This window comes from Vulpes lagopus, chromosome 4, assembly GCF_018345385.1.
Source record: "Vulpes lagopus strain Blue_001 chromosome 4, ASM1834538v1, whole genome shotgun sequence".
NCBI classification, from domain to species: domain Eukaryota; kingdom Metazoa; phylum Chordata; class Mammalia; order Carnivora; family Canidae; genus Vulpes; species Vulpes lagopus.
Genome location: NC_054827.1, coordinates 15,952,783 through 16,096,961, shown reverse-complemented (window position 1 = coordinate 16,096,961; position 144,179 = coordinate 15,952,783). Strand labels below are relative to the sequence as shown.

Genomic DNA, 144,179 nt, shown 5'->3' with positions numbered 1-144,179 from the left:
TACAAAAAGCTCTAGGGTGATTTCTCATTTGTGATTATAGAGTATTCCTATGTAACCTAGGCTGGAAGTCAAGTTCAGTTAATAAAGTTATTTATTTGGACTTACCTTTAGGATCTGTACAAAACAAAACAAAAAACAAACAAACAAAAAAAACCAGATGTAAGAATCAAAATTCTGTTATCTATTCCTATCACTGAACTGGATTTGAGTTATTTAATATCTTTAATCAAGAGCTTTCTCTTCAGAAAAAAAAAATGTCATTTTTTTAAAGATTATTTATTTATTTATTCATGAGAGACACAGACAGAAAGAGAGAGGAAGAGACACAGACAGAGGGAGAAGCAGGCTTCTAGCAAGGAGCCTGATGTGTGACTTGATCCCAGACCATGGAATCACACCCTGAGCCCAAGGCAGATGCTCAACAGCTGACAACGCCATCCAGGCATCCCCATAAAAACAAACAAACAAACAAACAAAGAAACAAAAAAACTCCACATCAATTATAAGATAATAAATTCAATTAAGGATATTCATTTAGTGTTTTCTTTAATATATTGCTACATTGTGGATTGTTACAGAGAGGTACGGAATTTTCAAGTAAGTAAAATAGACAAGATCAGCACATGTGAGCAAACCATGGTAATAATTGAACAAAAATTATTGCTCATCATAGAGCTTCTATAGCAGGAGAATGTTTTGCATAGGTGCATGTTAGTCAGAGATAGCTTTATACAGGAAGTGTTTTGGGGTGCTGTAAATATTATTTACTTTTCATATCTTATATTCTTTTTCTTTTAAGATTTTATTTTTTAGAGAGAGAGAGAGAGAATGTGAGAGAATGTGTGTGCATAAGCAGGGGTAAGCAGAGAGGGAGAGAGAGAATCTCAAGCAGACTCCCTGCTGAGTGTGGAGCCCAAAGTGGGGCTCAATCCCACAATCTCAAGATCATGACCTGAGCCTAAATCAAGATTTGGATGCTTGGGCATGTGGGTGGCTTAGTTGGTTAAGCATCTGCCTTCAGCTCAGGTCATGATCCCAGGGCCCTGAGACTGAGTACCTCACCGGGTTCCCTGCTCAGTGGGGAGTCTGCTCCTCCCTCTTACTCTGCTCCTCCCCTGGTGTGTGCTCTCTTCTCTCTTGCTCACTTTCTCACTCAAATAAATAAATAACTGGTGGCTGCATTGGTTAAGCCTCCATTTTTTTCCCTAAAGATTTTATTTATTTTACCTCTAATCTGCCACTTGATCTTAGCATGTACCTCTTCTAAGTGGATCTACTATTTCTTTTCCTGGCCATCCACCATGTTTCTAAGGTATCTAACTCTGTATCAAGACAGAGTGAGTTAGAATCCTGACCCTGTTACTTATTTTCTATGACCAGGTGCATAATTTACATAGTTTATTTTGAAGACAACATATAGAAGACACTAGCAGAAGGAAGGAACTGGATATAGAAAGAGCAATTTTGAGATCATTATAAAAGCCTGGGTGAGAAATTAAATGTACTGGAATTAAGTCATAAAGATGAAAGAGGATTATGCTTTCCAATAAGCATTTATGGAAGACTCCCCAAATTTGAACAACTAGATGTGAAAGGGCAATATTTGTTTACTCACAACTCTAGTTGGTCCAACATAGGTATGAAAGCTCCATAGTCATCAGGAACCTCAACTTTTGTTGCTTTACCTCTTCAGACATAATGTCCATGCTGCAGTAGGAAGGAGCGCTCCATCTCTTCCATTGCAAACGTGTTCCTGCCAACAGGAAAGAAAAAAGGAAAGAAAGAGCATATTCCTTTTTTTTTCAGAGCACAGGTTTTGGCAGTTGTAAACATTACTGCTATTGATTTCAAGGGAAAAAAAAAACAGATACAGTCTTTATGCTGAGTAGACATATGCCTATAGGAAAGTCAGGGTTTATTAATGAGGAAAAAGGAGAGAACAGATATTGAAAACAACTCCTAGTTGTTTTACTCCCAGGCTAGGTTGTCTCCATCCCCAGGCACCCAAAAGTAGAATAATGAAATGAAACATGGATGTTTTCCTCTGTTTTGTCAGCCCAATAGATAGAAGATAAATTGAAGATATGGATACGGATATGGATACTGATGCATACACATTTACACAGATACACAAGCGTGTGTATGCAGAGGTGTGTGCGTTTGATGCAACAATGTCTGTGCAAACCATTCTACAACCTACCTACATGTTGGCTTATCACATTGATATGCAATGTTGTAAAGGGAACTAAACATTTTGGTTGAGTTATAAGTACTCCATGAGCAAGATAAATTCTCAAACCAAATGGTGTTTTAAATCCTCATTAAGTTTTCATGTTATTAATGGAATATTAGTCAAGCATCAGAAAGGATGAATATCTACTATTTACATTGATGTGGATGGAACTGGAGGGTATTATGCTGAGTGAAATAAGTTAATCAGAAAAAGACAATTATCATATGGTTTCACCATATGTGGAATATAAGAAATAGTGCAAGAGACGATAAGGGAAGGAGGGGAAACTGAATGGGGAAAAATTAGAGGGGAAGGCAAAACATGAGAGACTGTTAACTCTGGGAAACAAAGTGGGTCTCTGGAGGGGAGAGGAGTGAAGGGGTGGGATAACTGGTGATGGGCATTAAGGAGGGCATGTGATGTGATGAGCACTGGGCATTATACTATACGTTGGCAAGTTGAATTTAAATAAAAAGATTAAACGCTATTAAAAAAAAGACTTCAGGGATCCCTGGGTGGCGCAGCGGTTTAGCGCCTGCCTTTGGCCCAGGGCGCGATCCTGGAGATCCGGGATCGAATCCCACATCGGGCTCCCAGTGCATGGAGCCTGCTTCTCCCTTTGCCTGTGTCTGTCTCTGTCTCTGTCTCTCTCTCTGTCTCTCTCTCTCTGTGTGACTATCATAAATTAAAAAAAAAAAAAAAGACTTCACATTATTTCTTATAAGTTAGAGTAGAAATGGAGCTATTTGGGAGAGAGCAGAGCTGCTGGATCATTACTATACAATTGAAGAGCTCATAAAACATATAATTAGAAGTAATATTTCAATCATAAATTATTACTTAAGAAATTATGTTTCCTGATATATCTTAAAAATTGTTTAGTATATGGCTTTTCATCATTTCACAGTTTCTATGCTGCTCTATTATTTGAAAATGCAACCATTTAATTTTCAAATCCATAATTAGTATACCAAACATTCCATAAATAATATAATAATCTGACAATTTTCTCTTTGCAAAAATCAATTTCACACATATCAAAACAGAGGAATAAACCAGGACCTCTTCTCTACTATATCCTATTGTATATCCTACTGTTATGGCTCTACAATTTTATGGGTTAGTTTTTGCTTTTTGGTTTTGTTTTGTTTTTTAAACACAGTTATTGCTTTGGGCCATTTCCTGTGTGAAGAATCATGAAGTATGAAAAAGAAAACATTGAGTGGATCTCTACCATCAGAACCCAGCACATTTGGGGAAGTAGCTGAGGTGTTATAAGCCTTAGATATTTTAAGGCAGATATCTTTGGAAAAAATAGCCAAACTTTAAGGCAGGCGCCAAACCGCTGCGCCACCCAGGGATCCCAATAGCCAAACTTTAAATCGAAGGTGGCAGAGATAATAACCAGACAGATCTCTTACAACATTTTTTTCAGAGAGATAAGAATGTTAACGAGGTCAGGGCGCAGCTCAGTGATGGCATAATAAGTCATGCAAATATTGCACTGAAGAAAACATGAAGTTTAAGGAAGGAAATAAGATTTTAAGCTTTGGGTTTGAAAGGCCTTCACTATTATTCAAACTAAGGTTACTCATTTTGAACTAAATAACAGAACCAATAGCATTTGATTTAAACTATATTCCATTAGTACTGATATTAAATTACTACATTTCAATCTTCTGAAATTGCGTATAAATATACATTCTGGGTGCTTTGGTATAAAAGGTCCCAGAAAATTTATGACATGTTTTGGGGAGGAAAGGAGAAGACATGTTTTAGCTCAGAGCATCTACATTCTAACAGCTCTGAAGCAGAACCACTTTGTCAACATAGACATGCTTCTTCATTGCCATCAAGATGGTCTTAGGTTTTTACATCTGTTGTTTTTATGCATTGTAAGAACAGAAAGTCACAGTATTTGGAATTCACTACCTAGTTAGTGAGACTCTGCCAGCATTTTACATTTGTCATTTCCAAAGGCTATTTGGGGAGCCCTTTTAGGATATGTCCAATTTTTATCTGATGATTTTGATCAGTAATGTATGCTTCAAGTATCCAGCCCTCTTACTATTTACCAGAACACATTTTGTGTTCAGACTATGAGTTCATGTGTATAAAAGCATTTCATATACTATGTGCTATCTGAAAATGATACTATCCAAAATATTACTATTATTTTGGAGTAGATCCTATAGATTGCCAGCCTTGTTGAATAACGGGGCAGAAGCTGGACACAGGTAAAAGTGTAACACTAGACACTCAAACAATCCAAACTTCCCTTTCTTCAAATTTAAAAGGTGGTAGAATTAATGATCTTCAAGATTCTTTTCATCTTTAATACTCAGATGTTAGTATAGATAAATCCAGTGGCAATTCAAGCAGCACTGAGGTGGAATGCTTAAAAAATATATAGCCAATTCAACTATGAAAGTAAATGAAGTACTGGCACGTGCTACAGCATGGGGCACCTCAAATACGTCATGCTAAGTGAAAGGAAGCAGACGCAAAACACTATAAGGCTGTACAATTCCATTTATGTGCAATGTTCTGAATAGGCAAATCTATAGAGACATAAAGTGGAGGAGGGGTTGCCCAGAGTCATGGCTAAAGAACGTATAAGATTTCTTTTTGAGGTAATGAGAATATTCTAAAACTGATTGTGGTGACAGATGCACAACTTAGTGTGTCCACTAAAAGCCAGCCATGGAATTGGGAATTTAAATGGGTGAATTGTGCAACAGGTTAATTATATCTCAAGAAAACTGTTTAAAAAGCCATGTAGCTTTAGTGGTACCAAGAATACACATTGGAAGTATCTCGATAGTTTTCTCACTGTGATGCTAGCCTGGTTAAAAATTACTTGATTGTCCTCACCAAAGAAAATGATTAGTGTAGGAAATACAAGATAGGGATAAATTGATCTCAGGTGCTTTCTTACTGACTCCTGTCAACCTTTTGCAGGGCTTTTATCTGCTATTAGCATTATTGTTTTCACTCACTCTCATATGACAATGAAGTCTTTATTGTCTCGGCCCCTTACTTTCCAACCTATACTCCTATCTGTAGTCACTCCCACCTATCACAACCATGGAACTGGATTTTATCTGAGCAATAAACACTGATCTGCAGAAAGGCTGATTCACAGCTAACCATGGTAGCACATGTATTTCCACAGCATATGCATCGCTGAATTTTGCTCTTATAGTTCTGTGATTGGAGTAGATATTGTCCTCAATTTACAGAGAAGATACCAGGGACCAACGAAGTTAAATGTTTTGTGTAAGGTCAACAGCTATTAAGTTGCAAATCCTGGATCAGAATTTAATCCTACCTGATATCAAAAGCCAAGTTCTTTACTTCACATTGTGCTGATTCTTTTACCAAAATGAAATACAGCTACTCTTTTGGAATGCTCTGTACTTTTAAAATAGCGTTGTTATATAAAACCTCATAGTGATAGGAATAATCCAGGAAGCTTGGAGAGAAACTGAAACTTGAAAAATCTACCTAACAAAGATCTAGGAAAAAAAAAAATCTACCTAAGTGAAGGATTTTCAGTTTTACAGAAAGAGTCCACACAGAGTGTCTTTACAAGTGTTCTCATAGACATTCAGAGTACAATTCAATTTACAGAAATTAGAGGCAGTTGCTATGTTGAAATATTAGTCAGAGAACCTAATTTTAAGTCCTAATTCTTCCACTAACTTCTTGAGTATTGTGAAGCATCTGCTTCAATTTCCTCACTAATAAAACATGAGTTGTGACATTATCTTTTATTCATTCATCTATACACTCACTCACTCATTCATTAATTCATGAACGACATGCCTAAGTTCTCTTCTAAGTGATATGAATTCCAGAGTGAGGAAGGGAACAAAACCCTTCTGTGAGGGTCAGCTACTAATTTGCTCTCAGCTCTGTTTCCAATTTTCTCATTCTGCAGGGTAGGGCTAAACACTTCCGCAGGCTCTCTTGCTGTCTGACTTCTGGGTAAGTTCAGCATATAGGAGGTACTGGCAGAGTAGAGAGTAGGAGGTGTGGATAAACCAAACTATTTCTCTCGCAGTTATTCTTCTTTGATGAGCCCTGTTCCTTCCAGGAAACCCCACTCTGATTCTGCTTCTAGAAATACTACTTCTTTCCACTATCTCTACAGCCATAGGAGTCATAATAGCTTCCCACTATTGTTAATACCTCAGCTCCTCATGATATTATTTTCTGAAGAAGAAATATAGTCTGTAGTTCCAAGGAACTCTGCAAACACCAAGCAAGATAAACACGAAGGAAAACACATCCATGTGTATTGTAACCAAACTATGGAAAACCGACTATAACGAGAAATTCTTGAAACAGAGATCAAAGAAAAACAAAGATAAGAAGTGTTGCTAAATTTTGGTCAGAAACAATGAAAGCTAGAAAACAACACATTTTTAAAGTACTGAAAAACAACTAGAGCAAAAGACCCTCTCAACCTAGAATTCTATATCTATCAAAAATATTCTTCAACACTGAAGGTGAAAAAAAAAACTGAAGGTGAAATAAAGACATTTTCAAAAGAGAACTGAGAGAACCAGCCACCAGTTGACTAGCCCTGTAAGAAATGTTACAGGAAGTTCTTCAGGCTAAAGGGAAATCATACTGGATGAAAAATTAATTCTGTATAGGTGAATGAAGAATGACAGAAATGGTACCTGTATAGGTAAATATAAAATACTCTTTTGTTTTTAAAATGTCTTTATAAAGTGGATTTAAAAATAAAGAGAGTAACAACATATTTGGGGCTTTCTAAAATACAAAGAAAAGTATGAAAACATAGCCCAAGTGATGAAGTTAGAGGGCTGGAATGGTCAAATTCCATGAGATTCTTATGTTCTATGCAAAGTGTTAGAATATTATTTAAACTTATGCTGTGAGAAGATAAAGATGCATATTGTAAATCTTATAGCAACCACTAAAAAGAGGGAAAAAAACAGGATTATAGCTAGTAAGCAATAACAAAAATTTAAAACCTTTATGATTCTACAAGTAGTATCTCAACAACATATCCATTGTTTGCTAAAATACATCTGCTTAGGTTTCATTCAATAACTTGCTTAATTCTTGCTTCTTCTATAACTCGAATATTTCTATTTGGAAAGAAAAACTACAAGAAATATATAGGTAAAAATTGGAGAAACTTCAATACCCTTCAGGTAGTTTACCTCCACCTCCTGAAAGAATGCTGGTCACTTGACCATTTCAGCTGTATTTCTGGAGGTGCTTCTTCAGTGACATGAGAACCTTGGGATTCTCATAGCTACTGTGTGATACTATGCTGTCAGCACTAGCCCTATTAGCTTTTCTAAGGTCTTTGGTGTTTCCATGACACTGTTGGTATAATATTCAAGTGTTCTTCGTTGGATAGGCTTCATTTTATTCAAGTAGAGGTGTTATTAATTTCAAGTTTCAGGGTTAAGCATACAGCACACAATAGAATTTTGTTTTCTATCTGGCACATTTTCACAGGGTTGGAGAGCTTCTATGATTTAAGAACTTCAGATCAGAAAGATGAGATGTGTGTTCTCAAAACCTTGCTGGGGAAACAAGTAAAAATATCAATATTACAAATTATTTGGCTGATATTACAAAAGAAAAAGTTTTGTAGAATGTCTATGGAATTCTTCTGTTGCTCTTACAAAGTTGAGGAATGCATAGCTATACATTGAGATTCCTTTTTGAAATATAGTAGTGATTCTATTACTCTTAGTATGTTTTGTTTTGAAATTTCACTACGACTTTAACAAATATAGACTACACTTTTAGATGCAACACCTTAAAACTTTGATGTATTTGATGCTATTTATCATGTTTTGAAGAAGTTTGTGAATAGGAGAGTATTAACCTTGGCAACACAAAGACTTTCCAAATGAATTCTAGGCCAATCATCTACCAAGACAACATTCATTCATAGTAGAACAAGCACTTATTAAAAGTCTCATTTGTGCTAAGTGCTGTAAGGGGCACCTTCATGCACTATAGGCTCATATCTACATATGTTTATTAGAATTTGTATGGAAGTATATTTGAGAAAGAATATTCAAGGTAAAAAAAGATGGAGTATGATTGGGATGAGAGAGAGAGACTTGAGACAGTGTTAGAGAGAGAGATAACAAGTGCAAAGTAATTGCCAAAGTAATTGAACAATACTTTTACTTTTTTTTACACTTTCTGACTTGGGGCTTAGCTAATTAAACCAAAGGAATATGGATTGAGTCATTGTAGCAAATTTAGTATAACCTTTTGATATTTCCTTTGAGGGTTAAATGTACATTGACATCTTAACAATTGCTGAGTGTGCTTGCCAACTTTGGCTCACAAATTTGGTTAGAGAGAGACAGATGAAAAGAAAGGAAAGGACATTGAAGGAGGCAGGAACAAAAGAGAGAAACAATTTGTTCTTTCCCACCCATCAAATGAAGGACAAGTTTACATTAAGTTTTCTTAAGAGAAAAATTAATCACTATATCGTCTTAAAGCTCTTTATAATTTTCAGGTGGTTGTGGTTGATATTTCAACTATGAAATAAAAACTGTACATCCATTTACACACATGGAGATGTGCTGAAGACATTGAACAGAGAGATGAATTTGATTCCAAATATATTTTCAGAGAGGAGATAATTCTTTTTCTTTAAATTTTATTTATTTATTCATGAGAGACACACAGAGAAAGGCAGAGACACAGGCAGAGGGAGAAGCAAGCTCCATGCAGGGAGTCCAATGTGGAACTCGATCCCGGACCCTGGGATCACACCCTGAGCTGAAGGTAGAAGCTCAACCACTGAGTCAGCCAGGCCCCCCAGAGGAGATAATTCAATGAGCAGAATAAATATAAATATATCATTTGAAAAGTCATAACAACAAAAATTATATTGTTTCAGAGAATATGGAAATTGGAGACTTTCTTATATTTTTATTGATGCAAAATAGAGAATTAATTCTTTTCTATTCTGCATTTGATTGATCAATTCATTCAATCACATTTGTACTGTATCTTGAGATTAAGCATGACTCATGCTCATATTTTTTTAAAACAAAAGTCCAGCAAATATTCCTTTTTTTTTCTTAAGATTTTATTTTATATGGGGGAGAGAGAGAGAGAGAGCGAGCGAGCAAGCAAACATAGGGTGGAAGGAAGGGCAGAGGGTGGGGAAGAAGCAGACTCCCCACTGAGCAGGGAGCTTGATGCAGGGCTCCATCCCAGGATCCTGATATCATGACTTGAGCCAAAGGCAGACACTTAACTCACTGAGCCACCCAGGTACCCCTCCCCTCCATGTCATCTTACATGTGCTAACAGCATGAATTTTTCTAAAGAGGCCCTAGAAATAGGAAAGACCACTATTTTGAGATCAACTACCTCATACTAGTTGCCATGTTGTCACACATACACAAAATGCTATGTGACAAGCACTCAAACTCAATGGCTTTAAACATTTTTTTTTCTTACTAGTTTGCAGGATTGGTGGATCCAGATGAGACCAGGAAGGAAGGTTCTAGTTTAGCTCACATATATGCAACGGGCCCAAGGTTGGCCAGCTTGGTTGGGTTGGAATACCTGAGTGGGGATCTTTTCTATGAGTCTGTTAATCCTCCTTTTGGGACCCAAGGACTGGCTGAAGTGGAAGCACAAAAGAGCAAGGAGAAATATGCAGACACAGTGTCAGTTCCATCTCATTCTAGCAGCTAGAGCTGATTCTATTGCTGAATTGAATCATCTACTGTGTAAGGAATTGCAAAGTCACAGGGCAGGGAAGGTGGAAACGCGGAAGGGTGAATAATTGAAGTAATTAGTGAAATCTATCTTGGCTATGCTACAAATGGAAAGACCTGGAAGACGCATTTGAGAGTGTGTCAACCCTGAATAGTCCATTGATATCAAGAGGATCTGCTTCTCAAAACTCTGAAACTGGATCCTCACATTTAAGGCCTTCACAGGGCATGTCTTTGCTTTTTGTCTATTATTTTCAAGTTGCCCTTGGAAATAGTGCCATGCCCTGTGAGCGGAATGATTGTAATATATATGGTATTGGGGGTGTTATTTGTACATTGCATTTTGCTGCTGTATACTGACCCATGCTTCTTGTATGCTGGTGTTTGTGTTAGTCTCATGACTATATTTTATTGCCTTTCTATTAATTCTGTTATAAATGGAAAATATGAAAATAATTACATCTAGCGAAAAGTTTATTTTATGGTTATCCTTACCTTTCCCTCTAATTCTTCTAGGAAACAATATCAAGACAAGAAGTCAAGATGTTGAGGTTAGAAAGCAATAAAGAAATGTTTTTCCTTAAGAGGTTGGTGAAATATAAGGACAAAGTTGGACAAAGGAAGGGAGGTTCCCCCAAGAATTACATTTTCATTTATATTTTAGTTCCTTTCCCATTTTTATCTTGTAACACATAAGGTTTCAAAGTTCTTTGTGTTGTTCAGATCTGTTACTTTTATGTGTTCCCAGAATAAATAGCAGTTGTTAAAAATAGTCTAACTGCAAAATCATCAGTATATGTTGGCTCTCTTATTCACAAACTCTCTGCTCTAATTATGCCAATAAAATATTTTAAGATAAATCATCTTATGAAATATATTCTCTTTTTTACTGTATACCTTATTTTCTTCATTTTTCAGCAAATGAAATCTAAAACTGCAGAAATAAAAAACAATACTATGATGCTGACTACTACTTTCTGGACTTTTAAATTAAAACTTCTCTACTGTAATAGTTTTCAATAGATTAAAATATTATCTTCTATGGTAGCTAAACAGTTTTATATTTAATTAGCTTTCAAGCAGCCAAGGATGAGTGTTAAGATTGTTTTTCTTTTTTCCTTTTTTCTTCAATTATAAAAATGAGGCAGTATCACTATCAATTCATTTAGCAACATTCTTTCAGTTGGAACTTTTTCTTTTCTTTTTCATCATACATCTTAAAATTACTGAATAACACACAGAAGTGAAACATGAATTAAAATGTTTCATAAAAAAATGTCAGGAAGATGTTAGCATTAAATGTATAGTTACACACTTATAATTCACTCAAACAGAATTCTTTTCTGCTTAAAGCTGCAGGAGGTAATCTCTAAATAATCACTAACATTTGAGTTATCTTTTACATTTTGTAAAGCACTTTTAGCTCTACTTAGCTGTAGTTCAGAGAAAAGAATTGTTTAAAGTTGCCTAACAAATAAGATGCAGAGTCCCCGGCTTTATCTATCTATCTATCATCTGTCTATCTATCATCTATCTATTTATTTTTGGTAAAGATTTTATTTATTTATTTAACAGAGAAAGAGAGCACAAGTAGGCAGAGGGGCCAGCAGAGGGAGAGGAGAAGCAGGCTCCCTGCTGAGCAGGATACCTGAGGTGGGGCTAGATCCTAGGACCCCAAGATCACTACCTGAGTTGAAGGCAGATGCTTAACCCACTGAGCCATCCAATCACCCCCATATTTTCTGGTTTTTAAATTTCATGTCTCTGAAGGCAGTCTGCAATCTCCATAACCTTGTGATATCTCTCTACTCCTTATCCTTTTTTTCTCAAATTTATATAAACTCAGCTTTTACACATTGGCAAGACTTTCCTCAATTGTTATTTGGATGATATGTTTGTTCTTCATAACTAAACTGAGAATAGTATTCCAAGTAGAGATCTCTTGTGCTATTTCTTTCATTTCTCCCTTCTGTGCCCACACACTCTTACCCTTTCCGGGCTTATTATATGCTCGATAACATTTGGTGACTGGATATAAAGAGATGTTTTGTCATTAATGTAATTTATAGCATTTCATAGTTGAAACTAATTTGAAGTTTCTTTGATTTAAGTACATGTGTGCATGTCCCTAAACCAAGGATTCCTTAGTAATAAATGACATGGAGTGTCTGGAATATATAGAAAGAAAATTATTAAAGCAGGGTTTGAAGAATTTTGTTGATCCGAACTATCTTTCCCGAGATTTAGATTAATTTTCTCACTTTCCATTCAGTAAAGTTCCTAAATCTCCTTCTTAAAAAATAAATTTATGCTTTTTTCTGCTCAAATGTTGAAAGGCTTCCAACAGGTCCTGAAAGCACTGTATTTCATCTCCTAGCGTTTCAATGAACTTTTTTTTCCCTTAATAGCTCAGTGAAACTGGAGAATAATTACTTTTTCAGTTAATGTTAAACTGATGGCATTTTTAAACAAAAAGCTGGCAGCAAATATTATGTCAAGCTATAGTGCATTGAAGAGTGGTTTGGCCACTTTGCAACTCACCTCTGAGACATCAGACTTCCTTTGTCCTGCCAAGTGAAGCATTAAGGAATAACACAATGGAGATGAAGGGGGTGCGCTGGCTTTTTTTTCCCTCTAGGTGAAGTGTTCTGTATCTCTATACACTGCTGCCTGAGACTGACTTTCTAATCTTTTTCTAACCAAGCAATCCTTTTGCAAAAACCCTAACAATCCATTTTTTAACAACCTAAAAAAATAGCTTTATTTTTTTTTTAAATTAACATTAATAAAGCCACTAAAGTGCTTAACTTTTCTCTCATTTGTTTAAAACTTGGGGATCAATTCACAGTCTTTTGTCACACTTTTGAAATGCCTTAAAGAGACAAGAAAGCAACTTTTTCCAGCAGTAGATGAAGCAGCCATGCACACCGTACTGGTGGCAACAAGAATGACCCACGGAGCCAACCCATTCATATAATCATAACAGATGATTCTATCAATCAGCACACATCTGAAAATACATTTTTTTTTTTCCTGTAAGCTAAGCTCAGTATTGAATGCTGGGGAACATCCAGTAAGGATGAAGCAGTTGGAATTAAGACATTACACAAATAACAAGATTTAATACATGGTGGAAAACATCATGCCTAATAGTAAATAATGTGCAGATGAAATACCTTTTGTGTGGAAAAGAAGAGGTGATTTCTTCTTTGAAGGGGCTAAGAGGTGGTGGGACAGGAGCGGGGGCAGAGCCAGAAGACCTGGGTCAGGATGGCCTATGAAGTGACCAGAGCTGTGGATTTCTACCAGAGACAGACATACAGGAGACAAGCAATTCAAAGTGAGGGAGGGTGATCTTAAGCCATAAGTGCACGGTCAGGATTCAAGATTGGGGGAGGGGAGGTCTCTGAGTTGGGAGTTCAGAGCTGAGCACATCAGACTCAGGACTGAGAGAGGATTAGAACGAGAATGGTTTTGGAGCAAGTAAAGGTTGATGCCAAAGAGAAAAACCACCAATGCTGAGTGAGTTTTTTGGACACCAGATTTGAGGATCTTGGCTTGGGCTGGCTCCTTTATGGGGCAGGAGAATCCCATGGTGGAGATGCTATGTGATTAGATAAAGGTTATACCTAATTTTTTTTCTGGCTGTCTTATGTGCCTGTATGTATATGTGTTGAAGAAGGACTGGATCATTTGTGCTACAGATCATGTGATTATCACCATATTTGTGGGTGGAACATAGCTTTCTGTGATCTAGGAAACAGTTAACAAGTAAATATGTCATTCAGAATCCGAAAATCACTTACGGCCTAAATTATGCATTTTGGTTAGGTTGAAGTAGTCTACTGGATTACATAATTTTGTAGTCCTAAATTTGACAGTGTAAATGCGATTATAGTAGACATAACTTCTCTAAATATATAAAAGAGACAATGATAAATTTGGCATACATTGGCCCTAGTACTGTTACTCTATTTCTTTTTTAAAGAACTTTATTGTGGTATATTTTGCATATTATAAACTTTACCCATTTCAGATATACAATTTGATGATTTTTGGTCACTGACAAGTAGCATTAACATCACCTAAGTCAGTTTTAGGACATTTCTTTATCCCACCTAAAATCCCTCCTGCTAATTTACAGTTAATCCTTCTTCCCACCCTCAACCCCAGGTAATCACTAATATACTGTCTATCTTTATAAATTTGCCATTTCTGGGCTTTTCATATAAGTGGAATCATAAGTCTTTTAATCTCTTGTGTCTGAGTTCTTTCACATAGCATGTTTTTGAGGTTCATGTATGGGATAGCATGCATCTGTAGCTCATTCTTTTTTTTATTATTCAATAATATTCAATCGTGTGGACATTCCACATTTTGCTTATCCACTCACCAATTGATGGATAGTTAGGTTGTTTCCGGGTTTTGGCAATTATGAATAAAGCTACTATGAACCTTTATGTGTAAGTCTTTGTGAGGATATATGTTTCATTTTTCTTGGGTAGATACCTAGAAGTAGAATTAGTGTGTAATATGATAGTTTTATGTTTAATATTTTGAAAAAAAAAAAAAAAGCCCAACTGCTTTTCAAAGTGGCTGTAGTGATCCTGTTATCTTGATGTTGACGATGAAGACCATATCTGCTATTACTACTTCTACGTGATATTTGTTTCACAGGTGGGTCGAAATCATGTTAAATTACATAGATATAGATATATAGATAATCAGATAATCTATGGATATATATTCATTCTTTCAGTCCTCACAAAAATTCCACGGGTAGGCACCAATATTAATATTTTCATACCTATCTTGAATGCTTTCACTATGTTCATCTATTCAATTGCTCCAATAGTAGTAGCCCAGAATTTAACAGGCACACCTAATACATCACACCTAATACATCAAGAGAAATTAGCTCACGCAGTCTAAGAGAGGACAGGGAGTATCAATATTTGTTGATATTAGGAGGCTAGGTAATTTATGAAGAATCTAAAATCATGTATGGATGAATTGAATGAAATGCAGGAAGAATTGAATGAAATGCATTTCTTTAATAGATGGTCCATTTAAGCAAGAAATGGAAGAGTGTATGTTTGAAGATGAAAAATTACACTGATACCTAAGAAGTATCCTATGATTGATACTGTCCCATGTGGATTGTAACTCACACTTACTTCATGCCAACCCATACATAAGTGGGTGAATTCTTTCAGGGCAGAGACTAGTTCTATTTATTGGTTTATCCTTGATGACTACATCATACTAGAGACACTGGTCTAGAGAGCCAGTGTCTAATACATCCTTCATTGATCAAATGTGGCAACAAATAAATATATACTTTCCAGAAATATTCTCAGAGGTATTAGAGTTCTACCACAGTGAGCACAAAGCAAATAGAAGCAACAATGAGGGGCATCCAAATCACAGGACTTATAGGTTATCATTCCTTACACTAAAGCCATTTCAGCAAGGTGGCTTCACCTCTGTGCTTAAAATTTGCTATTACAAATTCCCTTCCAAGGTCAACCTAAGTCTTTGGAGATACTCTAATTTGCATATCACGTGTACTTGGTCTCATAGGAAAAAAACAATGATAAAGATGGTCCAGTGATGTGGAATTTAGGGTATAGCAAGCTTTTATTGAAGAGAAAAAAGGCTTATCCCCACCTGTGTGTGTTCTATTAACCGAAACAAAATAGTATCTAGATAAAGACAGCAGTTCTCATGCCAGTTAAGATTTAGGCTTAGGTCCAAAGAGCTACTCCAATATTTATTTATTTATTATATTAAGGAGTTTTAACTTAATAAATACTTAATAATTTTCTCTATTTCTTTCTCTAATTGACTTTGAATGAAGACAGACAAAAGCAGATAAATATTTAAAGCGAAGATGCTGATTAATGCCATTAATTTATTTTGGGATTAAAGCTAGAATAAATCTAATGGTGGTAAGACAGTACATGACTGATATTTTCATACACTGCCTCAGAACTGACTCAGAAAACAATTGGCAGCAACCATCAAAAGCCTTAAAAATGCTTGCCTGTGACTAAGTAATCCCTCTTCTCGAAATTTACCATATGAATTTAAAGATAAATGTAGGAAATATGAAAATATTTCGAAAAAGCTATCTGCAGAAAAATATTAATCACTGGCTCTACTTTCTGTTTTTAGACCCTGGAAACAATTTATATAAACAATTGGCAGTGATTAGGTATTTCTAAAATGACCCATTTAGTGGCTTATAAAGTAGCCATTAATAATATTGGTGATTACAACTTTGTAGCACACAAGAAGATGCTCATAATAAAGCTGTACATAAAACTGATACAAAATCTTACATGCATTTTGATGTATGTATTCATTTATTTTTAAAATGCATGGAGGAAAAATATCCTGGTGAAAAAAATATATTAATAAAATCAGGCTCCTATGTTAAGCATACTTTGTTTTATTTTTGTTTCTGTACGTGCTTATGTTATATCCAGGATAAGTAAAAATGACAACGAAATTACTCATTAAGCTTTTAGTTAAAAAATAAATCTTCACTTTTTTTTTTTTTTTTTTTTTTTTAAGCGTAAGTAAAATCTATTGACTGCTAATCCTGGGCTGTATCAGAGGCTTCTATATATCATATTATTTATTTTGATTACTATTTCATAGTATAGGCACTAGTCTTCATTTCATTGAGTGGGAAATTCTAGCTTATAGAATTAATCATGTTAAGTGAGGTAAAGTAAGAGTATTAAGTGTAGCATTGAGTGAAATCCTAATCCTGACCATTTCCCTTCAGAGCATAACCTCTTAACCAATACACTGTCTACCTCAAAAAATGGGAACTGGGGATTGGGAGATATACTTGAGACTTTACAGATTAAGTGTCTGAAAAGAAAGGAAAGGTATGCTCCTTCTAGATTTTGATTTTGTATGAAAAGAATTTTTATGTCTGAATTTTTCACTTACGGTCTGGACAGTTGGCAACATGAGCTCAGATGCGAGGGATCTAAAGTCAGAACAAGCAAAAGTCTTTGGCATGTTTCCTCATGACAGGTTTTACTACTTTTCCACCTGACTCAACTCCAAACTGCCATCAGAGTCCTGCTTAATCTCAGGGATCACTCAGGTTTTGGGGGGGACAGGAGCAACTGCTGGCCATATTTGGTACTCCTGGACACCTAGTCTACTAAAAAGGAAAATCTTGGAGGACATGCAGTCTGGACCGAGGAAACAGGAGTAATATTTCCTGCCCAGTAAATGTAAAGACAAAGCGCTGCTGTGGCCCCCACCCTGATTCAAGGGCCAGAGAGAGCAACCTTTCATATGAGACTTTCTAGGAGTCAGTGGGTGGTATTTCCTTTCTCTTTCCTTGAGATTATCTGACTCACCCTGTCTGATCAGCTGAGACAATCCTCTGAGAGCAACTCTGAATGAGAATTACAGTAACAGCCTTTGTCTGACAGCAAAGAGATTTCCCTGAGCCACTGTGTTTGGCCTGGAGATGAGCCCAAAGCAGTTTTACACTAGAGCAGTTGAATGTGTCTCGAAAAAATATTTGTTTGCACTGACTGTTTGGAATTTGAATGGGGAGTGGGAGGATCCAGCTGGTGGCTGCGAAGTGTGACAGTGTTTATTCGAATTAGATGGCTAAAAAGGGAGTATCTATTCAAGGGAAGAACTCCTTTCTCCGTGAAATGTCCCTGCATCCAATCTCTGTATGACTCTCCCACTCTCGCAGTTAGAATGGATTTGACACTCTTGTTTGGGTTTAAACAAAAACAAAAACAAATGCAGAGAGGAAGCCACTATCACATCTCCCACTCTCTTCCTATCACATCAGCACAGTAGCCAGGAGTGCCTTATGGGATTACAGAAAGGGAACAGCTCAGTTTCTATGTTGTTTGGAACAGTTTATGCAAGAGCCCAAAGGCACATAATTTAGAAAAATGAGGAACTGGGTAGATTTGGGTGATATAATGTCCAGAACTGGTGCCATCAGATCACAACATTGGACTATGTGATGAGTAAAAGCACTGCCTTCTGTTTGTGCCTGTGCCTTACTCAACCTTCTCCTTAAGTTGCTAGAATTTCACCCAGTAAAGGAGACTCAGCCTTAATCTCCAAGTCCATATATCCACTTGCCCCAAAGTGAGCAGTTTGTAATAATTTACCCAGTAATAAATAAATGATCGCATTGTGATGAAACAAATGGCCTTTAATCACAGAATGTTTGTTGTGACCTTAATAAATATTGATTACCATCTTGATTATAATGATGTGATCTGTTACAATAAATTTTTAAGTAAATACTACTACACCTGCACGCAACTGGAGGAAGGCTTGATATCAGTCCAGCAACAAGAGTTCCCTTTCCAACCTTCCGCATTCTCAACTGCCATTTGTTTTGAAAGGGATTTTAAAGGAACATTAAACATTTCGCAAACTTGCTTTTTGTGCTCAGTGATTTATTTCTTGTTAGAACAGTTTTTCAAGCTAATTAAGATAAATTGTTTGTAATGAACAGAAACCTGGCATTCACCGACTGGCTTGAAGTCTGAGTTCTCAATGAGTGAAAGAAGAGGAACCTTGAAATTAAGTAGTGATTACTTATTCTGTAATTTGCTGGTCAAAGAGAGTACATATTCACGATTCAGTTTACTGTCCACAGGAGGTTGTGTTTTCTAAAGCAGTGCCAATATGTAAAACAAAACGTGCTGGCTAATTCATGGGTTAAAAATCTTTTTACAAGGTCAGACGTCCAATCTGAGTGCAACTGGAAAGAGTAGGACTTTTCTCTGAAATAGGTCAGTTGACTTTCTTCAGAGATGTTTCTTTGTGCTAGCTACTTTCAGATTGTCTTCATTTCCTTGAAATGCCTCAGCTAAGTGTCATTTTAGAAGGAAAAGGATGCTCAACAGACTGAACTTGGTGACCGTTATGAAATGACACATTTTTTCCTCTTATATAAAGGTATGGGATTGAACTAGATGATCTTTTCAGACCCTGGCAACCCTGAAATTCCGTAATTCTAACTAGTTTTTCTTCATTTTCACGTATTCTCATTGCTTTCTGAGTAACTTCCCATGCCTACATTTGCAGTACAGGAGGATCTAAGCCGGTGGTTCTTGGACCAAATTATAGCTGACAAAGGAGCACAAGTGGTGTTAACATTCAGATTTCTTGCTTCTCTCCCTAGTGCTTAGGTTTAATAGATCTAGGGTGGGCTTAAGAATTAGTGTGTTGAGAGAATACCTATGTCAGTTCTGTAGCATCTATCCTGTGGACTCTTCCTTATGAAGAGAAAAATAGTTTGGTAGTTTATTTATCAGTTTTATTTAATACCAAACCATTCAATTGCAGGCTGTGTGAACATCAGCTAACTTCATGCTGATCATCATCTATTATAAGCACACAAAGCTTACTACTTAATATCAAGAAAGCCAATTTTTATAGAACTTTGCTGTATTAAGATGTCTCTTTTTCTTTAAATAGCTTTTTATAAAGGGATATAAAAGGGAGAGGATATTGAGACAAAGATAAAAACTTCATTCTAACTACAAGAAAATCATTTCTCAGTCTTTGTGTGGAGAAAAATATGGTTCAAGATCTAAGATTCCATGTAGCTTAGCCAGGTATAAATTCAGACGGCTGATGAATTGAATGCATGGTTATTTTAAGCCATAAAAAAAAAAAAGAAAAGAGCTGGGTTATTTTGTTTACATTTTATCACATTACATTCCAAAGCACTTTAAGACATCTGGAGTGGAGCTCCTTGAGTTTACTGCATGTCAGCACAACCCTTCTTGCTGCCCCTTGGACAACTAAATGAATTTCGCAGCCTGTGAATCAGAGGCTCCCAGCACAGATTCTTCTGTGCCTTGTCCATACAGGTTGTCTCCATGGACACTTGTGTGTTGGTCTGTCCTTCGCTGTTTTCCTAGGAAACCCACTATCTTTGACATTTTCCTGATTTTAAAGACTTTTACTGAATATTTGAAGAGACCAGGGAAAGGCATGTGACATGCATTCATTGACTTCTTTACCCACCTCTCCACTGTTGTCTCTCACCTTTTTAAGTCTGTAAAGTAGAAACTGCCCTGTTTCAGAAACTTCCCTGTTTCAGTAGATACACAATTCACAATTCAGGGATACACAATTTCCTTTTGTCATGACATGTTTTCTAGAAAACTGTGTCAGATGAATATATCTCCTTGCCTACCTGGTTACCTATGGGACCTCTACCATGTTAATACATATTTCATATAAAAAGTTTAGAATGCTAGTTTATTATTTGTTTGATTCTAAAACTTTTCAAACCTTTAATGGGCTGTTGGATTCTGTATTTTTCCATGGATGAGGGAGTGAGAACTTTAATAATCTACTTGGCCAAACACATGATTATTTTTCCCCCCATGGAACCCTTAATGACATCTCATAGTGCATTAGTGTCCTGTGGAGTAGTTTTAGAAACTTACTCTCAGGAAAGATGGTGTTGATTTTCCATTGTGTGCTGGTGAGGAATGTGAACCAGGGAGAAGACAGCAGCCTGTCGGGCTGAACTTGAATTTCAGGCAAAGAACAGGGCATAGCCGGAAGGTAAAATGGTACGTTTTTATACACGTACTTCGAAATATCCAATTTTCCCATCAGGATCCTCTTTTAAGTGGTTCTCAACTCAACCTTTGTGAATATCAGGACCCTTCTTTCATATCAAAATCTTGAGTTTTCCCACATGATTAAGTTATTATGCTTTGGTTCTATGATTTAGAAAATACATAATAATAAGAGCTACTAAGATAAAGCAAGATAAACCTATTCACCTATAAGAAAGTTAAAATCCAGAACACTGATGACGCCAAATGCCAGTAGGGATATAGAACAACCAGAACTTTCTCATTGCTGGTGGGAGCAAAATGGTATAGCCACTCTGGAAGTACTTACAAAATTAAACAATTTCTTACAAAATTAAACAGACTCTTACCATATGACCCAGTTGTCACCCTCCTTGATACTTACCCGAACAAACTTAAAACATATCCACACAAAGACCTGCACACTAATGGCTATAGTAGCTTTATTCATAATTGCCAAAACTTTGAAGGCATCTTGACTGCTTTAGGTGAATGGATACATAAACTGTGGTGTAGGCAGACAGTGGGGTATTATTCAGCAATAAAAAGAAAGGGATTATCAAGCTATGAAACCTAGGCTCATAGTCCTAAATTAAAGAAGGCAATCTGTAAAGGCTACATACTACTGTATGATTCCAGCTATATGACATGCTAGAAAAGGCAAATCTATGGAATCAGTGAAAAGGTCAGTGGTTGTCAGGTGTTCAGGGGGAGGCAGAGATGCATAGACAGAGCATGGAGGATTTTTAGGGCAGTAAAACTACTCTGTATGATACTACAAATGGTGGATACATATCATTCTACATCTATCAAAGCTCAAAGACTACCAATGCAAGAGTGAACCCTAATGTGAATTATAGACTTTAGGGGGTAATGATATGTCAGTGTACACTCATTGTTTGGAACTCTGGTGCAGGATATTGATAGTGAAGAAAACTGTGCATGTGTGGGAGTAGAGGGGAAATGGGGACTCCCCGTACTTGTTGTGAACCAAAAACTGCTCCAAAAAAAAAAAAAGTCTATTAAAAATTAAATCATTACAAAATACACTTACCGTTTGATCTAGCAAATACATCCTTGGGCATTTATCCCAGAGAAATAAAAACTTATGTATACAACATGCACACACACACATAAGCTATAAGCTATAAGTTACTTTACAGTCTCTTATTCAGAATAGCAGCTTGTGATTCTTTTGAAAAAGTACCTGGTGCAGTTGTCGAATGAGGGACGTCTTGAAGGTTGTTGGGGATTGGCAGGTTAGGTACCACTGCCTTCTGGTGAAGTGGCGAAATTTGGTGCTTTTGTGATTCTAGCATCAAAGTCTCCATCTTACACAGGTTATTTGCATCATATAAGCATCATTTTGAGTTTCTGCACACATATGCTCCTTGCATATTGATATTTTCAGCCAAACTCTTCAATGTAGAAGAATGGTCACTGCAGTTCAGCATAAATGTCAGCACCAAGCACATATTGAACATCTTTCTTGGATTCCCCCTATTGTCATATTCAGGATATGAAGTTGGAACCCAGGCCTCTCTTAGGACATCAGTTGCTGTTCACTTAATCCCATGTGCTCTACAATAGCAAAGCCCTTCACCTAGTGGGCAGTTTTTTAAAACGACCTAACAAGTTGTTTGGAATATTTCGTTGAGATATTTATTACTTTGCATTTACATCGTTTTTTTGTGGTCAGACTGTACCTGCTTAACCACTTGGTAGATATTTAATTTAGTGTCTATTAGCATGTGTTTATTGGTCTCACTGTCATGCTTATAATATGGATATGCTTTGTAGAGTATCTTCTAGGGCTGGGAAACTATGTTGGTGGGTTTTCTTTGTAACTAACATATACTGACAATCTCATAATAATCTTGCAAAATAGATGTACCATTTTACAGATTAAAATCCTGCAAGGCCCAACAAGGTGAAGAAATTTGGGAATGGTCATTGAGCTCATAAGTAGCAGAACTATGATTTGAACCCAAATTACCTAGAATTTAAATGATAGTAGATTTGATGGTGTGAGGATTAACTTCTATAGCATTAGACAAGGTTTAATTCTTTCATGGCATGTTTCTTTGTCATAACACCTGGTGGTTAAGAGCCTTGGCTCTAAACTGCCAGGATTAGAATCTGGTTACATGCTATGATTGTGAGCAAGCTACTAATTTCTTTGTGCTTGCATTACCCATCTTACTATGGAATAACAATATACTTGTATTATAAAATTGCTATGAAAATCAAATGAACCGACATATGTAAATCTGTTTAAAATAGTGACTAGTACATAGTAAGCAATTTATATTAGTTATTGTTATTATTAAATATTTTAAAAATAAACATTTTAGGTGATATTATCACATTATCATTGTAGAATGTGTACAAGCTTTCAGTGCCAATGACCAATGTGTGAGACTCTGATTACTCAATTTTCTCCTTTCACCATGGAATGCACTGGAACCGACAAGGTCCCTGACCCAAACTGGACTGTTGGATTCATCCCCGAGCATCTCTATTAGCAGCCTTGGATTGCTGGCCTGCCACCATCTCTCTGATTGTAGAAATGGCACATATTTGGAAGATGCTTAAAATGAAGGCTGTGAGACCAGAATTTTCTATTTTGGAAAATGCTATGAAGCATAAACCATATAGCATCCTTTTTATTGCAGGGAATATGATAATTATTTTTATTTCTTTATTTAAAATTTGGTACCTGGGATAACTTAGTGTCAGGGTTGATAAGGACTCAGGGTATTACAAAGTAGGTTTAGAAATGCATTTGCAAGTCCTGATGTTCTGTAAGAAAAATGTCTTAAAACATCAAGGTTGTTCTATGTTAGGTTATATAGTTTAAAATTACATTAGTTGTAGAAACATCAACTTTGCTGACATCAGATACATTTCTCCCTGAGAGGAAGATTGAAAACAGCCTTATGAGACAGTTAACCAGGGCAGGAGGCTGCATTTTTGACACAACTTGATGTTCATTCATTGGGCTAATATGATTATATTCAGCATCTCACACAAAGAAAACATTAAAAATATATATGAACTTGTTTGTTGTAGAATCCAGTACACAAACTCTTTCCTTCACTGGTCTTTTAAGGTCAGAATTCATATTTCTACGATATGCATTCAAACCATGACTGTTTATCATGGGGTTGACGTTTCTTTGATCTTAAAAAGAATTTTTTTTTTCCCCCAACAGTGACATGAGAACACTCAAATACAATTGAGCTCCAACTCTGTATCCCAAGACGATGATTTTACATAGGCTAGATCTAATGCTACCAGGGTAAATAGTATAACGAAGTGGTTCATTTTGTGTCAGGTCATTAGTAACCATATATATGAAAGAAATTAGGATCTTTTAAGTTAGGACCCAGTATACTATTTTATAATTAACCTATAATTTATTTCAAAAGTAGAAGTTTACAGAGTAATTTGGATAAAACATTCCAGATATTTAGGTAAACAGTTGCTATGAATAGGCGTTAGTTATTTCATCTTCCATATGGTGGACAAAACACATATGCCATGTGAGTTATATTTAATGAGGAAAACAATAACAAAGACCAAGAATCCCTAAAATGAAAAACACTCCACAAGGACTTATCAGGTGAGAACTTGCGAGAGATGCAGACAGAATGCTTTTCCTGTTGCCTCCAAAAGCCTGAGGTGAAGTGAGGTTAAGATTTAAGTCAGAAACAGAATGCAGGGGATCCCTGGGTGGCTCAGCGGTTTGGTGCCTGCCTTCGGCCCAGGGTGTGATCCTGGAGTCCCGGGGTCCCCGGTATCGTGCTCCCTGCATGGAGCCTGCTTCTCCCTCTGCCTGTGTCTCTGCCTCTCTCCCTCTCTGTGTCTCTCATGAATAAATAAATAAAATCTTAAAAAAAAAAAAGAAAGAAAGAAACAGAATGTACATCTCATTAAAAAACTGGACTTAAACAGTTGAAAGTCTTTAATTTCCAGCTTATGAATGTAGTCCTCTTGTAGCCTGGCAGAGAAAGAGAAAAGAAACATGGTTTTTCTTCCTTTCTTAAGGTAATTAAAGGTCTGGTGTATCTTTAAACTGTTTTATTCTTACAAAGAAAGAAAATGATGGAAACTGTGTTTAAAAAATGTAATAGATGCTTCTCAAAGAAATGAACATAATACATTTGGGGATAAGATCACAGCAAAATGAATGAAAATTTTAGCTCTCACATTTTAAACTTGCATAGCCAGAGGAGCGTGGCTAGAGAATATGAACTTAAATAATTTTCTGTTAGTACCTGCAGCATTTGTGGAAATTTCTGAATACATTAAGCGAATCATTTAGATAGAGTGTTGAAAAAAATAGAGGGTTGAAGCATAATATTTCTATTTGATTGGACTCTGAGTTGGTTAAATCGAAATGGAGCATTATGATAAAAATGAACCTGAGGATGCTTAGTAGATATATGTCATCAGTAAAAAATGCCATTTACAGCAACAAAATACTACAAGACAATTACTACAAAATAATGAGTAATGAATTCAGGAAATGGTGGTTGGGCTCCATGAAAAGAATTGATGGACTCAATCTGGTTCTTACTGCTTTTTCTAAGGGTGTCCACCATATGAAAAAATCACAAAGGAAGCACCAAAGAGGCCTGAACAGAACCATTGGTTGATTTATCTACTTTTTTTCTCACTCCCTCTAGAAAATCTGTAAAAGTCTTGCCAATTAGGCCTGCAAAGGAAACAAACATATGTGTGGTCCAATTGGAGGAGCAAGAAAGCTTTGGTGGCAAAGAAGAGCACATTCCACATGTTTGCTAAGTGCCATGTCTGTTAGTAATTATATTACAATCCATTTGGAACATATTAAAAAAAAATCCAGAATAACGCCTAAACTACTTAGTACCAGCCCCCAAAACTCTTTAGTATGTTTTACCACTAGATAAACATAAAAACTAAAAGTAGTCTTGAGAAAATTTTACAGTGATTTAACAGGATAATTTTATGTTTATTGATTATAATAATACAGAAATTAGGGGTTGTGTTTTGCATGTTTTTTGAATTTCAGTTTTCTAGTGATCCAGTTTTTATTCTATTTAACGAAATATTGATTCTGCAACAAACTGAAAAAAAAAAACCTGATTCTTTACCATAGATAGTTGAGAAATCCAAGTTTGGATTGTAGCTAAATGAAAGAGCCAAATAGAAAAACTACAATGTGCACTGCTGAGCCTGTCCACTGCCTGTTCTGGATTTTGTTTTGGTTTGTTTTGTATTTAATTGGCCCACAAACAAACCTGCCTTCACGTATGAAAGTTTGCAACTGATCTGATGATAGGGAGTACTAACTTTGAACCTCAACTGGGCAAAATATTACCAGCTCTTCAAAAAAAAAAAAGAAAATTCCATTCTTCTCATTAGTAGGTTTTCTTTTTTTCCATGAGTGGATTTATATTAGAAAAATGTGTACTCAATTTTTATTATATTCTGAATTTCAACAATAAAAATTTGTGGAAATTTGTTTTCTCCCTTATTATATATGTACCTACTTGGTGTCCTTGAATTTTTTCATATTGACCCACAAAGCCTAAAATATTTTACAACCTGGTCCTTTAAGGAAAAACTTTGTCAACCACTGAGATAGAGACAGGTTTCAACTCATAAGCATTCTTGCAAATGCAAAAATGTGCATGTTCTTTAAGCTCAAACAGTAAATATTTTATATATATCTGCATGTGATATAATTCAAATACATACAGATACAATTATATACAAATTCAAATTAAGTTTATAAATGTGTAACTTTATAATTAGGCATTTTATTTTTGTGTATTTATATATACACTTGTATCATAAAGTAGTATAAAATTATCAAAAAGTAATTTGTATCATAAATTTGTATCATAAAGCATGAAACTTATTTTTTTTAAAAAAATAGGGAAGGATATCAAATGAAAGCCAGAAGATTCCCTTTGATTTCTTTCCAAACTCAATCTAGCTCTCTAGATAAAGCTTTGAACCATTTCTTTTTAAAAATTCTGCTGATGGCTACAACTATAATTATAAATAATATGCTTCTTTACAATTTCTAGTTTTAGATATTACCTCTTAACTCCCTTCCATGGAGGAGGAAGGATTCAGCTTATTTAATATGACTTCTGCTTTCCCTCTTCTTGTAGACTAAGGAAAGCTAATATTTTAGTTCTTCCACTGATATCATTAGACTTTTAAATAATTTACATAAATGTTTCATTTTCTCCCCCAACAAGTTTTAAACCTCTCTTGATACCCCAATGTATTAAGGCCCCTATCTCTTGCTGCATACCCCCTTCCCCAATTTTTTTTTCTCATCTTCTATTAGCTGTGCTTTCATATAGGCAAAACTGGTAACATTTGCTTTCAGATCTGCAAGTATTAGATCTTTTTTTTTTTAAGCCAGTCTTAATATTTGAAAATAAATACATGGCCTTGTATTTTTTTCTCCATATCCTCATTTTGGTAATTGCTTCAAAGATGGGCTTAAAATGCAAGTTATTCCAATAATTAAAGGATTTTTGTTTTAACTATTGTACAAGAGATACTTTTCAATAGCCCCAGTCCTTTCCTTCAAAAACTCCCATTAGATGTTTACTGGACTATTTTCATCTAGCCTTAATTTCTTTGGCTTTTTCCCTCATGCTCTATCTTTGCCTTTTTATTTTATATTCTGGAAAATTTCCTGTACTTTTTTTTTTTCCATCTGACTTATGATCTTTAGCTCAGTGCATAATTACCTGACAATCTGAGTTTTATTTCTAATATCTAGGTCTTATTTTCTGATGTTCTTTTCTCATAGCAACCTCTTCTTCTTTTTTTTTTTTTTTGCAACCTCTTCTTATTTTATGTCTATACATGTTCTCGAACCCCCTAAGAAATTAGAATTGTTTGAAGTTCTTTCCTTATTTTTTGCAGTATCATTTTGTTGCCCCAGGATCAGTTATCCTCATTGTTTATGGTGGTATTTCTCTTTCATAATCCTATTTTACCACAAATGTGTGGTGTCCTTGCAGCGTGGATATGTGATGTCTCCTACAGTGCCTTCTACCTTCTTCCTGGCACATCATAGATAGGATTTTGGAGCTGGAGTAGAGGCTATATGGGACATGGAGAGATAACAAAGTGAAAGCTTCTTTAAAGCACCCACAAGCCAGAGGGCATTTCTGAGACAGTGGAAATAAAGAAATTCCTCACTCTCACACTTCACCTAGACAGTGGTCTTCATTTGGTTGTATTCCAGAAAGAAGAAGGTACATAGAAAATACAAAACTATAATAAACATACTAATTGCCTAAAATATAATGACCATTTAGACAGACTAACCTTCTAGATAGATAGTTTATAGACCAACATGTTCAAATGCAATAAAATATTTGGGCTCTACTGATCAACTTTACATAATAACAGAATAGGGATACTGGTTATTCTAGATGGGATGCTTTAAATCTACCAAGAGACTCTGTAACCTCAACCCTTAATACAAAATGTCACTTCTTAACACAAAAAGAAAGACCACTCTAGACTTAGTGTGCACATTCTAAAACCTATGGAGTTCCCTGCCCACACTTCCCTGGCTATTTTCATAGGGGGAGAGGTTAGACTGAGACCATTAGGACTCTATGGACCACCTTTTATTTCCTCCATTTATAAAATATTTAGAAATACTTCCCTAAGTTCCAGCTTGGCAAGGATTTCACTTTTTCATGCAAGCCAATGTGCATTTAAGCATTCATTGCTCAGAAGAAAACCATGCCAATTTAGGAATGTTGGCAATGACAGACAAAAGGTCAATAATGATTTCAAGTATATGGGGTTTACTTAGTCTTTTAAAATTAATCTAACAATTTCTACCAGCATGCAAGTTTTTAACATCAGTCATGATTTTGTTCCTAAGAAGGCATTTAATAACAATTTTATAACCCTTATTCTCAGTCTGCATAACCCTTATTCTCAGGCTACTTCAGCAATATTTGCTGGTTTCTTCTAAAACTGTTTTAGTCATTGACTTAATCTTACTCACCAAATATTATATTGAAAGAACAAAATGGTTAATCAGATTACAAATAAAATATGTGAATAATTATATTAATATTGTGTTAATAATAAATAATTGGATAAAACTAACATCCATAAAGGTCTAATGACTGACCTGATTAAGGCAGCTGAAATTACTTTACTTCACATGGCAGATAGTGAGAATCTGTTAGAAATGATTAATTTTTATGAACAAAATATTATAGATTCCGAGTCATACTATTAAAAATTGTATTTAATAAAACAAACATTGGAAAGGAACAATATTTTTAAGGCAATATGTATATCATCTAAAATGAAGTTAAAAAGAGTAAGTTGAATAAACCATTCATTGTGTTTGTTTTTATTTCTTCATATTTAAAATGATTAGAATTTCAGTTGAGGCCTTAAATACTTACTGTGTTAGTAAACATATGTAACCAAATGACTTTTGGTATGAAAAAGCATGGATGGATATACAACTCAACAAAAATGCATTTTATGCTTCTCATTTCATATATGAACCTGACACTCTTATTGTATTTATTTCCCATGTTCTTCTACATCTCTAGCATCTGTCCCAATTCCAAAACCTTCAGCTTCTCTTTTTTTTATTTAAAAGATCTGTGTAAGATAAATTCTTAATACCTTCATTTATTCAACACAATGCCTACTATGTACCAAATACATTGGAATTTGGAATTTCCAAAAAGTTCTAATTTGTGTTGGTTTGTTTGGTTGGTTTGTTTTGTGAAAATTCTCTTTGATATTGCTTAAACTTGTGAGCTTCTAAAAAGAAAAAAATATCTTTTTCATATTGTTTAATAGAATGCTTTGCATGAGGAAGATAAAGTAAAGGTTTACAGATTTAACTAAATATGCTACAGCCATCTATTAAAGACTTGGTTGTGAAACAGATAGATTCTCCATTCCCTGGAATCTTATTTTCTTTCTAATCACCTATCTTGGGGTCATACTTCTCCAAGTATCACCTTTACCTTTAATTTCACTGAAATCGCCTTCTCTCCTGAGAACTTCTTCCATTTTCAGGCATTTTTTCCACAACCCAGTTATATTGGTCCCTATGGCGGGTGGTTGTTATCCTTCTCCTTTCTTATTGCCATATTCTCATTGGGAGAGTAGTAGGAGATGAGGACAGAGAAGTAACTCCTGGTCTTTTTCTCCAACCCCTGTTATCATTCTTGGAGATTTCAATATCCATTAATCTTAGCTTCTCAGTTCCATTATTTAGATTTTTTTCTCCAATAATTGCATCCTCCTCTCCACTCCCATGATCCTAATCTAGACCATAACTTTTCCAAATTAAAACAGTAAGCTTCAAAGTCTCTGATGACCACCTGGCATCTTTCCAAGTTACTCCAATAATGCTTCAAACCCACCTCACCAGGACCTCAAATCCATGTCCCCTTTTTATGGTTCATTGTTGTCCTCACATTCTCACTTCCCTTCTTACTTAGCTTAGAATTGATGGCTCAAAAAGACAGGACCACAATCCCTTTTGTAAAATCCTTGGAAACAAATGTGCTTCAGAATTCAAGATTTCTTTTACAAAATGTGAGAAAATATGCATAAAATTTATCCTTGTAACCTTATTTAAGTATTCAGTTAATTTGTATTAAATACATTCACATGGTAGCACAATCATTCTCCAGAACTCTTTTCATCTTGCAAAACTCAAATATTATACCCATAAGGCAAGAACTGTCCACCCTTCAGCTCATCTTAGCCCCTGGCAACAACCCGTATAGTTTCCGTTTATTTGAATTTGATTATTCTAGGTACCTAATATAAGTGGAATCATACAGTATTTGTCTTTTCGTGACTGGTTTATTTTACTTAACATAATGTCCTCAAAATTTATCCATATTGCAGCATGTGTCAGAATTTTCTATCTTCTTAAGATTGAATAATTTTCCATTATAGGTGTAAACCACATTTTTTTTATCCATTCACCTGTTCATAGACCCTTGGGTTGCTAACAGGTTTTGGCTATTGTGAATAATGCTGCTATGAACAGGAGTATAATATATTTCTTCAATAGTCTGCTTCAGTTCTTTTGGGTGTGTCCTCAAAAATGGAATTGCTGGGTCATATGGTAATTCTAATTTTAATGTTTTGAGGAACTGCAAATTGTTTTCCACAGCAGCTACACCACTTTACATTCCAAATAACAATGCCCCAAGGTTCCAATTTCTTCACATTTTCACAAACATTTGTTTTCTGGGTTTTTGTTTGTTTGTTTTTATAGTAATCATCCCATTGTGTGAGGTGGTATCTCCTTGTGTTTTTGATTTGCATTTCCTAATAGTGATATGGAGCATCTTTTTACATTCTTATCCATTTTCTGTTTAATCATTTCCATGATGCCTTACAATCTCTATAATCACTTAAAACTATACTTGTGAATCCAGCTATTATTGTATACAACTTACTACTCTTATTAAACTAAACCACAATACTATGGATGATTATTTGAAATTACATATGTATAATGTTATCTGGGACTGAATGACTTACTTTCATGGTATTAAAACTGTTGTAATCTAAGTTTTAAAGGAAAGGAAATGTTCTAATGGCTAGTTTTATTTATTTTTGACAGATTGTCAAATTTTTAGGAGCCACATGATGACTATAAGTATATAGCAGTCAAGAATTACAGAAATGCTTTCATTTTAAATATGTAATTTGTTTGGTTTCATTACAAAATTTATCTAGACAACTAAAAAAGAAAGTAAAATCAATACAATTTTCAACATTTGCGAACTCTGTTTAAGTTGAATGAATATTTTCATTTTGTAATGTATAAAATCAAATAAAATATAAAAATAATAAGCTCATGATGCAACATAACCTTAAAATTCCACTAGTGCAAAATTACACAAGTCATATATTTTTCAATGAGCGCTTAAAAACAATAAATCCTTAGTAGGTCAGAAATTTATCCCCCAAAATATTAAAAAGAAAACTATTAATAAAGAACTCTTGTTTAATTAGATTTTAGCTTAATTTGAAATTAGGGAGATACCTAATACGCAATATTTCTGACATAATTTTGCTTTGAAAACCAGTATTTTCATTATATTTTCAAAGTCTAAATTGTGACTTCCTATAATGTTTATGTTGAACAAAACAAAGTTGTTTGGGAATTTACATGTAAGGTTGTTTGGGAATTTACATGTAAGGTTGTTTGGGAATTTACATGTAAGTAAGTATATGTAAGATACTTATATTTATTTATTTATTTTTAGTTTTAGTTTTTTTTAGATACTTATATTGTATGTAAGTATAAATATCCTGAAAGAATTATACAAGATAAAACAGGATGTAAAATGCTCTGCATTACCAACTTATTTTTTCACACACCACTTATAAATGTAGTTGGGCCTTTTTTTTTTTTTTTAAGATTTTATTTATTTATTCATGAAGACACAAAGAGAGAAAGAGACAGAGACAAAGGCAGAGGGAGAAGCAGGCTCCAAGCAGGCTCCATGCTGATGTGGGACTTGACCCCAGGACTCCAGGTTCACACCCTGGGCTGAAGGCAGGTGCTAAACCGCTGAGCCACCCAGAGATTCCTGAGTTGGGCCTTTTATAAGGAACAAAATTCTCAAACAACACAGCAGTGTTCATGAAGACTTGAATAAAAAGGAGACTCAGTCACATGGTAGGAAGAAATACACTGACTAAAAATCAAATAACATATTATAAGATCTAGGATTATAAAGAGCAGACCTTAAATTTCCAAGGAGTTATTTAGGTCCTGCTCACACTATTCCCATATATCTGGAGGTAGCTCTATTTGTAGGCAGGCAACAGATACTGACTCCGATTACATTAAGCAGAAAATAAGAAAGTGGAAGACTATTGGACAGTTCACAGAATCAAGGTGCAGTCTGGAAATTCAGGCTCTATAACCAGAGAAAAACCAAAGGATTAGCAAACTCAGCAAAGGTCAACACATGAGAACACTGTGGTTAAGACGGCTGTCTAGGACACTTGATGCTCTTGCTTGCCAGTAGACTCAGGACACCAGGGCTAGTGCTGGAATTTTTTTAATCTACTTCATTGTCTAACTAATACATGCAATTTTAGATAAGTTTTGATGACTGTGTATACCTCTGAAATTACCATCTTGATCAAGACAGAATATTTTCATGTCCCAGAACGTTCCCTTCATAGTCAACCTCCATTCTCACATCTGAATCAAAAATTGATCTATTTTTTACATTTTTTATTAATTTTGCCTGTTCTAAAAGGTCATTTAAATGCAAGGAATACACTATGCCGTCTTTTACATGTGGCTATTTTTCACTTGGCATAGTGTTTTGGGATTTGTCCATATTGTAGTGTTCATTATGGTCAACTGTTTCATTTTAGTGCTCAGTTGTAGTCATTGTAAATAATAATAATACATAAAAGTTAATCTCATATAAAAAATAAAATAAATAAATATATCACTATTAATGTATGCATTCTTCAGTTGATGGGATTTGGGTTGAAATATTATTAACTATGCTACTATCAGCATTCTTGTAAAAGCCTTTGTATAGATATGTTTTCATTTCTCTTGAACAAATATGTAAAAGTGGAATTTCTGCATCATATTGTAAATGTGTGCTTTACATGAAACTGACAAAGTGTTCTCAAAGGCCACTGTATCATTTCACAGTTTTGCTGGCAATATTTCAAATTCCATTTTCACCAGCATTTCGTACTATCACTCTTTTTAAATTTTATCCATCCTAATGACTGACTGCTAAGTAATATATTATTAGGTTTTTAGTTTGTATTTAACTGATAACTGAGATGGAACATATTTTCACATGTTTCATGTGCTCATGTTCATTGGCCTTTGTCCATCTTTTCTGGTGTGTCTGTTTAAGCCTCTTGGTTATCTTCTATTTGGGTTGGTTTGTTTTATGATTGGGTTGTAAGAGTTTTCTTAGTATTCTGGACACTAACACTTTGTTAGATATATAATTGTAGATATTTCTCCTAGTCTGGCTAGAATTTTTATTCTCTTTATGGTGATTTTTAAAGAGTGGAGTTAATTTGAAGTCCATTTTATCATTAAAAAAAATGTTTAGTGCTTTTTGTGTAGTCTCTACAAGAAACTGTTGCCTATGACAAGGTCACGGCATTTTTTTTTTTTTTTTCTATTTCCTTTTTAAAACTTTGTTGTTGGGATCCCTGGGTGGCGCAGTGGTTTGGGGCCTGCCTTTGGCCCAGGGCGCGATCCTGGAGACCCGGGATCGAGTCCCACATCGGGCTCCCGGTGCATGGAGCCTGCTTCTTCCTCCGCCTGTGTCTCTGCCTCTCTCTCTCTCTCTGTGACTATCATAAATAAATAAATAAATAAAAATAAAAAAAAAATAAAACTTTGTTGTTTAGGATTCACACTTAGGTGTATGATCCATTTTGATTTGATGTTTGTATTGGTATGAGATAGTGTCAGGGTTTTATTTTTTGTTTTTGTTTTTGTTTCTTATTTGGATGTTTCGTTTTTCCACTATTGTTGAAAATTGCTTATTTTTTGTTCTTACTAAATTACTTTGATATCTTTATTTAAAAAAAAAAATCAGTTGCTCATGTGTATAGGCCCATGTTGGACTCCATGGTGTATTTCAGTGATCGCTATGCCAACACAAAATTCTCTTGCTTACTGTAGCCATCTAATAAGTCCTGAAATCAGGTAGGTAAAATCTTTATAGTTCTTATTCTTCATGTTCCTTTTTTCATTTTAATAGGAAATTTAGGTTTACTAGATTCTTTGATTTTATCTGAAATTTAAAGTCAGTTTACCAATTTAAAAAATAAATTAATAAGAGCCTGGCTGATTTTTGATTGTCATTGCATTGAATTTCTAGACATGAAAGAATGGGTGTCTTGTTAATATTGAGTCTCTCCAGTACTTTGCCCTGCAGATACCAGATGCTTCAGCAGTCTCAAACTCTGATCTGCACTTCTCAGTTCAATGAGATGCACTCTTTGCATGGACTCTAGCTACTTGTGTTTTGGTCAGAAAATTGTTCCAGGCTGAAAGCTGGGGCAAGAGGTGGTAACCAGGTTTCATCTCCTGGACTTCCCCCGGTCTCAGGGATCACTTTCTTTTGCTCTTGTTATCCAATGCCTGGAAACCATTTTATTGTGTATTCTATCCAGTTTTAGAATTGTTCATAGAGACCGTTACTTTAGCATGGCTGGCAGCAGGAATGAACTGATGCTCAAATCTTAGTGCCTAGCTTGTCAGTGGACTTTCAAAGTTGATTGCCAAGGGCACCTGGGTGACTCAGTGGTTGAGCATCTGCTTTTGGCTCAAGTTGTGATCCCTGGGTCCTGGGATGGAGTCCCACGTCGGGCTCCCTGCATGGAGCCTGCTTCTCCCTCTGCCTTTGTCTCTGCCTCTTTCTCTGTATCTCTCATGAATAAATAATAAAATGTTAAAAAAAAAAGTTGATTGCCATTAATACTAAACCAACTGGGCTTTTGTCTTTGGGCTTCCATTTCTGTAGTCTGCAAAATGTGGAAAATAAGTCTCTACTTCATAAAGTTGTAAAGATTAAATGAGTAAAACTTTTAAAACATGGTCTGAAACATAAAAAGTATGTGAATATTAGCTATCTTATTATTTTTGAATCACTCCCTTAAGACTCAAAAGTCTGGAATAGAACCACGCAATTGGCAGACTCCAGTTTATGTGCTCCACTGGTTCCTTTGATGCTAAGAGGGTAGGATAGCTAGTGCTTTTAACCTCATAATCAGGAAATCTCTTGAGAAAGAAAGGGCTTGAGATGTTGAGTAGCAGAAAATTTAAAAAAATATCCTCTAGTACATTGAGTCAGGGGTTTGGACATTGAACCATGGAAAGGTAAAATCAATGAAGGTGCCTCTGAAGGTTCTATTTAGCATAGTTTATGATCTAGCCATAAAAGTATAATGAAACATGTATAGAATACAGTATATAATAAAAAACCTCAAAGGCATTTTGCCATAATCTACCAATCTATCTTTTGTATGTTTTGCAAATTCCTTTTAAAAATGATATGTGTGCATGTATGTGTCTGTTTTTTAACACAGAGTTCTTATGTTTTATAAACAAAAATGTCCCTCATAGAACAAATAATCATGTTAATGTTTACTAAATGAATAAGATTTTTTTAGAATTCATGTAATTCAAAGCACTTTTCTCATTAAATATCTATCACATTAATGCATGTATTTATCCATTAATCTTCTCAACCCCAAAATGTTTAAAAGCTATTTTGAAAGAATCCTAAGATACTCAATTTTTCAAAATACTGCAAATTAGTGGAAGATACAGAAGAACAAAGACATGATCAGACACTAGAGATAGCAGACAAGGAAGAAAATATGAAAAAGAATTATCAAAACAATTGAGTAGATTCAGAGGAACCATATTAGATATTTCTATACTTTTGGTTTGTGATTCTATTATTTTAAGGAGTGTATGTGCTGAAAGTGAGGATTGAGTGGGAAAGGAACAGTGAGGGAGAGGAATATGAACTTAGCTTTAAAGATATCAGATTCCTTTATCATTAGTAGATAAAGCTCACCATTCCCTCTCAAGTTTAGGTAGACAGCTTTCTCTGAAAGACCTCAGTCACAGAATTTGCCCTCTTCTAAGTGAGCTCCCAGTGACAATGGCAAAAACCAGGATAAATCCCATTGTCTTTTGCAAAAGTAAAAAAAAAACCTCCCACAGGCAAGTATTTGCCACAATGGATTTCTCAGGATCCTTTCATCTTTCATCTTGTTCACTATATCCCAATTGTTTCTATCCCCTTGTCCATGAAGCACAAGTACTTTGTGGAAACTGACTGCCTTGCCTTCCTCCATTGGAATCAGAACACAATTTGGGCAAATGCAAATTATGACATTTTGTGCAGATTTCTTGGAAAGAAGTTGGATTGTTTTTCTAAGAAATATACTGGAAGAAACTATCTTTTTTCCTACTGAGTATAATTAAGTAAGCATGTCTCTCCTGTTAGCAGCTGGTCTCCATCCTTTGACCAGAAGGAGAGGTTTAGATTAAAGTTAGAGCCAATTTTGAATTGAAATAATACCACTGAAGACAGAGAAAGAAGAGATCGAAGAAGTTTGTCTTTGGTAATATCATTGTGCCACTTGACCAAGTCTTCTGAGCCAGTGATTAAATGATAATTTGAGTTTCATTTATCACTGCATACAAAAGGTTCCTAAATAATACACTCTCGTAGAATGACAGCTTCTAGTCATTCTTTACCTGAAAATATTTATCTACAGAGAATTCTTATTCCCTTTTGTCTAACATTAAAAAAATAATAATAATAACACCATAATTTGAAATCATAGCTCTGTCTACTCAAGTTCAGCCATTTTCTCACCAGATAATGTAATTTTAGTTATTTGAACTGGATCCTATATGTCTATTTAAATTGCTATTAATTTAAATTGCCTTCTTTGTTTTTCATATTTCCCTTACATAGCCAGATATTTCTGAGTCAACACTGGTCATTTCTTCTCCAACTATCTTAGTACATATGGATTTTCCCTTGCATACTCTTCATTCATCAATGTTACAATCTCAAATACCAGAGGGAATCAGAGAGCTTACCAAAGCTACCATTTATCTTAAAAGGATGGGTGACTTAATGTCTAGTGAAAGTAAGTATACATGATGGAGGAGATTAATATTAGAAAATTAACATTAAGGAGTTCTCTTAAGTAGAAAATAAAAATAATCACTTTAATGACATTTATCATAGAGATTGGAGGTACTACTTACTCCCTTTTGGTTACTAAAGAAATAATTATTTTTGGACTTTTTCTCCAAATCTTTTCAAGTCTTTCTTAATATCTTAGATTTTCATTATCTAAAATTGGAGTATACAATTGGAATACAAAACTTGCTGGTTTGTGCATTTTCACTAAAAATATGTTTTGAAAAAGTTGTGATTAAAAAGTTAGACTAAAACCTTTGGTATTAGGCAGAGGAATAAACAATGACAAATTAATAGGAAACAAAACTACTAGTAATAGCTTCCATAAGGCAATGATTCATGAATTCATAGGGACCCATGAGAGTCTTCTTGGTTCTAGAAACTGATCACTTAATTTATTAACTTTATAGCAGTTTATCCTTACATTTCTATTGTGAATATTTACTTTGGGATATTATGAAAACAAGCATCTTTATTATATTTCATCAAAGGTAATTTTATTCCTTATCAAAAGTATCCCTACTCTTCATCTAATTCAGATTTTTTCTTTTCTCAATAGAATCAGAGCTAAGTGGAGATAGGTGGTCTACAGATTCATCTGTTGGAATAAAATATAACACTAGTTGGAGAAAGTTGAAGATCCTTTGCATTAGAGACAGCTAATGCCTGTCCAAATAAATGCAAAGTGAGAACAAAATTAAGGAGGCCGCAGCATGCTTCTATGATTCGGTGTTTATGTGTTTGTGAGTATGAGTTTAAGTATAGCTTCGTTTAGAGAAAGGGATAATTTTTTAAATGCATAAGAAGGTCTTTTTTTTTTTAAAGATTTTATTTATTTATTCATGAGAGACACACACACACAGAGGCAGAGACACAGGCAGAGGGAGGAAAAGCAGGCTCCATGCAAGGAGCCCCATAAGGGACTTAATCCCAGGACTCCAGGATCAGGCCCTGAGCCAAAGGCAGAAGCTCAATGGCTGAGCCACTCAGGAGTCCCACATAAGAAGGTCTTAAATACCTGAGGAAATAAAAGAAAATATTTGCTTTAGGTCTATATTTATGACTTTTTCTCATTATTAAGTTTCCTGGTACATGGAAAAATATTAAAAGGTGAGATTTTTCTCAAATTTTTTTAGGTATACTTTATGCAGAGCATCAGACATTTTAGCAATAATAATGAAGAGCCATCTATTGTAGATGGAAAAAGTCTAAATTCAATAGAAAATATAGACTAAGTGCTTTTGCAGTCATATGGATGGATTTGTGTTAAACAACTGTAGTTTCTCACCTCTTGGTCCCTGACTGATACATTACACAAATTTCAAGTAGATGGTCAGGATGGAAGAAGGCTCTAGAAACAAGTGACCCAAAGACCAACAGAATTACCTTGGTGAGCTGAAGTAAATGAAACACATGGGCACCTCTTTTGGATGCAGGTATTGAAAAATGCATGCAAATACAGTGAGACATTCTCCAGAAAAGAAATGTCTTCTGGGAAGGAATTATTCTTTTCCAATATAGGATATTGGGTCCCCTTGCTCTCTTTTCTTTCTTCAATTTCTGGATTTTGCAATTAAAATAAAGAGATTAGCCACGACAGATAGGAGTTCTTTTTAATAAGAGTAAGATATATTATTATAAAATCACACAACCCCTCATATGCTAGCAGACTTTTGAAAAAAGAACAGTACTTTTTCAATCAAGTCAAAATATTTCTTAATTAAAATATGTTTGTGATAAATGCCCTTTTCCGTTCGTGTGTATGCACCCAATCCTGGTTGATCTTCTATTTATTGCCAGTCGTAAAACTTCCTGCATATTTGGGAGGAATTCTTAATGCTGGCAAGTCTTTGCAAAAGAATGCATTAGTGTTTGACAGGGACAGCCGAGCTGACCTTGGGAGGCCACTGAAAAATGTTTCACGAAACCAAATAGGAGTCCAAAGAGCAATTGAAGGGTAGAGATTGAATGATGAGAAAATGGGGAAGGAAAGTAAGGTGAAAACAGGGAAGAGTTGGGGAGAGAGCCTATTAGCAGAAACAAATTAAAATAAATCATTAGGCACCCAGTGTGATTGTAAAGAAATGAGATAAATGTTCCTGCGTGGCTTATGGAAATGTCTTCTTCCTTCAGAATCACACCATGCTCTTAAATCTGCTCACATTTGTCTCCTGCTGATCCCCATAGCAACGAATTTCCCATTAAGCGAACTTTGAAAATATGAAAAGTCTTAATTTATGAACTTCTCAAGGGCAAAAAATCATGTCCTTCATAATTGCATAGCCAGTCCTTAACACAGTGTGTGGCACGTTGGGTACATGCAGGAAATATTTAGTGAGCAAATATATTAATAAAAAGAATTACACTTTAAATAGAAATTTAAATATAATTAAAGTCTTAATTACACTTAAAACTTAATATTTATAAGTTCTCTCAACTTTCCATTTTTCCCTGAGTTTGAGCTAATTTATTTCACGTAGTTAATTTATCTTTGAAACTGTGTATTAAAGATTAGCAAATTTTAATTAGTTTTTTAGAAAATATAAATAAAACATATTCTTTTTTTAAAATTAATTTATTTATTTATTCACGAGAGACACAGAGAGAAACAGAGAGGCAGAGACACAGGCAGAGGGGAAAGCAGGCTCCACACAGGAAGCCTGACATGAGACTCGATCCCGGGTCTTCAGGATCATGCCCTGGACTGAAGGCAGATGCTAAACCACTGAGCCACCCAGGGAGCCCAATAAAACATTTTCAAAAATTATTGAGCACTATTATTTCTCCTAACACTAAATATTGTAGCAAAAAAATGCCTTGACTTTGAATTCCTCTTTCCTGGTTCAGATTTCCACTCATGTCATCTGGGGCAAATCATTCAACATTTCTGAACCTTTAAATCCATACAAAATTATCTATAATATTGGTATTGTTAGGATCAAATGAGATCATGGGTGAGATGATATTTAAGTATCAATTCTTCTCTTCTGAATTTTGAGTGAATTGATTGACTTAGAGGTAAGAACTGACCTCATAATATTCTGAACAGGAATTAGTTTATATTTAGGTGAAAGCTATATTTCTCTACTTCCTTGAGGATTTGTCAGAAATGAGTTCTCTCTTCAGTGAATCTCCATTGATCAAATTTCTATTACTATTCTTTTTAAATTCAAATGTGTATTTATTTGAAGAATATAGATTTATCTAGTGGAAAAGAGTGGTTTGGATTTATATTCCTGTGGAAATATATTTAAATAGCTTTCTAGAAGTAAAAAAGCAAAGTTTTGAAAACCAGATGTTATAATATATTGTCTTTCCTTGTCATTACCTATTTGCCCTTCAACACCCAACTCAAGTATATCATTTCCCACAAAGAAGCCCTCATCTACCTGGCCAAGATTTCCTTGATTTCCCTCTCAGTTTGTCTTCAGCCATATGTGATAATATTTTAATTTAATTAACACATGTAAAGACAAACAATGAGGCTAGGAATACAGAGGTAAATAAAACAGGGGAGAGACAAGTCTAACCATTCTAGAATATGATATTTACAATGAAGCTACATGTATTTTAGTCCTTCTTTATAATTTATCACCTTATCTTTACTACACACTTTTATGTGTAAGACTTTGATATATACAATTTTCCCTCTATATTTCACAATTAAATTTTTTTAATGTTATAGACAATAGTACTTATGATTAAATTTCCTTCTGAATCAGATTTGTTGGCTGTCTAGCATTTGTATAGAATTGAGACCAAATTTTCAGTCTTAGAACTTAATCTTACCAAGGTCAAAAGTAAAATGCTCAAAAACACATCAGATGATTATCAACCTTATTCTGTTCTTTTCAGATGCAATTAATTATTCTGTTACTCTTCCTCTCTGTTCATATAGAATGAATTCTCACATTCAAAATTGCAACCAGTATTATACTGCATGCATTGTATTCTAGCAGAGTCTTTCGTTTGCCCTAACAGACCTTGAGAATCATTTAAAATTCTTTAAATTAGTTTGAAGTCAACCCCCTCCTCATTCCAGCCTGAATCTCAATATTATCCCCTTTAAGTCAAATGCAACAGATTAATGCACATTCTATCCATTCTTCAAAAGTAGATTCTCTACTATATGATTATTCATTTATACTTGTGCTTTTTGTAAACACAAAATACATCTCTTCATGTTCATCACTCCCAAAGTCATAATGAATATAGAATGACTGTTAGTAGCTATTGATAATGAAGGATCCATTAGTTCCTTGGTCATGCTTGCCTGATGTAGTTACTTTAAAATGTTTACTATGTAAATAATGCACTGTCTTCATTTAATATAGCTTTTAAAAAATCCTTTTAAAAATATACTACCAAAAAAAAAATAAATAAAAATAAAAATAGACTACCTTAACTCATTACACTCCCAGTCTGGTTCTGCTCTAATAGTAGAAAATGAGTGGCCACTAAATCTTCCTTTTGTGCAAGTTTCCATGCAACTCTCCTCATTTTCTTTAATAATTAAAAATGGCAATGTAACTATTAAATGATGCAGTTCAGATAAGCAGATAAAGACACTGGAGATATTAGAAACAAAATTGAAATTTACATGAAGGGACACGACTGACAGTGTCACACATTTCCTCTGGAATTTGTTCCATGATAAAAGAAATGTGGTCAAGAAGCATCATCTTAAGTGAAGTCCAGTGGAAAATTTATTGAAATCAACTATTTTGCAGAACAGTAAATGGAAATCTGATTAATGAATTTATGGATTACTTAAACACAGACCTTAATCCTTTGTCACCAGCTTTTAAGTGAAATTCATATATTAAGTTCTAGGTTATTAGAATACATTGATTATTGATTTGTTCAAGGAGAAGATTTGCAGGCTAATCTACAATATTTGCAATATCCAAATCAATATTAGGGAGAGACAGAAATAGGCAAATAATTTTCTTTTCTTCACAAAGGTAGAGACAAATAGTCAATGTTGAGCTACTTTCAATGCAAAAGGCCTATGCAATGTTTTCTAGGCATAAAATACTCTTATAAGAAAGTTACATGTGGGTACATCTACATCATCATAATAACAGTTTCCTTTTTAATAGACTTGCAGAGACCTGTTGGTGCTTCTGAAATTCACACTCCTCCAAAATGATAAAAAAAAAAGAGAGAAAGTACTAATTTTTTCCTTATTTAAATATATAATTATTATTGCTACTAAAACTTGATTGTTATAGGCAAAAAAAAAATCCCAAGTTTATCATTAACAAAGTAGTTATATATGTATGTGTGTGTGAATTATTTTAGTGCACCAGCATCACCCTCTGTAGAATTTGTGACATTCTTCCAACAGTTGTCACCCTATTACAACAGACTGAGAAAGGAAGAAAATAAGCCTCTGCATTGCAAAACATCAGTACAGAAATATTTAACAAGTGGAAACTAACTGTGGCATAGGGGGATTCTTCAAATGGCTTTCAAAGTGGTGTCCATGCAGAATCTTCCTGGGCATTATCATCTGCCCCGAGTAATTAAACCTTTCTCTTCCAGCAGTAACTGGAAGAGAAACCGTTTAAAGCAGAACACTTTAATTGCTGATTGGTCCCAGGAAAGGTCTGAGCCAGAAAAGTAAAGAGATAAGGAAATTCTGCTCCAGGCTCCTGTTTCTCATCAGTATGTTAAGTGATGCATCCTATTTTCAGGGGTGAATCCTGAGAAAGGGTGGAATACTGAAGAGAAGGAGACAGGTCTGATGGAAGAGGCATCCTTTCAGCTCTTCCCAATAAATCTTTCACAGTTTGCTTTTGTCATTTACATAGAATAGCTAAACATCAACCATGCTTACATTCAAATGTAAATATTAAAGTGTATTCCCAAGTGAAATGTAAAATGCATTTTAGTCCATTTGGTAACTTAATTATCTGCTCAATTGCTTCCATCCATTAGTGTGAATAAGAGAGAATGGATCAAACATCTCTATGCAAGAACAGTCTTATTAGGCCTTCCATCTACAAAGGTGACTATCACAATTACTAAATGTGCGTATTGCCCACCAAAAATCCTTCCTGAAAGTAGGTAAAGAATAAATAATAACTCTTTGAGGAATTTAATAGCTGGGAAAAGGGAAATGAAATACCATTATTGCTAAAAATTATAAGAAAAAAAAATTGTGGTCTACCCAAACTAGAAGAACCACAGCTTTGCTTTACTAAGTAAACCATAAGTTAGAGTTTCCAAACCATAGTTTAACCACACCACACCTTAACTTTTAAATATTTATAAAATTTTATAAGAGAGTAAGATAAATGTAGTCCACCCAAAAAAAATTCTTTACAAAGATTCTAATCTAGAAAACCCTCGTAGCATTATTCTCGAAAGATCATCTTTTTATTAGGACCTATAAAGTTTCTATGACCAGTAAAGGCATAGCAATCCAATCTCTACAACACACAAGGTTGTACTTGAAGACATCTCCTGGGGGGGGGGGGGGGGGGGGGAGAGAGATTTGAATAAAATTAAAAATTAACTAAGTTTCTGGTTAGCCTTCTCTCTCTCTGTGGGTGTCTAAGATTATATTTGACATCTGTGTTAAAAATACAGCAAGGACTAAGATATGGAGGTGGTTTAAGTATTTCTTTCATATCTACAGATTAATATTTAAAAGACAAGTAAGTTATGTATTAAATATGTCATAGAAAAATTCTCCAACGGCCTGACTTCCACAGTCCTATAGTATATTTGACCCCACTCTTTGTTTTATAAAAGGTGGAGAATTCAAGGTTCATAGAGAAGATTCGCTTTGAGTCATTCAAAGTCAAACAGCTAGATGATAGAAAAGCCCAGCTTAGAATACAAAGTTTGAGCTCTGTCAAAATTATTTTAGGGAACATCTTAAAACACTGGGAAAACAAATGTCTTGATCAAAAACCTACTTATTCTATTTTGTTGTTTAATCATTTACTGGCTATGCACTTTTTTGGGGGGAGGGCGTCCCATCTTGAGTCTCCTAATCAATTGATGCATGTGTAATTTACTTTATATATCCTGACCTTCTACTATATCCATACCTAACATATCCATCTTATCCTTTCTACCATATTTACCATACCCAAACTCATATGCGATAAAGAACATTATACTTGCCAACTCCACAAACCTCCAGATATCCAGGGCAAAGTGTCAATACCAATGCCCTGGAATGTGATAGTTCAGAGGGTCAGGGTTGCATTTTGTTGCTATTTGTATCCTAGCCACTTAGCCAATTTGGCTATTTAAATATAAGCTTAAGTTAATTAAAATCGAATAGTTAAAATTCATTTTATTAGTGACACAAGCCACATTTGAAGTATTCCATAGCTTGCCAGAGCTCAACAGCTCCAGTGTGGCTAGAGGTTATTGGATTAGATAGGGCAGATATGGAACACTGCCAGCCTTGAAGAAAGTTCTATTGGACATGGACAGTGCTGGTACAGATGAGTACTAAAGATGACAACAATATGTTAGGGAAAGATTAGAGAGAGATAAACATAGAGGGAGATGGTTGACAGATTAGATAGATGGCAGATAAAGATGGAGGGAAGGAGGGAGGGTAAAAGTAAGAAAGGGAGAGAGGGAAGAAAAGAGGGAGGAAAGGAAGAACATGACAAAGACAAGAGAGATAAGCTGAGATTCTGAAGGATTCTAGATATGTTCTGCTGCCAGGTAATTGTGGAGGAAGTTGGCTCGACAGCACTTTTCTAAGCCTTATAAACTGTGAATCAAATCCTCAATACACAGAGCAGAGGACCCATGACTTATTACAGGCACCCCCTTCACTTCAATTAATTCAGTATACCCACCATGAGGTAGGTGCTTTGAAGCAGAGTAAAACATAGCAGCTTTCAAATTCTTAAGGCAAAAAAGAGACAAAAACAGCAGTAATGATAATTTAGGACATGGAGCCTCTGACATTTATATTAGTGGCATAGGGATGCAAAGATGATAAAAATGTCTGTATATCTGCGGTTTAAATCTATATTTATAATGTTTCCTTGAAGATTGTATACTGCATTCCCATTGCACCCATCTTCCTGTCATTTTCTACTTGTTTTAAATTCACATTATTATATCATCCATAGTATTAACATCTTACAAGCCATTTACCAGAGCTAATATGCATCTGTCATTAAGTATCACATATTACCAATGAAGATTATGATCCTTGTCTAATGACTACATGCAGGATTTTTTTTATTTCTTAGAAATATGTAAAATGAAAATTTTATATATGAATGAATCTCTCTCCAAAGAATAGTCTCAGTGGTTTATTGTCAGCCCTGTTTTGAATGGCCCATATGGTGGGATAGCTGCTTCTTTCCTGGGGAAGCCATAGTATCCAGAATTCAAGCTCAAGTCATCAAAGAATCCTGGGAATCCGAGTGGGGTTTTCCCATTATGCAATAAAAAAGGAACAGGAACTACCTACCAGCAAAACACATTTAAAAAGCTTTTATTAAATATTTTACTGGATCTATATTTACTTTTTGCCCTGAACTTATAAATTTTTTTTTTAATTTTAATTCAAAGTGTTAAGTCATTCTAACAGGAAAGCATCTTACCTTTTCTTCAGGAATGGTGGCACTCACATGAAACTATAGCCAATTTCAGAAAGACATTTTCCATTTAGATATGTCAGTATACTGAAATATTTTCAAAAGTCAACAATATGACCCACAAAGCAACTTACACCGATATTAATGGGCTACTATCCAGACTCAAGATCAATTTCCCTTCATAGGAAAGGATGCTCTCAATCCAAGGAAAACTTCCAACTGATCTCTTTCTGTAAGTAGGCAAAATTTATTTTAGTTTCCATCACACAAGTTTTTTCTTTTTTCTATATGACTTATATGTTACTTTATTTATTTATTTATTTATTTATTTATTTATTTAGAGCATATGTGTGTATAGGGGATGAGGGGCAGAGGGAGAGAAAGAATCTTAAACAAGCTCCACACAGAGTGTGGAGCCTGACATGGTGCTGGATCTCACAACCCTGACAGAGTAAGCTGAGCTGAAATCAAGAGTTGAATGCTTAACCTACAGATGCCCCTAGATTTTTTTTTGTCTATTCAATTAACAAATATTTTGGCATGCTAACTATATGCTAATTCTGTGGTAATGAATAAAAATCATAGTTTCTCATTCTATAGAGCTTAGAATTTAGTTGTGAATATAAAGATGAAGTATATAATATATCCTACAATATACTATATATGATATAGCCTACTATATACAATATATATTTATATTTTATACATATATATATTTTTAAATGAGGAAAGATTACTGGCTGCCAGGAGATTATTTAAAGGTGGATCTAAATAAAAATAAATAAATAAATAAATAAATAAATAAGGATCTAACTAGTTGAGGGGTCAGACAGGGCCTCCTGAGCAAGTAATGTTTAAGCTGAGTAGATATATCTGTATGAAAGAGTAGGGAAGAGCATTCCAAAGAGAAGGAACAGCATGCGAAAAAGTCTCGAATATTCTAGGAACTGAAAGGACATGTACCTAGAATGAAAGAGAAAGTGTACATTGTGAGGCTGGAGAGGGAGGCCGAGACTGGCAACGGAAATGGAGGAGATAGCAGACCTGGGGAGGAAGGAAAGAAGCCTGATGTGCTGTGGTGGAGCACGGAGAAAATGCTTCTGAGAGGCTCAGGGGGGAAGGACTCAGAGATGCCATGTGGAAAATGGCATGTGCCATCTGTAGATGCAGTTTTGGTGCAGGTGGATGAACATGGTGAGCCAAAATGAAATGGATTGGTGGTGAACAGGAGGTGGAGAAGAGGAGATGCAAACTGTAATTGAGGCTTTTGAAAAAACTTGGCTTTGAAAAGCAGAGATAAAACAACAGTTGCAGGGAGTAGTTTTGTTTTTATTTTTTAAAATGACAGATAGTAAATTTGACTTACATGATGATGGAAAAGGTCCAGTAGACAGGGGAGATAAATGGAGATAGACAAGAGAGGATAGTCACTGGCATAAGGAAATACAGGAAGCATGAGATTTTGAATAGTTATGTTTCTTTACAATATTATATATATATATATATATATATATATATATATATATATATATCAATCTGGGGAAAGTAGTCTACTCTGTGCTAGCCCATGGAAAATCTTTTTGTAGTTATCTCTCTTAATATTAATTAAATTCATTTTAATATTTAATCATTTTTCACTGAATTATTTACTATGCTTTGTCCTGAAACTATTCATTATACTTTTTTCTAGTAATCTCTTATATTAACTTAACATTCTCCTATTACTAATAAATTTTAGGTCATATCAGCTCGTATGACTAATACAATTTTGACTTCATTGACAACTTTGAATAGTAGGTATCTATCTATTCTCAGCTGGAACCTTGTTCTTGGGACTGAAGGAGCTTACGTTATACACAGTGTGCATCTCTTGATCCTCTGAATAGAGAGGGAAAAGAAAGAGTAGAGGCAGAGGGAAGGAAGATATGGCAGGTCAGGCCAATCACCAGGTGTGGAGAGCGGGGCCACAGAGAAACTCGGGAGGGAGCAAGGAGCAGAAAAAGCCAAGGGCTCCTCTGGGTACAGTTGCAACAAGCTTTTCCCTTTGAGCTAAAGCAAACCAAAGAAACAATGTCTAAGAGCTCAGGGTGACAGTCCTAGCGAGAGCGCAACAAGGAGCTTTTCTGATCCATGAGAAGCAAAGATGGTGTCTGCTCATTTGAAGAAGGAAGGTCATGTTAATCTTCCAGAAACATGAAGAAGTCACAGGATCAGAAGAGATAATCAGAGTCCTGTCTACCCTGACATCAGAACATCAGAAGATGTTCAGGATGTTCACCTTTGAATCTGGAATATTAAAGCAAAAAAGAAAAAAAAATCAATTGAATTTTTAGGTAACAGGAATGAATGTCAAGAATATATAACTTAAAAATATTCCATTGGCTAAAGCAGAAGCAAGAGAAGAGCAATGGGAGGAGGAAGGAGAGAAGGGATGTGGGAGGGAATAGGGGAAAAACTTAATTCCATTCTTAATGATGAATTAAGCCCCACCACTCAATGGAAGAATCCATAAAACTTGTAGGATCTTATTTGGAATTGACATTCCTTATTGTAATTTCATTTCTATTTATTTTCAAATTTTCTTTTTGTTTCCCTGGAAAGGAAAGATGATATTCACTTTTAAACATGTAAAGTGTACAAGTTGCTTTGTTGAAACAGTACTAAGTATGTACACACACACAGAAATTTATAACAAATTTATCTTAAAACTTTATTAAAATAGATTAAAGAAGACCCAAATAGATGGTAAGCTAAAATATATCTTGGATAGGAAAACTCTGGTGAATATTTTGGAAAGAAAAGTTGAATTTATACAAATCCTGTGACACACCAATTCCGTTTCTAGTTATACAGGTCAGAGAAACTCTTATATACATCTACACAAAGAGATACCCTCATTATAATCATTATTACTATCAGTACAGTTAACATTACTGAGTATTTATTGTATAGTTACAATATAAAATGTGTATTAACTCATTTATTAGTTTGTACCATATGAAAATGCTGATAGCTGACTATCTTTGGCCTATAGCAATCACAATTACTTATGCTTCAATCTAATGTTCATCTCAATATTCTTATGAAGTAGATTTTATCTCTATTTTAAAATGGGAAACTGGGACACCTGGGTGGCTCAGCAGTTGGGCGTGTGCCTTTGGCTCAGGGTGTGATCCCAGGATCTGAGATCAAGTCCCATATCAGGCTCCTTGCAGGAAGCCTACTTCTGCCTCTGCCTGTCTCTGCCTCTCTGTGTCGCTCATGAATAAATAAATAAAAACTTTATAAAAAAATAATAAATAAAATAAAATGGGAAACTGAGACATGAAAAGATTAAATAACTTTTTCAAGGCTTTTTAAGCTATTAAATGGACTGTCATGTGTCAAATTCATGCAGCCGGAGTCCATGTTCAAACTGCTGTGCTATACTGCCTCTTGACTTGAAAAGAATATTCAGGGCAACGTGTCTCAGGATAGCAAAAAAAAAAAAAAAAAAAAAAAAGCTGAAAATAATAACAATGTCCATTAATAGGGGAATAAACAACAGTCACATTTATAGACTAGAATGCTACAAAATAGCAAACATAAATAAGCTAGAGTTACTCCTATCTAATTGAGTGACAAAAAGAGAAGTTCCAGAAAAATATATAAAGTATGATCATTTGTATGAAGGTGAAAAAACATATGAAATGGTTATATATTGTTGAGGGACAAAGATGTATATGACCCACGGTTGAAGATATTCATGAGAGGGACAAATACCAAATCATGATGGTGGTTAACACATGGGAGAAGGAGAGGAGGAGATATAAGATGTGTGGTGATATTTTAGTTTTAGTGAGATGTTGGGTACATGGATGTTTGTGGTCTCATTCTTAAGACAATTCTGCAGTCAGAGAAAGAGAAAGAAATTCAATAAGCAGCTCTAGCCAAACGATATGAAGGATAAAAAAAAATAACAGGACTTACAAGGAGCATGATAAAAAAAGTCAACATTAAAAATTTCCAAGATGTAAACAGGAAGTGTGATGTGATCCCATTTGTGTAAATATAGTCTACATTTGCATATATGTTCAAAAGAGGGACATGAAATAGGGATGACAATATCTTAACAGTGGTTGTCTCAGTGTGATAAGATTTCAGAGTGATTTATACATGTGCAATTTTCAAATGTTTTACAGAGTGCTTGCACGCAGTCAGAAAAATATACGGCACTGCAGACAAATGATAAAAACAAGGTCTAGTCCACACTTAACTTCCCTTCTAGCTAGGCAAATGCAGGTTTTGCTCTCATTCAGGGTGATAAAGAAGTAATCAGTATCTCCCACCAAGTTCACGCATCAGGTTCAAGTTCTGGGTCTGGGGGGTCAATCTGATTATTTAATATGGCCCCTAGGAATGGTTGGGCAGGATCCCTATCTTCTTCTAAGATATGCTTATATCTTTATCAACAGTGGAAACCATTTTTTTTTTTTTAACTAGAATGATTGGAGGAGGGAGAAGCAGTTTTGGTAACTGGGAGAAAGAAAGAATTTTAAATTCCAAGTTGGTAAAATAGTTAAGGAAGATGAATAGCATGAGAAATGGATTATTGGGAAGACAGCATGGGAGAAGAGAATTGACATTCTACACGAGAGCACAATTTAGGGGGACAACAGGAGGCTCTATCCCTCTCTCATGGAAAGGCATCCGTTCCACACATGCCCTTGAACCATGAGAGAGACTTGGGCTACCCCAGAGAGGACCAGAACATGGCAATGCCCTTTTTCATGAAGAATTGAGATAAGCATAGATGCAAAACCACCCCATTGCCCTAATAATGAAGTAGAGTATTTGTTAGAGAAATAGCCATTGTCCCTACCTTTACTGGGAATCTAGAGATCCTTTTTCACCACAAGGCTGGGATTTCACCAGCATCTGGAGTCAGCGTCTTGCAGGGTCAGCGACCTTCTCTAGAAGGGCAGATGAGAGGCAAAGCTGTCCAGATGGCTTCCCAGGGAGCCAGAGCCAAAGTGCAAGTGAAGTGACTGGGAGGCTTGGGGTCTCCTGCTGACAGACCAGGTTGTGAGCAATTGCTTTGAGACCTCCTAAAAATTCCTGGAAGACTTGAGGAAGCTAATTTTTGATAACAGGAAGATGGATCACTGTTCGTTACTAGCGAATATATCTCATTGTAAAAGACCATGGTTCCAAAGAGAATATGGGTTATTCTAACTTTGTTAGGTTCATAACTGCGTATTGTGTACTAAAGCAGGGGAGCAGTGCTTTTAGTGTTGTGAAGGATGACTTTTTAGACAAGTTAGTACAAGTTTCTGATTTGGTTTATTTTATTTAATTTTATTTGTAATCATCGAGTGAGAGAGAGCGAGAGAGCAATAGAATATGAGGGATGACAGCTAGAGAGAGAGGCAGCGGAAGAAGGGGAGAGGGAAAAGACTAACTTGACTTAGACCCAGAAGCAGAGAGGATGGGAAGAGGGATGGAGATCCGTATAGCTCTTCAATCTGTTTTTATAGAAGTAAACAGTCCTTCACAGTGAAAACACAGAGCCGAAACTTGAAAGCTGAAAGGAACTTTAGATTTCATAAATTCCAGAAAGCTCATTATACTGATTAGGAGACACATCTAAAGACTTCCTCAGAAGAAGTGTATGAGTGAACAGATTCCTGTCGAGTGTCATGTGTTAACGAAAGCCTTAAAATATATGTATTGTTAGCATTTTCTGAATTGAGTTTCCAGCAAATTAGTAGCAAATGAATCATCCATAATTACCCGTGTTGGATTAAAGGAGAATGTTTTCCTACTTAAAAGGTAAGCTGGGGTCAGTTTTATGGCAGCATTATTTATGTTTATGCATAAAGACACCTGGTGGCCTGAAATTTCCATTTCCACTTCCATTCCTTTAATGTTTTCACAGGTTTGTACATGCTGAACCGAAATGTCTGCTTCCTGCTAAATCCATTAGAAACTGATACAAGGGTGAGAAGAAAGGATGTAATGGAACAGGTAAGGCATTAGAATTTAAAAGAATGTAGAACAGCAGACCAGACTGTGGCAAACATGGGTGAAGAGAATTCTCACCCTCGGAATGGAAAAACTAAGGCACAGAGAGTTAAATCGGTTACACATTCTACTATTCAGTAAGGCAGACCCCTCAGGTCGATGTGAAACACTGGCTTACTCTACTTCCAACCGGCATTCTGGTCTTGTGATTGCTGTAGAGGTGCAGCATGTTTTCATATGTTATGCATCAGTTGTGCTTCATTCACTGATAAATTCCTACTCATATCTTTTGCCAATTGGTATGTAATTTGTTATTTTTTAATTTATTTGTAAGAATTCTTTATATGCACTTCCTACAAAACCTTTGCTGGTGTACCTTTGTTTTGCAAACACAGTCTTCCTACTTGTCCGCTCATTTTATTTTTTTCTTGAGATGTGAGACCCAAAATTCACGTACAAGTTCAGAACTGATCCAAAGTTCTTATTTTTATTATTCGTATATTTACATAAATGAAACTACCTATTCCCTCCCATGGATAGAGAGCAGTTCTTCCAGCCTGAGGGGCTGTGGTTGGCTGACCTCGGAGTATGTCCACCAGGTTCCCTGTTTAGTAAGGATGATGAGTTGACACAGGGGTGTGGGTTGTGTGGCGGAGTTGATTGCCCTGAAGGGGTCCCTGCCCAGGTGAATGCAGGGAAGGACAATGCAATTGGGAAGAGAATTGGACCTTCCCTCACACGATGGACAAAACCTGAGCTCTCTTATACATCAGAGGGGCAGAAAATAAAAGTCAGCCCCCAGTATGATTGCTTGGGAATGGAAAGAGAAAGAGTAGAAGGACTTCAAGTTTGTCTTGAGGGGAAAGTTCCCACTCCTCTTACTGAAATGGAGTCCAGCACAACTCTGGTGCTCTGAGGGGAAGAGAAAATAAGGGGAGGGAGTGAAAACGGAGCTGAAGTTCTTGGCCTCAAAACCACCTGCTCAGGAACCCTGCATCTAGATTAGACTAAGTCTTTCTTCCTTGAGCTGATCTGAAATTACCTGCCATACCCAGAGGGTATGACAACATTTGCTAGTTTATATTTGTGTCAGTCCTTCTCATGGCTACTTGTGCAGCAGACATGACTTGCAGTTTGCATTGTAATCATCGTTACGTGTCTTATCTGCTCTAGTAGAGTGAACATTCTCTAAGGATGTGGTTCATGCCTCATACATGTTTCTTCCCCTGCGCATAAACCACTGCAGTATCTTGTGAAGAACCATGGTCAAAAGTCGTATAGGCCTCAAAGGGCCCCCTGTACAGAAGTCACATGCAAGTCTGTGGACTAACGCATCTTAATGAAAGTGAGGTTATGGCAAACAAAAATATGGTTTTTGCCATTTGCCAAAACAAAATAGCATCGCCATTCTAAAAGAGCAAGGGTAGATCTGAGGGTCTAGTTCTGATTGTTCTCCAATTTAGTATACATGAAATTTACAGACAGGATAAGGCTATGGGAAAAATTAAAAAATAAAAAATTAACAAAGCAAATGGAACCAAGGTGGACACAAGTATATCTCTGTGGTCTAAAGGGTATAGGATATTTCTGTCTGTCATGGAATACTAAGTGCTTTCACCGAAGCGGCGGGGTGGGGGGGGGGAGCTGGCTTCAGAGGTTGCAGCATGGTTTCATCCAGCAAATTCAGAGTCCTGGTGCTTCTATGACTGGAGGCACACCAATTATCAGAGAGATCACCATCACCTGAGTCAACACCTTGAGCGCAAGGTGACCCCATTCTTGGCACCGATGTCAAATCCATGACCAGTTTCAAATGCTAACTGAACTCAGGAGATGCTTTGTATGTTCTTATATAGAAATTGCCTCGGGCATTAGAAGAAACTAAGAAAATTACTTATGCACTTACTTGAAGCATTAATGTTTCTAGATGTAGGATATTTTAAAGAGATCTCAGGACTGGAGATCCACAGTGGTGGCAAAGAGGTCTCTGCCTCTCTCTGTGTGTGTCTCTCATGAATAAATAAAATCTTTAAGAGGAAACACTGCCCATAGGATTGTAATACATGGGTGTAGTAGCTAGAGGAAAACTCGCTTACTTGTGCAGAGTAGAGGCACAACAAATATTTGTTGAATAATAGCCAACCTCCAAAATTTTATTTCTGTAGGAAACCAATTCAGAATTTTCAGAAAACCATTGAAAAACATAGAGTTATAAAGAAATGGAGAGAGTTTTATTTCTTACATTATGTTTTCTTTACCTCTTGACTGTCTTCATCAGCTTCGAATTTGGATTTCCAGAATTTGATTTATGGAAGCTCATTTTTTCCTTCTGATTTTATAGCTACAATCTATCCAACAAGCATAAACCTTGGATTATGACTCTATGATTCCACTAACTATGTATCTGTGGCTAGAATTGCTAGACCTGAGAACTTTTATCTTGTATTTAATTCAGCTTTTTCTGTGAAATATCATTATTTACTAAGGTAGTAAATATAAAATGCTTATCAATCTTAAATTGTATGCTATAAACAAGTGCACAGAACATAGGATAAAGTTAAACAAATATCTATATTTAAGTTAATGACATGTTTCGCAGTGAATACGAAATGATTTCTTTCACTACTTCATCCAACCCTAACATTCCTTAAAAATTAAAGAAAAAGGGATGCCTAGGTGGCTCAGTGGCTGAGTGTCTGCCTTTGGCTCAGGTCATGATCCTGGGGTCCTGGGGTCAAGTTCCGCATTGGGCTCCCCTCAAGGAGCCTGCTTCTCCCTCTGCCTGTGTCTCTGCCTCTCTTTCTCTGTGTCTCTCATGAATAAATAAAAACTTTAAAAAACCAAAGAATACTATTTAACTTTTTCTCACTCTTCAGGCAACAACAATACCAGAGATTTGGGATATAATAAAACTTCTTGAGTGCTCATGAATTTTGCCTTCTTCAAATAAGTGAGATTTCACAGCAGTTTAATGGTATTTCATGGCTTTGTTAGATTTATCTGAAAGATGATTTTGATTTGCTCAAGTGATATTCCCATTTAGCTCTGGCATGTTCTGTTTACTCCATTTCAACAAAAAGACCAAAACCTACCCCTTCCTCTTTTCATGCTTATTGCATTATTTGGCTGCTTCCTTTCATTTCAGAACAAAACTAGGAAAATAAAAACAAAAACAAAGCGAACATACACCAAAAGACCGGATAAAATCCCAACTGTTCAAGCATGTTCCTAAATCATAGACCTTTATCAATTTTTTTCATCACAATCAGCAGACTTTTATTCCTGACACCCAAAGTATCTTATTAGTGGCTTAGGACTTTCTTTCTTTTCTTTTCTTTTTTTTTTTTTTTTTTTGGCTTAGGACTTTCATATGCTTCACTTCAATAATTAAGATTATGAAACAACCAGCCTAAGAGATTCATAACATATCTTTAAGCTTCATTCTTAACAGAGCTCTGCATTTTTCTCTCTCTGGCTATTGTAAAATTCAATTAAACAGAAGTATTTGTAAATGTTATACCCGGAGAGTTTCCTCTGCTTTCTCACTATGCTTTAGGACCTCACTTGATATATCTAATTTTGGTCAAAATTGGATAGAAAAAATAGCTAACTTCTGTGTAGGCCAGAAAATATTAATTGTGCTTTTTATAGGTTAAATGATAGCCACACAGAATTATAAATTACAGATAGGTGTTTGTGATGTAACTGAGCAGATTATTTCAAGAAAGGACTTTGGCTTTAACATTATGTCAATTGCCAAAGTAGGACAAAATAGTTTTTGGCTTTAGTTGTAGAAAAACAATTATACATGAACCACTATTACTTAAGAAAACATTTGTCTACGACAAATCAACAGCACAAACACAACATATGGAAGCACTATCTCTATTTTAGCAAAATACACATTTCAAAATCTAATGTTTATGTTGCTTTTTTTATTTTAATGATAATGAAGTGGCTCTTAGGCCTTGTAAGAAACTCTCTTTAAATGGTCTATATCTTTAGAAATGTTTTAAAACATCAGTATTCTCTGCAGAAATCTGATCTTTGAAAACTGAAAATTGGAAAGGCATACAAATGTGATGGTCAAACTTTAGGAAAAATGAAAAATAAGGTAAGTATATTGTAGTGCTAATCCAACAGTGATGTTTTTAATCCTTATATTCCATATAGACAACTCTTTTTAAAGGCTAAAAGATATATTATTTCGATTAGAAATAAAGTTCTAAGGCAGATATTTATCTTTCCCACAGGGAGATATTGTGAAAATAAGAAATAAATATTCATGAATTCAGTCTAGCGCTGAACTAAACCCATCACTTGGTCTCAACAGTCAAGAGATATTTAACAGTACAATATCCTTGTTGTTTGTTTTTTCTCATTAGTTGCATCATTGTTTTTTAAAAAGTGAAATCACCTGAGTCCAGAATGTCTTCCCTCAACCCTTTAGAACTCCAAAAGGTATGTCCATTTCAGCGATTTATGAAGGCAGGACACATGATTTGCCTTCTTACAACCAATCTTTTCTTTCATATGACCAATCTTTTTGTGATGGCAAAATCGGGAGTTGTCTTTTGTATTTTGGTTTCCTCCTCTAAGTAGCTTTAGTCTGGATGCCTAGAGACTATCATGTTGCCCAGGACCTCTACCTGTTATTCTGATCTTTCTAGGGAAGCCTGCCCCCCACCATGCCAGTGCTGATGGAGAATGGGAAAATTGTACTTTCCTGGAAATAAGAGGCTCTTTATTCCTCTATTATTCAAGATAAACTTTGAGTGCCCTACTATTTCTCATTATATGCTTACCTTTTGGAGGGATAATTTTCAGACCCGGCCCATTACTAACTCTCTGGAGACCAAACATCTTGGTTTGTCCAGGACTGTTCCAACATAACTATTAATACTGCCCCTTCCACTTTCCTAAGTGTGCCCATTTAGACGATAATTTATATAGCTGCCTTAGCTATGGATGCATACTTATCTTCAACTTTTGCAAAAGAGCAAGGGGGTTGAGGCCTGAAAAGAGAACATTGGTTCGGTGACTGGAATAATTTTGTCCATTTTTGAAAAAGCCATTTATTTATCTGGGGATTTGTGGGGCTTGAAATTAAAGAGTGTGAAACTGAATAAAGGAAATCTCATTTTAAATGGAGATGGGACGCCCAAAGGAGGCACTCTCCTGCACCACCACTCCTGCAGCCCTGGGCAGAACAATAGGAAGGAGCCTATCCTTTACTACCACAGTAGGGGGAAGAAATCTCTTCTCTTTTCCTGTAACAGCCCAGCCAATGAGCCCATCACAACTCAGCCAATGAGAAGTGACTACACTTTGAACTCCCAGTTTACTCTTTTTGTTTGTTTGCAACAGCCCCTTCCAATCCCCTACTCCCCAACCTTCCTCTATAAAACATTGTTCCTCTCCTTTATTCTCTGGACTTTCCTATGGTTTTGCCTTAACTTTCATACACAGAATTGCAGTTCTCCACTATTTCTGAATAAACCCATTTTGCTGGTTTAATAACTGGCGGTTTTATTAAGGTTGACAAGAGTGAATGAGATGTGAGGAGAGGATCTTAGCTGGAGAGGAAAGTAAGATCTTTCACAATGAATCAAAGCAATTCAGACTCGACATTTCCAAAATAAACCCCATCATTTCCTCCCCACCATATCCTACCAGGGGCTCAAAACAGTTTTCTTTGTTGAATCTCATTTCTTTTTGCAATCATCCTTTACCCCATCCCCACCAATTTCTACCCAGGCTGTGCCTAGATCTGCAGCATCCTCCTTCATTTTTCCACCACTTATAATTACTCTCCCATTTCTGTCTGTTCCAACACTGTCATAAGATCTGAATCAAAGATTCTCATTGGTTTTGCCACCGTTTGGACTATTATCACAACCTTATAACCAACTGATTTCTCCTCCTTTCTCATCATCCACACTATCGATAAACTCCTGGAAAAATATTTATCCTGTCCTAGCCTACTTTAAAACTTCTGTCTGCTTTCTAATGACAATAAGATAAAGATCAAATTGCTTAACATAGCTTGGGAGATCTTTCAAAATCAATCTCAGTGTAAGTTTTCCATTGTAGTCCTTGCCCTTTGTTCATTGAACTGGAATTCTGACCATGCTAACATCTCTTAGTTCCCAAACACACAGATCCTTTCTTTTCTATTTCTCTACTGTTCCCTTTGTTAGAATGTTCTCTTCTTTTTCATTCCACCCCACCCTCTTCTATGCCTCGTAAATATCCCTATATTCTTCAAGGCCCAACTCAAATGCCAACTTCTATCCAAAGCGTTTTCCAACTTTTTTAAAGAAGAAGTTTGTGTTACCTTCCTTCTGTCCCATTGCACTTTAAAAAATGCCTCTATTCCACCACTTAAGGCATAGGCCCTCCTGGGTAAGTGACTACCTTACTTTGAGTTGTTAAGCCTTTCAGGGCAGTGGCCAAGCTTTATATTTGTCTCTACAGTGAGAAAACTTAACAATAATTACCAGTGAGTCTGTATTTATTGGTAAAGATGAAGACTTGCCATAAATTTCGGACCTGAGAGTTCTCTGTATCTATTTTATACCTTCTGTTGGAAAACATGTATGTTGTCCAGAAATTCTCTGAAAAAAAATATCCATGTATTACAGGAAAAAACAAACAAAAATCAGACCACGTATTCTGTTTAGTGTTACACAGAAATTTGTTAGTAAAGACTGATTTCTTTTTTAGCTATCTGTAATCTTCAGAGGTATGAGAAATTGAGGCTGTGACCCATAACAACAGCTACAACAAATATAATAATATATAACATTTGTTAGAAGCTTCAGTGCTGAGGGGGGATGTTCTGCTTATTTCACATATATGAAATCATTTAGCCCATAAAATTACCTTATGAATTAGATGCTATTGTAAGTATCATTTTAGAGATGGGGAAACTGCCAAACATCACATCTATTGATTTTGCCATTATGTTCATCCAGTCTTCTTTTCAAGAAAGCCTCTGTTTGTGAATAGGGCTAAAAGTGAGGACAAAATGATGCAGAAGAAACACATCTCTACAATTAGAAGTAAATTTTAAGCAAATGCCCAATGGAATATGAATATTTTTAATCAGTTTGATTATAAAAAAAATTTGAAAATATTCATTCAGTGTAAATGTGTTAAGCTCAAACTTATAGGCATGGAGCTGGGAGCTGAGAATAGATAGATGTGATATAAATAAAAATTGAGAAATATATGTGAAGACATCTTATATATGGAAAGCAATCTCTTTTCAGGAGCAACATTTTATGCATAAAACTTTCAGGACCATGCCATTTGCTAAGCTTTTAGTCTATTCTTTCTAGCCCCACCAAAGAATGTACCAAGCAAAAGCATTTTTACTTCAAAATAGGTTCCTTCTACTCCTTTGTGTCTGAAGAGCAAAACTATTGCCTGCCCTTTAATAGAATTGACCAGAGAATGTTGCACTGTATTTATTTACGTGTTAATTTTAAAGATTTTATTTTATTTATTTGAGAGAGAGTAAGAGCATGTGCACCTGTGTGTCCAGGGGAGGGATTGGGGGGTGGTGGGGGTGGGCAGGGGAGGAGCAGAACGAGAGGGAGAGGAATAGGGAGAGAATCTCCAGCAGACTCTACACTGAGCCAGAAGCCTTACACAGGGCTCAACCCTCCACCTGAGCTCAAATCCAAAAGTTGGCTGTTTAACCAACTGAGCCACCCAGGTGCTACTGCATTATATTTAGATAAGACTTTCACTTTTACACTCGAAAATTTTGGTTGAGCATCTACTCTCTGCTGGGCACTGATAGGTGCTATTTAAGACAGCAGTGAAGAAAACAGAAATGGTTCTGAGTCTCATGGACTTTACTGCCTAATGTGGGCTACGGTGGGTGACAGCTAAGTGAAAAAACATCTGCTATAAATCAACAAAGTTATTTATTCAAATTGCCAGCAGTGGGGTGGCACACCTCCAGTGATTTATTGTGCAGGAATCCCCCTCGCTGTGCATGTTCCTGCAAAGTCTCATTAAGACCTTTAAACTAAAAATATCTGATCCAGCTAAATTTTGGAAAAGGAAACTATTATTTGAGGAATTCATTTTCAGCAGCTGAGTGCCTCAGGAAGTTAGTAATGCCCTATGGAGCTTTATGCCTCTGGTCCTCTCATTTGAAACCAGCAGAGGTTGGAACAGTTCTTAGTTATTAACATCTAATGGCTGTTTTGTGACTTCTCAAGTGCGTTGGGCTCCTCCTTCCAAGTCCCAGGGAATGGAAAGATACTTATTTGAATTTAATTAACTCAGAGGAGATTCAGCCTAAAGGATAGCAATTGAGTATACTTAGTATCGAATGTTCCTACATCTTTCCTAAAACTTTATGATGGATTTGTTGGACTACTAATTGCCAGGAGTTTGTGGAATAGAAACCCCACCTAGAAGTAAAGCCCAGGGTAGGAAGTGACTGTCACCACTGCTGTCCCTTGGTGCCTACATTATGTTCTCACCTCCGGCTCCATGCGTCTTACTGCAGAACTCCTCTTGCAGAAAGCCTCCTTGCGGGCCAGGAAAAAGCTCTGCCAAACACAGGTGAACAGCAACAAATGAGACTTCCAATCTCTGCTTTTACTTTGGTGCAAACTCTCAGTATATCTTTCTCTCTCAAACGTGTGTACACAAATGTCACTCTGTTGACCTGAAAAGAAACTTCCATTTTGCTGAGTCTTTGAAAGCTTCCTTCTGCCACCCAAATTCATATTTAGATTGAAGAGTTGTTCTAGGTAGACACAATGTAATTTTGGAGATGCTGTGAAAACCCGTAAAAGCAATTCATTTTCATATTAATTCATTCACAAATATTCTCGAATATTTATTGCCCACATGCTGTGTATCAGATATTGTGTTAGGTATTGTAGACCTAACACAGAGCAAGAAAGATATAATTACAGCTCTTGGGGGTTTTACAAATTCAGACATATATTTATTTACTCAACCTATTTAACTAGTATGTATCATGTTCTAAGTGCTGTTTAAGGGATCATGGAAAATTCCAAAGTAAAGTAGAAATCATTCTAAGGAAGAAGGGCAGGTTCTCCAGACTAGGAGAATAGCAGTGGGATCAGAAAAGGGGAGATGAGTCTGCGGAGATAGTTTGGAGGTAGAATCAGCATGCGATGAATTCTGGGGAACGGAGGAAGTATGAGTGTTGAGTCGGGGGAGGAATTGAAATTATTTCATGGTTTCTACCAAAGATGTTTGGGAGAATTGCTGAGATTGTTAAACCAAGTTAGAAGGAGGATGAGGAGCAGGTTAAGGGTAGGTTTTGGGGGAAGGGAGGAGAAAAGAGTAACATTAGTGGAGAATAAAGAAAGCATTGAGCATGACTGAATTTGAGATAATGTACCCATCATATCCTTTTACACTCAACAAGAGACTATGAGCTACTCTTATCTCAAGAAAGACCAGAACTATTTCACCAAATACACGTTAGATTTATTTGTTTGTTTATTCTAGATCTTGCTCCCCAGGGATTTTTAATAGCTTCACAAGCCACATAGAATAAGGTAGGACAACATGGAAATGAGGGCATTAGGGCTGTGGTGGATACTTCTATAAAATAAATCCCCCTGACAAAATAAAATTCTTTAGTTTTTGCTGTTTCAATATCTGGAGCTTCCTAGATCTCATCCTATCCAGAGTTTGGGTGTTTAACTTTTCCTTCAGTTCTGTGAGGTAGTCTAGATCTTTTTTGATTTTTGTCCCCTTCAGCCAGCCAGAGAGGGTTTTTCTGGTTTTCAACCAAGGAACCCTAACCTGATGTTTAAAAAGTTCCTAGAGGGGCAGCTGGGTGGCTCAGTGGTTGAACAGCTGCTTTTGGCTCATGTCATGATCCCAGGGTCCTGGGATCGAGTTCTGCATGGAGCTTCCTGCATGGAGCCTCTTTCTCCCTCTGTCTATTTCTCTGCCTCTCTCCCTCTCTGTCTTTCATGAATAAATAAATAAAATCTTAAAAAATATATATATTTTTAAAAAGTTCCTAGAAGAGAGCTGAAGTAACATGAAGTGCAATGAGAATTCCTCTCCTATACTGGAAAGCTGGAAATTCTGTGACATATCCAAGTGGTTGGTTAACTTCCATGTCTTGTGTCTTGGCAATCAGCCCATACACTTCCTAGGCAGGATATTAGTGATGTGGTAGGAAAAGAACAGAGTCTGGCATGTGTTGACTAATTTTCAAAGATTCTATTAATGAGACCACCTTTACTTTAGCAACAACCTGATTGCAGAAAAGCGAAAAGAAGAAGTAAAAATATTTTTGTTTTGTTTTATTTTGCCTTTAATGATCCCTTTCTGGTTAGTGCCTGGAAATCTGTGAGAGCTAAGAGATTAGAGTCTTGGAAGATACAAAGCTCGGCCTGATGAGCTGAACTAGGTCAGTGCCCAAAAAGGAGTAAGATAATAAATAGGGTGGAGGATAGATAGGAAGATAAATATGGCAGGCCCACCCAAGCACCTCCTAGCAAAGGTCTTCATTGTAAGAAGCCAAGACTAAAAATGAAGCCTGAGGGCAAAGGACACGTCACTTTTTACTCCTTTTCTGAGGCTTCTGCTTTAACATTCTGCTGGAGGCCCAGATGAGCTCCATACTAGCTAACATATGGTAGCCCCAATGGAGAATTCTATTCAGGCCATCGCAGATGTGCCAATAGAAATAAATAAAGAAGATCCTCACAGAAGGAAGAATTGGAAAAGACAGGTTGGTGAACCAGGAAACTCATTCTGCTGGGAGAGCTCTAGTTCTTATTTGCTACGGATCCATTACCATTCTGCTGTTTTCCATTGGCTTCTTTTCAAAAGAGGAAGAGGAATTTGTTTTGTTTTATAATTATTCTTTTTACTTCCACCACTGTATATTATGTGTATTGGGGATGGCTAAATATATCATTTAAATACATTTAAATTTATCATTTAACTATAGATTCCTCCACCAGTAAAAGTTCATCTGGATCTGACCTAGACATTCCCATCACTCAAAAATCCTGATCTTGAATCTGGAGGCAGATCCTTGTCTGGAGGACAAGATTTTATGATCTCTTTCCTTGGGGAAGATTGAGTGGATTTTAGATGAATATTTAATATGTGCATTAAATTTGGTGTGGGTATTTTTGTTTTAATTTATATTTGAAAAGAAGAATTGACGTGCATTTTGGAATGAGATGAGTAGTTACTGTGAACATCTGTTGTTTTGCCTATTTCATCAGTCAGTTTAGGCTAAGAATTACTTTTTGTTCAACCCAGGTATCAGTGGCTTAAAACAATAAAGGCTTCTTACTCACATTGCACGTTCTTATGCCGAGACCCAAACTGATGGAGCTGCTCTTATTTGGAACACTGCAGTGGGATGAGAGAACATGACAGAGCACACTCACGTCCTTAAAACTTCCACTTAGAAATGACACATATCACTTCTGCTCACAGGTCATTTGCCAAAGCAAGTCACAATCTAATGCTGACAACAACGAGGTAGGGACGGATAATCTTCTCAAGAGAAAAGGCATTATAAGGAAGGATTCTCAATATTTTTCCTGTTTCTAGTAATAGTCACCCAATTTTCTCATGAAGAATAATCCCTAACTCTCAGCCAATGTGGGTTCGACACAGTTGACCCTGGTCCAGAGAGAGCATGAGAACTTGGGTTAGCTAACCAGAGCTTTCCATTCTTCTGGCCAAAGCAAATCCAATGAAATTCAGTTCCTGGATGGAGACATTCTTTTTGTGTTGGAGTTGCTAAGAAGATAGCCTGTAATCCTAGAGCTACAAGGAATCATCTAAGTGAAGAGAGAATCTACCTAAGAATAAAATTATAGAGGCAAACAAAACTGAGAGAATGGATAAACTGAGGCCTGATGTCAGTGTTTGAGTTTCTACATCCACCTACACCATAGGACAAGGTCTAAATCTGGAATTACTAATTATGTAAGTCTATTTTTTTCTTAAGCCAGTCAATTTAGGTTTTTGTTTCTTGTGACTTAAAGATTCCTTACTTACAAAGGAAGGAGGGGAAGTTAGTGCCTAAACTGTGTTCCTTGTAAATTGTTCTATATACTTTGTTATGGGAGTGGGGCACAATTTTGCTTACAAGCTTCCTGGCTCTCGACTCAAAAAGAAAAATCTGAAGGGGCACCCGGATGACTGAGTCAGTTAGACGTTTGCCTTCAGCTCAGGTCATAATCTCAGGGTCCTGGGATCAATCCCCATATCGGGCTCCCAGCTCAATGGGGAGTCTGCTTCCCCCTCCCCCTTTGCCCCCATTTGTGCTTGTTATCTCTCTCTCAAATAAATAAATGAAACCTTTTTTTAAAAAAGAGAAAAATCTATTATAGAATACCATTTCTATACTATATTATTACAAGAAATTGTCCCATACATGTCAAAAAAAAAAAGATTAAACATTGGTAATTTCATATGGTCCAACCATATGAAATTCACAGTACTACATAATGAAAAAAAAAAAAGCAATATTTGCTAGCAATTGCAGCTTTTCTGAAAGTAAATTTCCACCATGGGACATAGATACAGCTTGCTGTACAAAGTGTGGTCCAAAGACCAGAAACATTGTTATCCATGGGAATTTGCTATAAATCTAGAATCACAGATCCCACACAGACTTACTAAATCAGAATGTGCACCTTTACAATGTCCCCAGGTGATTTTTTTGAACGTTAAAATCTGAGAAGCATCTATAAATAAAACTCTTTGTGATGTGCTAAATATTTCAAGAGCACCCCTACAAAAAATGTACTTAAATATTTATAAGATAGTACAACATTTTTCATTATAACTTAATGGAATAATGTCAAGTAATTCTAGGAGAGTTGAAAAAAAATCATAGGAGAGTGTCTTTGGAAGCAGTTCGGATTATACGATCCAGGTATTTATTATTGTTGCATTTCCAAAAACCAAAGCTATGATCACCAATTAGTGACCTCTCTAATCTCTCCCATATCCAATGAAGGGAATCCAAAAATTTAATTGATTCAGGTAAAATGTGGGTCACCTAAGGCACGGTCCATTCTCCCCTTCAAATCCATTCCAAATCAGCGGTTGCTGATTTCACCTGATGGATTTATCTACTTGTATTTGAATACAGCTAGATATTCTGGGTCTTGTGGCTCACTGTGATTCCCAGGGCAACAATAGTGACATTAGCTGGTGGCCCTAGTCCATCAGTCTGTAGGTCTTATCCCAGGACAATTCAGCCTGGACAGGCAGGGACCAACTCCTCCTACATGCTTCCCTGATGAAGTTACTGGCCATGTCACAGTCCAGTTGGCCCTCCTGCATTCCTCCACCATCACAAGATAAGAATTTGTATCTTCCAGGTTAAAGAATCGTCCAGGCAGAGGACAGAGCCAATCGCATTATGTTCAAATTCGGTTATCGCTGGGAAGTATAATTGTTCTTATTTCAATATAGAAAGAATAATTTCACTAAGGAGAAAGCAATTAAGAGAGGGGCAGTTGACTTTATTAGGGCTGAGTTCTCAATATGCAGTAGTCGTCGCTGTGAACATCAGTGTATCAGATTACACACTGCAAATGTTTTGCTTTTCCATTAATCAGAAGTTGGATTATGCTGCTAACCCAAGGAAAGCAGTATATGTGAGAAGCTAACCTGCCTTCATATGGGGTTCCCAGGCACCAGGCACCAAACAGAGGTATAAAGCATCTAGTGAAAATCATTTAAAAAAATAAGTAGATTTTTAAATCTCTCCGCTTCAGCTCCTGGGATAAATTTGCAGTTGCAGGGATCTTTATATGCAGACTTAAGCTTCTAATTAGTGAAGGTAACGTTTGGGTGTATTTTATCCAGCATGGGTAAACATTCTGAGCTCTTTCATTTGAAAACAACAAAAATAATATTTCTTCCTTTCTGTTGTTGCTTCTGACTTTTTTTTAAGGGAATTTACTCCAATATCTCTGCCATATGAACAAAAGATGGCACTAGAGAAACTTATTTTTTTTTAAACTAGACTCTGTTTATTTGGAACTAAACAAAAGAATGAAAATTGATAGTATAGATATTTTCCTCACCATCGATATGAATGAGTATTTTGAACATGTACTTAGATTCTTCTACCAATACAGCAGCTTAAAATCAAAAGGACCAAATATCAAGAGCTTGGCAAGTGTATGTGTCTCCTTTTCTATTCCTTCTGTACTTAAATACAGATGTGTTCATGGATGTAAATCAGGTGATGTGATGCTGAGTATTCCAGAGTATCCCAGGAGCAAATGTGGATGAACATGGTGGCCCAAAACAGATCATATCTGGGTGATATTGATGGAATATTTTAAAATTATATTTTAAAAATAATTTTATCTTTACTTATATAATGAAGTAAGATTTTTCTGTGTGATTAGTTTTAACCAATGTTTCTTCCAAACAACTGTAAATTCTTTGACCAAGGGATTGGTTTGGGGAAAATTTATGCAAATTTTCAACTAATTAATGTAGTCATTTTGGTAAGAATACTGAAAGAAACAAGAATTTATGACTCTAAAAGAAAAGAGGGAATATCAAAATAGGAAGAGAAGTTTATGAGAAACACTTTATTGAAATATAAGTATAGTAATCCTATGTTTTAGAAATCAAATATACATTGATTTTAACAGTATTTATCCTTCTTATTTTTCTTTCTATAAGTTTTGTTCTTTGTCATTTTTTTTACTAGAGAATACTGGTAAATTAGTCTTTTAAAAAAACTTGAAATGTCCAAAACTCAGTGTTCTGGGATATACCCTCAAATTTAAAGAAATAATTATTTTGATGGGACCAATATATTAAAAGACACAAACAGACACCATTATGAATTCAGATATACCCATGCTCATTTTTAAAGATGAAGGATACTAATCCTTTGTGGATGTTTTCGTGAGCACTTACTTTGTGTCATATCTCTGCTACACGTACTTCTTCCATTGACTCAGTTACGTTTTATAGTTTTATACCAACCTCTAGGAATTACTTCTCTGAAGTCAGAGGGTCTTGAGACGAAGGTTCCCCTGGGCAGGTAACCATGGCAGTATTCCTTTATTTGCCAGATGGGGTAAGTGAACAAATGTTCTCAAGCAGCAGATTAAGAAAGTGAAATACAGAGTTTTCAAGTAGGAAAGTAGAGGTTTAAATGGAGGACTCTCTGCTACTGAAGCCTATATTCCTACTGAGAACCTTTTAGTTTCTTGAAAGCAAAGGATTGTGTGTACTTGACTATACTAGTTCATGTTAGCACAGTACCTGTAAGTATTCAATAAATCCTATAAATTCTTTTAACCATATTTCCTTACTATTCCCTCAGCTCCTTTCATACCTGAATTATGACACATTAGGTCATTCCTTCATGCAACAATTGCAATAAACTCTGAAGTAGTTTGCTTGTCTCTTGTTTTTTATCTTCAGTCAATCTTCCATATGATTCATGCTCTGCCTATTTGCCTAGTACCTCCTCAGATTACCATACACACTCTACAATGGGCTCACGAAGCTATTTACTGTTTTCCAAACATCCACTGCAAATCTTATGACAATATTCCTCCATAACAATACTCCTTTTTCTCTTTGCTGGATGGCCTTGTCTACCTGAAAAAACCCTGACTTATTCTTCAAGGCTCATTCTAAAGTTTCCTCTATGGGATTCTTTTGAATCTACCCCAAACTAGCAGCTCTATTCTTTTTGTTTGCTCGGGTCTTGTGCAAACACTGTTACAGCTGATATTATACTGTGTTGCAATGATTTGGCCTATGTTTGTTTCTTCAACCAAACTGGAAATTCTTGGAGTCAAGAACCTCTCATTTTCCGCTATATCCTTAGGACACATGCACTTGTATTAAATAAACGTTATTTAATGAGTTTTCATTGACCAAATGGATAGATAATTCTGTGCTTGAGTAATAAGACATTAACATGTGCCATAAGGACATGATTTTCCTTATTAGAGTTAATAATCTCTGACAAAGAAACATATCTATAGACAGAGCATGAATTCACAGAACTCTGAGTCTCTTGGAATGCTGGGAATAACAGTATGACACCAAGTATCTTGGGAAATTTTGAGCAGGATGATATTTTGACCTTGTACACTACCTAGAAATCCACACGGATTACCACTGCATTGTCTAAAATCAACATCAGTCTTCGAGCAAGAGTATTGCTCAGTGGAATGGCATGGTTAGGTCAAGAAAACAGAGTTCACATGGAAAAAGTTTAAAAATAATGGCCTGAGAAGTTAAAGTGCTCCTCTCTAAGATATAATTGATTCGGAAGGATATTTCTTACTATTGGCAAGTTGAATAATTTTAGAATCAACAGATCATAGTTGGCTAAAAACATTTGGACCCATTGATACCAAATTCCTATTTCTGGAAAGATTCTGATCCAGATTCAATTGGAGTACTTCCACTGTGATGGGAATCTCATTGTTTTGGAGGCAACTGTTGAATTTTGCATTATTTGTGTTATTTTGTCCTTTTATAATGTCTTCCACTGATTTTGGTTCTTTTCCTTGAAGCTGTATCTAATTATTTTTCCATATGAAAACTTTACACTTATTTGAACACAGCTATTATTTCTTCCAAAGTTTCCTTTCTCCAAGATTAGAAACACTCCATTTTATGTGATAATTTCTTATATAGTATTAGTTTAAAGACTTTTAGCTCTCTTTGGTTATTCTCCAGTAGGCAAACAGCTGTGTGTGCTCAAATATGAAGACAGAACTACAGACATAGCCTAAGCACTGCAACCTGTAAGGAGACATTCTTCATTTCCTGTATGTAATATACAACTTTATGGTAATCAAATAATGTGTTAGATTCAATGAATAAATAGATCAAAATACTATTTGCCAAGAACTGTTATTGGAGCTGGATTAAAAAGGTGAGTCAATAGTATCTTTGCTTCAAGAGGGCCTCAGGCTGACACAAACTAAAAATACCCTCCAAATAAATTCTTATATTATCTAAGAACTATGACTGAGGTATTAGCAAGTGACAATATGATTGTCAAGTGAACTCATATATTAGGTTTTTAGACATTGAATATCTGTCTTTGTTTGTTTGTTTCAGATGACTTGATAATCTTCAAGATCACTCTAATTCCAAACTTGTGCTGATGATTTTTAAAAAAATCTAGATGTCAGCGTGCCTGAGAGGTGCAGTTGGTTAGGTGTTCCCACTCTCAGTTTCAGCTCTTGTCATGAAATCAGCGTCCAGGGATCAAGGCCCAAGTAGGGCACTGTGCTCAGCATGGAGTCCGCTTGAAATTCTCTCTCTTGCTGTCCCTCTGGGCCTGCTGTGCTGTCTCTCACTCTCTTTCTCTCTCTGAGATAAACGAAAAAAAAAATCTTTTTCAAAAAAATCTAAATGTTAGACTTTATACATATCTTTCCTAATTTTATCTTGTTGATTTTGTTAGAATTCCAGCATGTCAAGGTCTTTTGAATCTTTATCCTGTCAACAAGTACATTAGTTTTTCTTTTTAAAATTTGTGTCACCTCTAAGTCTGATATCAACAGAGAAATTGGCTGCTTTTTACATGAACAGAATGGTTGGTGTTCTATTTTCCCAGCAGAAATATGTGTTTGGGAATTTGGTTAATGGGAAGTGGTAAGGCATATATTTAGAAAAGGCAGTTTATTCACCCTAGATAAATATAGACACTTGGAATTCTATCTGCCATGACTCATTGAAAGCACAGAGGTTTCTCGTCCTCTGACTGGGGCATGGTGTTGGCTGTTGGCATACAGTGAAGTCAGGGCCTGAGAAACAGACAAAAGGATGGCTGTGGTTGATTGTTTTTCACGCCAATTTCTGACCAAAATGCAAGTTGAATGGTCACCTCAATACCAGCCCCAATGTAGCTTACAATGTGCTTATAATAATCAAACTTTCTTTACATATCCATTGGAATGACATCTTGCTAGGGAGTCCTCTCATGATGATGCTATATAAATTGTAAGGTTTCTGCTTCTGCACTCCTTGTCCCCTGTCCTGCTTCACTGTTTCCCATGTCTCTTAGCACTATCTGGCATACTACATATGTCTTTCTTGTGTCTTACCTGGTTTTTTTCATTCTCCCTTGCTTGTATGCACTAGAATATAAATTCTATGAATAAATATTCTATGGTTTACTTATTGCAGTGCTGTCACTGCTTTGAACAGTTCCTGGCACTAGCACATGGCCCCTGGTATATGATCAATAAATATTTGTTGAAGAAATGAATGACTATGGCTGTAAATTGTTCATGTATTTGTCTGGCAAAATATTTAAAAAAATAATGACTGATAGAAACATGAGAAGGTCAAGTTTACTTGATCCTTGGAAAGAAAAGATGAGTTACACAAAGAATTTTGAGCTTCTCTATATAAAAGATCTTCATATATACTTTTAGTGTCAGAAGCAGTGATTTAGTGATATGTACAAAAGGGTTTATGAAATAGTAATAATAGATACCCATTTACCAAATACCAAGCAACATTCATTTTGTGATTAAATATCAAGATATTCTCATAAAGTGCGTTTATTGTGCATTTTGTTTACACAGAAATGGAGGCTCCAAGAAACTTCGTCACTTATCAATGACCCGCTTTTCAAAGTGTCAGGGCTCCAAACTGTGTCTGTTAACACTTCCCCTTCCTTGCAACATTTACTCACAAGTATTAAGCAAAGAAACAAAGTCACTTTCTTTTATGAAACTTCTTATTACAGCTGCTGCACAAACTGGGGGCTTTATATGCAGGTGAGGTCTTTGTGATACAGCTGATCAGAGGTCTACAATGAGTATAACCGCATAATCAAGATGGCTATGCTTGGGAAAGTGACCACCAAAATGACACCTGGATATTTTCTCCTCACAGCTTTTCTTACAAATTGAATTTGCCAAGAAAATCAGGTAAAGTAATGTTTTTGAGGCTGTCAGCGTTCTTTACATCCGAAACAAGTTATGTGTTTTCTATCACATTCATCACCCCCTCAACAAAGATTTTATAATCCAAATGGGAGAGCTATGTGAAGAAAAGTTTGCACTTCTCTCTTGCTGGCAATTTTGTTAGGTAAGATAAACTACAAAGTTTGCTCTTTAGACCCTATCTGAATTTTGAAACTCTCAGAGAAGCAATTTTCACCCAGGGGTTACCAGAAGGAGGTAAAAGGGTTGCTCATAAACCAGACAAATATTACCAGGAAGGGACAGAAAACAGGAGAGTAGTGTGACATGGGCCCTTTGCAGAGCTATTCTTTCAGCTTCACCCATGCCAAATTGCCTAATGTCAGCAATGACCTTGGATATCTGAGCTTGTGGAAACCATTAAAGGGAGATCCTCCAGGTTTTACAGCTCTGGAGCATGGCATAATTATTGATCCCACTCTCCTACACTTTGTTGAAATGTATGTAGTCTACACTTATATTGAGGTCACATCTTTCCCATTTGGAAAACTCCCTCTTTCCTCACGTGTCCAGGTGTCATGTGTTTCCTGTCAGCATCACTTATACAGATAATTAAAATAGATGAGAAGAAAGTAGGGAAACTTTGACACTCAGCAAAGACTGAGTGCAATTCCAAGGTGCAATTCCTAACACAATTTCTTCAGCACTGCTTTGGAGGTCTCTTCTCTGTCCACAGTTCTGGGATGGATGAGTGGATTCTCAAAGCAGCTGCTGTGCCTTCCTCATCTCTTTCAGCCCACTTAAAACTATCTGATTTGAGAAGTGTTGGGTTTTATTCCAACAGGCACCTGAGGTCTTGGTCTTAATTATGACAGGGAATAGATATAAGCTACCTTCCAACAAGATTCCTAGTTCGAGCTAGTGCATTAGAAGAGTATATAACAAAAGATGGTGAGCTTATTAGCCTGTTCCCTATTACCATTATCTATATGGTAGAGCAGAAACAAGAACAAGACCGAGGCCCTTATAAGATGTCATCCTCAGATCTCAGTCTGGTTTGGAAGTAGCCCTTTCAAGGAAATGTAGACCAATCATAGACCTAGTTTTCCTAATCTAGCCAGAAGTATAGAGAAAGAAACTCTATTTCCTAAACAGGCTTTGTCTCTTGACAGCTGAGCAGTAGATCACAATCATGCATCAGGACTCCAGAGCTTTGATCACCAGGCAGGGTCATTCCAGAACACTGGATTTCTCTCTTGCAAGGTTGATGGGAGAGCTATTCATAGTCACCTTTACTAAACACTCCTTTCCTTTCTTCATTGGAAGATTAAAAATAATAATCATAACAACAGATCTAGTGAACACATTATTTAAACATAACTTAAAAACTCTATTCATAAAGCAAAGCAATATTAAGTATCTCCAATGTATGGGACATTGCATAAATTTCTAGAGTGATATAAATACAAAGTAAACACAGTACCACCCTCTTCTTGGAAATCTTGAATTTGGTGATGGGGGTGGGTACAGGTGGTGGTGGTGCATGGAAGGCAGACATTGAAACCAGAATTGCGAAGTTTTCTGTTGTCATGTCATTTCTCATCTATATCTGTGAAAGTTGTCCCTGCATCCACAATTTCCTCTGTGACAAGTCAAATTCTTTGTCTTGGCAAACAAGATCATCCTTTCTAGTCCTGTCTACTTCTCCAGCCTCATCTTTGTCTTCATCCTACTTGGCATCCTCTATTCCATCATCAATAATCTGCCTGCACTTTCCTCAATTTTTCAGTTTTTTCATGCCTGTTGCCTCATCCCCCACCTAATTTGCCTTTCCCTCATTAATCTTGAATACCCTCACATTTTTTTTAAAGACTCAATTTTAGCCACCTTCTAGAAGTCTTTTCTACATTCCTTGCATAGACTTGAACATATCCTATGAGCCATTACTTCTATCAGTTTGCAAGAAACTTATTGCAAGTCACTGTCTTTATACTAGAATGTTTGCTTCTTTTTTTAAAGATTTATTTACTTATTCATGAAAGAGAGTAGCAGAGACATAGACAGGGGGAGAAGTAGGCTCCCCGCAGGGAGCCCGATGTGGGACTCGATTCCGGATCCTGGGATCATGCCCTGAGTCGAAGGTCAACGCTTAAACCATTGAGCCACCCAGGCATCCTTAGCATGTTTGCTTCTTGAGAATGAGCAGTGTCTATCGCCTTTGTTTCTCTAGCACAAATCCCAGTGTCAACAACCACATAGCTTTTAAAAATGTTGAATAGATTAATAGTGAAAAAAGTAAAGATGATGCAGAGTATTTAACAAAGCAGAAAAAAAATACTATAAGAGAAGAGCAAAGTTGGTGTTCAAAGTAGGTGGGAAAAAGGAGGGTCCATAATGTGTTGGTGATTAGTGAGGCTTGGGTTTGAAAGGTGGATTTCAATAGTGCCTTGAAGAACAAGTAGCATTCAGGAAGGGAGGAAAGTTCTTAAAATGAAGATTCAACATGAAAGGAAGCAGAGATGTCTGAAACATTCAGCTGAATAAAAGCCTCCAAAACAAGACAAGAGAAACAAAATGCGGTTGTTTGTGGAGAGTTAAGCATATGGTATCGTTTAGAGGGTAACTGGGAGCCACTGATGGTTCATGAGAAAGAAAATCACATGGTATAATACTTGATTTGGGAAAGATGGTTTAAAATTCAGGATCTAAAAAAATCCAGGAGAGCACATATTTCAAGAGGAATGTTGCCTCTGTGAAACCGGATGAGAACTGAGTAAAGGCCACTTGTAGACTTAGGACCAGCCAGGGGTGGAGAAGAAGAAGCTACCACCAGGCGAAACTAGGGAGACCAGGGAGATCGAAACTGCAGGCAAAGTGGAAGAATGAACTTTGGAAATTGGTGTAGATTGTTTCCTCTAAGACAGGAGAGTAAGAGGAGAACATGAGTGAAGACACCGGACTCTGAGGTAAAGCAGGGTAGAAAAGGTTAATACGGATAATTCAATATCAGACAAAGACACCGTTTATATTTTCATTTAGGGAAAGGCGGGTCTTACGATGATTGTAAGGGGAATGAAGGATGTGTTTTGAGTTTGAATAGAATAGGAAAGGTCCAGAACAATGGTGTTGGAAATAAGAGGAGTCAATTAGTGTTCAGTAAAGAATGGGCAACAGCACTGTGTTCTTGCCTGAAATGACAAAGCATGATTTTTGTTCCCTTTCTGAGGACCACCATGGGTCCAGTCACGTACTGCTGACTGACAAACCATCTCACGTGCAGTGGCTGAAGACAATAGTCAGTATATTATGTTCATGATTTCTGGGTGGTAAATTATGGCACCACGTGCTTGGGTAGATCTCCTGTTCCACATGGCATTGACTGGGGTCGCTCAGTTTATTCAGCTGGTGGCTGGGGGGATCTGCCAGGCCCAAGCAGACTTCACTCTGGTGTCTGGCACTTTGGCAGGGATGCCTGGGATCTTGCACACCTGCGTCCCTCTCCATGCACTCTTGATGTATCTTACATATAATCCCATCTGATTATCCAGACTTCTAACACAGTGGCTCGGGACAGGAAGTAGCCAGTCTCTGCAGGTTTGGACTGGAAACCAGCACAGAGCCACTCCCACAATTGTTTCTTGGTCAAAGGGAACAGAGAACTGTCTCTGGGGAGGAGAAGTTTGAGGGGCAGGTCTTGCACCCTACGTGTTGTTGGAAGGAGTGTCAAAGCACTCTGGGCTACCTTTTACCTCTCCACAGCATTAATCATTCTCTAACGTGTATTTTCTGCTGTCATCTCCACTGGAATGTAAGTCACATAGAGCAGGGAGTTTTGTCTGTTTTGTCCCAAGGGTCTGATAAGTAGCAGACACTTAATATCTGTCACGTGAATGGTGGCAGACTGTAGACAGAAAAGTGGATAATGAGGGAATGAAATGCCGAGGGCTGTGGTCCTCCAGAAAAATAGGGAAGAATGTCAAGAGACCACAGGTTAATGATTCCTTCCACAAATATGAAGGTTACAGCACTTTCCACCAGCAACAGTAGCTCCATAAGGCTGTGGCTTTCACCTCTGGGGAGAAATCGCAGCAGCGTCTTCAGGACACATGCTCCAGAGTCCTAGTGAATACATTTATGTTTATTCCAACTGGAAGCTCTCCTCCAATTGCATGGACCAGGTACCAATGAATCGTGTGGTTTAAAGGAGTCTTCATGTCAAAATAATAATAATAATAATAATAAAATAAAGGAGTCTTCATCTCAATAACATAGACTGGCTTTGGGGTTCACGAATCCCTCCAAAATTGTGTGGACAAATGTTTCATCATTGGCTCAAAGGGCGATTTGACCCAAAAATATTACAAAGCACTGTCAGAATAAACTATATTTGGACTTCAGCTTTTAAATATGAAAGCTGTCCTTCAAATACTATGGAGAAAAAAAAATCACCTGAAATAGAAAAAAAAAAGTACTTCTAACATTAACTAAGGCCACATATGTAGCAAGCAAATTGATGCAATAATGTTTAATGATTTCCCAGGAGCTATGAAGTTTGATTTGGTCTGTGTTATGTGAACCCACAGGGATTTATGGCTAAAGTTACTCTACCTACAAAGAGAAGCCATAGCATTATGTCAAAAAGTCACTTAAAAAGGAAAAAAAAAAAGTATTTGAGGAGACTTAGACTATAAAAAGGTATGTTTCCCAATTAGCGCTTAAAAGCCTCTGATAATAATGTGGTATTTTCGTTTTTCTTTAAAAAATCTTCTAAGTATTTTTAACAATTGAACCTGAACTAAAATTATAACTCCATTATTTGAAAATACTTTCACATACTTTTCTTTCCTCCTTTTTACATTACTTACTAAAAGTAAGGTGCTTTTATTGTTGTTGTTTTGTTTTTTTTTAAGTTTATGGTGGTCAAACATTTAACAACAGACCAATATATGGGGATATAGATGGTCAAGTATTTTAAAAATTGAGTGGTTTATAAATTGAGGCTATAAAGCTATTAGGTAGATTCCATCCAGAAATATAAAGTCTGTAGATAAGATAGTGTAGTTTTAAAATGGTTCATGAATATTACAATGCAAAGGACTTTTTATTTTTTTTATTTTTATTTTAAATTTTTATTTATTTATGATAGTCACAGAGAGAGAGAGAGAGAGAGAGAGAGGCAGAGACACAGGCAGAGGGAGAAGCAGGCCCCATGCACCGGGAGCCCGACGTGGGATTAGATCCTGGGTCTCCAGGATCGCCCCTGGGCCAAAGGCAGGCGCCAAACCGCTGCGCCACCCAGGGATCCCGCAAAGGACTTTTTAAAAGTTTTGTTCATTTCCTTAGTTTTAACTGTTAATTACCTAAAGAGTATCACTATAGGTTTCTTGTTATGATCCCAGTTTTAAGCAGCCTAGAGAGTTAAAGTCTTCTTCTCATCCCCAGACAGATTCCTTACTCAATGCCTGCATTATGTAAAATGAACAATCACTGCATGGGATCATCCTTCACTTCTCCATCACATCGACCTGGTGCCCTCACCTTCTGAGCTGGAATCTTAGATTCTAGAGCCTTCTGGATCATATAGCCCAAGTGGGAAATGCATAAATATGGTACAAACATACATCTTACATAAACACACATAATATATATTCTGATTCAGTCCTTGTTCCCAATCCATAGCTCAAATCCTATGTTTTTCTTTTTTGCTCACAATCCACTCCCTTACTCTAGATCCTCATGATTTTACTCCAAGGTAATACCTTTACTTCATCTTCCTGATGCTAAACTACTTTATTTTTTTCTTTCAAATGCTGCTGGGACAAAACTCTGTAGAACAGTCCACTTTCTCTTCAAGTACCAATAATGGCTTCTCATTGCTCAGTGAAGCAATACTATGCATGCCTCTTCTATCTCTCATACTAGCGCATACGTGATATGACCAGTTAGATAAGGGTGAGTGAGAATAAGGTTGCAAATCATGATTGATTAGTTCATAATTAAAGATCCAACAAAAGAATATAGGAAAAGTTTATTTTTCCCCCTAGCTTAGGATCCAAGATCCAGGGGCAGCTATGTCAAGATATAGTATTAGCAAAATGTACATATTGTGGGTCTGAATCTGGTACATGGCATGGAAATGAAGTGACGTATTATACTTTCTGGGTCACAGAAATTTGTGTCCAGGTGGTTCTGTATCTAAATATGTGGTGTGTGTGTGTGTGTGTGTGTGTGTGTGTGTGTGTGCACACGCACATGCAAATTGTAGAGAGACTTGGAGGGGAAGAAGCACCTTGGTCTTAGTAGATATTTACATAAAATAAGAATTTTTTTTTGAGAGAGAGAGCACATGCATAGGAGGGGGGAGGGGCCAGGGGACAGAGAAACAATCCTAAGCAGATTCATGCCCAGTGTGGAGCCCTATGCAGGGCTCGATCTCACCACCCTGAGATTAGGGCCTGAGCTGAAATTAAGAATCCAAGACTTAAACGACATAGCCAGCCAGGTGCCCTAAGAATAAGAATTGCAGGAAGAAAGCGTGCAAACTCTATAATTAACCATGGCCTATTAGTCACCAACATATGCTTGCTCACTTGATTGGGATAGGCTTCCTTGGTCCCTAAAACAGTGTTTCCCCTCTAGTCTCTGTTAATGCTGTAACCCTTGGTTTGAGATATTACTTCATATCTTCTAGCCAAATCCTTTCATTCTACTTTGGATTTTACTTCAAATGCTGCTGAAATAGTTCCAATTCCATTTCATTCATGATGTCATCTAAAACTTCTTCATACTGACCTGTCTCTTCTCAGAACTTCTGCACTAATAGTGAATAGTTGGCCATGTCACATGTGCTTAGTGTCATAAGTGGGGTCATGTCTTTAACTTGTTTTCTTGTCTTATTTTTGTTTTTGGTTTGGTTTGGTTTGATTTTTGCTTAGGGCAGGTATTTATTTTACTTTGTGTCTTATATGCAGCCTAGCATAGTTCTAAGAGCAGTAAACAACCTTTGGATGCTTGTTTTAATCAGAGCTCATTTTTTCCAAAAAACTTATTAAGCATTGGGGATTATAAATTTTTGAAGGGGGAAGAGATAAATATTACAATCATAAAACCCCAGAATTTAAGACCTGAGAGTGGTGTTAGACATCATCTCTTTCAAACTCCACAATTGATGGAAGAAGAAAGGCTGTATAGAATAATTAGGTAATTTGCACAAAGCTAAGCAGTAAACTAGTGACAGTTCCAAGGCCACAACTCAGGACTCTAGCCCCGTTCTAATGTTTTTCGTTAGTCTGGACAATGGTATGTAGTACCTTGAAGAAAGGCAAAATTGGCTGAAAATATTTTACCTATGCTTGTCTTTTGAGATCATAGTTAGGCGTCACTTCTTACAAGCCACGAAATACATAGTTTGAACATGAGTGTGGCTGACACTGTTGGCTGACTGTCCAATTCCCGTTCTTCCTTTATTATTATTTTAACACGTCCACACAGAAACACATGCAACAGAGAGGCGTGGGTATGTGCCCACTTAAAATCTAAAAGCTCTCAGTGCTCTTGTGTTGAATCACCATATGTTTTTTTTTTTTTTTTTCCTCATCAATAAGATCTAGTTGAGCAGTTTCTCTCCTCCAGCCAGGACAGCTGAATGGCTGGTACCAAGGTGTGGGTGGCAGGGGGAGCAGTGCCTCGGCACCCTGACCATCTCACAGAGGTTGTATAGCACCTGGAAGTGTTTACAGTTGAAGAAATGATGTTTCATATCTAACATTTGAAAGGAGCACAAAGTAAGGACTTATTTCTTAAAGACAAGAAAGAAAACAGGTATTGGCTGGCGACCATTCTTCATGATAGACAAATTAATTCAAATGATCTTGCCAATCAGTTAGGTGTTGAGAGAGAAATCTTCAGTTTGCTGATGAAACAGCCATGCTAGGAGGAAAGCTAAAAGCTGGCTAAGGCTGTGCCACACCTTTGGCATTCTTCTGTGTTGATGGGATGCGAAATTTGTTCCCGATTCTGCTTTTTTGGAAGGTGGATGTGAAAAGGTGTACTTTCCTCCAATGACCAACACTACAACCACGGAATTAAACCCTGATGACTTTCTAACATTTGTGAGGAAGACGAAACATCATCTCACGATACTAAATTTTGACAAAAACAACTAATTGGGCTGATGTGTAGAATACATTTATTTCTGAAAGCTCTTTTTCTTATTTATAATTTCTAAAAAGCATTAAAAGTGGTGAGGCTTTTTTTTTTTTTTTTTTAAGAAAGATATAATTGAAAGTCTGCTAGGAAGCAACTACCTTTACAAGTAAAAAAGAACAAAATCTCTGTGTGGAGAAGGTTTTTGGATCTTTATCTCTTTGCCCTTTTCGTGTCTGGAATTCAGATGTGATACCGGGAGTACAGGAGCAATCTTGTGATCACAAGGATGAAAAGCCACAACCAAGGATTAAGAACAGCGTGAGAGAAGGAATCCAGGTCCTTGATAACATTCATGAGAAGCTGACTCTGTCCTGAATCAACTCCAAACTTCTAAATGAGAACTATAAATCCCTTACTTGTCTAATCCATTCGTTATTAAGTCAGTCATATTATTTGACTAAGCACTTTTGCAGTGACTTTGCTGCAAATGAATCTTTTCAGTACATAAAAGTGTAACTACTTTCTAAAATGGCCTAAATATGCTAAGCAATTATTCTGCGCCCTTTAAGTATGTTGCTTTATGTAATCATCACAACGATTATATGAGGAATGCATTGATATCTTCTTTATAAAGGAGAAAGTTTAAAGCGGTTGATTGTCACATAGTAAGTGATAGATGTCCCCGTGATGCCAGTGACGCTGTTCTGTCCATCTATCACACCATGTGATAAGCCACATGGAATGCAGCTATATTAACTAATGTACTAGTTTAAAATTTAATATAGTTGACCAGCAACCTTGTTTTCTTCCACAGAAATGAAACACTAAAATTGTCGTAAAAAACACAGAACCTGGACAAATCTAAATGTAACCTAGACAGAGAATAAGTTTAAGTTGTATAATTCTGGAACTATAACTCGATAATTTCTTAAAGAATCTGTCATAGAACTGATTGCATTTTTTGCTCTGGCTCCTGAGCTTGGTCATACATTGTGTTGGTAATTATTCTAGGTATAGAGGCCTGAAACAAACAAACAAAAATAACAATTCACAGCTTTTCAGCATTTTCAGACCAGATCCACTTAACTGGAATACCTTTTAGACTTGCTTTCCTCTTACAGAAACATCATTTAAGTTTATATTTCAAATGGCATAAATCCCTAAATCTTTCAGGTAATTTATGGTTTCTAATCCTTTATTCTCTAGGGATTATTTTCTTCACTATCCATTCAGAAAACAAAGGCGAGCAGGAAACATGATATAGGATGCTTCTGGATAAAAGGATTAAATGTCTATGACAATCAAACAATATAATTGAGTACTCACATCACATAAATTGCCACTAATTAGAACAACTTTATAAAAAGGTAATTGTAAATTGAGTTTTATCTGCCTAACTGAGAAAAGTGGTATTTTGAAGTCAATTGTAAATGTACTTCAAGGTTAAAAAAAAAAAAATCCGTTTTCTCATTACCACTAGATAATTGAGACAAAATATTTTCTGATTTGAACTTTTTGCTCATTTTCTACAGTAAATTGGAGAAACTTTATTATGGTTTTATAGATAGTAGATTCAGATTCTTTAGCCAATGTTAAGTGTTTTGGATGAGAGTCATAGTAAAAATTCCCAAATTTATAGTTTTACACAAAAACTTCCGGAAAACTTAGACTATGAACTGAATCTAATACCAATCAGACTAATTGCTGATGAGGTTGTTAATGTGGGATGAGAAACTCCATTGAGATCCCTTCTATAAGAACTTCAACACCTTCCCTGGGTTTTCATATATTCCCCATTATACATTTTCATTTAGCTGAACACAACTGTGTTTTGTGGAGGTTCTAGTGCAATTGTTTGAGAGGTAATTCCTTTTTTTTTTTTAATTTTTATTTATTTATGATAGTCACACACAGAGAGAGAGAGAGGCAGAGACACAGGCAGAGGGAGAAGCAGGCTCCATGCACCGGGAGCCCGACGTGGGATTCGATCCCGGTTCTCCAGGATCGCGCCCTGGGCCAAAGGCAGGCGCCAAACCGCTGCGCCACCCAGGGATCCCTGAGAGGTAATTCCTGCAGAGGAAAGAATCCGTTCACCAAGAACCTGCATCACCATAGCAGGTTAGGAAGATGTGAGCTGTAAGACTTCCATGAGTTAACAGCTCAGTGGAAAGACAATATTTTCAAACAAGGGAGAAAAAAAAGAGTAAGATAGGAAAACGACTCTATCCACAAGTTAAACTGAGACACAAATGAGAAGTAAGGTCAGACATCAGTGGGAGAAAAAGTCACTGCAGTCACAAATCCTGAAACTGGAGATGCTGCCCTTTGAGTTTTTCACTCATGCATTCTGTACTCACTAGGTGACTATTGTGTGCTAGGCACGGTGTTAGACTCTGAGAATATAGCATAGACTGGGACCTCGAGGAGTTTGAAATGTAGTCAAGATCAGAGGAGAAACAATGTAGATGAGTAGTTGTGCTTGAAAGGGAGCAAGGCCACCCTAGAGAAATGTCCTGCTTCCATGTATTAGGGAGGGGGGCACTTCTAATGCATTGGCAATATGATGAAGAAAGTGCTGGGGATAAAAGATAAGTAATTCATTAACTAAAGAAATATGGCCCTTGGATAAATGCCCAGAAGTAGAATTATTGGATCATAAGGTAGTTCTATTTTTAATTTTTTGAAGAAATGCCATACTGTTTTCCATGGTGGGTATACCAATTTACATTTGTACCAACAGTGCATGAGGGCTCCCTTTTCTCCACATCATTGCCACTTGTTATTCCTTGTCTTTTTGATGACAGCCATTCAAATGAGGGTAAGGTGATATCTCATTGTGGTTCCGATTTATATTTCCTTGATGATAAGTGATATCCAGCACCTTTTCATGTATCTATTGACAATTTGTATATCTTCTTTATAGATATACAACAATTTCATTTGGCTGAACACATAACTGTGTTTTGTGGAGGTTCTAGTGTCTATACAATCTGTTGACAATTTGTATATCTTCTTTATATATTCTTTGGAAAAATATGTATTCAAGTACTCTGCCCATTTTTAATCAGATTTTTTGTTTCTTTGTTTTGCTATTGAGGAGCATAAGGAAGTGCAAATAGAATCTCAAAGAGATATCTGCTTTTCCATTGCAACATTATTATGATAACCAAGATATGGAAACAAAGTAAGTGTCCATTGATGTATGAATGGATAAAGAAGATATGGTATGCATATGCAACCGAATGCTACTCAGTCATGAGAAAGAAGGAGATCCTGCCATTTGAGAAAACTTTGGATGAACTTTGAGGGCGTTAGACCATGTGAAATGTCAGAAAGACTAATACTGTACACTATCAGTTATATGCAGAATTTAAAAAAGCCTGACTCAGAGACAGGGAGTAGTATAGTGGTTACCATGGGCTAGGGAGTGGAAGGAATGGGAGATGCTGGTCAAAGAATACAAACTTCCAGTTATAAGATGAATCCTTTCTGGGGATCTCACATCCAGCATGGTGATCATAGTTAATCATATTGAATTATATATTTGAAAGTTGCTGAAAGAATAAGTCTTAAATGTTCTCACTACAGAGAGAACAGTGTAGTTATGGGATGTGGCAGAGGTGTTAGCTGACACTATGGTGGTAATTTTCTAAAATATCAAACAACACATTAGACATCTTAAACTTATTCAGTATTTTGTGTCAGCTATATCTCAATAAAGCTAGAAAAAAAAGAAATATTTATTGAGCATCTACTCTATATGAATTCCTGCATAGTTTTTTTAAGATTTTATTTATTTATTTTAGAGAGAGAAAAAGAGCGTGAGTGGGGGAAGAACAAGAGAGCAAGAGAGAGAATCTCAGAGCATGGAGCTCAATATGAGGCTTGATCTCACAACCCTGAGATCACACTTGAGTCGAAATCAAGAGTCAGACAGTTATGTGACTGAGCCACTTAGGCGCCCCCAATTCTTACATAGTTTTGAAGAAATATGCTAAATGTTAGAATAGAGTTAAGTGCTTTAGAAGTTTTTTTTTTTTTTTTTTTTTAAAGGAAAATTTACTATGCCTCTGGAAAAGAGGATTTGAAGTGAAGACTCCACAAGGAAGAAAGCTACTGAGCTGAGTGCATTTTTGGATGGACAAAGATCATTAGAATAACAAGCACGCAGCAAGGTAAAAGGGCGTCAGTGTGGAGAACGAGGCAAGGAGGCAGGAGGGAAGGAGGAGAAAGAGAAAGGAAACAGATGAGGCCAGAAAATTAGATTGAGGTCGGATAACTGAGGCTTGGTTGGCAGCTTATGAGGGCACTAAGTCAGCCTCCAAGACGTTGATATGAAATCCATGAAAATGAATGATGTCTTCATGGAAGAAAGTAGACATTAAAAGTAGAAGAGCCAAGAGTAGAGAAAGACTAATCCACTTCCTTCCATAAATTTACTTAGGAAGGGCAGGAAGATTGCCTACATTAAGTGCTAATTTTACTAGTCTTCACCTATGACACAAAGATTATTGATGCACCATTAGCGGGCCCCAGCTTTAGTGGTTTTCCCAGCAGTGGGGATGAATTTGCACTAAATGTCAAGACTGCCTTGTTATCACCTTTTCAAAATGGCTGAGAGTATTTAACAGTTGTAGGCCAGGGTGTAGACACAGACAAAATTCGGAAGTAGGGAAATTGTTTTTTTTTTTTTCGTTCCTACCAAATTTGCAAATGGGGAGAGACAAAGAAAGAGAGGGAGGGAGGGAGGGAAGGAAAGAGTCAGAGGTTGAGAAGAGAAAGGGCACAAAACAACATTCCTTTGGGTTACAAATCTATATATATTTCAAGGAAAATGGGACCTATTTCTAATTGAAGCAATTATAACTCAGCAAAATTTGATTTGGCAAGAAATAATGGAACACTAACTAATTCTGTACAACTTCTTTTCTAAACCTCCTGAAATCTCTTTTCGTCTGCAGTAAGAATTCATGACTTGCCAGCTCAGAATCTTGAGAGACTGGAGTTTTGTTCCTGGCAGTGGAATGGCAAACTACATTTTACCACTTTCAATTGTAAGAGAGAGAAGATTCTTGTCAGATCATTCTGAATATAAGGCAATTATGCAGGAACAGTGATTTCTAAGAATACAAATGCACGACTGTGAGCTAATTTCATTCTTCTCAGACGTGCGTCAGAGGGAACCACGGAACATGGAAAGAGTTTGCTAAAATAACAATGAACGAAACCCTGTAAAACAGCTACTTTGATTCTTTTAGACTGGCTGGCTGCCTAGGAGGTGACCTTGGGCAATTTCAGAAGCAAAGAAACAGAGATTGGAGCCAAAAGTTGGTGAAGAGGATGTGAAGAGAGAGGGCAAGTAGTTAACGCATTTCTCAGGAGAAATTGTGAGCACTCCTCAGTGACCAAGAACTGGTTGCGTGATATTCATGTGTAATTTTCATATGCAAGAGTGAGACAATTGTTCATCATAACATATGTGACATCTCAATTTAATTTTTATTTCCCATTGATGATCTCTGCCATATAATGTTATTTGCACCCACACTAATGAATATTGATGATCTATCAGTTCTAAGAATGAAAATAAAAATATTTTGGCCTATATGAATCCTTAAATGAATTTATTAAAAAGCTCTTGATGTACCCTAGATATTCATGTCAGGCACAACTTATTTTAATTTGTCTTTTTGAAGTCTTCTCAGAACATTCATTAAGAAAGGCAAGACTGCAAGAATTCATACATCAAGGATTTTATGCATGACAAGCTTCTTGAAAAAGACTTAAGTACTGCATGATTCTTGACAACATTTACCACCAGATGATTGCAATTTGCTTACATTAAAAAAAGTATATGCATTTGATTCAAATTTAAAACAATATTGAAATCTTCAACTTGCCAAGACATAAAGTCAGAAATGTAGTCTTTGGGAAAAAGAAAAAAAAAATCACCTAAAATGTTTATCATTTCAGGGGAAAAAAAAAGTTAATTCAATTTAATATAAATAAAAATATCTACGCTGTGTAGATAGTGCTGATTATTTCCATTATCCGGTCAATAGTAGAAAGAGAATCATGATGAGAAATGAATGGGAGAGTTGCTGTTTTCAGCAAATTTATAGTTCTATTGCATCTTTGCAGATGAACTTTAAATGAGAGGTTGTGTTGCTTACTTGGAAGTTTTTAAAAATAGATTCATTATAAATAATGCTATGGCATGCAGGCTCCACACTGCGTCCGGTACTTCTTCCCATTCCACTGCTAAGACCCTAACTCAGGCTCCGGTTATTTATTGAGCGGATACTGCAAATTCTCCTGTCCTGCTCAAGCTTGCAACAGTTCAGTATTTCCCGTCCTTACTTGTCCTCTTCCAGTCTGTTATGGGGTGAACTGTGGCTCCCCCAAAGATGCTGAAGTTCTAAGCCCATACATGTGAATGTGACCTTATTGGAAATAGAGTATTTAAGGCAAATTAAGTTCAGATGAGGCCATCGAGATGAACCCCAATTATATATGGTTTTGTCCTTAGAGAAACAGGGAATTTGGACATAGAAATAGAGGCAGGCACACAGAGAGAATGGTACAAGAAGACTAGAATTACATGACCCGAGGAGCTACGAGCAGCCAGGAGAGAGGCCTGAAACAGATCCTCTTCTTCTACCTTCAGAGGGAGTATATCCTGATTTCAGCTTCTAGCCTCCAGAACTATGACCGTGAATTTCCGTCATTATAAAGCCACTTAGTTTATGGCACTTTGTTAGGGCAGCCCTAGCAAACCAAAGTAGTACCCCATTCATTCTATTCACTTACTTTTTAAAACTCCACGTTTTTTTTTTACCACTTCCTCAGTGATGACGTGGTTACATTACCTCCTGCACCTAGAGAGCATCAGACATGGATTAGGTGCTTATAATCATTTGTTGAAAAAAATGATAAATGACCAAATTAATTACCTACCAAGTTAAGAAAAATTACCTCATTCTAAAACGTTAAGAAAATACACCATCTGTCTTCAACCTGCTTTTCCAATCTTTTACACATCTCGTGCATTACAATCCAACTTGGCTCTCAGCTGCACTTTCAAAACACTGAGTTTCTGCATTTCTCCAAAATGTTTTCATGCTCTGTGTATCAGGCTCTGCGGTGTTCATTTTGCACTGATTTTTCTATCCCCTGCTAGCCTCTTCTTCACAGTTTAACCAGTCACAGTCTGCATAGTTAAGACCCATTTCCCCACCTACTTCATGAGCCCCACTGTGATTCCCCAGTTGTGCTCTCTGAATCCTCAGTCACTTCTGTGACTTGTTTTAGGCCACTTACAATCTTCCTTGAGATGTGGACATCTGGGAACCTGGTGTATACCTACAATTAAGTGATAAATGATTTGAGGGCTGGGACTGTGTTTAACAGAGAAGCATTTCACAGAGTATGACTGAAAGTAACACACAGAGTAGATGCTCAATACGTATTTTGAGTTAAAGTATTATAAATTAATGAGACATATTTAAATGTGATTCTAGGACGGTCCTGGATGATTTTTCAGGGAAAAGGGAGAAGTGGCAACAGTAACAGAAGTTGCGTGAGGCAGCCCCTGGAGACCAGAGGTGGCAAGGGGGAGGATTCTCACCCGAAGACTCTGGGAAGCAGCCCTGTCCCCATCTCAATGTTAGTCTGGTAAAACTCATCTCACAATTATGGCCTCTGGAACTATTGAGTATTAATCCGTGTTGTTTTAAGCCACTAGTTTTGTGGAAATTTGTTAACAACAGCAATAGGAAATTAATATAGAACTGAAAGTATTACTCCTGGATACACCGACATTTCCCTGAGAAATACTATGGAGAAAAGGCTTTTGGAATCAAATATACTGACCACCATGGCACAACACTCTTGGAGATTCAAGATTCCAATCAGCATATTTGGCTCTGAGGAGACATAAAGTAAAGAATCTGTTTAACCCAGCACTTAGCAAAAGTATTTGACCATATAGCCACCTCTCCACCCCCAACACACACACACACACACACACACACACACACACACACACAGGCAAACACACATACAGACCACACATCACCTATTAACATCCTACAAAAAAACACGTTTGGGAAATGCTAATGCAAGCTAATTAGATCATTAGGCAAATGTTGCTCACCACTGCAGTACCATAGAGGAATTTCTTTAGTATACACTCAAATATTACCATCTGACATAGAAACTTCTAGTTCCCCAAAGTTAAGCTCATCTAGCTTCATGCCATATTCAGTGTGAATGTTCCTACCAAAATTTAATAAAGGGCATGTGATATTCGAAATAATAAAAGGATTTTGGCATTTGAAACATCAGTGCTTTAGGTATTTAGGCATTTAAAGTAGTGAAATTTTAAATGGTCCCATTCTAGTAACAGCATCAAGAATTCCTTCTTTGATTTAGCCACTTATTTAAGGATCTTTATAGGTACTCATAAAGTGATTTCTTACACAGTTTCTCCTTTGATTTTCTAGTACATAGTGGGCACAAATGGAGATTAGCTAGGAGCAACCTGTTCCCCTAGCAAGAGAAATTAAATGCTCTAGATGTATATTTAGTCTAAGCTTTTTGGCCACCTGCAGTGAGTTCTTCCATTTTTTTCCCCCTAAAGCTGAATTTTCTGATTCTAAATCATCACAAACCACATCATGAAAGCCAAAAACTCTGCATCAACCAGTGAGATTGTTGTCCTATTTTCCTTAAACCTTGTTAGCAAGAAATGTGTTATCTAAAATCTGTCGTTCTTATACTATATGGCTCTTGACCAACTCATTTACTTTATTCAACCCATATTTATTGATTGCCTAATATCTGCAAGTTTGGGGGGCTACAGTAGTGAGGGAAAACAAAAATTCAAAAAACCCCTGTCCTTGTCTTCATGAATTTTGCAATCTAGGGGGTGGACAGACAAACATTAGTCTTAAAATTAAACAAATAAATCTACTGGGCAAGCCAAAGAATAGATTGTTTCTGGTAACTCAATTGCATAAGCTTTCATTCAAATACACCGTGTCTGTAGAAATCAGATCATAGTCAGGGCGCCTGGGTGGCTCAGTTGGGCTGGGCAGTGATCCTGGGATCCTGGGATCCTGGAATCCTGGGATGGAGCCCTGTATTGGGCTCCATTCTCAGGGGAAGTCTGCTTTTCCCTCTACCTCCCAGTGCCCCTCCCTCTATTCTGCTTGTGCTCTCTCTCAAATAAATAAATAAAATAAAAGGAAATCAGATCATACTCAGAATCAAAGATAAGCAGCTTTCTTTCAGAGAAAGTTTACTAGTAGATATAACCTCGCTTATTTCAAAACCAGGGAACTCCTTAGATTTTATGTCATAAATGTATCACTTCTGCTCACATTTTTTCAGAACTTAAGTTATAAAACAATCACTCACAAACATAACAAAGCCCACAATACACTTCCAGGTAATCACCAAAAAGCAAAACACAGAATGTTGACCCCCATCACCTGGAGTACCAGGCAATAGCTAAGGTACAAAACGTAAGGAGTCATCAGAAAACTCAGTACTCAAGGTAAGTTAATGTAAGATAAGTAATTTTGATAAAAAATCAAAATGAGTACAAAAATACATGATGAGCAAAATATAAAGATCTGAAATAAAGCTGGAATCATTATCACAGATATTTGGCTCAGCACGGCACTCACTGGTCATTCTGCTTCTTCAGCTAATCTGCTGTGTGACTGTTGTCTGTTTGTCCATCAGTCTCCCCCACACCCGTTTTTCCGTTTTGCACCTCAGGAGATCTCAGTAGTTTGCATCAAAGGTCTCTCTTGCTCTCTGCCTTCTGATTAGGCTCAACCAATGGAAAATTATGCAGACTAGCAGAGGACACAAGAGTAATGAAATTAGTATATTTATTCCCTGATTCCTTTTCCACTGGGTGGTGGCAATGGCTATGTTCCCTCCCATACCAAAGGTCAGAGATCAAGCCTCCCTCCCCTGCAGCTTACAGCCCCCTACCTTTGCTGGGAGTGAGGGTGGGAGGAGTAGTGATGGCTTTGTCCTCCTGCAAAGATGCTTCTATATCTTTCCTGGGTCCCCATAGCCCTATCTGCATCTCTGTAAATAGATTCTTTATTAAACTCTCCAACAATATCCTGTTTGAATAGGCTAAATATTCCCTGCTGGGACCAACAACCTTGTACTAAGCCAGGTCATCTGTATGCAGTGCCAAAATACAAACCATGACTAAGCAGTATCTTAATTTACATTCTGTGATTACGAACTTAGTATAATTGGACCTTGTTCCCAAACCAATGCCTCCTTATGATTCTGCAAATGTTGGCTTGGCTCCTTTGGCCTCACAGGATATGCCCCAGTCCAAATCTGGCACTTGTTTGTTGCATGCATGATGATGACACTGGACAAAATACTTGCATGATTAATGCAGTTGAGAAAGTTCTGCAAATACATATTGAATTTAGATGATATGGTGTGTTCATTTCGTCATTCAAGCATTCGATCAAAATTTCTCTTAATTACTAGGCCAACTTGAACAATAACTGTTTGGTTGTTTTGTTTTGTTGTTAAACCTGATTAGGTAATTAGAACTATGATGTAATTCTAGAATGAGCCCTGGGCTGAACTGAACTCAAAGGAATTATTTGGATGACTGCATCGGTTCTCATCTTACAAACCATGTACTTTTTACATTAATATCAACAAAAAACAGTATTTAGAACAGCCTTGTAAGACTGACAAAGTATTTACCTAGAAGCATAATTCCTTCTCATGAGGATCATAACATTTTGGTAACTTAATTTTTTCATTGTCAGGTGTGTGGCAATAATTCAGACAATATTACACTATTTTTTCTTGTTTCCTGAATTTTAGTCAATGTTTTGAGTTTTAAAATTTAGGTATGCATTTATAATTGCCATCTTTTGTCATAAAGAAATAGGCTATTTTATTTTGTAATAGTATTATGAAAGGAAGTGACAGAAAACAGATATTTACAAAAGTATTAATTTTCATGACAACTTAAGGATACTGTTATACAAATGGAAATTAGTAAAAAAAAATCTATAATATCCTGCCTGTAAAATATATCATATTCTATTTACTCATATCCCACCACACTTCCCTTCTTCCTTTCTCACGTAATACAAGCTATAATGTATTTGTGTTCACTTGAGGGTATGAGGGGGCACATAACTTACTGAGATCTTTCTTACATTCTCAGCTCTTTACTGGATGTTTCAGAACCTCATGAAAGACCCTAGTGTTGACATTAACTTCTGTGTATTTTATAAATATCCTCTATATCCCTGGGTAGCTCAGTGGTTGAGCACCTGCCTTTGGCTCAAGTTGTGATCCTGGGGTCCCAGGATCAAGTCCCACATCAGTCTCCCTGCATGGAGCCTGCTTCTCCCTCTGCCTGTGTCTCTGCCTCTCTCTCTCTGTGTCTCTCATGAATAAATAAAATCTTTAGAAAAAAATCCTCTATAAAATCAAATGTTCTAGGTCTTCTAAGTTGATCAAAATTTTATTTACTCACATTATTTATTATTGCTAGAATTTTGCAAGGTTATAATATAAATCTGAGTGCTGAGCCTTCAAAAGTATTCAAACAATTCAAATTCTACAAATTCTTCTCAAATAAAATAAGTCAGAGGCCACAGGCAAAAATGGAAAAAGAAAAAAAAAGTTTTTTCCTGTTGTGATAGATCAGCCAGGATGCAGTGAAATCAATCTAATTCTGGTAGCCACAGAAGCTTTGCACTAAAAGCAAACAGTGTGGTGTGTGTGTGTGTGTGTGTGTGTGTGTGTGTGTGTGTGTGTATTCCTGAGCTTTTCATTTGAAAAAAGCAAAGGAGTTTAATTAAATGTGGATTGAGACTCCCAGCCACCAAATCAGCCCAGTGCGATGATAGATGTAAGTAGCTTTATAGCTCAGGACTACACACTTAATCCAACTATGTTTTTCAGCTGCCAAAAATTAAATAAATAAGTAAATCCCTGCACTTAACATTTACTTGACGCCTTGCTTTTTTAAGGATTGAAATGGCAAGTCAGATGAAGGAAAACATGGCTAAATACAGTCATGGTTGAGAGGGTTTCATCTCTTCTGGGCCCTCTTGCCAACCCCTCCCTGAGAGATTACCCAACACAACATGCACATGCTCATACTTACTGGTATCAGTGTAATAGAGTCTCTCAAGGCTATCACTTCACTGCCCAGATATTTTAAATGTAAATTAGAACACCTACTGAAATGTATTGAAAAGAAAATTCATAAGATCAATTTCACAGGCCAGGGGAGAGCAAACTAATAATATGGATATTCAAACAATAGAGCACATAAAATAGCAAGGGTATCAGGCAAATTGCCCAAAAATTACATATTCTGGTGACCTAAATCCATTTGCATATGCCACTGTACTACTCTTACAGTGTTTTGTTTTTTCCTCCGGTGGTTTTAGGGCTCTGGTAAAATTCGACCTGCACAGTTGATGAAAGGCGTCTACTGGATGCCTTCAGTTAAAAATTGCATTAGCAGAACAAGTGCAATAGTAATCACCTCAGCATCATGCACTTATTGCAATCATTGGCAAACTCTGAGGCTCAGAATCCCCAGGCTCCATGGCAGGAGTTCCCAGTGTGCCTCGGGAGAGAACGCAAGATGTGTAATGAGAGTGGCCAAGGTACTAATACCTTGTTTCCTTTTGGTTTTGTTTTTTATCCCCTCTGATCCTTTCATTTTTTTTATATATATCCTCTGTTATTCCCAGTAATATCAATTTAAGAAATTAGGTATAAGGCATAGATTTTAGTGATTCTGTGCATGTACTTTGGAGTTAGAAGCATCTGGGTTTGAATCCTGATGGTACCATTTGCCTGTCTCATATTTGGGCAAGTGATTTAACATCAGTAAGCCTTTCTCATCTGTAAATGAAAATGGTACCTAACCCATGGGGCTGTCACAGGGATTAAATAGCGCCATAGATAGCCTCGTAAACTGCCTAGTGCTACTGATGTATAAGTAGCTTCAAAGTGTGTTTTTTGCTTGCAACTCTTCTTTGCTTCTAATCAGCCCAACACACTGTTCATTTCTCCGTCCTGCTTTTCCATCTACATCTACAACCATTCCATCTACATTTTGCCATCCACCGAACAAAGATGCACCAAAACTCCACATCTACTCAGTCCTCCTGTCCAGTATCAGCTCCCATCAGGGCCACCCACAAACTCTTATCACTGGACCCACTGAACTTCTCCCAGTCTACATCTTTGAGGGCCTTATGGATCCTCACCTTGCATGTGCTCTCTCCTCACTGAGAGAACAAACCTTGGGTCACTTTTTAGGACTATACTCAAGTGTCCCCTCCTCCATCTCCACACTTGGTTCTTTCTTTCTCTGTATCCCCATTGCCCCAGTGCATTGACCCAGACTGCACTGATCTCTTTGTATTGTAATTAATTATCTATGTATTTGTGTCTTTCCCCAGATGACACTACTGGAGATTAACCACAAGCATCTCTGGATTTTTGTTTCATTTTCCTGCTCTTGCCTAATATGCTGACAATCATATCACAGGAGTTCAATGCAGTTTTGTTGAGTAGAAGCCTGGGTATTTGTGAAATAGAAATGGGCAACAGATACATCATTCTGCAAAACTCAAAGTTTCATATTTTGATAAAACTCATATTATTCAATGAAACTCAAACAGCATGGCAACTGTCCTTAATAATATGTATTGTGTTTCTGAAAGTCACTGAGAGTAGATCTTTAAAATCACAAGTAGATCTTTAAAATCATAAGAATAGTAACATGTGTAGTGATGGATGTTAACTAGGCTTATTGTGATGATCATTTTACAATATATACGTATCTTGATCATTATGGCATACACCTGAAATGAATGTGATATTACATGTCAATTATATCTCAATACCTTGTTAATAAAAACCTTGTTTGCTAACTTCCCCTCAAAATAATTCACCATATGTTCATACTCCATACATAAGTAAGACAGTCCTTGTCCTCAGGATACTGAATATCTTTGAGAAGAGATGAATATGTAAACAGCTAATTGCCACATAATATGCAGTACAAGGGGGTATGGGCCAGTGGGAGAGGATCACTTATTTAAATATGAAAGAGCTAAAAAAGGCATTCTGGGTATCCCACTAGGTAACTCACTTAGTTAACTGTTGCCCTCTGCTCAGGTCATGATCCCAGGGTCCTGGGATTGAGTTCCACATCAAGCTCCTCACAGGGAGCCTGCTTCTTCCTCTGTCTACATATCTGCCTTTCTCTGTGAGTCTCTCATGAATAAATAAATAAAATGTTTTTAAAAAAGAACATTTCTAAAGCATTATCAACACTGTTTATTGTTATCATTTATTTTCAAATTTTATAAGGACAGAAAATTCCAAACATGTGACCAATGTGAATATCTATGAACTTAAAATTCTGGTTAACATAACATAAGCAACTATATAGAGAGATTATTAGGCCTGTGCAATAATTTCAAAAAATTCATACTAATATATTCTTATCACTAAAATTAAATCAACTATAATTGCATCTTTGTTGATTCAGAAGGCACTTCAGTATGCCTCAGTGACTCAAGGTCAGTGTGACATTAACTCCTACTACATGAAGTAACTGTTTATTTGAACATTGTTTGAAATATCTTTAACCATTTGCTAAAACATTTAGAATTTTGCCATTCAATATGTAGGACTACATAGTTGATACTCAAAAGGCTGTTGGCTGTCATAAATAATGTAATAACATACCCTTATTCCTTCTTTTCATTCCTCTTCTCCAAATCTAAGAATATAACTCTGGGGCACCTGGGTGACTCTGTTGGTTAAGTGTCCAACTCTTGGTTTCAGCTCAGGTCATGATCTCACAGGGTTGAGATTGAGCCCCACATGGGGCTCTGTGCTGAACTGAGCATGGAGTCAGCCTGGGATTTTTTATCTCCTCTCCCTCTGCCCCTTCCTCCCTGCTCATGTTCTGTCTCTCTCTGTCTCTCTTTTTCTCTCTAAAATAGATAAATAAACTTTAAAAACAAGAATACAACCCTGTTAGGACTAGATGTGTAGACATGAGGAATATATGCAAAATTAGAGAGATGGCCACTTTGCTAAAGTTCATCAAGTTATTTTAAAATTTTATTTAATTGGCAAGGAAGAAGTGACTGAAAGATATCAAAGTAAGCACTAGGGTGGTGAGTCAACTGGAATAAACATCCATTAAGAACTGCACTTCAGTCTTTGTTAATATAACTCTTGATGGGTTGGTAATTCTGTGAGAAATCTTTCCTATTGAAATGTCATTCATTTTCAGAGAAGACAGCTCTTAACCATTCTTCTAAGCATTTTTTTTCCTGTCTACTTAATCCATTCAACAAATTTTAACAAATTATCTTGATACTTATACTTTGTCCTAAAAATTCTGGAGCAGATTATACAGAAACTCTTAGCCTCTAACCCTATTACCAATATCTGTTAAGAATATTTAGAGTCAACAAACACACAAAGTCACAAAGTCAAAAACACAAAGTCAAAAAATAGCAGTAACAATAGCTTTTATAGTTTTTGATGTATGGATTATGGATTATATATTTTATTTTTGGATACATGTATTAGCCATAAGTATTATGGATAAATTATTCCCCTAAATAAGAGTGAGGTATATGAAAAATTAACTCAGAAAATTATATAGATCACTGTAAAAAGTTAACTAATATCCAGCTTGCTGCTTTTCACCTGCACTGTATAGGATTAGCATTGTTATATCTTCCTGTTGTACAATAAATGTGGATATCCTCATGAGCTCGCTCCAGGATTCATTAGGAATAGGAATTATGCATATGATTAAACAGCATATGAAAACATTTAGTGTCACACAAAATAGATTTATTTCACTGCATTAACGTCACCCTTTCTGAAAACCACAGCAGCCCAAGTAAAGCATGACCATGAACAAGCAGAGGGCACCAGCCTTTGCTGCTTTGTTTCTGGGACTCCTGGAAGACATAGGCATCTGCAGCCCTTCAATTATAGCTGAAGCTTCCAATGGAAAGAAGTTTTAATTCTGAATAAATACAAAAAAGACTCTTCTAAAAACAGTCATTTTATAGCACACAGTAGCCTGGCCAAAAGAGCAGCTCTCTTTTTATTCCCTCATTCTCATAAAAATGAAGACAATAATTGGACAATACACAGAAACAAGCTTAGATTCTCCCTTTCTATCTGAATCTACTTCATGAGACGAAAGATGAAAAAAAAAATAGCTCCCCTTTTGCAGTGTTTATGTTTTGTTCTGCTTTTATCCAATAAGATAAAAATAATTCAAGTTTTGTGAAGTTTTTTGTATAGGCAATGTAGTCCTCTGGTTTAAAAATCAAAATGACATACAAATAATATGATGGAAAATGACCATGATTTTGAGTTTCTTTTGTATCCTTCAATGTTTCTTCATATATACAGATATGTTATTTCTCCAGTTTCTTAGCAAAAGATTTCATGCTACAAAAATGGTTCTACACTTTTTTTTTGGCTTATAGTGTATCCTGAAAATTTCTTCCATAGTAATATAAAAAAAGTTTGCATCTTTTTTTAAAGGAGCATAGTATTCCATTGTGTAGAAGTGCAACTGTTTATGCATTTAGTACTTTAAAGTTTAGGAAAATGTGAGCTGTAAATTTCATGCCCTCTTTTAGAAATATGTTCTTAAATGAGATAAAAATTAAGACAATGGCAAAAAAGAGTTTAAATCCAGTGCTCTAAGATCTTCAACGGGAACGCCTGGGTGGGTCAGCGGTTAAGCGTCTGCCTTCGGCTCAGGGTGCGATCCTGGAGTCCCTGGCTAGAGTCCTGCATCAGGCTCCCATCATAGAGCCTGCTTCTCCCTCTGCCTATATCCCTGCCTCTCTCTCTCTCTCTCTCTGTCTCTCATGAATAAATAAATAAATCTTAAAAAAATCTTCATTGAATGTTACAGTCACAAATAGATGATAGTTTCATGTTCATATTATAAAATATTATTGGTTCTGGACAGACAGGGTAAGTACACATTATATAACACTACGTTTAGTTTATATTTCAATGCAACAATTGCTCTCTAAATACAAATATCCTTCAAAATATTGTCCACAAAAGCAGTTATTTAAAGATTTATTGAGATCATACCTTGCCTCATAATACTGTATTATTTTCAATGACTTGTTATGTATGTTAATAGTTGTTTCTTCCTTTTAAGTAAATAAGCTCCTTCCCCTCTCTTCCCTGTCTATTGTAAAAATAGGACAGAGCTGAGGGTGTTGGGGATTTGCAAATGAGTTTCGTCTATTGTAGCAATGAATGTTTGTTCTCAATATTTTTAAAGCTACACTATGTTATTTTCATGATATTCTTTTGGATTATCTGAACCACTAGTTCTCCCTATTGAGCAGGTAAATTAAAACCAATGATATCCACATAATTCTCACAGAGATTTGATATTCATCCAAAAACAGAGAAACACAAATGAGAAAAGGACCTTCTGGAATTCCTACCATTTTGCTGGAATCTCTTACTCATTTAACCAAGTGCACAGGAGTTAGGCAAAGTTGTCCATGATTGTATAGTTGAGCCAGAATTTGATTTCAAGAAAGTTGATTATGACTGGTTCTCTTCATCCTAAGAGTCACCATTTTATCAACAAACAAGCCTGCATGTTTGCAATGTATTATGTACAAAAGAGATGAAAAGAATAGGATCTCTTTTTGTATGGCTATCAAGTATAAACCCCAAGTGTCAAACTTTGCAGAAAGTTAACTTTAATGCAAAATCAATTTTATATTTTCAAGGCATTTTAGGAGTGAATTATCAAGTTCCTGGCAATGGTTGTTCCTAAGGTGAAGTCAAAAACTTTTCTGGGTAGTTTCAGATTTGGTAGAGCCACAGAAGGAGCTAGGCAGCCAAGTCAGGCATTTTTGGCCTTTGAGTCTGATGACTGAAAGGGTACTTAGTTACTGTCCCAAAGAAAATCATTTCTGGATGAAGAAGATATAATGGATTCAGATAGGTGAAGTTATTTAATTAATAATTATCGAGGACCTACTATAAACTATGGACTATTCTATGTTCTGAGGACACAGTGGTCCTATCTTCCTGGGGATGAGGATATACTTTTATAGTATACTGGAAAATGATAGGTGCCATAAGAAGGATGATAAAGAGTGAATGGGGTTGTAATTTGAAGCAGGTGGTCAGTGAAGGTGTTACGAGTTGAACTGTGTCTCCTCCCAAATGCGTATATTAAAGTCCTAACCCTCAGCACCTCCCATGTGACTTTATTTGTATATAGAGTCTTTACAGAGATTTAAAATGAGGTTGTTAGGGTGGGTCCTAATCCAATATGATTTAAAGAAAGGGGAACTTTGCACACAGAGATACACACAGAGGGAAGATGATGTGAAGATACAGGGAAATGCCCCATGAACATGAAGATGGCCATCTCTAAGCCAAGAAGGGCCTGGGATATAATCCACCCTCACAGCCCTCAGAAAGAACCAATACTGCTGACTTGGGGCTTCTAGCTTCCAGAACAGCCAGGCCATAAATTCCTGCTGTTTAAGCCATACGTTTTGTGATACTTTGTCACGGCAGCTCTAGCAAACTAATTCAAAAAGTCCCACTGGGAAGGCAGCTTGTGAGTGAAGACTTGAAAGTGATGAGACATTTGGCTCTGAAGCTATTTGAGGGAACAGTGTTCCAGGCAGAGAGCAAAGGACTCAGGCCAGAAGCACCGTAGGCCTGTTGGCAGAGCAGCAGGAGGCTGGTGTGTCTGGAGGGAGGGAGCTGATGGGAGCAGCAGCCGGTGAGGTCAGAGAATGGTGGGCTTAGGAGAGACACAGATGCTGTAGTGCCTTGTAAACCATCAACTGGGATTTTCGCTTTTACTCCCAGGGAGGTGGGAAGCTGCCGGAGGGTTTTGAGCAGAGGAGGGATATGGTTTTTATTTAACAAGATCATTTTGCTACAGTGTTGAGCCCAAACTGTAAGTGCTGGGGCAGATAGTAGCAGGGAGACTAGATGGCCTGCATCCAGCATATTCTGAGTTTGAGATGATGGTAGCTTGCACCAGATTAATGAGCTTGAGGAGCGATTGCATTGGAGAAATAATTGAAGGTAGAACAAATTGGATTGTCTGATGGTCTGGATGTGGAGTGTGAGAAAAAGAAAAGGAGTCAAGAATAACTTCTCTTTGGTGGCACTGAGGAGAGTGGTCAAGCAAACTGACTAAGAGAATTTAGGAGAGAATAGGAGAAGAAGGATCTGATACAACGAATACAAACATTTTCAAAGCAGTTCACTATAAAGAGGAGCCCCTTGTGAGGTGGGCTAAGAGATATTTAAGGGAAAGAATAAAATATGTCTATGTAGCGATCAGAATGATCCAATAAAGAGGGAAATTGCTGAGGCTGGTGCTACAGTAAAGTGCAGAGGGGAGAATTGAGGAAGCAATGACCTTGAACAGAGGGCTGGAATGTAATGCTCCCTCAGAAGGGCTGTAGGGGTAGCAGTATTTGTAGGGAGAGCCAAAATTCCCTAGAACCCTAGGGCAAATGCACTTTTCTTCCAGCTCCATTTAGAAAAGTCTCAAAAAAGAACTTCAAATTGGCCTAGGTAGGGTCACATGTCCACTCTTGGCCAACTGTGTCCAGGAGGGTAAGATAATGAAATTGGCAATATTTACTAGCACTTCCTTTCCCTTGAAAGACTTAACTACTAAAACCATTAAAAAGAAAAGAAAAAGAAAGAGTGAAATTAAAGCAGGCAAAGTAACAGGACACAAAAGAGCTGCTTTTTAAAGAAAGTATTTAAAATAACATAGTCTGTAATACTATAATGAATGTAAAAATACCGTATGTATCAAATGGGTAACAACGCGGCATTATGTTGGTTGGGAGTCTGGGGACAGGAAAGAGAGAAAAAAGTGAGCCAACATAGCACGAACAGTAAAAACCTTGAATATAAAATTCATAAATCCTAAGAGTTCCTCACTTTCTTTTTTTTTCCCTCCTTTTCTCATTGACACTGCTGTACTCTCTTTTAAATTGGTAGAGTTCATCACTGTAGAAATTCTCTGAAAGGTGGCTCCTTTTAGATTATGGAAGCAGTAGGTTCAGAGGAAGTACTTTTATAAAGTCGGCAGTCATAGCTTGTTTCAAATCTGTATCACTTAAGTGAAGCAGAGAGTTGAATAGAAATGCTCAGTGGATATTTTGAAAAAAAAATTGGTTGGTCAGGTTAGATTATTATCGACCTCCCCAAAGAATCGGGGTTCTAATTCCAATGCATAATTATTCAACTTCCCAGTGCACTTGAATATATACACACAGCTAAAGTGATCAGCTTCTGGATAAGAGAGGGGCAAATTGGAAGAGATAGAAAATCAAAGTGGATGTCTATTAATGCAATTCACAATTCAAACACCTAGAGTGAAAGACCGAGAGGGGAAAGAAGAAAGTTAACAAAGGATTCCAGCTCCTTGACCTGAAACAGAAATCTCAGTATTCATCAGGTGTAGGGAGTTATACTACAGGAATCCTCTGACATATTTTTAAATACCTTTTCAGCAGAAGCCTTAAATTTGAGTGTAGTCTTGTTTCTACTCAAACTACCTTATTAACTTGGACCAAGCCACTTACCATCTTTGAGCCCTGGTGAACAAAGTTCAAAAATTGTAAACTGATGTGAAATGTTAACTGCTGTTTATTATGATATTCTACTATAAACAGTTATAGTATATATGATATATGCATAATATGCATATATAGTATGCATATATGTATTTTATATGTATTACATATATGCACATGAGCTGTGTTGATTTATTTTATTTTGGGTGTATGAATTGCTTGTTAACTGCAAGACTTAGGCATCATGCTTAGCCTCTCTGGGTTTTTGTGTCTTCATTCATACCTTTGCCCAGTTGCTTTGAGAGTCACATGCAATTTTATATAGTTTCTGCCACATGTGGGCACCTAAAATTACTATACTTTTAATTACTAAAGTAATTATTTTTATCTATATTCATTTTCCTTGGCTTTAGATGTTACCACACACTTTGAAGATTCATAATTACCTCCATTTCTCATTTTTAATCCCAAAGACCAAAAGAGGAATGATATCATATACATTTCTACTATTGTGTATCATTATTTCTATACTTCTAGCACTGGATGCAACAGAGGTTAGATTATTGGGGGAAAAATGGGACTCAGAAGTAGAAATGAGTCATATCAAGTACTTTTCAGGCAGGTGTGCTATGAGAATGATTGGTTGGTTACACTTCTACAGCAATAGATCACTAGGCTTGAGGGAGCATGCTCATGCAACATCAGTGATTTTTCTAAGTAGATCAGAATCTCCTGTCAATTGTGAAAGAGATCATCTTTAACTCTGCTTACCATCATGTCTGGCAGAAAAATGTGGAAGGACTCAGTGATTTCATTTAGGTTCTTTTAAAACTTAAATGACACTGGGCAAGTTATGGAAATTGGATCAGTAAGCAATTGCCACGCTCATGATTGTACATTTAAATAAATAGTAGTAGATCTAAAACAAACATAAATATTACTATGTATAATTCAAGTATTTTATTGTGATGTAATTTTAATACAACACTATGTGTTCATACTTTAATTTCCACTGCATTTTTGGGTAACTTTTCTTTTATCATCTTCATTGTTATATAATTGACACACAGTAAGAGTAATCACTTGAAATTTACAATTCAATGTTTTTTACTATATTCACAGAGTTTTACAGTCATCACCACAATCTGACTTTGGAACATTTTTATCCACACAAAAATAACCCATATCTAATAGCATTCACTCTATAATCCTTCCTCCCTAATCTCCCAGCCCTAGGCAGTAGGCTAATATACTTTCTGTCTTTATAGATTCATCTATTCTGATCATTTTTTGTAAGTGGAATATTGGAAGGGCGCCTGGGTGATTCAGTCAGTTATGCATCCAACTCGATTTCAGCTCAGGTCATGATCTCAGGGTCCTGGGATTGAGCCCCGCCTCAGGCTCCCTGCCCAGTGCAGAGTCTGCTTCTCCCTCTCCCTCTGCTCCTCCCCCTGCTTGTGCTCTCTCTCTTTCTCTCTAAATAAATAAATAAATAAGTAAAATATTTAAAAAAAAGGAAATCATGGAATATGTGGCCCTTCATAACTGGCTCCTTTCACTTACCTTTCAGTTACCATAATGTTGTCATCCATATTGTAGCATGTATTGGTACCTTATTCCTTTTTATTATTAAATAACATTCTACTATATAGGTACACCACATTATTTATTCATTCATTAGTTGAAGGACATCTAAGAGCTTTCCATTCTTTTTTTCTATTTTGGATGATGCTACTATGAATATTCACATGCACATTTTTGTGTGGACATATATTTTACTTATACTTTACTTACTTATACACCTAGAATGGAAATGTCAGATCATATGGTAACTACTAAACATTTTGAGGAACTGCCAAAATATTTCCAAGGTGACTGTGCCAGTTTATATTCTTACCAGCAGTGAATAAGGAGGATTCAAACTTCTTCACATCATTGTCAATACCCTATTACTGTCCATCTCTTTGATTATAACCACCCTAATGGGTACAAATTAGTATCTCATGTTGTTTTAAGTTGCATTTTCCTAACAGTTACTGATGTTAAACAATTCTTTATGTGTTTATTGTCCATTTGTGTATCTTCTTTAGAGGAATGTCTAGTCAAGTTCTTTGCTCATGTTTAAATTCAGTTATATTTTTATTATTGAGTTGTAAAGGATCTTTATATATTATAGATATATCAAAGTCCATTATCAGATATGTAATTTTCAAATATTTTCTCTTATTTTCCAAGTCGTCCTTTAACTTACTTGTCATTATCATTTGCAAATGAAGTTTTTATTTTTAATATAGTCTATCTTTTTGTTGCTGTTGTTGCTGTTGCTTGTGCCTTAGGTATTATTTCTAAGAAACCACTGTTTAAACCAAGGCATAGAGATTTACACCTATGTTTTCCTCTAAGCCTTTTATACTTTTGCTCTTACATTTAAGTCTATAATATATTAGGAGTGGATTTTTGTGAATAATGTGAGGTAGAGGGTCCAAATTTATTCTTTGCATGCAGATATTCAGTTGTCTAAGACCATTTGCTGAAAATTATGCTTTACCCACTGATTGGTCTTGACATGCTTCTCAGAAATCAACTGACTATATATGTATAGGTTATTTCTTAATTCTCAGTTCTGTTTGTTGATCTATAAATTTATCTTCACACCAAGATTACTGTAGCTTCATAGTAAGATTTTAATTCAGGATTTATTCTTGTTTTTGAAGTTATTTTGGCATCCTGGGTCCCTTGCATTTCCATATAGATGTTTGAATTAGCTTGTAAATTTCTGCAAGAAGTCTGGAGGCCCTCTGGTGATTCACTGTGGCCCTTCCAGAGTAGCCACCTCTTCTTGGCCAAGCTGCCTCTGCCACTTGGGCTACTCTGAGGAAAACACGGTGTCTGCCCTCAATTTGTGAACAGTGTTAGTTCTCAGCTCAAAGGCAAATGATTCAACCTCATGAACTGATAAACGAGAATAAGGAACTTTTTTGAAATTTTTTTGTAACTCGTTGTAGCTGAGCACTATATTTGGGACTCTGGATATCCTAGAACTTTTCATGGGTGTCCTTGCCTTTTTGTTTGCAAAGTCTTCTATGCCCAGTGTTCCTGGTTTCCAAATATGATTCTTAAAGGCATAACTTTTCTTTTATTTTCTTTAAGTATTTTTGTGAAGATTTTATTTATTCATGAGAGACACACAGAGAGAGGCAGAGACACAGGCAAAGGGAGAAGTGGGCCCTCTGCAGGGAGCCTGTTGCAGGACTTGATCCCAGGACCCTGGGATCATGACCTGAGCAAAGGTAGAAGCTCAACCACTGAGCCACTCAGGTGTCCCTTAAAGGCATAGCTTTTCATTAGTACTTGTAATGGGGAACATATTCAATATGCAACAAATAATTTCATTGGGCTTTCAAGCCAGTTAATAAATGCAGTTGTGGAAGCAAACAGCCCCTGGGAAGAATTGGCATCCTTAAGGTTGCAATTGACAAGCTTCAGATGAATATAAACTAACTTCAATACATACTTATCTCTGCCAGCTTTGCCTGCAAGCAAAATGCTTTCGTGTGCCCCTCCATATCTTGACATAGATATTATGGGTATCTGTAAAAAGAATAGAGCTCTATTTTGACCATTTAAGGGGTCCCATGGACTGGGGGAGGGGTTAGCTAATTCCTAGAGGCAGCTAACAGCTTGCCTGTGAACATGCATCTGATATGCAAACCAGACAATCCCTCCAGCTTTACCTCTGTCTCATTTTCAGATTCCTGCAGTCAGGAACACTATACCCTGACCTATATCACCCCAGATCCAGGTACGGGACAACTAGGGATCACTGCTATAGCCCGGAGTCTACCAAAATTATTCAAACTATCCTTTCCTAAGCTTGCTTAGCTTGCCTGCTTTATTTTGCCTGTTTCTTCTCCAAGAACGAGAAAAAAGGCTTTGAGCAACACTTTCGCCTTGCTCCTTCTTGCCACCTGACTGACCATGGTGCTTCTCCATGTGTCTCCTCCTCTTGGGAGCTATTTAGCAATAATATTTTCAATGGCAATTATCCCCTGATCTATTGGCCTCTCCATATTTGAAAAAAAAAATCTCAATGTGCACTTTAGAACAAGAACCTATATAATGCAAAGAACTTTTTACTATACTGTTGTATGAAAGGATAATCTACACCAGGCTAAAAAGCATTTTAGTTCTCCAAACAGGCTAACCTCACCTCTGCCATGGTGATCAGTCACGTCATGTTGGAGTCATGTAAAAAAAATGTATTCTAGCTTTTCTGATACGACTTGGCAGAGTACAATAGCTACCAAAAAATACATCTCAGATTATGGGTAAATTCATTAAGTCCCTTAGCAATGTTTGCCCATGAGTTAGCACAAATGTATTCAAACAATTAACCTTTCAGAATTTTGAAACCTAGTCAACATTTGCAGTGAAATTTTTACTTAGGATAACATCATAGGACTGGAGAAGGAAAGCGTTTCATCCCTTTAAAAGAATACTGAAAGGCTCAGAAAGACTTTTTAAACATTAGTAATAAGGCAAGTTGTGTGCAATCTGGACCTCAAGAGATGGAAAAATATCCATTACACATGATAGAAGATGGTGAAATTTTTGCCAGTGTTAATCAAAAGAATATTATAATCCATTTTTTAAGGATTTTATTTATTTATTCATGAGAGAGAGAGACAGAGACACAGACAGAGGGAGAAGCAGGCTCCATGCAGGGAGCCCGATGTGGGACTTGATCCCAGGACCAGGATCACCCCCTGAGCCAAAGGCAGATGCTCAACCGCTGAGCCACCCAGGCGCCCCTACGATCATTTTTCATAATGATCCCCTCCAGAATATAATATAGAGTCAAATCATGCTTTATAACGTTGAAATACATAGACCTCGATAAGTGACTGAAAACCATGGACGAAGAGATTGCAGTGAGTACCCAAACTGTGCAAAAGAGGATCACAGAAGGTTAATCAGTAAACAAGCCATCCAGTTACTCTTGAAACTAACATGCATCCCAAGTTAAAGGTAAAACCATCACCTTTGGCCAGTAGTGAGTGTTAGAAGAGTGGCAAGGGAGGATCAACACTATTTCAAATACTGGATGTTGGACAATTTTTTTTTTTTTTTTGGACATCTTCAGTCCTATGCTTTCAGATACCATTCTTTCTACAAAGAAAGGAAAAAAAAAATCAAACTTTAAAGTATGTTGTGGATTTATTTATCCTCAGGTTCATTCTATTCTTGCATTAAATCTACCTTTTTTGTTTTAGAGTAAAAATATGCTTTCAATTTTGATACTGATTGCATTGAATCTGTGGACGAATTTGAGGAGTATATTCGTTTCTAATTGCTGCTCTAACAAATTACCACAAACATAGTGGTTGAAAAAAAAAAAAACATAGTGGTTGACTACAGCACAAGTTTATTCTCTTGCAGTACTCGAGGTCAGAAATCCAAAATAAGCTTCACTTAGCTAATGTCATGATATCCACAGGGCCGGCTCCTGCTAGAAACAGTGAGGGGAGAGTTTGTTTCCTTGCCTGTTCATTGTCTGGTAGTTGCCTCTATTCCTTGGCTGTGGCCTCTTCTTCAATTGTCAAAGTTCATTCCTCCAATCTCTGCTTCAACAATTTCATTGTCTTTTGATTCTGACTCCTCCTGTGCCCTTCTTATAAGGTCCATACAGTTATACTATGTATATCTTGATAATCTACTATAATCTCTTTCTGTCAAAATCTTTAATTAAATCATATCTGTAAAGTCTCTTTTTCCATACAAGGGGACATTCACAGTTCCAGAGATTAGAACGTGGACATATTTGAGGCAGGGCATTATTGCCACTTGGAGTATTGCCATTTTAACAGTACGAACTCTTCAGACTCATGACCATTGGATGGATCTTCATTTATTTAGATTTCTTTAATTTCTTTCAACAGTGCTTTGTCATTTTCAGTGTATAAATTTTTCACTTCTGTTAAATTGATACCTAAGTATTTTATTCTTACTGATCTATTATACATGGAATTGCTTGCTTAACTTCATTTTACAAGTGATTAATCTAGTATCCAGAAATGCAATTGATTGTTGTATATTGATATTGTATACTGCAATCTTATTGACTCCTATATTAGTTCTAATGGCTCTATAGTGGGTTACTTAGGATATTCTAAAATGGAGATTATTTTATTTCTTCTTCTCCAATCTGGATGACTTTTATTTCATTTTCTTGCCTACATGCCCTGGATAGAACTTTCAGTAAAATATTGAATAGAAATGGTGAGAGCAGACATCCTTGTTTCCATTGCATATTTATTCTAAAGAAATCTCAAATTAAATTTAGAAAAATCAGAATTTACAGGCAGGTTAAATGTCAGAAAATAAAATAATCTGTACTTCTGCATTTGGTTGGAATAGTTTGTGACAGATCAAGCTACTACTAAGAACAAGTGGGGGGAAAGAAGCCAAATAAAATGTATAATAAAATGATAATTTTTAATTACATGGGAAAGTTGTGGAAGCAACATACACTAGAGGAACTATGGTCCAGGATAGTCTTTAATCTTGGAAGGTGAGATGATTATCTGCAAGTACATTTTTTGGAAATTATCCACAATTTTGGATGTGGCCTAACATCCAAGAATATGAGCTAGGCCTGTGTCAAAAGCCTTAGAGGCAAGGAGCCAACATAAGAAATGAACCAGATGTAAACTAGGTCCTAATAAAATGGAAACCTAAGCTTAATTCAGCTCAGTTTTAAGGTGATCAGCCCCCATCTCTATTTGTTTACATTTTAAAATTTATAGTATTTTGGTTATAAAAATACTGCTTATTTGCCAACATAAAGGATCGTATAATTGAATACTGAGGGAGAATAAAAACGCACCTGGAGAAACTGAAGGGTTAAAAATCATCAGACTGGGACAAAATAACTTTAATTAATATATTCAAGAAAAAAAAGAAATAGATGAGAAATAGATTAAAAGTTGAAAAATTTGCCAGATAATTGGATTCTATAAAATGAATAAATGGAAATATTAAGATGGACAATTTTATACCAAATTTTATACTGAGAATCCTATGAATGAATTTAACACAATAATACAAAAATCAAATGCCAAATGTACAACTAAAAATTTTCCATACTCTTGGATGTTAGAGCACATATTTCTAAAAATTCCAAGGGTCAAAAGAAGAAATTAAACAATATTTATATTGAATATCATAGAATACATAACCCATTAAACTTGCAAGCTGCAGTCAATGCAGAGTTTAGAAAGAAATTTAACACTTAATTGCATATATTATAAAATAAATGCTTAAAAAAAAAACAGTGATCTAAACTTGATCTTGCTAAACTAGGAAAGGAAATCTAGCCTGAAAATGTAGAATAATGCTTGTAAATAAGAACATAAGTCAACAAAATAGAAGATAAAATATGCAATACAGAAAAATTAACAAAGCCACAATTTGGCTCATTGGGAAAGTTAATAAAAGTGATAAACTGCTATCAAGACCAACCAATGGAAAAAAAGAAAACACACATTAACAATATCAAGAAAGAAAAAGAGTATTTTTCTTTTCTTTCTTTCTTTCTTTCTTTCTTTCTTTCTTTCTTTCTTTCTTTCTTTTTCTTTATTTTCTTTTTTTAGAGAGAGAGAGAGAGAGAAAGCATAAGTGGGGGAAGCAGAGGGAAAAGAAGATAGAGAATTCTAAACAGGCTGCATGCTCAGTGTTAAGCCCCACGAGGAACTCGGTCTCACAACCCTGAGATCATGACCTGAGTTGACATCAAAAGTCAGGTAATCAACCAACTGAGCCACCTAGGTGCCCTAGAGAAAAAGAATATTTTAATGTAGAAATTATATTCAGAAAAAAGAAAATGAGAGCATGTTTATAAAGAATTAAAGTCAATGTTCTAATTAGTCATGTCATTTTTCTTTCCAAGTCTTTCAAAATCTTCCTGTGGCCCTGATGATGAACAGGGCAAGTATGATCTGCTGCTTGTCCATATATTGAGAAGTTCATCTGCTGGTACTGGACCTGCTGAACCCTCTCTAAGCTACAGCTCTCCTGGCTACTGGCTTCTTTCAGTCCTTCATAACTAAAGAGTTCTAACCAGTATCAGGATTTTTACAAATGCTGTTTCCTCTGCCTTAGACTAGGCAAGCCAAAGAATCTTTTAATAGAGCCCGTTACTCTGAAGAGTCCTTGAAAGCAGACTTTGCAATCATGGTTTTCATGACATAATTTCTTGGACCGTGAAAAAGTCCAGAGATAACTCCAAATAGATTATTGTAGTGAACTCTGAAATTTATTTTTCTTGAATTAAAAAAATAGTGATTAAAAGATAGTCCATGAATACACAAAAATAGAAAAGAGGAAAAAAAGCAAGTCATATTTCAATCTGTCAAAAGAAATGTATTATAACATTGTTGAGTAGAGTTTTATAGTTTATTTTTATATAATGTAATTTTAAGTATTTTTCCACATTATAGTTTTTTTGAGTTTATAATATTCCACTATATGGATACATCATAAATATTCATTTCCTTTTGATTCTTTTCTATTATAAATAACGCTTTCATAAACATGTTTTTCATAAAGCATTTTTTGAATTTAGGGTTATTTCCTTAGACCTTATTTCCTAATTGTGTCTCTATTAGGTCAAAAAGTATGCATGATTTTGGAATGATTATTACTACGTAAAGCCAAAGTACTACCTAATGCAAAATGCTACTGTTCAACTCATTAGAAGAATATGACAGTGCCTACTTTCCTTTAAGATTTTCTCAATTTTTAAAATATTTTCTTTTTTTAATAATAAATTTATTTTTTATTGGTGTTCAATTTGCCAACATACAGAATAACACCCAGTGCTCATCCCATCAAGTGCCCCTCTCAGTGCCCGTCACCCCTTCACCCCCACCCCCCGCCCTCCTCCCCTTCCACCACCCCTAGTTCGTTTCCCAGAGATAGGAGTCTTTATGTTCTGTCTCCCTTTCTGTTATTTCTTACCCATTTCTTCTCCCTTCCCTCTATTCCCTTTCACTATTATTTATATTCCCCAAATGAATGGGAACATATAATGTTTGTCCTTCTCTGATTGACTTACTTCACTCAGCATAATACCCTCCAGTTCCATCCACGTTGAAGCAAATGGTGGGTATTTATCGTTTCTAATGGCTGAGTAATATTCCATTGTACACATATACCACAGCTCCTTTATCCATTCATCTTTCAATGGACACCGAGGCTCCTTCCACAGTTTGGCTATTGTGGACATTGTTGCTATAAACATCTGGGTGCAGGTGTCCCGGCGTTTCATTGCATCTGTATCTTTGGGGTAAACCCCCAACAGTGCAATTGCTGGGTCGTAGGGCAGGTCTATTTTTAACTCTTTGAGGAACCTCCACACAGTTTTCCAGAGTGGCTGCACCAGTTCACATTCCCAGTTCACATTCCCCCCAACAGTGTAAGAGGGTTCCCTTTCCTCCGCATCCTCTCCAACATTTGTGGTTTCCTGCCTTGTTAATTTTCCCCATTCTCACTGGTGTGAGGTGGTATCTCATTGTGGTTTTGATTTGTATTTCCCTGATGGCAAGTGATGCAAAGCATTTTCTCATGTGTGTGTTGGCCATGTCCATGTCTTCCTCTGTGAGATTTCTCTTCATGTCTTTTGTCCATTTCATGATTGGATTGTTTGTTTCTTTAGTGTTGAGTTTAATAAGTTCTTTATAGATCTTGGAAACTAGTCCTTTATCTGATACGTCATTTGCAAATATCCTCTCCCATTCTGTAGGTTGTCTTTTAGTTTTGTTGACTGTATCCTTTGCTGTGCAAAAGCCTCTTATCTTGATGAAGTCCCAATAGTTCATTTTTGCTTTTGTTTCTTTTGCCTTCGTGGATGTATCTTGCAAGAAGTTACTGTGGCCGAGTTCAAAAAAGTTGTTGCCTGTGTTCTCCTCTAGTATTTTGATGGAATCTTGTCTCCCATTTAGATCTTTCATCCATTTTGAGTTTATCTTTGTGTATGGTGAAAGAGAGTGGTCTAGTTTCATTCTTCTGCATGTGTTTGTCCAATTTTCCCAGCACCATTTATTGAAGAGACTGTCTTTCTTCCAGTGGATAGTCTTTCCTCCTTTATCGAATATTAGTTGACCATAAAGTTGAGGGTCCACTTCTGGATTCTCTATTCTGTTCCATTGATCTATGTGTCTGTTTTTGTGCCAGTACCACACTGTCTTGATGACCACAGCTTTGTAGTACAACCTGAAATCTGGCATTGTGATGCCCCCAGCTATGGTTTTCTTTTTTAAAATTCCCCTGGCTATTCGGGGTCTTTTCTGATTCCACGCAAATCTTAAAATAATTTGTTCTAACTCTCTGAAGAAAGTCCATGGTATTTTGATAGGGATTGCATTAAACGTGTAAATTGCCCTGGGTAACATTGGCATTTTCACAATATTAATTCTGCCAATCCATGAGCATGGAATATTTTTCCATCTCTTTGTGTCTTCCTCAATTTCTTTCAGAAGTGTTCTGTAGTTTTTAGGGTATAGATCCTTTACCTCTTTGGTTAGGTTTATTCCTAGGTATCTTATGCTTTTGGGTGCAATTGTAAATGGGATTGACTCCTTAATTTCTCTTTCTTCAGTCTCATTGTTAGTGTATAGAAATGCCACTGACTTCTGGGAATTGATTTTGTATCCTGCCACACTGCAAATTGCTGGATGAGTTCTAGCAATCTTGGGGTGGAGGCTTTTGGGTTTTTTATGTAGAGTATCATGTCATCGGCAAAGAGGGAGAGTTTGACTTCTTCTTTGCCAATTTGAATGCCTTTAATGTCTTCTTGTTGTCTGATTGCTGAGACATTGATAACTTCCAGTACTATGTTGAATAGCAGTGGTGAGAGTGGACATCCCTGATCAATTTTTAAAATATTTTCATTTTTTAAAAAATTTTATTTATTTATGATAGTCAGAGAGAGAGAGGGGGTGGGGGGCAGAGACATAGGCAGAAGGAGAAGCAGGCTCCATGCACCGGGAGCCCGACGTGGGACTCGATCCCGGGACTCCAGGATCACGCCCTGATGATCATGCCCACGCCCTGGGCCAAAGCCAGGCGCCAAACCGCTGCGCCACCCAGGGATCCCTTTAAAATATTTTCTAACTGGCTAATAGATACCACACTTATTTTAAAGACAAATTTCTATTTTATTACAAGTACTTCCTATAGACATTTGTGCTTCAGTTGCATTTTCCTTTGTTTGTACGTGTTTTTACTCTTTTTTTTATTGTAAGAATATTTTCTTTAGATTGATAACTTTTCAGACCACTTGAAGTCATCAGCAGTAAAGTTATACAGCCCACATGTATGGAATAGAAAACAATGCATTAATGTCTTTAAGAAGAAAACGGGGTATTTGTTTTCTTGGAAAGTACTTGAATTGACCTTCAAACCATTCATCATGTAGTTTATAGAAACCTACCATTTCTCAATTTATTTTTCTTCACTACTCCCTGCAAAAATAGTTAAAAGCACAAAGTTCCTAAGGCACATCTACTCTGCATTGGAGAGAGTTTGCTGATAAAATTGTTAATTAGCAATTTATCAAGATATCCATGTCATTGTGTATTGTAAAATGCCCATGGGCCAAATGTAAATTATTCATAAATTAACATAGGAAAAGCAAAAGCTAGATCAGCAAGTTGAAGGTCATATCTACCTGATACACTGAAATGCTAATCAAACCATAATTATTAAAGATGAATATAGATAGAAATAAGCATTTCTGAATAAAAACTACACATCATAATGTACCTTAATTCACTTAATAACACTTTCCAAATTTAATTTATGAAACTGTTAAATGTCAGTCTCAATTCCTTTTTAATAAGTGTTATTTATTTATTTATTTATTTATTTAGTGAAACCTAGACAATACAGCTTAAAAAAAAAAGAATTCCAGTTATTTGTGAAAAATGCCACAAGGAAAAATCAAGAAAAGCAAGGATAGTTGTCTTCCACCTCTAATTCCTATGAACTCTTTCTAAATTGTTTGTACTATTTTTTTAGATTATTTATTTATTTATTTGACAGAGAGAGAGAGATTACAAGCAGGAGGAGCAGCACAAAGAGAGAGGGAGAAGCAAACTCCCCACCCAGCAGGGAGCCCAATGCAGAGCTCAATCCCAGGACCCTGAGATCATTACCTGAGCCAAAAGCAGATGCTCAACCGACTGAGCCACCCAGGGGCCCCTGTTTGTACCACTTCTAAATACAATTACAATATTAAAAAAAATCATGTCAGACAGCTAGAGTGCCATAAACAGCATTAGGGGAAAACTAACAGAATTTATTTTCCACTAATAACAAACAGAGCAAAAACATTTTTTTCTGATTTATAAAAGCTAACTTATACCTACTCGGCAAGCAACTAAATGTGCCTGTACAACAATATAGACAATCTGTCACTCTTGGTTACTTGCTTTCAGTTTCCATTAAGAATTCATCTTAATGGTACATGATAAAAAACAATGTTTGTGTGCATCTCATATTTTCTACTATCGTAAACAATTTTATTATCAAGCATGTCAGATCATTTCAAGTTAGTAGATATCCATTGAGCCCTACGTGTTTATAGCATTTTTAGCTGCTAGAATTATCATGGTGAAGACAACCCAGGTCCTGCTTTCAATGACATTGTAGTAATGGATATATTTCTGACAGTACTGGGATTTTGGTTTGTCAAACATTTTGTTGATTAACAGCTTACCACCACCAGAATTAGCCACTTAACTCAGTTCCAGGGAATTGACCAAGGTGTCTATGAAAGTACAAAATATCATCAAATGGGTGTAAATTAAGATCTAACAAAAAATATTGTTTAATTTTTTAGCATTTTTATGTGATATATCTAATGAGAAACTTTTTAATATACCTCCTGGGGAATTCTTTATATATATGTGATAGAGAGAGAGAGATGATAGATGATAGATAGATAGATAGATAGATAAATGATAGATAGATACATAGATAGATAGATAGATATATTTTTTTTTGCTTTCTCCATTACAAGAATGTATAAAAAGGCAATTGTTACGAAAACCACTTTACAAATGAGAAAACTAAGGCTTAGGAGAGGTTGATAATTTCACTGAGATCCCATAACTAGTGGCAAGTGTCACTGAGCCAGTTCTGATCCTACAGCCTGTGGTTTTTACCATCATGCTGTATCTGAAGTGTTCAAGAGCATGATCTTCAAAGCCAAGCCACTGACTCCAGAGCCATTTTACTCTTACAACAAGATACAACATGTTTTGTGTATTGCTGTCTATAAAGAGAGTAAAGAAAGAACCTCTGGGAACCTCCTGACTCCATTTCTGGTCTACAAAGCTATAGGGATCTTTCCGCTGCTTTGCACTCTGATTACCATTTCCCTTCTATTGCACAATCAACTTCGATCTGGTGCCCTTTAGAGAATGAGGAAGAAGCTCTGTTAAAATTTGTAAATACTTTTAATCGAATGCAAATAAAATGATCAAACTCTGAGAAAATGAAATCCAAGGTAATAATGCCAATGTAACACTTCCACGCAGAGCAGATGCTCAATGTTCAAAGATTCCTATAACCCATTGATGCAATCATACTTCTAAAGGAACGAGCCTGTGCTCCTGAGTATTTTTTCCAAGTTTTAATGAGGATTCACAATGTTAAAGCAATTTGCTTATTCCTCCTTAATTTATTTGTGTTGAATAAAGCTTATTCAGCCACCAGGAAATGTGCTCAGCCTTGTGATAGCTAAAACATAGAGATGTTTGTGAACACTTTTGAGAAAATGAAGGTTGTTTGGAGAAAAAACAGAAGAGGAAGAAATCATGGGCTTTGAGGATATTACAAAGTAAGCAAGTCTGGTAACCAAGAAACACAGACAGAAAGGAGGCGTTGAGAGAAACCAGCCTTTCCAGAGAAACACTTGGCTCAGGATCATCAGGAGGGTCAGCTGGGGAGAACACATCACTCCTGAGGCCTCTTGTGGTGTACAGAAATCCCCTGGCCCAAGACCGCTGACCCATGCCTTCACAACTGTTTTAAATAGACCAACCCTAACTGGACACTTCACAGGCAAGTCAGCAAAGCCTTATGCTCAATTGTTCATCTTCAGGTATCAGCTGCCAAATGAGTAACTGCTTCCTGGCAAGCTTGGGCAGCCCCAGAACCCCCTGCCTGGTCCCTCCACATTTATCAGACCAAAATGAGTGTTATAAAGGTGAAAAGCAAGAGATTATGTTTTTAATGCTTTATAAAAATGTAGCAGTTATTCTTTTTCAAAGTGTTATAAATTCTATTTTTTAAACTTTTACAGATATGTCACCAATTATTCTAGAATGCTGTTCCTCCCGTTCTTGGTTGTAAAAGAAAAAAATGTTGCCTCTCACTCCCAGATCACAGAGCGAACTGATTTATATAAGTAATTCCTGTGCCTTCGATAAACCAATCTTTTGCTTTTGGGTGAAGATTTTGGTAATTTTTTCAATTATTTTTAAAATATTTGATGTTCCAGTTAAGTTTTATAATCCGTTTTTATTGAAATCCCAAAATGGGTCTATGATGGAGATGATTTGCTGGTATCTTTGGTGGTGATGGGCCGTTGAGAGTTTCAAATGAGATCGTGACAATTGCTTTGGAAACTGTAATGCTCTATGCAATGTGAAAGTGTAGTTTTTATTAGGTACTAATAAAAAGAATAGCAATAGCAAATACTTGCATTTCGGTTTTATCTAATGGAATATACAGCTGCACTGGGTTGTGTTGAAAATGAGGAGTTAAGAAACACCCAAATGAGTAAAAATCTGAAGCCAAGCTTAATTTTCTTTCAACATCAAGAATATATCATGCTTTCTCTTGTTTCTCCTGCTTGGACACCCCGATCCACAACCTCTTTGCTTGATTAACCTCTTTAGGCTCAGCTTAGGCATGACTTGGGAATATGGGTTGATGATTTTCTTGTACAACTCGAAAAAGAAGCTGTGTTTCATGTCTGGTTTGTCATGTGTACAGCAGAAAGAGGCCACGGGTGAAACTCTTCACAGAATAAACTAACTCAAATGAAGGAATAGTTCGAGACAGAAAGGACCATAAAAAGGTCATCCTTGCCTCCTTGCTCAAATTGCCCTTCCCATCCTGAAATTTAGAAAACTTTGGTAGGGGGCTTGGTCATGTCCAGTGTTTGGGAGGGAGCTTGAGCCAATCATATGTGGATTCCAGGGGGCTGCAAAGCCTCACCTGAAATCTGGAAGATAGGAGCACAACCAGAAGAGTGTGGCCTGTTGTCAGGAGGTTATTTGGTAGACAGGTGGGGGCAAAAGAAGGGAAGAGAGTGATCACTTTCATTTATGCTATTTTCAGTATGTGCAGAGATGCCTGCATCTTATTTAGGTGATTCACTGATGTATCTCATCCATCTACCTCTCTGGATCATAGATTTACAACGTTTTATGTTTGTCAGGTCTGCTGGACTCCTAGCAGAAGCTTCTTTTATGGATGAAAGACAAATTTATAGACAAAAGGACAAATAGTATGCCTGAAGATAGCATCTTATAGCCCTAGTAATCTTCCCAGAAAAATCAAATCTATAAAAACCTTTTCACAATGTACCAACAACACAGAACAGATGATATTATATCCAGATTATTGAAGGGCTCACAGAATAAAACTGTGGCACATATGATCCAGTAAAAGTGTTTGGATCTTGAAAAAAAAAGTGTTTGGATCTGTTGTTGCCCTTATTAGCTTTTGTTTTAGAAGAGGCTCTACCAATGTTTGTGGAAAAAAACTGTCAGTGAATGAATGCATTTGGTAGATTTGCTCTCTCCTGGATGATCTCTAAACATGGCCTATGCCTTTACAAGTGATTTAATAGTCCATAAGAGACCGTTTTAAAAATAATTTTAATAAATGCCATTTATTTAAACTACAATATTTATAAAACCTTGAAGAAACAGTGGAGAAGGCAAAATATCATGATGTGTAGACACTTATACCAAAGACTTCAGCAAAGTTCATTTTGTAAAATCTATCAAACTACCTTAGTAGGTTCTGGTTGGGCACTCTTCCTCTGTTTGTGGACAGTAAGAAAGGAGTTTGGGGTAAGGACTGTGAAGATGAGGAGGTGCCCATGGCTATTGCATCATGAGTGTGAGTCATCATCTGGCAATATATTACTATTTTATGAAATTTGAGACAATTCCAGAATTTAAAAAATTACGACATTAAAAGTTGGCCAAGGACTCTTACTGTCAACAGGTGGAGAGAAATCATGGTCTAGACCATCACATTTATCCCTTAAATCCTACAGTGAAGGGAATCTTTGTAACAGGGTCAAATTAACACATGGCACACTTATGTTAGCAGAATTCAACAAGAATCCTGAGAAACACCCCTTTTGAAGAATAGCAGTATTGACCTTTGCAAATAATCCTCACAATAACCATTTTGTGTATGGGCTTTGAAGTCACAAGAGCAGAGTTTCAATGCTGGCTCCGCTCCTTAGTAATTGAGTGACTCTGGGCATCAATTAACCTCTCTGTGTCTCTGTTACTTCACCTATAATGTGGGGATAATTATAGTATCGACCTCATCTATATGTGCAAGGATAATAATAGTATCTACCTCAGAGGTGTTTTGAGACTTAAGATAATAAATGTAAAGCATTTAGAACAGTATATACTTATCAAGGTCTCCATAATAGGAGCTATTAATATCTCTTCAATATCCTAAATCTACAAACGAGCAAGCTGAAGCTCAAAGAGCCTATGTGCATACTGCAAATTATGGCTCCAGAAAGTGACAGAGCAGGGAATAAAGTCCAGTTGCACCTGATTACAAAGCACATATTCCTTCCCACATCATCATATTAGAGATCTGCATATAGACGAAAAGAAAAGAGAAAAGACAAGCAGGTCATCAGTTTGGTCAGGTAAGGGAGAGAGCCAAAGGGAGCCTGATTGTGGTAGAAAGGTGAGTCTGTAAATCTTTGACTCAGTGACCCAATCACCTCAGTTTTTGTCTGTTCTAAACTTACATCTTTCACATTTTAAATGAACCTTTTAAGCGAACTCTATCTTATCACGAGTAAATATTTGTTGAATCCTTCCTAAGCATATAAAGCCATGGCAACTGTTCCAAGAGTTAAAGACAGACGTTAGTGTTCATCCTGCCACTTGGGCAGGAAGAGCAGGACATGCGCAGAGCATTCATTAAAAGCAGGAAGCAAATATTTCTCTCTCAGACACTAAAGTAAAATGCTACTGACATTCAGACCTCAGAAGGTGTGGGGTTTGAGTGGGGCCTAGAATTTGAAAGTGCTGAATAGAAGAGAAAAGAGATAGTCTGATTAAGTTTAGGGAACATGAAATACATGAACCAAAACAGTCTTTGCCAGAGTATAGTGAATGTGAATGAAGAAATGGAAGGTGAGATACAACTTTTTTCTTATTTTGTATGTATGTATTTATTTGAGAGAGAGAGAGAGAGAGCATGTGTGAGCAGAAGGAGCAGAGAGAGAGAGAGAGAGAGAGAGAGAGAGAATCCTAAGCAGACTCCATGCCCAGCACAGAGCCTCAGATGGGACTCGATCTCAGGACCCAAGATTAGGACCTGAGCCAGAATCAGGAATCAGAGACTGAGCCACCCAGGCGCCCTGGGGTACAACTTCTTAATAGGTACAAGCTCCATAACCAGGAGCCGTGAGATCAGGGTGTTTGACAGTAGCCTGATGGGGCTGGGGGCCAATAAGGAAACATTAAAAGTTCTAAGAGTAAGATGACTAGATTAGAGCCATACGATTTTGGAGAGGTTGTGATAGCATATGATTGGGCAGGGAGAAGACACTGAAGAAAGGTCAACCAGTAAGGAATTGCCCTTATTAATCTTATATCGCGGATCGCACAAATGTGTGTCTGATTGGAGGACCTGGTTTAGCCCATTGGTAACCCATTAATATGCTCTTTGAGTGAATAAATAATGTTTAAGGTTAGACAAAAGATGAGAAAATGCTCTGCTGACCCATAATGAGATCCAATAGACTAGAGCTGACAAGGATTAAGGTAATCCTACAAAAATATAATAGCATTATAGAAAGCAGATTAAAGAACAGGAGTGTTTTTGTGCACACGACCAAGAACACAATCTAATACATTAAAATGTCTGTGTTATTTGCAGAATGGCTTTGTTTGATATTTTATTTTCACTCATTACCATATATGCAATCAAAACTCCAATATATTTCACACTGAAGCTTGTGCTATGAAATAGGAGAGTCTGGTCAAACAATGGTGTAATTATACAGCCTCAAAAAATATACACAAAATCTTTCAAAGAAAGAGTTTCCTTCACAATCTGGCCATCGTACACTCAGTTGGTGAGCTCCTTTGCAACATTTTTCCCCTGCCTCCGTGTAGTTTTGGGAGTATGTGTGGGGAGCCCAAACAAAATAAAACGGGGTGAAGTGAATCACTTAAATGTTAATTGGCACAGGTGTTCATCGATGGCTATACAGAAGTCTAGAAAGTATAAGGACTATATTGAACAGGCCCTCTCCTTAAACAGTGTTCTGATATTATTAACGCATAAAATATCTTATTTTCTATTTATCCCGGCAACGTGGCAAACATAACTTGCAAACTTACAGTGGAGCTTACAAAAGTATCAGCTCAGAATGCCTGGGTGGCTCAGTGGTTAGGTGCCTGCCTTCAGCTCAGGGTGTGACCCTGGAGTTTCCAGATCGAGTCCCACATTGGGCTTCCTGCATGGAGCCTGCTTCTCCCTCTGCCTATGTCTCTGCCTCTGTATGTGTGTCTCTCTCTCATGAATAAATACATAAAATCTTTTAAAACAAAACCAAAACCCCCACAAAATTATCAGCTCTTATAGATGATGATTGCTATTGAAATTTTTTTGTCTGCCTAGATGTCTGTGATTTACCTATCTTTTCTTATATGACCAGCTATCTTGGAAGGAGGAGGTGATATGTACCCCAGCCTCCCCCTTCATACCAAAGAGACAGAGCCTCTCTTAGAGAAATGGTTCTCCTGTCCCACTTTGGCTTTTTCTTTTTTCTTCTGAGTCATAGCCCTTAAGCAAAAGAAGGGGAAGGTTAGTTAAGGAAGTGGTTATGGTGGAATGTCTCGTACACTGTGGGTCTGGAAGTAAATGCTGGTGTTGTACAACTTTCTCATTGTGCTTCTCTGTGGCCATTTAAATGCATAGGCAGACCTAGAAGGACTCCGGTAAAAGTAGAGGCAAACTATGTTCTCTTACCTGATTCAATTTAGTCTTTTGCTAACTGGTAATTTGAAAAAATTAGTAAGTGGGAGTCATGTGATACTTACATACCTCAATATTTTATCCATCTATCTATTTAATTGGTAATTTTTCATAGGAGGCGAGACCCATTTTTAAATACAGGTTTACAGATTGGGGGTGTGATTTTATTATTTATTTATTTATTTAATCACACTCATAAGGCATCTCTGCAATTTTAGAATTATGGCTTCTTTATTTATTTTATTTTATTTAAATATTTTATTTATTTATTTGACACAGAGAAAGAGAGATAGAAAGAGCATAGGCAGGGGAAGCAGCAGGTAGAGGGAGAAGCAGGCTCCCCACTGAGCAGGGAGCCCAACATGGGGCTCCATCCCAGGACCCTGAGATCTTGACCAGAGCTCAAGGCAGACACCTTGAATTATGGCTTCTTTAGAATGAATTAGAATTTAATGACAATCAGGCAGCAATATGGGTGCAGAATCGAGACTTTCTCCTCCATATCAGCCTGTTTTGGTTGTCTTGCTCATGCATGGATAATAGCATATTTAACAGTTAGTGTTGATAAACCTTCAAATGAAGTTTTATTAGTTTGACAACTCTTCTTGTTTGTACTATTTCATGACTTTATTAAGCAGCTAATTAAAATATATCATTATAATGAGAGTAAGCCTGCCCTAAACAGGTTTGGGGAAAAATACAAGTAGCACTTGCTAAAAGTAGGGCTCATCATATGGCAGTAGAATTGCATGGGGGCCAGTGGCCTGGAACTGGCCAGCCGTAGGACCTCGGTGCTCTGTGGCAAGGGGTTCAGTGTAAGAAATGGAGATCAGCTAACTCTTGCCTTAGTTAGGAGGGGATTGATTAAACATGCTTTTTCCTCCCTGCTTTGTCAGCACCTGGGTTCTTACTGAATCTCTAAGTAGTTGCTTATTTCAACCACATGTAATACAGATGAGCTAGCTTGATCCTGTATAATTCCCCAAAATGCAGTTTCTTTCGCCTTTAAGTAGTTGGCACATTTCATAATAAACTAAGCTGAAGCTGAGAACTACCAATCATTATGAAGCACTCAAAATTTAATAGGTACCGTGCTCAGTATTTTTAATCAATTATTTTTATTTAATCTTTTTAACAACCCTGCAAATATGAAGCCAACGTTATCAGCGTTAGCAGATGAGAAAACAATGGAGACTCAAAAATATAAAGTAATCTCTCAGGGATCTCACAGGTAATAGGTACAGGTTGCAGATTGAAATTCGTATCCCTCTGAGCATAAAGCTGAAGCCTTTAACCATTATGCGGTCTTTTATTATTGACCCATTTCTTTATTTATTTTAATAAAAACACATTTTGGGGATCCATTGACTGGATTATAGAGGTTTCTCAACCTTGATTGCTTCGTTATTAGTCTTTACCTAAGGGGCATCTATATGGCTCTGTCGGTTAAGCATCTGACTCTTGATTTGAGCTCAGGGTCATGAGATCGAGCCATGCATTGGGCTCCGTGCTCAGCACAGAGTCTGCTTGAGATTCTCTCTCCCTCTCCCTCTGCCTACTTTTTGCTTGTGCATGCATGTGGTGCATGCTCTCTCTCTTAAATAAAGAAATCTTTTAAGAAAGATATTAATCTTTAACTTCTCTATTGTCAATATTAATTTCCAAATTTAAGTGATCAAAACTCATTTGAACTCCTTATGACATTATTTTCATCATTTTTCTTTTTTAAGGATCTGAGAATCCTTTCATCTCTATTCTTCCTCCTCTCTTTCTTTTTTCTTAGAAATAGTGCATATTCTGATATTCATTAATGTCATAACTGGTCTCTCCTGCTTCCACCTTAACTCCCAGCAGGCTATTCACAGCTCAGTAGCCAGACTGATTCTACTAAAACATAAGTCAGATCACATCAGTTCTCTGCTCGGACAGACCTTCCAGTAGCTTCTTTACTTACCAAGCATGCAAACCAAAGTCCCTAAGGAGATTCAAGACCTTAAGGGATTTGCATCTTCATCTCCTCACTTTTCAGACTTCATCTCGTTTCATTCCTCTCTCTCTTTGTTCTACCACCAGCCTCTTTGCTTTCTCCGAATGTGCCTGCCTCAGAGTTTCCACATTTCTTGGTCCCTTTCCTGGAACCCATTTCTCTCAGATGTCCACTCCCTGGCTACATTTATATTTTTGTCAAAAATGTTATGGTTTCATTGAGATCTTTTGTTTGCCCATCCCATTTAATATCATACATCCCAGCATCTCCCGTCCCCCTTTCTCACTTACTATACTTTTCTCCATAATATTCATCACCTTCCAACAGCATATTTATTTTTTTTTACTCATTTACATTGTGTTGCGATGCCTGCTATCCATCTGAGTGAATTGTCTGCTTTGTTCAGCTGCTGGATCCTCAGAGCCTAGATCAGTGCTCAGCACAGGATAATACTCTACATTTTGTTGGATGAATGACTGAAAGAATGAGTGAAGATTTCAATAAAAATATTTTATAAATCATAATGTATGTGGGTAGGAATGCGAACATGTTTAAAAGCATTAGTGAAACTGTAGGCAGTTTGAAGATCAGCTATTTAGACTTCACATGTAAGGTAGGAGGAAGAACAAATTCACAAGATACAATAGTATTTTATTTTGACAACGCAAAATTGTTATTTAATCATAGGAAAGATTTTAAAATGCTGAGATTTCATCACCTGGTGAGAGCATGAAGGAAAATGTGACTGTATACATAGATAGATAAATGACACATATGCGTTTTACACAGGAACATCTCTATATTAGAATCTGAGGAAGTGTACTCTCAGGGTTTATTCAGCAAAAAAAACCCAGGGGATTCTGTCTTGTTGCATTTTATAATCTGCCAAGCCAACTTCATCTAAGTCTGTTACAATTAAGGCACAAAGAACAGTTACAAATGGACTGTATCAAGTAGTTCTTCAACTTAAAAGCTTGACTAGCAGGGAATTACATCAACCTGTCCATAAGGTCTTGAGAGGCTTAACAGTTCAGGTTGATTAAATTACACCATGGAAAGAAGCATTTTCAAATCATGTTTGCTGTATGAGTTTCCATGAGAAATTCAGAGACCAAGAATAAATAACCAAAGTCTTAACTTGGTGCAGAACAATGTCACGTGCCTGCTAGGTGAGCAGACATGGAAAGATTAGGCCCATTGTGGCTATTCAGAAGAAATATTCTGGCTTTCTGTTCTATGTTTTTGCCATAATAATTCCTACTCATTTGGCAGGACAGATACATCAAGTGTAACCTTAAGATCAATATTAAAGTGAGGCGTTTTTACTCACGGGACAACCCAACTGCATCCACATCTGTCATAGCCACATAAGGGTTTGAATTAGGAAGCCTGGATGTTTCTTTCCAATTCTGTTGTGGTACGATGCTAACAAATCTCCAAATTCACAATTCGTCGAATATTGCACATCTTTTTGAGGCCCAAATCGCATCCTCTGGCTCCAGCCACAAGACAGCCTAGTCATCATTTTCCACAATTGTTAGTTGCTCTATAACATCATCTTTAGAAAATGACTACACAGATAACACCAGCTAGGTCATTCTCCTTCTTTACTAGTTCTATGCCGAGGAACTCCTTGAAACTCATTCTTCCAAGGCTGACGTGTGAACAAAATGAAGCTGGAGGATACATTTCTAGTGGACCTAACCCACAAGAAAACTGCACTCAGTTGAAAATCCCACGTTTTTTACGTTCAATTCTGAGTTGCTTCTGGATTGGCAGAGAGAATACCATTTCATTCAGTAAAAGAAAGAGAGTCGAGGTCACTTAAGTTTTGTTACTGGCAATACGGAATAGGACTATTTTGACTGAGCACATTTCAATTAGACTGTCAGCTTCTAAAGCTTTAGGAGCAATTATTGGGAAAAAAAAAACTTGAGAATGAGTCAACAAATTTAATGCATTTGGGGGAGATGTACAGATGTTTTAAAATGAGGTCTACTACATCATTGGCTCTGTTTCTGTTCCTGCAGTTAGCCCTGTGTGGGGCACCTGTAGGATGCTTTGGGAGGGAAATCAGCTCGCATGCTGTCCTCATCCTCCCCTTTTTGACCAAGAAAGATCTTTATTATCCATGCTGAGCCAGTTATTTCTCTGGGTATTATTACCTATGCTTGCATCTAACTCCTTACTACATAAGGGACAGAGAATTGCAAGCAACCCTTAACTCAAGTTATCTTTTATTATACAGAGTTGAGTTGGGGTGGGAGATTAATGTGTCTGTGTCTAAGATCTCTTGCCTACCAGCATCATGCAAAGGCATAGACTTTCATGTCTAGATGCTTAGATGTTCTCCTGGACATTCTCTGGCTGTCATGCAGACCTCCTCTGCTTTCCTCCTCCGCACTTTCTCCTCTGAAATTCCAGTCTTCCCCCACATGCCAGCTGCTCAATCACATTTCTCAACATCTGTGGAGTCACCCCTCCATCCTTATACTTTGTAAACTGTTGCTTCTTCTATCACTGGTTGTAAGTCAAAACTATTCTACTTTCTCATTCTGCCCAGAAGTGGTGTCACTTCTGAGTGTGGAAGGGACAAAAATGAACATTCTAGTATTCCTCCAAGTTCTACTTGGAATCCATTCAAGTTTACTGTTCTTTCCATTCATCACATCCTTCAGGATACAGTTAGAGTATACCTGGTCCAAAAAGCATTCTTGGGGCCCCTAGATGGCACAATCACTTAAGCATCTGACTCTTGGTTTCTGCTCAGATCACAATCTCAGGGTTGTGAGGTAGAGTCCGGCCCTGGGCTCCCTGTTCAGTGTGAAGTCTGCTTGAGACTCATTCTCTCCCTTCCCCTCCCCAAAACAAATAAAAATAAATCTTTAAAAATAATAATAAATGAAAAATAAAAAGCACTGTTTACTGATCCACCTCAAATTACATTTCATCAGCACTTCTTTGCATTGCTTAAGTATGTGCTCATATTTTAAATATTTTTACATATAAATATTGTATTTTCCAATCATAAGGTTAAATCAAAGAAAGAGGCTTTGTTTTCTCATTTAGAAATTTATGTTCAGAATCATAGAGTATGAGACTCACAATTCACCTTAGAAACCATCCAGTTCAATGGCCTCATTGTAACAATAAGTAAATGGAATCACTTTACAGCCTCCCATTAACATATAACATACTGTACAGAGTAAATATGCAACAAGCACTTGGTAAATAAATGGAGTTCAGCTGCTCATTTAACTGTTCTCATTACTTTTACACGGTTGGCAGCATTTATTAAGTGTCCACTTCACTGTGAAACAGTGGTAGATGCTGAACGCAGGGAATTGAATCACAGTATGAGATGTAACATTGACGTGGTCAACTCTGTTGAAGGTATAGACAGCAGAATGGTTGGGGTTGGTGTGACGTGCCAGTAATGAAGTGATGACTAATGACCAAGTTTCTAGCAGGGAGTGCACATTTCAAGGAGTCTTCCAGTCCTCCGCAAATTTATAAAAACTGATTTAATTGGGAGAGCAAGATTTTAGAAGTTGAATGACATGCCCGAAGCATCCAGAAAGATGGAGCACACATTCATTTTGTTGTATGCTGTGCTGATAACTGGTCGGGCATCAATCCTCTTGAGAGAATGTATTCTAAATTATATTTACATTTTTAATTAGTTCTTTTCTCTCCTATCACATGATTCTTTGAGGACAGTTCTAGTTGTTGAATTTTTAATGTGTATTCATGGCTGTTAGAGAAACATTCTTTATTTCAAGTCATGTGCTTCATGTTGGAAGCATTTAATTTGAATATCTAAGTTAAAATGCAGTTAATTGGTCTCTGGCTTAAGAGAAAATATGCTTTAAGCCATGCTCAGGAGATGAGAATGATTGCCCAAATCTATTTAATCAGATTCTTTCTTGGGAGAGATAAACTTTAAAGCTCAAAAAAGGGAAGAAGGACAGAATCAAAGTAGGAAGCTGCTTCAGACCAAGGACAATGAGTACGTATAAGTAATGTGTCTAAGTTGGAAAACAGATGACTGAGTAAAATATAAGCATCTCAGAAATGAGATACGCAGAATATCTGGAATGCCAAGTAAATGCTAGATGTACTATAGAAACACATAATCTTTTAAAGTATGATATACATTGGTGAAAAAATTCAGACACTCTGTAAAGCTGTTTGGAGGAAAGTAAAGGTCTGATTTCCCACATTTCATTTGAACTCTGTTGGGGGGGGAGGTAAACAAACACAACACTCGTTATCAGTGTCTGTTGATTCCCTCTCAAAACCTCCACCTCTATTTCCATGTCTACCTGCCTATCGACCTCTCTCTCTTTTAATTTATCTATAGCTATAGATATTAATCTCTTTATATTTCTCTATAGCTATATGGAATTACAATATATATATTATATGCAATGTATAATATATATAATACATAATAAATGACCTTATTACACAGTCCATTCTGCCACCTTCTCTTTTATTTTAAAAGTTAACAACATGTCTGGACATCTTTTCAAACCAGCAATCATATCTCACCTCCTATTTTCCCCATTGCAAAATTCCCATGATAGGAGCATATGATTTTTAAACTTAATCACTTCCGTATTTTATAACCATTTAGGTTACTTTGAGGTTTGTTGCATTTAACTTCCCTGGGCATATATTTCTGTGACAGATCCAGAGCACTTTAAAGGCTTCTAAGAGGAGAAGTGAGCAAAGTTTTCAAGAAGGGTACAGAGTTAGAGGAGAAATGAGTAAACATGGTTTGAACCAGATGGAATATTGAATGCAATCAGAGTCAGAGCCACCCTGCATAGTAATACATACATATGAAAATCCTCACCATGTTCAAATTATTTTTAGTTAAAGCTAAGAAAGTTAGTGAAATTTTCCATATTTAAAAATCCACTTAACACTGATTACATAATCCAAATGATCATTCTGGATATTACCAGCTTTTTATGTTTAAGTTTGAATGAAAGACATTTGTACAGAATAGAAGTAGCATTTTTTTTTCTTGGCAACTTTTTTTCTTTTTAAAATCAGAGTCAACAGAGAGTCTTTCCAGGAACTGAGCTTTGTACTAACTCATTCGCTACTTAAATGTGGGAAATGAGACCTTTACTTAATTGTTTCCCAAACTACCAATGATTCTTTTCCTCAAGCTTTCTAATTCCTGCAGACTCTATAACAGGAAAATAACTCCAGGTTGGAAAAGCTAATTTATGATACCTTCAAAATATATCCAGAATCCACTTCAAATCTGAAAAAAAAAATCCTCTCTAAATCCATAAGGCAGAATGAAGCTATAAAACTAGTAATCTCTCTCACAAGGATGACATAAAGAAAATGGTTAAATTGTAATATTTGCAGGAAAATTGTCGTATTACAAATGCTTAATAATGAATGTTAACTACTTTGGTTTTGTGTAAAGTGAGGAGGGTTAAAATGGAAAAAGAGATGACTTTTTTCTTTTTTTTAAGATCTTTAAAGCAATCCTTAAATATCTTTAGCCTTGTGATGTGGACCCTGCAGCGGGCACATGGTACTGTGAGTGGTGAGTGTCCCTCCCTAGTTATGGTATATGGGTACATGTTAACTGTACCTTTTTGCCCTGCCCAGATAAGGGAGGAGTTTGAACAGAGGAGAGGAACTGAAAAGATGAGAAAGAGGTCATTTGGACAAGAAATCATTCACACAAGGCCAGACAAGGGCTTTTGAAGCACTCAAAAGAGAGCTAAGGATTGGGAACAGCAATTGCTTTATTGTTGAGGACCGTGGATTCCATCGGTGCTTCCTGGTTCCTCCATCTGCACCTGGCGATGGACAGTCGGGGTGAACAGTTTCATTTCTTTAGAGAGGCGAATGTTCTTGAGTGGCTTCAAAGGATTGCAAACACAGTTCTGTGAAAGTTGGTGAAATATTTAGTAATGTCTGTTACTGTTGTAATGTTAAACTTCAGTTGCTGAAGAAAATGTTTTTGGCAACTAGTGTCAGAAAATGAACTGTAGGTGGGCACCCAGTTCTTAGAAAGCTATTTTGGTTGAGAGTTATGATTTCACTTGACTCCAGAGCACAGAGGGGAAGTGAGCTGAAGGGAACCAAAAGGATAAAGTTCAAGGGAGTAGAGAGAATTGGAAGAAAGTGACCCCAAAACATCTGTAATCCACTGACCAATCAACGAAATGTTAGCAGCTCTTCATGGGTCAAGATTAGTAACTTGTTAGCAAACATATATTCCCTGCATCAGCATACACAAACCAGTTTCATGGAATTCAAAATAATTCATTTGCTTATATAACCATTGTCCTCAAGGCTAATGCCAGATCACTAACTCATTGCAATCTTTCATTTTTAAAGTCGTCTTCCATCTCATTTTGGTAAAGCCACATACTTTTAAGTTTAGATGCTTTCAAACAAGGAAGGTGATAGAAATCATATCAACATGGAGATATAATTCCTGTATATTTTGTTGTTTCCATCAGTGCTATAGCTAAATATGCAACTTGCATCTAAACATTATTTGACCATTTAGATCCGAATTATTACAAATCTTAAAGCCATTTGTATAAATACAACATGTACATTGCAGTCATGTTAAAGTAGATTTTAAGTAGAAGAATGAAAATCATTAGACGCTACAGAGAACCTTTTAAGTTCTGAAGAAAGGAGAAATAAAACTTTAAAAGTGTAATATAAACATATTTCCTGAGTATTTGCAATTTTAAATTTGAATAAAGGAAGAACATATTAACATATATGGTAAAATTGGAATAAAATATTTATATCTATGATCAATACTCATGAGCTATTCTTTTGTCCTTTTTTATTTATCAATACCATCATTTTCAAGAAGCATAGGCAAGGGCTAGTGTTTTACAACTGTTCAGAAAGCATATTTTTTTTATTACTTGAATAATAAGGAGGTTTTTAAATGATTACATTTTGTTGAACAGAGTAGAAAAGTAATGTATTGACTTCACAATATCCTATTTCAAAACTTTCTCATGCCATATTTCTCTTTTATTCACATACATTTTAAAATTAACTTTCATTTTGAGTAAAGAATGGTATGTCCTTCAGCCCAACCCCTGCTATTGTTACACATGATTATACTTGGTGCTTTCCGTATGTAATCACATTTTAAAATTAGATTTAATGCCTTCAACTTGGTCAAAATGTTGATAGAGAAACACCGGGTAATTTGACTTTAATGCTGCATTGTTTCTCTTTTTCTTTTCTTTTTTTATACTTTCTGGTCTATCTCTAAATAAATTTGTTTTTCTCCAACACTTCTGGTAACAAAATTGAAGTGGCTTACAGCATTTCTAACCACATTTAGCTCCTCTGAGAAATTAAAATATTGAAGCTGAGAAGTATACCAAAAATATCTTTAATTTTTATCCCCATTTCTAACTAGATAGGAAGCAGTCAGTCAACAACATTTATTGGCTTCTCACTGGGTGCTGTGCGCAGTGGAGTAGATTATATGCAGAAGTGTTGAAAACTGGGCAATGTACTCATCTGATCTAGGAAAGGATTCCCTGGTTCACTAATGCTCCTATAAAAGAAAGTCCTTCTGATGTCGGTACAGAGTATTCAGATGAGATAGCAGAGGGGTGAGAAGCTGATCCAGAATCAATAGCTAATAACAACATTTCAACAGATAATCCAACACTCAATGATAATAAGGTTGAAGAGTAAAAAGTTAAAGGAAAATTTGCTCTCTGTATCTAGAAATCTGAGTCAAGGAAGAAATAAAGACAGCAACTATGTGAAAGACATGCAAATTTTTGCTGAGGATTTTGTCTGTTTTTCTATCTACCTTTTACTTTCAAAATCAGAACTTATGTAAAATGTTGACTTCCGGGGATCCCTGGGTGGCTCAGCGGTTTAGCGCCTGCCTTTGGTCCAGGGCGCAATCCTGGAGTCCCGGGATCGAATCCCACGTCGGGCTCCCGGTGCATGGAGCCTGCTTCTCCCTCTGCCTGTGTCTCTGCCTCTCTCTCTCTCTCTCTCTCTCTCTCTCTCTCTCTCATGAATAAATAAATAAATAAATAAATAAATAAATAAATAAATATCTTTAAAAAAAATGTTGACTTCCTCCTAACCTGATAGCTGTTTTGTGATCTATCTCAATGTGATAACAATATAATCATAAAGACAGTATTGATCATCAGTGCCAGAGAAGGAACAGAGCAAGACTATAAGCCTGTGTCATCACCACACTCAAATGTTGCTACTTGTCTGAATCATCATATTGGCTTGATAAAAAAATAGAGAATGTTTATTTTCTTTTTTGTGCATTTTTCAAATGCAAATTTCCACAGTTGTATTTGATTCAGTTTATTTGATTCAGTAAAAAAACCAACAAATAAAAATTAAGCAATGCAATATGCCTTGATTTAAAAATCACAAATGAAAAGCTATTTATGCTATAACAAACCATACCAGAAAATGCACAAAGTAGTAACACTCGACAAATATTCTATATACCCTTTGTAAATGGCTTATTGGCTTCTTTGACTAAATACATCACATCATTGCAATATTAGACAGCAAATGTCATAATCCATTATCTTCCATCTTTCCAGTCTATGGTCATTTCTAAGTTTTTCACCACATTAACATTCCAAATGTGATCAGTAGTAGATGGTTAAAAACAACACAGCAAATGGGGTCTGTGTAGTAATGTCAATTCTAAAATTGCTCTTGTACATTTTCAGATTAAAATATAAACAGTAGCATTACCAATTACCTTTCTAAAGAAGGAGTTGTATCCTCACAGGTAGGATGTTGACCTAAGCCAGAGATGTCACTTTCTTTCTCGAAAGTAATAAGAACTCATCATAGGCCATGTAATTGCTAAAAACCCTTGGAAAAAAATAGTGAAGCACAAAAAAATATTCATAGTTTCCAGTTCTATTGTATTTGTTTTCTAGGTTTGCCTTGATTTGCTTAAAACAAACACTTCAAATTTTCGAAGAATTGGTCTCCGATTCTGTTTTTATTCACTTCTTCTTCTTGAATTTGTACCATGGTATCTGTGAAAGGAACAAAACATGATTTAAATGTATCTTTCTTGGGGCACCTGGGTAGCTTAGTCAGTTAAGTGTCTGATTCTTGATTTTAGTTCAGGTCATGATCTCAAGGTCCTGGGATTGAGAACCCCATTCAGAGTCCGCACTCAGCAGGGAGTCTGCTGGGAGATTTTCACCCTCTGCCCCTCTCCCAGTGCTCTCTCTCTCTCTCTCTCTGTCTCTCTTTATTAAATAAATAAATAAATCTTTAAACAATGTATATTTCTTAATTTAATATCTGACTTGAGGATTTCTACTTACTGGGTCATGTTACCCTCTTCATCTTACTTATCGCCTCTCTGTCTCTGTTCTTCTTTTTCCTCTTTTTATGAATATTTATTGAAAGATTTCCTTTTCTCTGTTTGGAGAGGAGCAAGAATTAAAATGAAAAGTTACAGTGAAATTCTGTTTTGTTTATTTACCTACTTTATCAAGGAATGAGAGAAGATCCTAAAGTAGATCAATACTTTTTTTTTTCTTTTAAATATGATGAACAAAGCATTTTGATTTATTATTTTCCTTCAAAGGACAGGTGACATTTCCTGCAACATTGACTTTAGTTCATAATCCCCTTTTGGCAAGCCAAAAAGAATTACAATTGGAAAGATTTTCACAGTCAGACGCTCCACTAGAATGAAATGCTGTAGAGCACTTCACTTCAGCCAAACCAGCAAAATCCTTCCATTGCCAATTTTTCTTTTATATTTTGAAGTTGGCCTCTCAGCACAGATTTGATTCACACCATTTAAAAATAAATCTGGCATCTGCAAAGCAGAAAATTTAGGCTGTGTTGTCATAGTATCAGTATTTCCATTCTTAGGCCTTAGGAGACAATCTACACTTCTACAGAGAGCCACAGTTCCTAAATCTATGCTAAAAGTAAAGACTGATTTTATTAACGGTGTACATATGATTTTTATATTTACTAAAGAATAAAAGTACCGTATTCACACATGGCACATGAAACGTTTTTATGAATGATTTAATTCCATGAAAAATATATATTCGTGTTAAGATGTGCTATTCCTAGGGCAACAACTTGAGATATATACCTTAGAGAAGAATTTGAATTCAACATCAATATGCTGTTCTGTTCTCACTTTGTCATAATGATTTCATCATTACCTGCTTAAAATCAACTAAACAACTGAGGACATTCGCCTGGCATACATGTGGTAGCTTGCCTCTAAAGATGTTATGTGACAATCCTGACGATGCTCTCTGATCACACACATGCTGCTCTACCCATGAAGAGGTGGGACTTTTTTCTCTACTTGAATTCTGTGATGCTTTGAGCAAGGGGATACAGAGAAAATAATGCTCTGGGACTTTTGAATTCAGACCTTAGAGTGTGATAACTTTCACTTCCTTGGTCTTAGAGTCTTGAGCCACTATGTATGAAACTCAAGTTCTCTTGTTTGTAAGGTTTGGGTTTGGAGAGGACCTGGAAGACAAGACACCAGCAAAAAAAACAAAAACAAAAACGAAAACAAAACAAAAAGCAAGACCACAATACACTCAGCCAGGAGGAGCCTAAGAAGACATGACAACTACACGTAATGTGATATCCTTGATGAGATACTGGAACAGAGAAAAACATTATCTATAAACTAAGGAAATCAGAAAAAAAATATGAACTTCAATTAATAATTATGCATCACTATTGATTCATTAGTTCTAACGAATGTATCATACTAATGTAAGATATTAGTAATATGGAAGACTAAGTGTGGAAACTTTCTATATTATCTCTTCAAGTTTTTTGTATATGTAAAGCTGTTCTAAAAAAAATAAACTCTCCTGGTGGGGGGCACCTCAGTGGCTCAGTGGTTGAGCATCTGTCTTCGACTCAGGTCGTGATCCCAGGGTCCTGGGATCGAGTCCCCCATCAGACTCCCTGTAGGAAGCCTGCTTCTCCCTCCTCCTGTGTTCTGCCTCTGTCTCTCTGTGTCTCTCATGAATAAATAAATAAAATCTAAAAATAAAAAAATAAAAAATAAACTCTCCTGGGGAGACAGAAAACATGAAGCTGCTGAGAGGAGCATGAAGGAGCTAGACATGGAGCCCCATTCATCTAGCTGGGGGTCTCAGAAGCTCTGGGTGAGGCAGGAGGAGCACCTACTGAGCTCCAGCCCCACAGAACCAACAGCTAATAAAGCAGCTGCTTAAGCTATGTGTTTTGGGGTTGTTTGTTATGCCGCAATAGGTTACAGATACAACGTGCCACTCTCATTTGCTTATGTCCGGGTATATGCATATTTTATTATATTTACCCTAAAAGAATAAATCACTAAGAATTTCACATGATTGGAAAGGCCAGAGGTGTCTGGAGAAGGGGTTGCTTTGTGAGAAAGCTGATAGTTTGGTCTGAAATATTAACACACAGTTTCTGGGGTCAGAAACCTGGGTTTGTATATTCTGTTTATACCTCCAATTGGCAGTGCGTAAGAGAAGTTGCTTCTCCTTATTAACTTGGAGATGCCCCCCACCTTATTAAATGTGTTACCATGAAAAAAAAAATGGGGCAGCCCGGGTGGCTCAGTGGATTAGAGTCACCTTTGGCCCAAGGCGTGATCCTGGAGTCCTCGGATCGAGTCTCACCTCAGGCTCCCTGAATGGAGCCTGCTTCTCCCTCTGCCTGTGTTTCTGCCTCTCTCTCTCTCTGTGTCCCTCATGATTAAATAAATAAAATCTTAAAAAAAAATGTGTTACCATGCTTGTATCATACTGTTAATGTGATCATTTAAGGAGATAATGCATTTAGCATCTTAATACGATAACAGGCACAAAGAATTACATGCATTAAGTGTTACCTGTTAGTGGATCCACTAAAAAGATCACACTGTCAGGTGGAGCCTCCACAACCTGTCTGCAAGGCTGCATGAGGGGTCCTCTTCCCTGTTGTTTGGTCGGCTGCAGACCTAGGTCTAATCCTGTTAAAACCATGTCCCAGCAAATATTAAATTCCCAGCTTTTGAGGAATTACTGTATGTCAAATATTTATGGATATTGTCTCATTTAATTTTCATGACTACCTCTAAGGAGGATATTTTTATTTTCTTCTATTCAATGAGAAACCTTGAGCTCTGAAACTGTTTAAATTACCTGCCCAAGCTCAAACAGATGATAAGTGATAGAGGTGGGATCCCAGCCCTGGCTGTCTGATTTCAGTTTAGGCTCTCAAACATGCTATTCTTTATTCCTTCTATGTGCATGATTTAGTCTTTCTTTGTCCTTATTAATTAAATACTGCTCTAAAATGTACTATTTAACTTGAGCCTAGAAATATTGGGCTTCTATGGTGTTATGTCAAAGGAAGTGTGTTATGTCTTTAGGGCACTCGGTTAGTACTTCATAAGCTGTTAAAATTATTTTACTTATATGAAACAAGCTAGATGTCAACCAGTGTGATCTAGTTCAGGTTTTACAGTTGATTTTCTGTGAAATCCTATCATTAAAAAAATATATATCACATGTATATCTCATGTATACCTCATACACACATATGTGTATATATATATATATATATATATATATATATCAATGTATATATGTATACATAGTTTAAATTGAGGAAGCCTAAAAGTGGAGTACTATACTCAAGTGGTGGAAGGAAATATTTTTATACCTAAAAAAAGAAAAACTCAGTACAGCTAGATAAAGGTCAAGAAAAAAAATTCCCCATAATTCTGTAGTGACAGAGCTGAAGAAAAGAATTAGGTTTTGATCAAGGGCAACAGATGATAACGATATAGATATGAAAAGGGAAAATAAACAAGGTAGGATAAATACAGTATGGTCTGCTAATATTGGCAATGTTCCTGAGAATTTAGCCACAGGGACGAAAACCAAAGTCACATAACTAACCACTGATCACAATCTCTTAAGGAAGGAACAGGAGAATTTCTATACAAATATTCCACAAAATAACATTTTTTTTAAAGTCTTAAAGTTGATTATCTGCACAATACCCAGGATGCCAAGCCCATCAATTTAGGAGCAGTGTTTCTTGCGGGTGGGAAATGGTTTGCCTCTTGATAAAAATGGCATTTCCATTTCCTCTTTAGGGCTCTTTAACTGCTGCACTAGGAAGCGTAGAGGAGGCAAAAGGAGATCAGGGTAACAGAAAACATCCCATAAAAAAGAAAAGCCGGTTTTAAAGTTTGTATTTTGTTTTTGTTTTGTTTTGTTTTGTTTTGTTTTGTTTTACATTTCTGAGCAAAAGAATAGTTCTATTACTTCCTTACTGAATTGACTACCCTACATTGACTGTCATATGTGTGGTTTCCTGTAGTAAGACGTACATTACCTTATGTGACTGCTGTGTATGTACTTGTTTTATTTAATTGTTTATATTGACTTTTATTAATGTTTTAAAAGTTTTATTTATTTATTCATGAGAGACACAGGGAGAGAGGCAGAGACATAGGCAGAGGGAGAAGCAGGCTCCCTGTTTCTGAGCCATCACAACCTGAGCCAAAAGCAGAAGCTCAACCACTGAGCCATCCAGGTGCCCCTCACTTTTATAAATTTTATAAAATTATGTATACATAAACTTTATACATATATATATGTAAAGAATATTACTCAACCATAAAAAATGAAATATTGCCATTTGCAACAACATGGATGGAACTAGAGAGTATTATGCTAAGCAAAATAACTCAATCAGAGAAAGACAATTACATGATCTCACTCATGTGGAATTTAAAAAACAAAACAGAGGATCGTAGGGAAAGGAAGGGAAAAATGAGGTGAAATGAGAGAGGGAGACACACTATAAGAAACTCAATTATAGGTAACAAACTGAGGGTTGCTGGAGGGGAAGGGGTTTGGGGATGAGGTAACAGGATGATGTAATGAACACTGGGTTTTATGTAAGACTGATGAATCACTAAATAATTCTACCTCTGGAACTAATAATACACTATATGTTAATTGAATTTAAATTAAAAAATAAATTATAAAATATGAAATATATATATATATCTACATCTGAAAAAACATATTAGGACTATACAAATATTTCATATATAAATGTAAAACACAGCTATATATATTTCAGGTCATTGTATATGCACATATACATATCAAGGCTATATATATTCAGATATGATTGATAGATTGATGTAAGAGATATTTGAATTTCAACAGTTAAGTTCTCAACCAATTCATATTTTCAAGATCCTTTTTATTCTACCTCAAAGAGGTCCTGAAATAATGGAGGAGGGTATAAATAGAAATAGTTGTTCCCAAAAGTTTTATCTGAGAAAACTATGTTTAATATTTCCACTGTCTTAAAATTCAGGATCTCTACTGATCAATAATTTAATCATTGCATTTACTCATCATTCTCATTAATGTAATTAATTCTTTTGAAGATTTCTTTTTTTTAAACATGGGGTTTTTTGGAATATTAGTATGCTACTCCAACAAAAATAATCACATAGGAACCAAAGTGTGTTTATGAAAGCTACATTCAACTCAATTTTACCTCTTAATTATGTAACTTGATTTGGGAAAATAATCGTACCCTCTTTAACACACATAAATCTAAGTTCCAAGATAAAATTTTGAATTCCAAGGTGCCAGAAATTACTTTAATTCTAAGTGATTAAGATTTTGAAACAAGTTCTTTGTACTTTTTTGTCTATAAAAACCTAAAATTATTTTTAAATCATGAAGTGATATATGGATGATCCTGTATTTTGTATAGGTATGAAAATATTCCAGGCTTTTTGATGAAATAAATGCAACTAGAGGGACACCTAAGAACTTAGATATTCAAAGCAGAGGAAAATGTTTTACCCAGCATTTTAACACACATACAATTTTAAAAGACACAACTCCACATTTGCAATATAATAAAAAAAAGTGTTAATCTTTAATTTTTTCCAATCATCACATATTGATCACTAAAATTTGTTAATAGGATATACTATGCAAAGATAAGAAAATCTTGTCTTCAGACAGCATTTTGATGGTGTGATCCATTTATTTCATTAAGACCTCTCAGTGCTCCTCAGAGTTCCATTATTCTATGTCCTGCTCCACCTTATAGAATTCTTTCCCATTTTATTAGTTTTCTAGGGTGCCCTAACAAGTTACCACAAACTTGATTTATAGATGCATTACTCTGATCTCTGGCTCTCTGCTCATATTACCCTATGTTTGTGTCTTCTCTTCTTATATAGACACTTATCGTTGGATTTTGGGTTCACACTAAATCTAGAATGATCTCAAGATCAACAACTTCATTACATCTCAAAGGCCCTTTTGCCAAATAATGCCATCTTCATGGGTTCTGGGCATTAGGATTTAGACATTATTTTTTAAAGGTACTACACTCATCTTTAAAATTGTATGGCTTTTTGTTCTATAGTACACCCAGTCATTGGCCATCTTGCTATATGGGTCTGCTTTAAGGGAGCAAGACATACTGACTAAAAGCAAAGACTCTTGAATCAAACTGCCCTCAAATCCTGTTCAGTTCCCAGCTCTACTATTTTACTAGCAATAAAATATTAGATGCGTTGCTTAATTCCCTCCGTCTTATTTTCCTTATCTGTAAGATGTGCATAATAATTAACCCATAAAATTTTTGTGTTAAATAACAATACTATGTCTAAGCACATACACTTGAGTGTTGGCTATTACCGTAAAGGAACAATTGTTTTCTTTAGCAGAAGATATTAGTTTGAAGTGTGGTCTTACAAGAACAGTCCATGAAATTGCTGGTTCTGCAGAGCTGCATTTTCTGTGAGAGAGATAAAATCTGGGATCTTAGGTGAACAACATGACAAAATGGTAGGAATCCATTTAAGTATAGAGCAGGCTCAGGGAAAGGAGGCTTCTTATGTCAGCCCTGCTCCTAGATAGAACTTCTGGGTTTGGGGGGCAACAGAGTGGGAGGAGCCAAGTCATAGAAGAGAACGGGAAGAAAATAGTCATTTCTATTTATGTATGTTGAATTTAGAATAACACTAGACAGGATAAGCCAGAAATAAGAAAGTAGATTATAAGCGTGGGAGTGAAAGTTTGTTAGGTATTCACAGAGAAGTGAATGAGAAGACCGAGTGAGAAAGCTTAGAAAGAAAACTAACAGCCTCAGAGAGAAACAAGACTTCAGGAAACATCCAAGGGAGTAACACAGAGAGGAAGAGTTCCCACTAAGATAAGAACAGGTTTTTGGGGATATAAATTAGAAGACAGAATATGCAACCTTTCAGAAGCTTGGGGAAAGAATATCATGAAATATATCAGAAACTACATCAAATTCTTCAGCAAGGTCAAGGGTGCAGAAAAGACAATGGCTTTCTCTCAGTTTGCAATTAGAAAGCCATTATTGAATTTTAGATGAGCAGCGTTTGTAGAGATTTGGGAAATCCACTGAGATTGCAAAAGGTTACACACTATATGTGTTGAGGAATTGGAGCCAGTAATTATTCCAGAAGCTTAGCAATGAAAGAAATGCATTTTTCAAAGATTGATAGCAGGATTTATTGTAAAAGCAAGATTTTGGAGCCTATCTGAAGATAGTGATGATGAAGCTAACAGAGTGTAATAATTTAGAGATAATTTTTGCAAAGGTCTAGAGAATGTAGGAGGGGAAGGGCTGCAGGAGAAGGATAGAGACGTCAGGACTGGAAAGGACTTGGATCAGCCACATACAACAAATATTTCCTTGGCCCAGAGAAATAATATTTCCATTTTCCTTTGCTTCAGCAAATATTTAATGAACACCTACTATGAGGGAAGCACAAAACAATAGACACCAAATAATAAAATGGAGCAGAAACTCTTTCAGAGACCTCCCCTTCTAGGTTTTATGTGAGATGAGATCTGTTTTGTAGAATCATCAAAAGGCATCAAATAACATTTAAATAGATACTGAATGACATTTAGTGGCACCGTTTTAACCACTGATGAAAGATGGAGATGGTATCACCGAGGGTTCAACAGCTGATTACAGCAGATGCTGGAAAGATCTTGAGTTGTTAATGTTGAGTTTTAGTTGGAGCAGATTTTCTCAACTTTGGCACTGACATTTGGGGTCAGATGATTTTTTGTGTGAGGGACTGGCCTGTGCATCGTAGGAATGCTTACCAGCATCTCTGGTCTCTACCACTAGGTGCCAATAGCATTCCCTTCCATTATGTGGAGACAACCAAAAATGTCTCCAGATATTGCCAAATGTTGCCTAGAGGACATAATCACCCCAAAAGAGAAGCAATAAGCCAAAGAAATATCATGGATATGGCTTACAGAGACTCAGTGTAGAGGAAAGAAGAAGCTAACTGGAATTATGTGGGGATAGAGAGGAATCCAGGCAGAAGAGGCCATAAAGATGGTGAGCAGAAGATTGTATATGAGTGAGGGGGCAGGAGAGTTGAAATGATAGGGGTATGTGATTAATTTTACATGTCAACCTGATTGGCTTAGAGATGCTGAGATAACTGGTAAAATATTGTTACCTAGGTGTGTTTGGGAGGGCATTTCTAGAAGATATTAGCATTTGAATCAGTAAATCAATTAAAAATAATAGTTCTTACCAACGTGGGTAAGACTCATCCAAACTGTTGAGGATCTAAACAGAACAAAAGGTTAGAGAAAGGAGAATTTGTTCTCTCTGCTTAAGATGATATACCCAACTTCTTCTTTTTAATTTTTAAGATTTTATTTATTTATTCATGAGAGAGACAGAGACATAGGCAGAGGGAGAAGCAGGCTCCCCACTGAGCCTGATGTGGGTCCCAATCTCAGGACTTCAAGATCATATCTGAGCCAAACGCAGACACTCAACCACTGAACCACCCAGGTGTCCTGGTGCATCCATCTTCTGCCCTTGGATAATTGGCTTCTGTTTCTCAAGCCTTTGGATTGGCACTAAATTAAGTCACTGGCTTTTCTGCTCCTCCAGCCAGTAGATGGCAGATCGTAACTGTGAGCCAATTCCTACCTACCTACCTACCTACCTACCTACCTACCGACCTACTTACCTATTATCCATCCATCCATCCATCCATCCATCCATCCATCCATCCACCCAATCTATCCTATCTATTCTATTGATTCTGTTTTTCTAAGACAAAACATTGTCAACAGCATTAAGTAGAACATGGTATTCAAAAGACCGGAGTTTGAATTTTGATTTCCTTTGCAATACCTTGAGTAAAACAGTTACCTGCTGAGTCTGAACTAATTCCTTTCTAAAATGAAAGTAGTATACCAGTTAGTTAGTTTTGTTGTAGAGTTTAATGAAATACTGCATATTAAATTACTTTATACAATGAAAACATATTTATAAAAATAGCACTTTTATTAAATCCGAGAATATGAGAAGAAAAAATAGTTAAGGGTAAAACAAAGACCTCTCAGCTATTTCCCATGACTGCCTTGGAACATAAGCCACACTTCAAAGATGAGCAGTTTATAAAACCTCAACTTTTTTAGGTTTGTTTCTAAAAACTTTCTAACGCTTTCAACGCTCTCTGCGTAATCCTGATGGAAGGCAGATTTTGAACAACATCAGACTAGAACGTTTGGACAGTAGCCTAAAATTATGTGTTCTTTTTGTGTCCTGTGAATTTAGAAATAGGACATTTCTGGTTTATTTTGATGTGTTTAAATGTGTGTAATGTACAGCTATATTTGGGCCTGAAAACTCTGTGTTCTTACCACCCTTGTAGTCTACAAGAACTAAAAATATAACACTTTTCCAAAAAGGTTTCAATGCCTAGATCCTGCCTGACTTTTATAGTCACCTATAAACTCCAGATAATACAGGTTTATGATGGAAATGCTGACAGGCTCTTAGGTCTAGCGTTCTAACTTGTTGGCCTTGACTTAATGCCCTTCATGACGCCACTGCTAACAGGTATTCAGGAGGAGTCGACAGGCACTGAGGGGGGCACTTGATGGGATGAGCACTGGGTGTTACGCTACATGTTGGCAAATTGAACTCCAATTAAAAAATAATAAAATTTATATGTAAAAAGAAAAAAAGGAAGGACTCTGAGAAGGTGAGTTCTGGTGAATTCACACAAGATGTTTTGACATTCAAATTATTTAATGTGGTACTTTCTAGGTCCTAATTTGCATGGCTGTCAGACTGTTCTGCTTTTAAATCAATCACCTTATCCAAAGAAATGCTTAGGAAAGTCCTTTTTTTTTTTTAAAGGTGTAAAAATTATTACAACTGTTCCTTTTGACAAAATCAGCTTTGAACACCTGCATATTCTTTTTCCCTGTGGTCCCCTGGAATCCTGATACTCTTTCTGCTCTCCTGACCTATTTGTGTTTGCATTTCACGGGTAGAGAAAAAGCTTCATTCTGGCTTATACCTCACATTATAGATCATACATACTTCTCTATGTGTAATTGCCCTGAACAGACCTCCATGTGTTAACAAAACCATCAGAATGGCAAGACCAAGATAAATAATTTCATGCATATATTAGAAAAATATTTTATGTTGCTTTCTTTTCTAGGGTTTTTTAAATATGAAAACTGGCTGTAAGTACATACTGAAGGGTAACAGATGCAACAAATTCTCCATTTCACACTATTTCTATTAATATAAAATTTTATTTGCTCTTTGAACCTCAGAGCTGGTACCAAACTATAGTGGCTACCAACTTTTAATCTTCTGGAGCTTTTGCATGTGTGGCAGAAATGAGCATTAGAAGATAATAAGTCAATATAGAATGTCTTCTAATATAGCTTCTAAAACTAATCACTAAGATATTTATATGTAAAATACAAAAGATTATTTCTATATATCAATAAAGGATGCCATAATAGTTTTTCTAGTTTGTCTTTCTTGCCTATAAGGTTGTAAAGTAATGTACTTGTTTGTCTTTGACTGAAAAGATGCATATTAAAACAAACCAGGAACATTGAAATGATTTTTTTCAGTTGAATACATATTCCTGCCATTTGAAGATGGTCACATGAATAGAGGAAGATTTTAAATATCCCTCGTACAATATTTTTACTTTTCTAAAGTCCCATCTTCATGTACTAAGTCTTCTCTCATCAAACAAAATTTGGTAGAGCATCAATTTAGAGTTTCCTTTTCAATTACTTTTTGAAGTCTTTATGTTAGGATTTTGGCATTCTAAACACAAAAGCCTTTTTATAGACTCTCTTCCTTTTTAACATCTGCTATATTATTCTGAATGTTGTGTATATTGCCCATTGTTTGTTTGCAGACCTTCTGGGCATTTTCTCCAATACCATACAAATTAGATCCCAAGGGACTTTTCTATTGAGTACCTCTTTCATTACTGTTTCTTCTATTTATTTCTAAAAACGTGTTAATATTGGATAGTACCAAGAGATTGAGTGTATGCCAGGATTACATTGCATGAATAAATTTTAAAGAAAAGAGATTCACTGCAATTTTTAAGCCAACTGTATGCAAGCCAGGATTGGGGATGCAGTGAAGTAGGGAAAGAATGTATCATGACTTTGATTTTTATGGAAATTCTGTGTTTTTTTTTTTTTATGTTGTGCTTTGTTTGAGTGCACAGTCCTGTAGTTGCCAGCCTTACTTGGAAATGATCTGTTCTATTTTAAACTGCCATTTCTATTAATTCTAGAATCATTGCATGTGCAAGTGTGTGTGTGCATGTGCACACATGCACACATGTGTGTATATACATCTACATATGGAAAGACAGAGGTAGAATAAGCCAGAGAAAGTTAACCCAGTCAGAGGTGAGACACGAGAACTCTCCTCTATTTTCTGCAACATCTTCTCTACTTTTTGTTAGTTGTCACTTTGGCTCAATCTTTGCCATCCTCTCTATAAGGGTCTTCTGTTATTTTTATTGGCAAGACTTGCAACATTTTAAGCTTTGGCTGATTATGATCTGCAACTTACACATTTAACATAATTTATCTCTATCACCTAAATTTCAGCATTATGAACTAGCTTAAGACTCACCATTATTAACATTAACAAGCCAAAACAGAGTTAAATATTGCTTTGTACATTGCAACATCTTTGTGCATTATATTGCTTCTTTTTAAAAAAAAAATGTGTTTGAGAGAAAGTGTGTGTGTGAGAGAGAGAGCATGAATAGTGGAGAGAGGCAGAGAGAAGGGGAGAGAGAGAATCTCAAGCTGACTCCATGGTGAACGTAGAGCCTATGGTAAGGTTCGATCCATGACCCTGAGATCATAACCTGAGCTAAACCCAAGAGTCCAACGCTTAACTGACTGAGCCACCCAGGCGCCCCTGTAGTACGTTGCTTCTAAAAGTTTGACAATCAGGTAGTTTTTCAATAGTTCTGATCCAACTCCTCTTCAATGTTTTTTCTGATTAAAACTAATTTTTCTGGTTGTGCATCTGTCCCCATTCTCCTATGACTGTATTTATTCTCTTTCTACCCATATTCTCTCTCTCCTAATTGATTCTATATTTTTTGAATTATTTTCAGTATTCATATTTAATCCCATTTACACTCCACTATCGTTCACTTTATCATCTAAAGTTAGTTTAGTGGGAAGTGATAGAAATTTAACTGAAAATAACAGATAGAAAAGTGACTTCATTTGTTTCTGTAACCAACACACGCCACCAGGGAAGTGTCTTCGGGTGGAGATTTATGCTGGGGTTCTAACTAGTAACATACCAGAGGGTGTGTGTGTGGGGGGGTACAGTGCAGGCAGAGAATTAGGGGTCCTCATCAGGGAGAAACAGTTTATCACTTACATTGTTTAGAATCATTGGCATGTAATAGCAAAAAGCACAACTTGGTTTATTTTCTTTTAGGGATTCTTTCCTTCTGGATGTAATTTGCTTTTATTAATTATGTAAATATTTCTGTGGATTTAAAGTAAAGTATAAAATAAGGTGCATTTGGAGAAGTAGAGCTTCCATGCATGTCCTGAATACCCTATTCCATCTGTCTCCCTTTAAGTAATCATTTTTTTAAAAACACAAGTGGGTATATATATATATATATATATATATATATATTTAACACCCACATACATACACATAGACATATATAGAATAGATAGATATTGTAGACTCTTTCATCTTTCCTACAACAAAGCATGCATGCTATGAGTACTGTTCTGCATCTTGTTTCATTCTGTTTTTACATGATTTTTCTGGTGATGTTACTGTACCAGCTAATAGAGAGCATTCTCATTCCTTTTGTACAATTGTATTGCATTGTACTTTATTATGCAATGGTGACTTACAAACTAAGTCATTTTCTTTTAATTAAACAAAATTTAATTGATTAAATTTGATTATTATTTAAGGACACCTTTATTTTTTAAGTTTTTAAAAGATTTTATTTATGAGAGAGAGAGAAAGGCAGAGACATAGGCAGAGGGAAAGCAGGCTCCATGCAGAGAGCTCAATGTGGGACTCGATCCCAGCTCTCAGGATCATGCCCTGAGCCAAAGGCAGATGCCCAAATGCTGAGCCACTGAGGCATCCCTAAGGACACTGTACTTTAAATATTATGGCAATATATATAGATATAGTCCTTGAGCCCCACAACTCCCTCTTTGCGAGTTCATATTTAGAGAATATATTTACTCAACTGTGCTAAGTATTAGGATTTTTTTTAAGCACTTCCATCTAAGGATTTAGCTTGGAAATTCTATCAGTATAAAATAATTTGGGAAAGTTTTTCTTTTCTCCTACAAGCAAGCATTTTCCCTATTAACTAGTGTTGCCATGTCCAAAAGAAATTACACCATGGTTTTCTTTTCTAAATCAAAAACTACTGAAGGCTATATTTAGTTATTTGACAACTTCTGATTTCGTTTAAGAAGTCTGATGAATTAATTAATGTCCAACGTCATGGGTCCTTCTTCTATAAAATATGTGTGGTTCTCTGAACATGCTGTTATCCTTTGCCTCGGATGGCCACCTCCCACTGGTTAATTCACCCTTTAACACTTAACTCCCACTTTCCTTCTCTAAATAACATACTCTGATATACTCCCCTCACAGACAAAATTAGGGGCTTCT

General features: G+C 36.4%; 1 pseudogene; it reads left to right on the top strand.

Annotated features, from left to right (window-relative positions):
* Positions 1-46,949: 46,949 nt before the first annotated feature.
* On the top strand, positions 46,950-104,400 carry LOC121488678 (annotated as a pseudogene).
* Positions 104,401-144,179: the final 39,779 nt, after the last annotated feature.